General features: G+C 50.9%; 2 protein-coding genes across 5 annotated transcripts; both read right to left on the bottom strand.

Moving 5' to 3' along the window:
- Window positions 1–24,496: 24,496 nt before the first annotated feature.
- Window positions 24,497–88,894, bottom strand: ZNF652 (zinc finger protein 652). 3 transcript variants are annotated; one of them, XM_062174794.1, is made up of 8 exons: window positions 88,401–88,475; window positions 52,497–52,640; window positions 44,683–44,730; window positions 39,993–41,156; window positions 37,088–37,235; window positions 36,626–36,741; window positions 36,076–36,220; window positions 24,497–25,791 (listed from the first exon to the last, which is right to left on the bottom strand). In XM_062174794.1, the coding sequence occupies exons 4-8, from the start codon at window positions 40,899–40,901 to the stop codon at window positions 25,280–25,282; spliced, it is 1,830 nt and encodes a 609-aa protein (XP_062030778.1). In that variant the 5' UTR covers window positions 40,902–41,156; window positions 44,683–44,730; window positions 52,497–52,640; window positions 88,401–88,475; the 3' UTR covers window positions 24,497–25,279. The 3 variants fall into 3 exon arrangements, with proteins under 3 accessions (XP_062030778.1, XP_062030777.1, XP_062030776.1); XM_062174793.1 differs by lacking the exons at window positions 44,683–44,730; window positions 88,401–88,475 and adding an exon at window positions 88,879–88,894; XM_062174792.1 differs by lacking the exon at window positions 44,683–44,730.
- A 36,635-nt stretch (window positions 88,895–125,529) lies between these two features.
- Window positions 125,530–134,960, bottom strand: PHB1 (prohibitin 1). Of its 2 annotated transcripts, none has more exons than XM_062216396.1 (7): window positions 134,892–134,960; window positions 133,110–133,224; window positions 131,098–131,259; window positions 129,347–129,489; window positions 129,109–129,225; window positions 127,125–127,220; window positions 125,530–125,881 (listed from the first exon to the last, which is right to left on the bottom strand). In XM_062216396.1, the coding sequence occupies exons 2-7, from the start codon at window positions 133,195–133,197 to the stop codon at window positions 125,669–125,671; spliced, it is 819 nt and encodes a 272-aa protein (XP_062072380.1). In that variant the 5' UTR covers window positions 133,198–133,224; window positions 134,892–134,960; the 3' UTR covers window positions 125,530–125,668. The 2 variants fall into 2 exon arrangements, with proteins under 2 accessions (XP_062072380.1, XP_062072381.1); XM_062216397.1 differs by having other exon boundaries at window positions 134,804–134,892.
- Window positions 134,961–142,016: the final 7,056 nt, after the last annotated feature.

Here is a 142,016-nt window from a genome sequence, read left to right on the forward strand (position 1 = left end):
ACCCACATGTGAGTATAAATAAATAAACTTCTAACAAAAATAAAACCTCAAACACCTAGAGCATCCATGAAGGCCAAGGGGAGAACCCAGATGCCCCCAAGTGACCACTTGCTGTGCTCTTGGGCACAGAGGGACGCTGAAGTGGGGGAGCGGCAAGCTTGTCCGAGGCCTCCGGCACCGCACCCCCAGCTGCATGTCTACGTCATGCAGGGTCACCCAGAGACCCCAGGAGACAGGGTCAGGGCTTTGCCCAGCGAACACTGCTCCCAGGGGAGGCACCCAAGCTGGGTAAAGGGAGACGGGGCCCTGAGCTGCCTGTGTCTCCCTTAGGGGAGCTGCCACGGAAGGCAAAGAGATGCAAACCAACCAACCAACCAACCAACCAAAAGTGCAAACAACCTCCACGCAGCCAGGCGGCCGCCTGAGCGCTACAGCGCTGGCTGGACACGGGAGCATGGCCGCCGGGGGGCTGTGCCAGTCCGTGTGCTCACCTGCCTCTCCCCAGAGCGCCAGCCCTCCCAGGCTCAGCATCCCATGCCTCCGTGTGCCCAGCCCTGTTTATGACCTGGATGCACACATGAAGGGAAGCGAGGTTCCTGCAGCTCTACTCCCTCCGCCCCGGGCCGCCAGCAGGCGACAGCTCCCCCTCAGGTGGCAGCCGAGTGGCCTCCAAGGGGCACAGCAGGCACAGCTGCGGCGAGCACACGAGGAAAGGCCTTGCTGTGGCTGTTGTGTATTTTAGGACAAGCTCTTGGCCAGGTCACTTCGCTTCTTTGGTTTTTGTCCATCTGTGAAATGGGTTTCTGACACAGCCATAAACCAGAGGACACAGAAGCACTGAGGGTTCGAAGAAGTCGGCATCCCCTGTGAGCAGCTACTCCACTTCCTATCCAGCTCCCTGCTAAAGTGCCTGGGAGAACAGCAGAGGATGACCCGAGGGCTTGGGCCCCTGCACCCACATGGGAGACCCGGATGGAGTTCCTGGCTCCTTGGTTTGGCCTGGTGCAGCCCCTGCGTGGTGGCCATCTGGGAAGCTAACCAGTGGATGGAAGATCTCTTTGTCTCTCTCCTTCTCCCCCCTCTCTGTAACTCCGCCTTTCAAATAAATAAATCTCTAAAAAAGTTTAAAAAGGGTTCAATGAGGCCATGTGGGCAGACACAGCGGGCTGCCATGTTTCTGCCGCCGCCCCTCAACCTCATGAAGTAGGGGTCAATGCCGCCGGCTGCAGAGATACTGTTTTTCCCTTCTTGCTTTTGGTCACCATTCAGAATTTATTGGCAGAGAAGGGATGGGCAAAGGTGCCTTCATACTTTATCAATAGCCTTTTATTGAGTACCCAAAATGAGCATGGCGCTGGGGTGGGAAGTACGGGTGTGGCACAGCAAAAGGAAAACAATGACCCCCCTGCCTGCTGCGGAGAAGGTATGCAAAGAACGCCAGGACAGTGCTGGGAGCTTTTTAGGGGTTAACCTTGTTCCTCTCCCATGGATGGGAAAACAGGCCTGGAGTCAGGGAAGGGGCTTGATCAAGTTCCACTTGACAGGCAGAGTGGACAGTGAGAGAGAGAGACAGAGAGAAAGGTCTTCCTTTGCCGTTGGTTCACCCTCCAATGGCTGCCGCAGCTGGTGCGCTGCGGCCAGCACACCGCGCTGAGCACCGCGCTGATCCGATGGCAGGAGCCAGGTGCTTCTCCTGGTCTCCCATGGGGTGCAGGGCCCAAGCACTTGGGCCATCCTCCACTGCACTCCCTGGCCACAGCAGAGAGCTGGCCTGGAAGGGGGGCAACTGGGACAGAATCCGGTGCCCCGACCGGGACTAGAACCCTGTGTGCTGGCGCCGCAAGGCGGAGGATTAGCCTATTGAGCCGCGGCGCCGGCCAAGTTCCACCAACTGGACACTCAGGGGCCTTCGCATTACCTTTGTAAATCAGAAACCTAGAGTGTTGGTCCTTAGCCTCCAGCCCTTGAGAGTGAAAGGATGTGGCACGGTGGGTAAAGGCGCTGCCTGCCAGGCCGGCAGCCCACACGGGCTCTGGTTGAGTCCCGGCTGCTCCACTTCCCATCCAGCTCCCTGCTCAGGCACCTGGGAGAGCAGTGGAGGGTGGCCCAAGTGCTTGGGCCCTTGCACCCATGTGGGAGACCTGGATGGAGTTCCACGTGCCTGCTGTTGTAGTCATTTGGGGAGTGAACCAGTGGATGACAGATCTGTCTTTTCATAACTCTGTCTTTCAAATAAACTACTTAATTTATTATGATACGGCCAGGACTCGAACCCCCATTCTTGTCACCCAGCCCTGTGCCCTGAGAGGGTAAGAAGGAAGCCAGGGACCCCAGAGTGGGATCTAAGACCTGGTCCTCCTTCCCACCACCCCTCTCCCAAGGCTGCAGTCAGAAACAGAGGGGGGTGGGGCTGCCGGTGGCGGGGAGGGTGGGACTTCTCTCCTTTCTCCTAGCTGTGTCACCCCTCAGTTTTGCAATCTGTAAAATGGGGCATGGTCCCAGACCCAGGCTCAATCGAGAACGGCAAGAGGGGATGAGGAGAGAGCCAGGCCAGGTTCTTGGTGCCTGGCTCTTCCTGAACACAGACTTCTCCCCGCCGCCAGGCCCAGAGAGGAGTCTGGAAATTCACAGAGCCAGCCAGTCTGGAGCGACACAATCAGCAGCCGCTACACGCGTCTCGGCGGGGCCACGCAGAGGGCGGTGACGGCAGGGGCAGCGGCCGCCGTGGAGTCCCCTCCGCCCCCGCCCGGCTTCCTTGTTTGTGGCCGAGCGAGCGCCGAGCCTGGCCGAGCTGCTCCGCGCCGCTGACCGGTCTCCGTCCCGCGGGCAGCGGCCCCGCCCGGCCCCGGCCGCACCTCCGCAGGCGCCACGTCCCGGGCAGGGCGCGCCCATGGGACCCGGCGCCTCCCGGGGCCCAACATCCTTGCGGGGTGCGGGCAGGCGCGCCCCCTCCCCGCCACACACTGCGCTGGGCCGAGCGTGCAGGGCGCATTGGTACGGCCCAAGCGCCACCCGGGGGGGTAGGGGCTCCAACAACCTCCGGGGTCCCCGCGGGCCGGATCCGAGAGCGTTTCTCCTGCGCTTCCCTTGTCCCTACAGAGCCTGTCGAAGAGCCCCAGGGTCTGGGGGTCGGCCTGGAGGGCCGGGGGTCAGTCCCCCGCGGCTTCCCAATGAGGAACTGAACGCAGTGAGGAGACAGTGCACCCTTGTCTCCCCTCCACCACGCCACTCCCCTACCTCGGATCACAAGGAGTCCACCCTGGGGCTAAGGACATCCACTTTTTGTTGCCAACAGTGGTTTGGCTAAATTAGGGAAATGTCAAAAAAAATGGAAGGTTTCTAATAAAAGCTGCCCCCGTGGCCAGGAGTGCTGTCGCAGCTCACCAGGCTGGCTCCCCAGATCCCCTGGACGACCTGGCTGGGCGGCTCCCCTCTCCCCACCACGCCGTGCACGCACATGCCCAGAGCCCTGATCTGACCCCACTGTCTCTAGAATCGCTTCCCTTCCATCCCTAGGGCGGCTGTGGTGGTCTCCCCCAGGGTTAGTCCTGTGGTGGTCTCCCCCAGGGTTAGTCCTGAAGATCCCCCAGCGCTGCACCTTTCGAGTTCACAGCAAACGGCACCCTTTTCTGCAATCACAGAAAGAGAGCGTGTGGTCTCTTAAGCTGTGCTTTCTAACTCACTGTCTCCTCCTTTTTAAGATTGGTTAATGTATTTGAAAGGCTGAGTGACAGAGAGGGAGGGCGGGCCTCCAGCTGCTGGTTCACTCCCCACAAGGCCGTAACAGCGAGGGCTGGGCCACAGGCTGAAGCCAGGAGCCAGGAACTCCATGCTGGCCTCCCACGTGGATGGCAGGGACCCAAGTGCTTGGACCATCTTCTGCTGCCCCGCCAGGTGCATTAGCAGGAAGCTGGATCAGAAGTGGAGTAGCCAGACTCAAATGGCTTCTCCGACAGGGAGAGGCAGCGTCCCAAGCAGCTGCTTCACCCGCCGTGCCAGGGTGCCTGCCCGCGTCTCTGGGTCTCACGTATGTGAGAGGCGGGACTGGAAGAGACTGCTGTTTCCACTGTGGGAGACGGGAGGAGACAGCTGTCTGCCACTCGCCAGCTGTGAGCGGGATTCTCTCCTTGCAGGGTGGGGTAGGGGTGCCTGGAACGGAGAGGGGATGTTTCCAGCCCCCAGCTCACGGAAGCCGGCATCCCCAAGTCCGTAACTTCTTCCGTGTGTTTTGTCTCTGGCTTTAAAAATATGCTGAGCTGGAAGGCGGAGGTGCGGGAGGCTTTGACTTTTCTCCTCTCTTGTCTGTTCCATGGGAGTCCTCTCCCCTAGCCACAGGCAGAGCTCCGACGAGGTCCTAGCAGTATATTTAGACCTCGCTTCATGCCCACTCTTCACGGAGGGCCAATGTAGCCATTATCCAAACACACCTTGGCAACGTTTCAAACCACACCAAGGAGGCCCCTTTGCTAAAAGTCCCCACATCCAAAGCGGTCTTGGGCGGGCACTGTGGCGCTGCAGGTCAAGCCTGCTGCAGCCCATAGCAGAGTGCGGGTTCAAGTCCACTTCCTGCTACTGCACCCTGGGAGGCAGCAGATGATGGCTCAGAAAAGTCCTTGGGTCCCTGCCACTCACATGGGAGACCCCGACGGAGCTTCAGGTTCCTGGCTTTGGCCTGGCCCAGCCCTGGCCGTTGCGGGCATTTGGAGAGAGGACCAGCGGATGGAAGATCTCTCCCTCTCTGTTTCTGGCTCTGCTTTTCAGTGAGAGGAAAAGCAATAAGTAAACAGTAAAAAGACCAAGTAGCTCTCCCTCGATCCCTGCCCCACCACCACACAGGGCAGAGGGAAAACAGCCGGTTGCCCCAATTTCGTAGACTGCAATCCTTGGACTGATCAGGAACTTCTTTAGTCAGCAGCTCCGGGGCTGCTCGGCCGGCGTGTGAGTGAGCACTCGCTCAGCCCTCCGCACGCTTTTCCCCCGGCCCTTGGGAAACCACGCACTCCATCTTCTACCAGAGAGACAGCAGCTCGCCTAACAGCGTGATGACCTCAGCTGCCCGCAGATAGGTGACCAGGCCCACGGAAGGAAGAGAGGCGCACCGAAGCTCCACGCCATTCCCCACAGTGGCTCACATGGCTCTGTACAGAGTGTGTGTGCGGAGTCACCGTCTGGAGGCCAGGCGGGCTGGGACACCTGAGTCAAGCCCGCTTGGTTTGAGGGTTTAGGAATCCTGGGTCTTGCACCTCTCTGTGTGCCTCCAGGCATTAGCGTCCAATCCTGGCAGTGAGATTTCGGTCATTGCAGTCTTTTTTTTTTTTTTTTTTTAAGATTTCAGAGAAAGAGGTCCTCCATCCACTCGTTCACTCCCCAGATGGCCACAACAGCCAGGGTTGGGCTAGGCTGAAGCTGGGTCTCCCACAAGCGTGCAGGGGCCCAAGCACTTGGACCAATCTCTGCCGATTTCCCAAGCGCATTAGCAGGGAGCTGGATCAGAAGTGGGCCAGCGCTGTGGTATAGTGGGTAAAGCCGCTGCCTGCAGTGCCAGCATCCCATATGGGCGCTGGTTCAAGTCCCGGCTGCATCACTTCCGATGCAGCTCTCTGCTATGGCCTGGGAAAGCAGTGGAAGATGGCCCAAGTCCTTGGGCCCCTGCACCCACGTGGGAGACACAGAAGAAGCTCCTGGCTCCTGGCTTCGGATTGGCTCAGTTCTGCTCCAGCCAAGTGGCCATCTAGGGAGTGAACCAGCAGATGGAAGACCCCTCTCTCTCTCTTTCTCTCTCTCTCTCTCTCTCTGCCTTTCCTTCTCTCTCTGTATAACTCTGACTTTCAAATAAATAAATAAATCATTAAAAAAAAAAAAGAAGTGGAGAGTTGAGACTTGAACTGGCACCCATATGGGACACCAGCACTGTAGGTGGCTGATTAACCTGCTACGGCATTGCATTCTTAAATAAGGAAGTGACCTTCCCGGTCACCTAGCCCCCCCGTCACCCCTGTCATTCTGGAGATGTTCCATAATTATTTGTTTGTGTATTGACCTCCTGTGCTGGCCTATAGGTAGAGGTGAGATGACCAAGGCTGTTCTCTTCTCTTGAGGAGCTCACGGAACCAGGCGACAAGTCTGCCACCAATCTGAACAGTGGGATAAGAACTGAGACAGGTGGGAAAGAAGAAAGGCACAGAGGAGGTGAAGTCTGAGCTGGGCGCTGGGGATGGAGGCAGAGTTAGGGCGAGGACCCTGTTCTTTAGGTTGGTGCTCTTTCCCTACGTGGTCACTAGTTCGTCACCTTGAGATGACCTTGTGGGAAGCTGGAGACCGGAATTCCCAGCTGCCTGAAGCAGGGAGGGCTGGGCATCCATGCAGCAGCCTGGGAAAGACCATTGTTTCCTTATTATTTACAAAATTGTATTTATTCGAGAGGCAGAGAGGGAAGGAGGGAAGGAGGGAAGGAGAGAAGGAGAGAGAGAGTGAGAGAGAGCACTCCCATCTACTGGTTACTCCCAGATGCCACCATGGTTGGGACTGGGCCAGGGCTGAAGCCAAGCGCTGTGAGCTCAATCCTGGGCTCCCACGTGGTGGGCAGGAACCTGCTCGATGCTGCCCCACAGGGTCTGGTTAGCAGGAAGTTGGTTGGAGTCAGGAGCAGAGCCAAGCGTCACCAACTCGGGCACTTGGAGGTGGGACGTGGGCTTCTTAATTGTTGTCTTAACCACGAGACCAAACGCCCACCCCAGAGAGGCCCATTCCTAGGTTCCACTCTGACCCCAGTGCCCATCAGCAGGACCAGACCCGTCTGGGCAGTGGAGAGACAGAATGAAAGACAGCTTGTGGCCGTAAACCCTTCCAAGCCTGGCGTGGCCTCGAGGGAAACCAGGGTCTGGTCGTTCCCTTTAGCCTGGCCCAGCAGAAGCGAGGTGGTTTGCGCTTCTGTCTCTGGCTGTGGGCACCGGCAGTGGAGCCTGGCCAGTGGGTACATTCGCTTCTCTCTGTGTGTGGCCTCGCCACGAGTGAGGAGACTGCTTCCCAGACTTCCTGGTGCCTGCCATCTGGCACGGGGTGCTCGGAGGAAGCCGGTGTCTTAGCACGAGACACACCCAGCTGGGAAGGGAAGCACCCTGCCTCCCACCTGCAGCTGCAGGGGAACTCGCCCATGAACATGGACTTGGAACCTGTTGCTCTCTTTTGGATCAGTCGCGATATTGCTTCTCTCCCTTAACATGTGAGCAAATGAGAACATTTCATTCTTTTTGAAGAGTGGAATCAAAGAAAGACCCGCGTGCAGGAGAAGGGATGGGAAAGGGGCATTCGGGGAGATCCAGGCGCACGTCTTAGGGGTAGAGGCCGGCTCTTTTATGAACTTGTAGTATGGCCTTGGGCAGTCGTCTCCTAAGCCCCGAGACTCCAGGGTGAGGAACCTGCAGTTGTAACACAGCGAAGTCTCAAAACCTGTTTGCCTGATTTTTTTTTTTTTTTGAAAGGCAGAAGAGATCTGCAGAGAGAAGAGACAGACAGACACAGAGAGAGCCCATATATGCTGGGTCACTCCCCAAATACTCACAGCTGCCAGGGCTGGCAGGAACTTCAGCTAGGTCTCCCATGTGGGCGGCAGAGACTCAATGACGTGAGCCATCAGCTGCTGCCTCCCAGGTTGCCCAGTCACGGGAAGCTGGAGTGGAGACAGGGGCCGAGGCCCGCACCCAGGCACTCGGATATGGGATGCAGGTGACCCAGGGGCAGCAGCTTGACCACCGCACCAGACGTGGGTGTCTGCCTGATTTTACAAACAATAGAAAACAGTATCTTCCAGTGGCTGTCGGGCACAGTGGCTCAAACGCACAGAAGCAGAGGCGTGAGTCCAGGAGCCAGGCCCATGGGGCAGCTTCTTCACCACAGTGGATCCCGGAGCCTGGAATTCCTTTCAGTCTCCCAGGACTAGTCTGTCCCGCCGGCCGCCGAAGTCCCCAGCTGTCTCCTCGACCCCTCCCTGGGGTCAGGAAACCTGGATCACAAAGAGGTGGAAAATCCCAACTGCTGTGAAAGGGCCCTGTTCTTTCATTTAGACAGTGGGTGTGGGCGTTAACAGACCCAACCCAAACAGGCAGCACCCCAAGATACCTATTTCTATTTCTTCTCCTAGGGGCAGCCATGGGGTGGAGAGCTGTGCCCCCACCACCCCCTAGGGTGAGGACGGTAAATAAAGGCGTCTTAATTTGTGACCAGCGAGTGTTTGAAGTTCTAATTCTGTTGCTTCTCAGGGCGAGCACCGTTCTGTGGGCTGGGATCATCTGGGGTGGTATTGGCTGAGCCAAGCCACCACCATTCACCCGAGCCTGCCCGCAGTGCTTTGAAAGCTCCACTGCTCCCGGCCTGCAGCAGGCTGGCTCTCTCCCGGGGAAGGCTGGGGCTCTCTTCCGCCCCGGGGGGGTGCTGGCCTGCGCTGTGGGGTACCCTCTCACCTGGACCCAGCGGGAGAGGCAGAAATACCCGGCTGTGAACCAGAGCACCCACCAAGGCAGCTCAGGGCTTCCTGCACTGGCCTTCTGCGAAGTCACCACCGGAAGGCAACAGGATCTCCACCGTCCCCCCCCCCAACTGCCTTCATGTTTCAGTTCAATAGTCCTGCCCCCCGGGGAGCGTATCTCCTTCCTCTGACTGGTCCACCGGCCGCTCCTCAGCTTCTGACTCCATGCAGGTCGTTGGGGCTGCAGGGATGTGCTGCTGTGTTGATCCAGGGACCCCCTGACCCCCACCCCAGACGGCAACACCTGTCCATTTACTCATGGTGGGGGGAGTCTCCTGGGGGTAAAGTTGTACCCGGCCACCATTCCTGCCATCACTTGACAACGTTACAAAACCCGATTTACCGCCCTGTGTGGCTGTGAACACTTATCGGGCGTGAGTGGGCAGCCCTGGGCACCCCCCAGCACGCTCCTCGGCTTGTCCTCGAGGATCAGGTCCAGGCGCATGGGTACCACGCGCGGGCAGGGCTGAGGTCGCTTCCCGGGAAGCAGATGATTCGCGAGTGGGAAAGTTTGCTCGTGGGAGCCTCTCCTTTGCTGGAGGCCCTCCGGAGCTGCTGGGGTAAAACACCTTAGTCAGGGCAACTTAGGAAGAACAGGAAAGTGTCGCTGCCAGTTCCGGAGCCTGGGCAGGCTGAGATCAAGGTCTGGTGGCTGCTGGGGGCTGCTGTCTGCTTCCAAGATGGGCCTTGTGGCTGTGTCCTCACTGGAGGCAGTGGGGGAAGGTGGCTGGGCACAGGGCACCAGGGTGCTCTCTTCACTCACTCATGAAAGCACCGATCTGCTCCCGAGGGAGGGGCGCTTAGGACCTCAGAGCTTCCCCAGAGGCCCCACCTCTTCATAAACCTTGGGGTTTAAGTTCCAATGGAGAGGGGCCGGCACTGCAGCGTAGCCAGTAAAGCTGCTGCCTGTGATGCCTGCATACCATATGGGCGCCGGTTCGAGTCCTGGCTGCTCCTCTTCCAATCCAGCTCTCTGCTATGGCCTGGGAAAGCAGCAGAAGATGGCCCAAGTGCTTGGGCCCCTGCACCCGCGTGGGAGACCTGGAAGAAGTTCCTGGCTCCTGGCTGCGGATCGCCGCAGCTCCAGCCGTTGCAAACATTTAGGGACTGAATGCAGATGGAATCCCTCTCTCTCTCTCTCTCTCTCTGTAACTGTGCCTTTCGAATAAATAAAATTTTTTTTTTTTAAAGTTCCAACGGATAAGTTCTGGAAGGACACGTGCGTCCAGACGCAGCAGATGGTGACCACGCACAGGCCCTGTGCCAATCAGGACTCTAGGACAGACACAGAACCGGCAGGCAATAGATATACAGATTGCTCAAGAGATTTATTGCAAAGAGCTGACTGGTGCAAACATTGGGAGGCAGGCGAGGTACATCCAAAACCCCCAAGGCAAGCTGGGCCAGAACTCCTGGGCGAGAGAGATGCTGCCGTCCCCAAGCCAAACCTCCTCCTCAAGGGCTCCCTGCAGCTGGTCTTAAAGGCCTGCCCAACGAGGCCCCCTCTTCCCACCCCCCCACCCTCCCACCCCGCAAAGTGTGTCGACTGCGGAAGTTGGTCCCGCACAGGCAACTCCTGGGAACTCCTAGCTTCATGCTGGACTGAAGGAGCCTGCCAGGGCTTAGCCGAGAACAAAGGCAAATCTGGGCCCAGGAGCTGTGTTCCTTCCACTGGAATGCGTCATTGACCCGATGTCATCGACGTGTCACCACGCTCCCAGGAATGCTGGTGCCGCGTCAGCAGTGCTGTTACCCAGGGGCTGGGTAGCAGTAGGAAGGCAAAGCTTGGCGAGTGGGAGGCCATGTTCGGGGCCCAAGTCCAGCTTTCCCTACCCCACTGAATCCCGTTCACAGCCCCACAGGGGGAAGCACAGCTGCTTAGCCATGCAGCGACTTCCATGGCGGATGCTCTCTGATGGACACTGATATGCAAACATCTCCACGCTTGAAGCCCAGTCCCCTGGGTCCATCCATGTTTTTTTTTTTTTTTCTCTCTCTCTTTTAAAGAATTATTTTATTTATTTGAAAGACAGAGTTACAGAGAGAGGAGAGGTAGAGCCAGAGAGCCAGAGCCAGAGGTCTTCCATTCAGCTGGTTCACTTCCCAATTGCCGCAACGGCCAGAGATGGGCCGATCCGAAGCCAGGAGCTTCTTCCAGGTCTCCCACGCAGGTGTAGGGGCCCAAGCACTTGGGCCATCTTCTACTGCTTTTCCAGGCCACAGCAGAGAGCTGGATCGGAAGAGGAGCAGCTGGGACTTGAACCGGCGCTCACATGGGATGCCGGCACTGCAGGCTGGGGCTTTAACCCGCTGCGTCACAGCGCTGGCCCCCATGCTTCTCTTTACCATGCCTCCTTGGCCCATACCTTCCCACCCTTCTCTCTTAAGCCCCTCGCCTACCACTCAAGCCATTAACCACTGCACATGACTTGGGGATATTTTTACCTTCTCTTTCCAGGTACAGAGCAGAAGCCCTGCCCACTGAAGAGATTTCCCCTCCCTGATATTTTTCATGCTAACCCAGCGTAGGACCGTAGCGCAGCCATAATCTACGCCCAGCTTGCAACCATTTGTGCACTGGGCTCTGCTGTCCTGCTCCCTGAGATGACCACACACGGTCCCCACCTCCACTTGTGACCCCCACGCATGTATGAGAGGCCCCAGGGCAATCGTGGCAGATGACACGGGGCTCTGGGCCACATGCCCCCTGCAGCATCCTTGTACTAACTCGTGTCCTCGGTGCTTGCGCATTCAAGTTCAATCCCGGATGTACCCCCTGCATCTGAGAGTGCCACTGGGCCCACCTAACTTTAGGAATTGCCGGGCCTGACGAAACAGCTCATGATGGGCAGCTCTGGCCGCGTGCACATGGATGGCCACGGTCCACGCTTCCCTTTCTTCCAGTGTGCAGTGGCATCTCAGAGCGTGTTTCACAAAAGGTTTACAATGAGCTTTTGCAAACGGGGTAGTCCCATTCCAGAACCCTATGCTGGGGCTGGCACTGTGATGCAGCAGGTTAAAGCCCAGGCCTGGCCGGCGCCGTGGCTTAACAGGCTAATCCTCCGCCTTGTGGTGCCGGCACACCGGGTTCTAGTCCCGGTTGGGGCGCCGGATTCTGTCCCGGTTGCCCCTCTTCCAGGCCAGCTCTCTGCTATGGCCCGGGAAGGCAGTGGAGGATGACCCAAGTGCTTGGGCCCTGCACCCGCATGGGAGACCAGGAGAAGCACCTGGCTCCTGGCTTCGGATCAGCATGATGCGCCGGCCGCAGTGGCCATTGGAGGGTGAACCAACGGCAAAAAAGGAAGACCTTTCTCTCTGTCTCTCTCTCTCACTATCCACTCTACCTGTCAAAAAAAATAATAATAATAAAATAAAATACTAAAAAAAAAAAAAAAAAAAAAAAAAAAAGCCCAGGCCTGCAGCGCTGGCATCCCATATGGGCGCTGGTTCGAGTCCCGGCTGCTCTACTTCTGATCCACCTCTTTGCTAATAAGCCTGGGAAAACAGCAAAAGATGCTGCAAGTCCTCAGGCCCCTGCACCCCTGTGGGAGACCTGGAAGAAACTCCTGGTTCCTGGCTCCAGATCGGCTCAGCTCTGCCCATTGCAGCCATTTAGGGAGTAAATCAGCAGATGGAAGACCTCTCTCTTTCTGTCTCTACTACTTCTCTCTGTAACTCTTTAAAATAAAGTAAAATTTTTTTAAAGAAACTTATGCCATGTCTACGTAATTCTTTTTTTCTCTTTTAAAGATTTCTTTATTTACTTGAGAGGCAGAGTTAGAAAGAGAGGTCTTCTATCTGCTGGTTCACTCCCCAGATGGCCACAATGGCCAGAGCTAGGCAGATCCGAAGCCAGGAGCCAGGAGCTTCTTCCAGGTCTCCCAGGTGGGTGCAGGGGTCCAAGCATGTGGGCCATTTTCTACTGTCTTCCCAGGTCATAAACAGAGAGCTGGATCAGAAGTGGAGCAGCCAGGACTCGAACCAGCGCCCACATGGGATGCCGGCACTGCAGGCAGAGGATTAACCTACTGTGTCACAGCTCCGGCCCCTTACATAATTCTTTTCATGGGCTGCATATTGTTTCTTCAGAGATATCTTGCATACCATAGCCATGTGCCAAGAGGTTAGCTACTCACACATGGCCTGAACCTTGCCCTCAGAGCCAGCAGTTTTTGGTGCTGCAGGTTGTAGATGCATTGAGGAAGCATTGCTAAGGACAGAGAGACGCATTTGAGCCTGTTGAGACCTCCCAGGCATTGCATGTCCTTCTCAGGAGACATAGCTACGGGATGACGTCATCGGTCTCATTTTAGGTGCCCCAGATCACTGGCCCCCCCTGCCCCAGGCACTTCAGGGATGTGACTAGGATTGTGTAAGGCTGTGCTCCACCCTTCGGGGTACATGCATCTTTGCAAAGACTGTGACGCCCTTGCTGCCCTTGCCCAGATGGACCAGGAGCCTACTGCCATCAGCGCAGTGCACGGACGTGATGTTCCTCAGGGCGCCCACTCGGTCCCTCTGGGCGATGCTGTGTCAGAGGGCACGAGAAGGAACGCAGGCAGAGAGTGCGTGGCGGGGATGTGTGCGCATACACGTTTACTTCATCCATCTACAGCGAATGCACATTTTCTGATCCTCTCACCCCCCTTGCTCAGACCCACTGGTGCTTAGGCTGTAGAGTGGAAGGCACCATCATGGCGCTGAGAAGGCAGCTCCCTCAAGAGGGCTGGTGACGGGGCCGGTGCTGTGGCATAAAGGTGCCGCCTGCAGCTCCAAGCATCCCATATGGGCACCGGTTTGAGTCCTGGCTGCTCCACTTCCGACCCAGCTCCCTGCTAATGTGGAAAATGGCCCAAGTCCTTGGGTCCCTGCACCCACGTAGGAGACTAGGAAGAAGCTCCTGGCTCCTGGCTTCGGATTGGCTCAGCTCCGGCTGTTGCAGCCATTTGGGGAGTGAATCAATGGATGGAAGACCTCTCTCTCAGTCTCTACTTTCTCTGTAACTCTTTCAAATAAATAAATCTCTAAGAGGGGTAGTGATGCCAGCCAAGTGGGCTTGCCATCCTTCCTCCAAACCTGCGACACCAAGGCCAGGCCCCCAGACTACTGGGGCCACCGGGTCCTGAGCTGGGAACCTCCAAACTAGAAACTGAAATAAACCTCTTCCTTCCCAAGTGGCTCTCCTGGGAGCTTTAAAGTAATGGAAGGCTGTGCCCCAAGTACTTGAACCATCATCTGCTGCCCACCAAGCTACACAATAGTAGGAAGTTGGATCAGAAGCAGAGGTGGGACTTGAACCCAGGTACTGTGATAATGGCTGCTTGACCCACTGCACCACGACGCCCGTCCCCTGCCCTGTGTTGGCTGACCTTCACAATGACTTTGAGGTCATGACTATTCACGTCCCCTGTTGTGGAAAGAAGCGCAAGTGGCAAAGACTCAGCTCAGGCCCGTGGGAGCCAGTCTGTGTGTTTCTCTTTGCTGTATGATTTCCCTTCGTGGACATGGTGGCCAAAGCTGTTGCAGAAAAAGGCTAAACAGCGTGTCCCCTGAGGGAGCAAGGTGGATCCAGCCTGTGTGTGCCCTCCGAGGGGCCCAAGGATCCAGAGGGAATTTTCCTGTGGCTGAATGAGCCTTGGAAGCAGACCAGCATTTGCACATCAAAGGTCTTGTCCCCCAGGTTCGAATTTCATGAGCTCCATGCCCCAGAAAGACCTCCACCCAGCAATATGCCAGGGGAAGAGGGCGGGCCGTCCCCGAATCTAGAAAAACGCCAGGGGCCAGCGCTGTGGCACAGCGGGCATAAAGCCAAGGCTTGCGGCACCGCCATCCCATATGAGCAGTGGTTCCAGTCCTGGTTGCTCCACTTCCAATCCAGCTCTCTGTTATGGCCTGCAAAAGCAGTAGAAGATGGGCCAGGCCCACGTGGGAGACCCAGAAGAAGCTCCTGGCTCCTGGCTTTGGATCAGCTCAGCTCTGGCCATTGCAGTCATTTGGGGAGTGAACCAGTGGATGGAAGACCTCTCTCTCTGGCTGGACCTCTGTAACTGTTTCAAATAAATAAAATAATAAAAAGAAATTAAAAAGAGAGTAAATACTTAGAACTTATAAAAAGGGGAGGTGAGGGGAGGGAAGAAACACACCAGTCCCAGTGCAGACTGGATTCGGTTCTTCACCGAGGAGCTGGTGTGGCCTGTCTGTCGTCATTAAACTTGGCTGGCATGCTTCCTGCCACTCTGCCTTGCGCCTCAAAGGCTCATGTTGTGCAAAAGGACTTTGCTCACCCAGCCCGTGAGGTGCGAGATGCAGGCAGCAGGCGGGAGAGGCTCCAGCCTCAGAGCAGCTCTGTAACCAGGCCTTTCCTTAGCCCCCACGTTCAGGACTAAGATCGGGGAGCAAGGAGACAGAGTGGAAAGGAACCTTGGAATGGTTGCGTGGTTGACAAAATGTGGACATCCTCCTTCCTTCTGCTCTCCACTGCTAAATCCGGGTTAGAAGTAGGGGAAGTTATTGTTATTATTAGGGCTCTAGAAAGAAATGAGCTGAAACTTCATCAGTCGTGGCAAAAAGTTCAGCTTCTGGCACAAAAGCAGCTTGGTAATGGTTAGGTCTAAATCTAGGACCGTTGGGACTGGCGCTGTGACGTAGCAGGTGGGGCAGTGCCAGTGTCCCATGTGGGCACTGGTTTGAGTCCCTGCTGCTCCACTTCCAATCCAGCTCTCTGCTAATGGCCTGGGAAAGCAGCGGAAGATGGGCCCCCGTACCTGTGTGGAGTTCCTGGCTTTGGATCTGCCCAGCTCTGGCCGTTGCGGCCATTTGGGGGGTGGACCGGTGGATGGAGGATCTCTCTCTGCCTAACTCTGCCTTTGAAATAAATAAACAAATCTTTAAAAATTAATCAATCTGGGAACACGTCAAGCCACTCTGCCACCAAGTCACCCCAACCCCCAGTGGCTTATACACATCTCAGGGTCTCGTGATTCCGGGTCTCCCCTGGGCTCCTCATTACGTACCCAGTGGCCAGCGCAGCAGGAGGGCCTGAGCTGTCCTCCCGGCACGTGGGGCTGGCAGGTGCAGCAGGAACCCTCTCCCCACGGGGGTGCAGCCTGACCGCTTCACCTGGCAGCCACATTCCGAGGGTAAGGGCAAAAGCTTCAAGGTGTCGGAGGCACAGGCTCCAGAACTTGCTGGTCCTGTCATATTCTACTGACCCAAAAGTCACCAGACCAGCTGAGCCTAGGCGTGGAGAATGGCTGCACCTGACTAGGATGGTGGGGGTGGGGACACAGGCAGGGGACACGCTGCATTATTATAAACGATTGCCATGGGAACCTGGAAACGGGAGGTTACCGCAGGGAAGCAGCCCCAGTGACCGACCGTGGTCCTCACAGGGGCTGCAGGCCTGGTTGAGAAAGGCCTGCGCATGCCTGGGCGCTGGGGAGCCTGGGATTGGAGCCATCTCCACTGTGGGCACAGGCAGGGGCGATGGCTCATCCGTGCAGGGAGCCTCAGAGTTTGGACCCAGTCAGAAACAGACACATAAGGTGATGCTGGCAGGCCGCACGGAGCCGATTCTCCAGGAAATCGCACCCAGGCCGCTGCTGGACAAGGACCGGATCAAACGATGCCTCCGTGTGTTGCTCAGGACAGTTCTCAGACTTCACGGAGGATGCATTTATTGGTGGTTTTTTTTTTTTTTTTGGACAGGCAGAGTGAGAGACAGAGAGAAAGGTCTTCCTTTTCGCCGTTGGTTCACCCTCCAATGGCCACTGCAGCCGGCACATTGTGCTGATCCGAAGCCAGGAGCCAGGTGCTTCTCCTGGTCTCCCATGCGGGTGCAGGGCCCAAGGACTTGGGCCATCCTCCACTGCCTTCCCGGGCCATAGCAGAGAGCTGGCCTGGAAGAGGGGCAACCGGGACAGAATCCGGCGCTCCAACCGGGACTAGAACCTTGTGTGCCGGTGCCGCAAGGCGGAGGATTAGTCTGTTAAGCCACGGCGCCGGCCCTATTGGTGGGTCTTAAAACAGTGAGTGGCTTGGAGCATTTTAAAAAACCGAAATAGCAAAGTATAGCACACAGAGATCTTTTTCTTGAACTCACTGACATAAATAAGCTTGTTTACACGTCTGGGGCGGTACTGGGTGGCGTTTATGGCAGGCAGAGGTGGACTGGCACTGATGGAGCTTGCACTGGGTGAGGGCTGTCTACTTGGTTCCCACAAAGAGACAGTATGCTAAGGTCTGCGCCCAGGCAGATACAAAATGACAGAGACCACAAATGGCACTCCTGGGGCTGGGGCAGTTTTGTTCCATTCTAAGCCGTTTCAGCCCAAGGGAAAGCTGAGCAGTCAGGCTGCCTTCCTGTGTGCTCACTCCCTCCCCAGACCTGGGAAGGAATGAAACAGGCTGGGAGGGGCCCACTGTGGCACAGCGGGTTAAGTCTTCACCTGTGGCACTGGCATCCCATGTCCCGGCTGCTCCTCTTCCCATCCAGCTCCCTGCGATGGCCTGGGAGGGCAGTGGAGGATGGTCCAAGTGCTTGGGCCCAGGCAGCTGTGTGGGAGACCCGGAGGAAGCTCCTGGTATCAGATCAGCCCTGCTCTGGCCACCATAGCCATCTAGGTAGTGAACCAGTGGATGGAAGAACTCTCTCTGCCCCTCTCTCTGTCTGCAACTCTCTCTGAAATAAGTAGATAAAATCTTTTTTTTTTTTTTTTTTTTGACAGGCAGAGTTGATAGTGAGAGAGAGAAAGACAGAAAGGTCTTCCTTTTTGCCATTGGTTCACCCTCCAATGGCCGCTGCGGCCGGCACATTGTGCTGATCCGAAGCCAGGAGCCAGGTGCTTCTCCTGGTCTCCCATGCGGGTACAGGGCCCAAGCACTTGGGCCATCCTCCACTGCCTTCCCGGGCCATAGCAGAGAGCTGGCCTGGAAGAGGGGCCACCGGGATAGAATCCGGCACCCCAACCGGGACTAGAACCTTGTGTGCCGGCGCCGCAAGGTGGAGGATTAGTCTGTTAAGCCACGGCGCCGGCAATAGATAAAATCTTAACAAAAACAATAACCAGGCTGGCAAGACACGCGACAGACGCAGGTTTATCCTCAGTGGCTGCGGCTGTCGCGGCCTGCAGTCTACTGGGGGTCTTCTCCCCTAGAGGGCACGCTCCCGAGCGCAGGGACCTGGCCAGTGTGGTGTCACTGACCGCGGTCAGCACCGCGTTGGCCAGCGCTGCCAGGAGAGGTTACCAGGGAACGTCGGGGAGCGGCCCTGGAAGCCGCACTCTGCACGGAGGCCGGCTGGGCTGGGGGCCAGGGGCCGGGGGCTGGGGGAGCTGCAGGGGCGCGTCCACATAACTAGGAACGGCCAAGTCACGGAGCAAGGGGGCTCAAAACACTGTCAGCAGAGGGGGAAGAAGAAACCAAGTAAAGAAGACACACAAGGAATCCGGCGACTTTTTTGCTTTTTACTTTGAACATCAGCATTAAGTTGGTTACCGTACACATCCAAAGGCCCAGCATCTCGGGGGGTGGGTGGGGTGGGGGGATCATTGAGCGGCACGCCTTGTACCAGAGTCTCACAAGAATAAAATATACAATGCTACATTGAGTGGTTAAAAATACACAAAAAAGTAGTTTTAACAATCTATAAATTTTTTATACTTAAAATCATGATTGAGTTGAAATAAAAAAAAGTGCATTTCAATTGCTAAAAAAATAATATTGGTATAGTTAACACAGAGGGGGGGAAGTCAGCACACTGAGGGACCTGTCGGACGCCGGGAAGCAGGTGACGCGGGCGGCCGGGCAGCGCGGGCTCCGCCGCTTCACTGCTGTTCCCGGGCCGGGGGGGCCCCTCCCTGGAGTCCTCCCCACCTTGAGAGCGCCTGTCCTGCCCACCCGCCACCTCCCCGACCCAAAGCCTCCTCTGCACCTCCTCACAGCCCTACACCCAATCCAACTTGACCTTCAATTGCGTCTCCGCAGAGAGGTAGGAGAGCGACACCGCCCCGCTCCGCACTTGACATAAGTACCCCAGCCACGTGGCCTTCCTCCTTATGACCGAGCAGGCAGAACAGGGACCAAGCAGCTTCTATTTGTCAAACTCCTTTGGACAAATAGTCAACATTCAACAAACGAGCTTCGTAAACCTAACGCTAAACAGCTCCTGGCAAGCAAACGGGATTTTCTTTTTCGAAATGAGGAAAAGTGCAAGTGAGTTCAGTTCTGTCGGGAAAACAAAGATAAAAGCAAACAAGTCGCATCTGGCCGCCTGCCCCCTAGACCCTGCCACGCTGGGCGCTGGAGTTACAAGGAGACACCGCGGTGCATGGTGTTGAGGCTGGGGCAGGTGTGGCGGTCTCCTGGCTCCGGGGCTGCCCCTTCGCTCACTCTGACCTGTCTACCGCACAGAGCCCTTGAGGTCAGAGAGCTGATGATGGCGCACAGCCCCAAGCCAGGCCACCAACGCGGGGCGGGCCCTGGGTTCCAGCCTGGAGCAGCACCGGCCACAGGCCTGGGCGTGACTGATGGCGGACTGGGGCAGAGTGGAGAGGGAGCCCCCACTCACACTCCAGTCCCTCTCCGAGATGTGACAGTACCCCCGCTGGGCCGCCTCCTGCTTCACGGCGCACAACGGATCCCCAAGGGCCAGACCCACAGGGACCCCAGACCTGCACATCACCCGCTGCTTGCATCACAAGGGCTGAGCAACTACTGGGTTTAGTAATGAGGGACAGTCCAGAGGAGATCTGAAAACGCAGCTTTAGAAGGCTGAGCATAAAGGTAAAGTACTTTACTGCCCCCTTGTGGACAAAGCCAACACTGCTGACAAGGGAGTCCTACCCAGCAAGCGAAGGAGTAAAATGCACATTCAAACTTAGGGATGACGGACAGTTCATCCAGTTTGCTGAAACTGCATACGTACCCGCGGGGATACAATCTGAGAAGGAAACACCAAGACTCCACCACACCCTTTCTAGTTAACCTAATGAGCTGAATGGTCAAGCCTAAAGAGGTATTTCTAGGGGAGTTCGGAGTCCTGAGAGAACCAAATGTTTCCCAGCAACTCTGAAATGCAACAAGACATAGTCTCGAAGCCCATGCAAGAGGTGAGCTGGAATCTCTGTCCCCCGACCACCTGGCCCCCTTTCACCTGAAAAAGGCAGGGAGGAAGCTGTGTTTATTCAGAAACAACTTGATTAGTCCCCGCACCCAGTACAGACTCTCCAGGCCGGCAAAACCAGCCTGCGTGAGCATCAGGCTCGGCTTCCACCCTTTCCTGTCCCCTTCCTGTGTCCTGCACGTCCCACACACACCACGTGGCAGGTCCCAGCTCACCAGAGAAACTGCAGCCACGTCCAAGTACCCTGGGAACTCAAAAGCCATGGGGACACATGTCAGGGGCAGGACGCGCCTCTGCCCCTGCGGAAGGCATGGGACCAGCGGCCTCACCACTGTGTCCCCACCTGGGACTCTGCCTCCCGGGGCGGAGCAGAGTTCCTGGGAATGTAAAGTCTGAAACAACAAGACACCCTCGTGGCCGACCTCTGCCACCTAGAAAGCCACCTTTTGCAGGCCCTGAACTAGTCTTCCCATTCTAGACAGCCCGTGACGCCTTCGCGATGGGGCGCCACCAGTTCTCACCAGAGCGCGTGAACGCCTCCCACCTCCAGGGGACTAGTTAGCTTTGAGAACCTGAGTACTGCTACTGTTAAGGAAAGAGGCAGGGGATTCTGAGCCAGCTAGGAAGGATTTCTGACTAAGGCTGAGACACTCAACAGCTGTCCCTCACCTACGGTCCCATGTCCTCATTTTCAGGAGGTGCTTCCTTTTCTGTGTTGGGAAAGGACGGAAGGGAAACCCGGAAGCCAGGTGCTCACGTCATGTGAGAACATGCTGCGACCTCCTCTCCTGACACCCTTCACATGCTACGCACCTGCTATGCTTGTAGAGCGAACCAGAGGACAAGGAGGAAAGCAGCACACGTTCCGAGGGCCGGGGCGGGGCGGGGGAGGCAGCATCAGCCAGGGACTTGCTCTGCACCTGCAAGTGATCCTCAACTCATCTAAAGGAAACTCCTGGGTACCTTTGCAAAATGTTCATGAAGGACCAGGAGGGCGCGACAGCAGCATCAGAGAGGGTGGGCATTCAGGAAGACTTCAGGTGAGAAAAGATAACCTTGCAGAAAGAAAGAGTTAAGGATGAACTCTTCCAACCCTGGAGACGTGATATGTGAAAAAATAAAAGATATAAACGAAAGCAGAAACTGCAACCTAGAAATGAGACGCATCCAAAGCCCCCGCCCGTGGCTGTCACCAGCTCATGGAGCTGAACCCACCGCCGGTGCTCGGGGCGGATGAAGTAGAGGTAGGATTGAGACCAGGAAAAGAATGTTCCAGGATGCTGGCTTTCTGAAGGCACTCGAGGACAGAGAGAGAGACTGGAGCTTCAGTGAGACAACATGGGTGAGAGCGCGAGACAGACGGATGGACAGAAAGGTGTAAACCCACATGGCCCTCATAAAGAAATGAAAAACTCTGGGAACGCGGCGACGGTACCTCTGCCACCGAGTCACACGCAGAGCGACACGGTGCAGAGGAAGCCCCTGTGCAGGCCGTGGCCCGCCACCACGCGAACAAACGGCCTGCCTTCCGGATCTGCGACCCTGCGACCCTGTGGGAAATGGTGGTCGCGTGGTTCTCTGAACAAGACTGCTGGGTGAAGCCAAAGCTTCCACATCGGGACAGGCATGGAGCCTCATTTTCCTCCGAGCTTTGCCCAAGCCCATCCTCTAAGACTGCAAGGCCTGGTGTCGGAGTCTGCAGCCAGGCTGGGGGCTGGGACGTGGATACACTGACAGCGACTGCTATGGCTTCCACGGAGAGCGAGCCGAGCATCTCTGGTTTGCTTTATTGAGGTAGTGTCAGGGGGCCAAGGTCAGCGTGGTTCCTTATGAAAGCTACAGTGGCCAGGGCGCTGTCACCGCAGAATCACACTGCGCTCTGCGATGGCTTGTGGCTCCTTTTGCTCCTGGAAAAAATGATCTTTTGGAAAATTTTCTGTCTTGGTTTTAGCAAAGGAAGATTTAAACCCAATATTTACTTGCTCAATTTTTACAGTCTGAAGAATTCCAAGTGAGATGGATTTTTAAAACAACAGCTGATAAAATTCATAACTGTAACTTTTACGCCTCCCGTTAAAGACTTCCCATTGGCCTAGAACAGCAGAAGAGCGTTCAGGGTCGGCAATGCAGTAAAACGCCTTTTCTGTACGGCAGCCTGACGCAGGGCCCTCCAACCCCAGTCTTCTTTCTTCCTTTTTACACTGAAACCCACCTCCCACTGTGTGTTACTGACTGACCCGCAGGGCTGGGCTGTGCACGTGCCTGCGACAGGTTTCTATCTGCTGCACCTCCCCCTCACACATGACAACTTCCTGTAAGATCACAATGAAACGAAACAAACACGGCCATTCAACAAACTTGAAAAACCGAGCAAAAACACTTGCAAGAAGTGAAACATTCCCAGGGGACAAGCACCTCTTCAGAGCTCCTTTGCCCGGTCAGTACACGGACGACACCTGGACCAAGGGACAGCTCAGCAAAGCGGCAGACGACGCAAGTCTCCCTAACGGAGGCGCGCAGGTTCCTCCAACTACAGCCCAGGGTCCTGTGGAGACCCCTCCCCTGCCGGCTAAAGCCAAGACTGAAATCACTGACATCCGTGGAGAGGGCTGGGGGTCTTTCCATGACTCAAAAATCTAGCTTGGCGTGAGTCTACCCAAGCCCGTTCCGGGAGGAGTAGCAGCCTTTTCGGAAGCCTAAGGAAGAGGTGACAGCTAAACTGATAAATCCAGGGGGAAAGAACAGAAAGATGAAGGGGAAATAAAAGGCAAGGCCAACTCAACAAAGTCGTGGGGCTGTCCTCCGAGTGAGCCTTAACCCGGGCAATGCCGCGAGCCCCCGACGACAGTGAAATGCAGTCCCGACAGACAACCTCACCCACTATCTACATAATGCTCACATGGGGCCCCGTTGTCTCCAAAGACGGTAAGCAGAGACAGGGGCTGAGAACTCAAACTCCTCCACACCTTTTCTCATACACAGATAACAAGCAGGTAACCAGCCGGGAAGAACTCACACGGGAGAGAACACATCACAGAACGCAGCTTGCCTCAGTGGAGGGCCCCAACCACATTTTTCAACCCTGAGTTTGAGTCTTACGCATGTTAAACCTGATGCATACGTATGTTTAAGGCTTAATCCTGCAGTTCTTAATATCCAGAAGCAGTAACGTGAATATTCTTAATGCACTGTTACCCACTACCCATACATAATGTGACACTGATGAAGCATTCAATCCTAAGCACAAATCCCAAGTCGGGGAAAGTACAATTCTCTAGGGAAGAGAACTGAAATCTGGAGATTGTTCCACAATACATTTTACTAAGAATTGTACTGTGTGACAATGCTAATTTTTGTAAGTAACCCCCTGCCCTTATTTTTTGCTTCTGTTAAGGATGGTGGTGGTTTTGCTTAATACTGGTTTTCCTCTGTAGCGTTTTTTTTTTTTTTTTCTTATGGCTATAGTTGCTTGAATGAAAAAAAATCAAAGTTAACTACCTGAATTTTCCAGTGTATAACTGTAGTACACCTCATGAAATGGTTGATTCAATGGTCTCAAGTCTAGAATTCAGGATTGCCGCCCAGTACTGTAAATTTATATAGGACAAAATAACGTACAACCAATTAACTAAGCTACAATTTACATATTTAAAAATTATTTTAGTATGACAGGCTTGACCATGAAATAGTGGTCTGTCTACGCAACAGGGTAGACGGACAAACCTGTCGTGGAGTGCAAAGTAGAGGGGGAGGGGACAGTCACTGGGGCTCCAAAGTCATCAGCGAGGAATCCACTTTCCTTGCTGGTTTGGGTAACTGGGTGCTCAGAGAATACACACACATGCTAAACATACCATTCTTTAAAACTCACCTCCCCAAACTGCAAGAAAAGTATGTCCTGAGATACTTTTCCGCCTCACTGCAAAATTTTCCTATGTGTTCTGAAGACAAAGTAAGACCAGAAGGAGAAAATTTGGACACACCAAGTCAAAAAGCTAACAGAGGATGTGTCATTTTAAAAGAGGGCCTCGGCCTCAACTCAAAGAGTTCCATTTTTTTCCTGCTATAGAGCTAAACAGCCAGAAAAGTGCTTAAAGTATATCTGCACATTAATATTAAAAATAGAAAATAAATAAAAGCCAGAGTTCTGATTCAGGCAATGATTTAAGAGCCTGAGGGAAGAAAAACGAAGGAATTTCAGGAATAAAAATATGGATGGGGGAGGTGAGGGGAAAGCAACCTGGCCTCGGAACTCGATTCTCTGAGATGATACACTTGCTCGGTTCAATGTACCCAACGCGATCGCCCTTCTGACAGGCCTTTCCCGGAGTCAGCTCCTGGGTGACCATGCTCCTCTGAAGTTCCCCACACCTGAAAAAGCCACCTGTGTGCTGGGGTGAGAGGGACAGCCCTCTCCATCACCCGCATGGGATGCGGCCGCCAAGCCCAGGGCTTTCCCTAACCACGCGCTAAACTTAAAATAGCTCCAAGCTGTGGGCATGTCCACATTTTATCAGTAACAGAGACTTTAAAACTCACAACCAATTGGCCTTATCCAGATTTCTCAACCACTGATGTCACGTTTGTGATTTACTAGGTTAGCTTCTGATTAAAAAAAAAAAAAAAAAAAGAGCAACCTCAAAACAAGAGACTTCCATTTGTCATCCCATGAAAGTTAAACACGAACACAGTTCCTAAGGGAGGCAGTCACAGGGCTGACAACGCACCTGCCGCTGCCTCCTGCGAGTCGAGGGTGGGAGGGCGGGCTTCCCTCGGCTCTCCCCGCCAGGCTGGGAATCCAGGCAGCTTCTCCTGGAGGGCCCCTGCCCCCGCCCCCACCCCCACCATTCATTCCCCTCCCCAGCGGCACCCAGGGCAGCAACGTCAGAGTGTTAAGCAGAGTGTTAAGCAGAGATTACTATAAACTACCAAGCACTCACTCCAGGTTCCCAGAGCAGGAGCTGGTGTCTGCGGGGGCCTGGCCTGGTGACCCTCTGGGGACAGCACCTCTGAGTTGTACGGATGTAAGAGTTACTTTGAATTATAGAAGTTATATGCATCTTTAAGAATCACATTTTGATGATTATAAAAATTTCCTCTATTTTACAACATGGGTTCAGCTACACTGAAAAAATTACACCGCTTATTGAAATACATTTCATTTTAGAAACAGGCTACTAAAGAAGTCTATACAAAAACTCTAAAATAATTTCTGTAGTAAAATAAAGAGTGCGTTAGGAGAGCTACACAAAGAAGAAAATTTCCGTCTCTATAATGCTTGATCTACTGTGGGGCGGCCAGCTCGCCGCTGCAGCCGGCACCCGAAGCTGAGAACTCATTGCCATACACAGTGATACGATTAATGCTCTGGATTAATCTCACAGCCCTCCGGATTAGTACAAAGGAACCAGGCCTGTCCCCTCTTTGAGGGGAAGTCCAGGGTATAAAAGCAAGCATACCTCATCAGCTGATATGAAATTATAAAATTCCACAAGTCAGTATTCGAAATTTATAAAAGTCATCAGAAAAAGCAAGCAAATTGGGCTTCAGTTCGGCAGCTCCCCCGGGCCAGCTGACGCCGCCTTCTCCGTGGTGGGTCCCCGAGAGGCCGGGCGAGGCCGTGGAGGAGGCCGCTAATGGTGCTGCGCTGCGCTCGGCTTCTCGGCCAGGTGCCGCAGAAAGCTGTCCTCGCTCTGGCCTCTGTGGTTCAGGGGCTCGCTCTTAAAGAGCGCGGGGGGCGGGGGCAGGTGAGGCACCGGAGGGATGGGCAGGTGGTGCGAGGGGTGCGGGTGCGGGTGGATGTGCAGGTGCGAGAAGGGGTGGGGGATGGGCCGGGGGGGCAGGGCGCTGCCCGGGTTCATGTTGATTGGCGGGGCCGGGGTCGCCGGCGTGCTGGCCACTGAGGGCAGTGGGGCGGCGGGGGCAGCTGTCAGCGGGGTCTGCACGGCCGGCGGCACGTTCACCGGGCTGGTCACCCGGAAGCACTTCTCCTTGTGGGCCTTGAGCATGTTGGAGAAGCGGAAGCGCTGGCCGCACACGTCGCACGGGTAAGGCTTCTCGCCGGTGTGCGTCCTGCGGTGCCTCTTCATGTTGGGGCGGCTGGTGAAGCTTTTGCCGCAGATTTCACAGATGAAGGGTTTCTCTCCTGAGGTGAACACAGATGCGGAAAGGGTTAACACACCCGACCGCGTGCTCGCGGGGCCGCCCCCCACGGCGGGTCACGGTCTCCGTGGACCGCACACTCGGGCCCTTCCCCTCACAGAGGCCTCGCAACCTCCCGTGGAGCACAGAGAAGCCTCGGCGAGCAGCTTGCTTTTGGTACCAGACCTGGCGCCCCGCAGTGCCTGCCTGTGGGGGTGCCCCCGGCGCTCCCGCACACAACTCTGGGCCGCGTGGGGCTGTCTGGCACACAGTGGGGGAGGAGCGCTCGGCACTCCTGGGGCCCCCTCCTGAGTGTTCCCAGGCGATGCTGACCACCAGAACTGCCCCCACGCCATTCCTCACTGTCCCCAGGCTGGGGTCGGGAAGGATAGGCCCATAAGCGTCCCGGGAGAAAGGAAGCCCGCAGCCCCACGGGCACCGAGGGGAGAAGTCAGGTTTGGGCTCTGAGGGCTTCCTTTTTACGCTTCCTGTCCTTCCTCTGGACTTACTTCTCAGTTCCTTGTGACCTGTGCCTGCGCCCCTACCCAGGCAGTGGAGAGAAAACACAGTGCCTTCTGAGGGCACACACGCGGCCCCTCCACTACACAGGGAGGGCCGAGATGAGTGCTGCAGGCCTGCTGGCTTGCACTGATCAATCCCCACATTAGCTCTCAGGGTCTGTACCTCCCTCTCTCTCTCTCTCTCTTTTTTTTTTTTTAGTAAGATTTATCTATTTATTTGAAAGGCAGAATTACAGAAGCAGAGGCAGAGAGAGAGGCCTTCCATCTGCTAGTTAACTCCCTCAAATGGCTATAATGGCCAGAGCTGTGCTGATCTGAAGCCAGGAGCCAGGAGTTTCCTCCGGGTCAGGGCCCGAACCTGGGTCATCTTCCACTGCTTTCCCAGGCCATAGCAGAGAGCTGGATGGGAAGTGGAGCAGTGGGATACCGACCCTGCGGGCCACAGTGCCAGCCCCTGTAGCTCCTCTGAGAGGCACTCCTGCTCCCAGGTTTGCCATCACTTCACTGGCCGTCCTCTAGTCTTCCAACAGGCATGCTTAATAGAGTAGGCGTTGACTTTTCGTGCACTACACACCACCTCAGTATTACCCCTCTTCTACCCATTGCAAATTAGGAAACACCCCAGGCGATCTGCTGCAGCCTAGCTGGCCAGCCGCAGCCCCACAGCTGCACTGTCAGCAATGCGAAGGGTGCCTCTTCTTACTGTCCCCCTCACGGTGGGACTTCTTAGACAGCAGACGCCTCTGCATCCACATCACACTATTTCTCCTCTCCTCCTCACTCCAGCAGAAAACTTACTGCTACCATCCCATATGGGAGCCGATTCGAGGCCTGACTATTCCGCTTTTTTTTTTTTTTTTTTAAGATTTATTTATTTATTTGAAAGAGTTACAGAGAGAAAAGGAGAGGCAGAGAGAGAGAGAAAGAGAGAGAGGTCTTCCATCCGCTGATTCACTCTCCAATTGGCCGCTATGGCTGGAGCTGTGCTGATCCCAAGCCAGGAGCCAGGAGCTTCTCCCTGGCCCCAATGCAGGGGCCCAAGCACTTGGGCCATTTTCTACTGCTTTCCCAGGCCATAGCAGAGAGCCGGATTGGAAGTGGAGCAGCCAAGGACTCGAACCGGTGCCCACATGGATGCTGGCACTGCAGGCAGCAGTGGCTTTACTCGCTATGCCACAGCACCAGCCCCTATTCTGCTTCTGATCCTGCTCCCTGCTGATGTGCCTGGGCAAGCAGCAGAAGATGGTCCAAGTGCTGGAGCCCTTGTACCCATGTGGGAGATCTGGAAGAAGCTCCGGGCTCCTGGCTTCGGCTCTGGCCATTGTGGCCATTTGGGAAATGAACCAGCAGATGGAAGATCTCTCTATCTCTGTGACTGCCTTTCAAATAAATTTTAAAAAATAATAAATCGGGGCTGGTGCTGTGGTACAGTGGGTTAAAGCCCTGGCCTGAAGTGCTGGCGTCCCATATGGGTGCTGGTTCTGGTCCCAGCTACTCCTCTTCTGGTCCAGCTCTCTGCTATGGCCTGGGAAAGCAGTGGATGATGGCCCAAGTCCTTGGGCCCTTGCACCTACATGGGAGACCTGGAAGAAGCTCCTGGCTCCTGGCTTCGGATCGGTGCAGCTCTGGCCGTTGTGGCCAACTGGGGAGCGAACCATCGGATGGAAGACCTCTCTCTGTGTCTCTACCTCTCTCTGTAACTTTGCCTTTCAAATAAGTAAAATAAATCTTGAAAAAAAAATCTTTAAAAAACAGAAAATAGAGAAATAAATACAACAAATATTACCAGTGATTCCCTCTTGGTAATAGGACTATGAGTGATGTTTTACTCTGCTTCGTATGCTTATCTGTACTTTCTAAAACGAACAAGATTTACTTGTACAATAAAATTTTTCAACAGCACACCTCTTTGATAACCTAAGACCCTCTAGCTTTGTATTCTTCACTCCCAACAACTTTCAGAAATAGAACCAAAGAACCTAATGTCCGAATCACCAGCCTCACGAGCACAGCCCCCCGCTGCATTCCCATCAGTCCCTTCATGGGTGCACGAGACGCTCTGCTCACAGGCAGCGTGAGTTCACCGGGCAGTGACCGAGCATGTGGACATGTCAAACCTCGTTCCTGGATCTCTCATCATCTTGTCTGCAGTCTTCAAGGCAAGAGTGAACTGTCAGAGACAGACTAAAACTATTACAACCAGCTCACCAGCAGCCCCCAGACTCAGGCTAAACTGGTCACCTCCCACCGTTCAACAATCTCCTACACTTCTTAATGTCTCAGCGGATCTTCTACATTGTTCCACAGCCTTACTTCCCAGAATGCCACCTACCTCTAACTCCCAAGTACTCACTCCTGGGCCCCTTTCCTAGCTGTGCTTCACTGTTGGGGTTAAGTTTCCTCTGAAACTTCAAGGTAAGATTACATTGAGGTAAACGAGGGAAAACAAAAATGTACCATTTGATACCAACCACACTTGAACATCCAACTTTACGGAAGAGCTGGTAAATGGATGACTAGAAGATATAGAAACAGCTCTAAAGTCATCAGGGTCACTAGAAAAGCATGAATATTAAGATAGTTAAAAGGGGCCAGTGCTTTGGCATAGCGGGTAAAATGGCTATCTACAGTGTTGGCATCCCATAAGGGCGTGGGTTTGAGTCCCAGCTGCTCCACTTCTGATCCAGCTCCCTGCTACGGCCTGGGAAAGCAGAAGAAGATGGCCCAAGTCCTTGGGCCCCTGCACCCATATGGGAGGCCAGGAAGAAGCATCTGGATCCTGCCTTTGGATCAGCTTAACTCCAGCTGTTGCCGGCACTTGGGAAGTAAACCAGTGAAATGGAAAACGCTCTCTCTCTTTCTCTGCCTCTCAAATAAAAAAAGTAAGTTAAAGCCAAAAGATTCCTTATTTAAAAAAAATATATTTAAAGATATATCTAGTAAATAACGCTAGCCAGGGGACTGGAACATCAGCAACCCACGTGAGCACTGGTTAGAATCCTGGCTGCTCTACTTCTGACCCAGCTCCCTGCTAATATGCCTGTGACAGTACTGCAACAAGTGGGAGGAGAGAACATTATAAATGAGGACAGAGCTGTAGGGAAGAAAGAAAAGAGCAAGAATCGGGCTGCCTGTCTCTCATCCACTGTTCGGAGGGAAGAGCGAGCTGACCCCCACACACAGGCATTCCAGTCTGCTCCGTGGGAGTGTCCTTAGGCAGTAACAGAATTCCAAAGTCTGTATCTAACCTAAGTGTCCTCCTTGAGCTTTAAATCATTTTCAAATTGTTGCCTATAATCTTCATTTGAACATCCCCTGTGTATTTCCAAACTAACATATGCAAAATTAAATTCATTATCCACCCAACAGACTGGCTCCTCCCTCCACTACTCTCTATCTTGAAATGGTATAAAAGTCCCAAATCTCGGACTAACCCTTGATCACCAAGTCTACTCGATGCTATCTTGTCTATGGCTTTAATGTCACCTACTGCCATCCTCGTCGTTCATATCGTCACAAGTTGTGCAGTTGGATTATGCAATGTCCACCTGACTGATTTCACCATCTCTATTCCTGCTACCCACCCGCCCCGCATTGCAGCGGAGTGACCTTTCCAACAGCTGCACCACATCCTGCTTAAAACCATTCAGGAACTTCTCACTGTCCTAAATTCCAGCATCGTGCACATGGTTTATCGGGTTCTTTCTGATCTGGCCCGGCACACCACTCCCCAGCATCACAGCTTATCGCGTGCCTTGCCCCTCACACACCCGTCACACTCTAAGTCAGCCTCTTTAGTTACCCACACTTGCTGTGTTCTCACTACCAAGCCTCTGTTGTGTGTGTGCTTTTTTTTTTTTTTTTTTTTAATTTTTGACAGGCAGAGTGGACAGTGAGAGACAGAGAGAAAGGTCTTCCTTTTACCGTTGGTTCACCCTCCAATGGCCGCCGCGGCCAGCGCGCTGCGGCCGGCGCACCGCGCTGATCCCAAGGCAGGAGCCAGGTGCTTCTCCTGGTCTCCCATGGGGTGCAGGGCCCAAGCACTTGGGCCATCCTCCACTGCACTCCCAGGCCATAGCAGAGAGCTGGCCTGGAAGAGGGGCAACTGGGACAGAATCCAGCGCCCCGACCGGGACTAGAACCTGGTGTACTGGCGCCGCTAGGCAGAAGATTAGCCTGTTGAGCCACGGCGCCGGCCATCTGTTGTGTTTTACTTGTCTGTCCCCATGGCCTGACCAGAAGGATGCACACTCCTCCCCCCGCCAAAATCGGAACATTTCTCAATTTGGCACACTGCAATCAATGGCTCAGTGGCGCACAGAAGTTTGATTTGCAGTGTACCTTACAGCTGATGGTGCCTCACCACTGACATCCTTCACCTGCCTGCCTCTGTATTAACCCCTGCCCCCGACAGTCTTCTGATCATAATTTAGCTTGTCATGTAGTTTTTTCCTTAGGCAAAGAACATGTTGACCAAAGAGCCCTACTCAAGTCTTTTCACTGTAAATTAATAAACTAGCAATTTTATTTATATATTAATACGACTATTTAGCACCTACCAGTCCCTCTGATCCTGATCTCTTGAGTACACTGACAAATCCTGGAATCTGGGAATCAGATACTAGAATGGTGACTTAAACCTTTTTTTGCTGGTCTTTTTAAATGTTATTTGAAAGACAGAAAGACACTGACAGAGATCTTCCATCACTGGTTCACTCCCCAAATTTCTCCAGTACCCAGGGTTGGGCCAAGCGAAGCCAGGAGCTGGAACTCAATTTGAGTCTCCTACCACCATGTGGGGGACCCAACTACTCAGGATGCATATTATCACAAAGTCAGAATCGGAAGTGGAGCCAGGACTTGACCCAGGCACTCCGATATGGGAGTCAGGCATTCCAAGTGGTATCTTTATTTTTTAATTTTTTTTTTTTTGACAGGTAGACTTGTAGACAGTGAGAGAGAGAGAGACAGACAGACAGACAGAAAGGTCTTCCTTCCGTTGGTTCACTCCCCAAATGGATGCTACGCCGATCTGAAGCCAGGAGCCAGGTGCTTCTTCCCGGTCTCCCATGCGGGTGCAGCAGCCCAAGCACTTGGGCCATCTTCCACTGCCCTCCTGGGCCACAGCAGAGAGCTGGACTGGAAGAGGAGCAACTGGGACTAGAACCAGGTGCCCATATGGGATGCCGGTGCTGCAGGTGGAGGATTAGCCAAGTGAGCCACGGTGCCAGCCCCCTAAGTGGTATTTTAACCTCTACATAAAACACCCACCCTAGAAGGGGGCTTCTTTTTTTTCCCTTTAAAAATGTGTTTAAAAAAAAAAAATCAGGCCAGCGCCGTGGCTCAACAGGCTAATCCTCCGCCTTGCAGCGCCGGCACACCGGGTTCTAGTCCCGGTCGGGGCACCGATCCTGTCCCGGTTGCCCCTCTTCCAGGCCAGCTCTCTGCTGTGGCCAGGGAGTGCAGTGGAGGATGGCCCAGGTGCTTGGGCCCTGCACCCCATGGGAGACCAGGAGAAGCACCTGGCTCCTGCCATCGGAACAGCGCGGTGCGCCGGCTGCAGCGCGCTACTGCGGCGGCCATTGGAGGGTGAAACAACGGCAAAAGGAAGACCTTTCTCTCTGCCTCACTCTCTCTCACTGTCCACTCTGCCTGTCAAAAAAAAAAAAAAATCAATTATGTGCAAAAGTATTTTGTAATTTTTAAGTCTCAAGGCAAATAGCCCCAACCCTCACCCACAGCCATCCTGCTGTGATGGTATTTCTGGTAACCCACCCATTTTTCCCTTACAGGAAGTTAACAGCTCAGAATAGACACTCCTACAGACGTAGCATCACTAACACACTGTTTAGGATGGAGACCGAGCAGGAGCTAACAAACAGGTTCTTTCTCAGTGAGGGTACTGAAAACTTCTATGACACAGCAAAGCACCATCAACTGCTGAAAGCTACAAAATAATTTTATTTTCAGCAGTATTTCTTTTTTTTTTTTTTCACAGGCAGAGTGGACAGTGAGAGTGAGAGACAGAGAGAAAGGTCTTCCTTTGCCGTTGGTTCACCCTCCTGGCTTCGGATCAGCGCGATACGCCAGCTGCAGTGCGCCAGCCGCAGTGGCCATTGTAGGGTGAACCAATGGCAAAAAGGAAGACCTTTCTCTCTGTCTCTCTCTCTCTGTCTACTCTGCCTGTCAAAAAAAAAAAAAAAAAAAAAAAGAATCCGGCTCCCCAACCGGGACTAGAACCTGGGGTGCCGGCGCTGCAGGCAGAGGATTAGCCTAGTGAGCCGCGGCACTGGCCAGCACGGTGCTTTTAAACACTCGAGATGCCCTCTGTATCCATTTTGTTACTTGCTATAGTAAATTTATATCAGAATCATCTAAGTGTGTGATTCCGGATTAGACTGCCTTGGACAAACTATTTAATTTCTGAGCTTCAGTCTCCTCATCTGAAAAATGCTAACATCATACATAACAGTTATCGTGAGAGAAGCATGAAGTGCTCAGAACACCATCTGGCACACAGTGGCCACTCATGTATTTAGCTACTGTCGTCGTCGTCATCATCATCGTTATCATTCACTATCGTAAGTCAGAAACTTGGTCTTCATTCATCCTTGTGTCCCGAGGCACTCAGCACTGTGCTAATACAGGGGAACAAGTATTCCACTCTGCATTCATCTCAGATCCACACCATTCCAGGAAACCCAGCTTGGTCAGTCAGCTTCCCTAGATAAGACCTTCTTCTCTCTCTCTCTCTCCCCCTCTCTCTCTCTCTACCTCTTTCAAATGAATAAATAAATCTTAAAAAAAAAAAAAGACCTACCTCATTTTAAATGCAAAGAAACAGTCCAATCAATATCAGTTCCTATAGCAGCTTAATCCACACCAAAACATACTGCCATCTCTAAATGTAGTTCCATCCAGCCTTAAATGACCTATCCTTTCTTTTTTTTTTTTTCTTATGCAGACCTATCCTTTTTCTTCTCCAAAATTACCTCTTCTTTCGCACCTTCTCAGGTACCACTGTCATTCTTAATTTTTTTTCAAAAGATTTATTTATTTATTTGAAAGTCAGAGTTACACAGACAGAAGCGAAGGAGAGAGAGGTCTTCCATCCGATGGTTCACTCCCCAATTGGCCACAATGGCCGGAGCTGTGCCGATCCGAAGCCAGGAGCCAGGAGCTTCTTTTGGGTTTCCCACGCAGGTACAGGGGCCCAAGGATTTGGGTCATCTTCTACTGCTTTCCCAGGCCACAGCACAGAGCTGGACTGGAAGTGGAGCAGCTGGGCCTCGAACCAGTGCCCAAATGGGATGCCGGCACTTTAGGCCAGGAGCCACAGTGCCGGCTCCTGTCATTCTTATTTAATACCAAAGAACCAGACACCCAAAGAGGTTGCACTATTCTGCTAGTGAGGGCACAGCCAGATTTCTCCAGCTCTGCCATCTGGCTGCTTTCTCAATCTTAGTATTACAAATGATATTAAAAGGCACATGACAAACCAGGGGAAAGTATTTCAAAACCAGTATTAAACAAGGTCCAGTATACTTTATATATAAAGAACTATTGTAAACAATAAGGAAAGTCAAACACTGTAATACAAGGTGAGCACAGGAAAGGCACACGCAATTCAGAAAAGAAAATATATTGATGCCTAATAAGCAGACAAAAAGTGTTCAGTCTTTCTTGGTCATTAAACACATGCAAATTATATGATAAGAAGCTGTTTTTAGGCCAGTGTCAGTGCAAAATAGTTCAGTGCAGTGGGTTAAGCCACAGCCTGTGATGCTGGCGTCCCATATGGGTCTCAGTTTAAGTCCTAGCTGCTCCACTTCTGTTTCAGCTCCCTGCTAATGCACCTGGAAAAGCAACAGAATCTGGCCCAAGTGCTTGAGCCCTGCACTCACATGGGAGGCCCAGATGGAGTTTCAGGCTCCTGGTTTTGGCCTGGCCTAGCCCTGGCCATCGCGGCCATTTAGGGAGTAAACCAGTAGAAGAGAGATCTCTCTCTCTCTCTCTCTTTCTCTCTCTCTCTCTCTGTTTCTCCTCTCCTCTGTAACTCTGCCTTTCAAATAAAAAAAAACTCTAAAAAATGATGTAATGCATGTAAAACATTCAAGATAATAACTAGCATATGTTTGTTAGAAACAATGGCTATAAATTTACAAAAAGGAGTATCATATGGCCAATTATACAAGTACTGCTGATAATAATATGGTAAAACACAAACAGGTTATGATACAGCAGAAAGACCCAATTTTTGTTTGGTTATAATATATGTGATTATAGAAACACTTATGTGCTGTGGCGCAGTGGGTTAATGCCCTGGCCTGAAGTGCTGGCATCCCATATTGGCGCCGGGCTTGTCCTGGTTGCTCCTCTTCCAGTCCAGCTTTCTGCTGTGGTCCAGGAGGGCAGTGGAGGACCGCCCAAGTGCTTGGGCCCCTGTACCTGCATGGGAGACCAGGAGAAAGCACCTGGCTCCTGGCTTCGGATTGGCATAGCTCCAGCCATAGCAGCGATTTGGGGGGGTGAACCAACAGAAGGAAGATCTTTCTCTCTGTCTCTCACTGTCTATAACTCTGTCAAATAAAAAAAATAGCAAAGAAACCGTGTGACTTTTGCCAAGTGCTGTCAGTCAGTGTGACACGGCTCTTGCTTTTAAAAACCTTATGTTCTGTCTAGTTCCAGTTTCCTGCCAAGTACCAAAAAAACTGAGAGGGACTCAGAACTAAGAACCTATGGAGAGCCACCAAATTATAAGAGGAGAATCTGTTCAGTTCTCGGCTGTATCCTGCTATCCATTTGGGCTATGCCTTCAAAGTGATCCTTTCCTTTTGAGGTCTAATTTAACTAAATGCCTCTCAGGACCCTTCATCTTGCTTAACACTTAAAATCAGAGGGTGTTCTGCGCTGAGGGCGAGAAGAAGCCTAACCGGTAGGCATTTTTGTTTGGACAAAGAAAAATGGGAACCAAAGAGCCAGTCATGGGTGGAATTTCCTTACCACTAGTTAAGCAAAAAGAACAGCAGGCTATGCAAGATTATCTTCTGGGGTTCCTTATAGCTCTGCAACTCTGCAGACTAATAGGACCTAGGACCTCATGAGCAGGTATTATTTGGAAACCTGAACAATGTTTCACCCTGTTCCATTTACGCAAAGTGGGCTAACCCCACTGCGTCAAGTTCAAACTGAGATGCTTACAAGGGGGAACTATGGCTTCAGCCAGTTCCCTGGAAGCTGGACAATCCCAGGGATGCAGGATTCTAGTCCCTGCTATGGAACATTTGCCCCTGGACACAAAAAGCAGTTACAATGTCATTGAACCTCCCTTAAAGGATGTCTTCCTGCAAAGCAGAGAACCTTGGTGAATCAAAGCTAATCTAACTTGCAGTCTACCGAGAGGGTCCTCTATTTACAGCAGGCAGGACCCTCCATCTTTCTAAGGGCCACAACCCTTTCCTTAGAAACAGTAACAGACACGCATACTAAAAACCGGGTTCTCACTATTTCAGGACTTCCTGAGCTTCAAGCAAGGAACCCACTGTCTTAAAGGAACTTAGGGCACTCACAAATAATTCTTATTAAATAGTTATGAAAGTCAAAATTCTAGTATTATAAATCTGTGTCTTTATATACCAGGTTTATTTAAAGTGGAGTTTTATTTATATGGCAAATTTGTGGCTTGGATTTGTTTTAAAGAACAGAACCACAGATGATCGCCAGGAGGTACTGGGACCCCGGCTGGACCTTTCCCAGGAAGCTCTTACCAGTGTGGGTCTTCATGTGCTCGTCGAAGTACTGCTTCATGTTGAAGTCCTTGCCGCACCACTGGCACATGAACTGCTTGTGCCCAATGTGGATGCTCATGTGTGAGCGCAGCTGGTACTTGTACTGGAACCTCTCGTCACAGTTCTGTGCGGGACACATGGCAGATTCTTGAAAGCCAAGCACAGGAGCTCTATCTGAGCCCACCCTAACACGACTAACCTAGGTTGGTTTTTCATATTCGGAATAGTACATGCTGTGTCAGCTGTTTGCATCTGCTCTATTTCTGAAGCTGAGTTACTAACAAAGGGGAAATGTTCTCACACAGCCATCACTTCTCTGAACCACTGAGAAAGCTACGTCAGTAATGTGCTATTCCCAGGCTAACCTAAGAGAGTTAGCGGGGTTTCAAACAGTCACTGCTCCCCTAGTAGGGAGAGAGCGTGACCTGCGGGCCCTGTGGAAGACAGCCCTGCTCCCTGTGCTCCAACACAGCCCTCACTGCCCCATCGCCAGCCTGGGGCCTGGGCCCCTTGGTCACATGCTCCTTACCTCGCATCTGAATGGCTTCTCTCCAGAATGCTGCAAGGAGTGCACCTTGAGTGACATACTGCGCTTGAATGATTTTCCACAGGTTTCACATGTGAACGGCATGTCTTTCGTGTGTGCTGCAACACAGAAGGTACCTGTACTCAAAACAGTTCCACCACAAAGCTCAAACTAGGAGACAGAAGTCCCAGCAGAAGGCAATTAGGCCACGTGGATTTCTAGCCTCTGACTTGTGAGACTTCAACAGTCTTGTTCCGAGGAGACAGACAGGTAGCAGAGGAAAAGCAGCCTGGTGTCACTCGATTTGGCAGCACTCACTGAGCACATGCTGGACTTAGCTTCAACATGCCAGAACCGATTCTAGTGAGGAGGCAGTTTCTGATATTCTGGCTGATCCAGAGCTTACAGCACACCAGAGAACAAGGGGAAATGACAGGTATGAGTGAAAACCAGCAGCCAACTTACCAACCATGTGCTTCCGTACGTGAGCCATGGTATAAAATTTCTTCTCACAAATTTCACAGGAAAACTTCTTCTCTGCATATCCATGGACAATCTTGATATGTTCATGAAGGGACCAGAGTTTCTTGAAGGATTTGTTACAGGACACACACTGAGCAGGACAAACAGAGAGAATCTTTATTCACTGGGCTTGAAGAAAGCCACGCCGGCCTCCCAGCACGTGGAAGGGCTGTGCTTGAAGTTCACGGCATGAGGCCAGGACCCAATCACTACTTCTGCATTGAGTCCAGAATCCCAACACCACCATCAGTGTGTGTTCTAGCTTCCAGGCTGCATCTTTTAGAGACCCTTGGGGAATGTGGAAACAATGGCAAAAGCTAAAACAAGAAAAAGTAGAAAGTTCCACTCCTATCAAAGAGTTGACTGTTATGGTCAAGTTAGCACTGCACCTCTGAAAAGAATCTTCCAGTTCATTTAAAACACACGGATTACCAAGTGCAGCTGCCTTCCACACAGAGGTAAGAGGCGCTTACCACAGAATACAAACTAATTTAAAATCAGCATAAATGAAAAACAGGATAAAATAATAGATGTATATATACATGGTTACACTTTAAGAACTTAGAAAATGCATTTGGAGGCTTCACTGCACAAAGAGAGATTTTGTTATATGTCCCCCAATCTGATTTGCTCTGTTAAACATTTCCCTTTGTCAGAACTGAACATAAGCTCTAAACTGTTAGCACTGTCCTCCCTTCCCCCACAGCCAGGTGTCTTTCACACGTGTCTACAGGAAACACCTGCCAGCTGCCTAGTCCTCCTGTCAGGAATCACCAATACCCTGGATTACCAGGCATACATTATACCAAAATAAACTATCTCTGGTTAAAGCAAAAACAAAGCCAGAAAGTTCTAGGTAATCATCAGACTCTGGGACACTTGCAGGAACAAGTTAGCGTTCACTATGGATACAGATCTCTCTGTGTGACTTCAGGGAACAAGAAGTCTGAGGAGAGTTAAAGATAAACTCCTTGGTGGACATCGCTCTAGAAGACAACAGATTCCTCCTGTGAGCTATGTGGTAGGGAAGGGTTTGGATTTGTACTTGTTACCAGGTCACTGGGATTATTAGGATCTGTTGTAAGAACAAAGAACAAGGTTCTTTAGGAATATAAAGCCGAATCTACAAAAACTAAAACGTATTATGATGAGGAATAGTGAGGAAAGTCACATACAAAGATCTGTTAGATGTTTTCTGTAACTTAGAAAAGCAAATTTAAGTTTAAAAAAGAAAAGAAAGGCCGGCGCCGCGGCTCACTAGGCTAATCCTCCGCCTTGAGGCGCCGGCACACCGGGTTCTAGTCCCGGTCGGGGCACCGATCCTGTCCTGGTTGCCCCTCTTCCAGGCCAGCTCTCTGCTGTGGCCAGGGAGTGCAGTGGAGGATGGCCCAAGTGCTTGGGCCCTGCACCTCATGGGAGACCAGGATCAGCAACTGGCTCCTGCCATCGGATCAGCGCAGTGCGCCAGCCGCAGCGCGCCAACCGCGGCGGCCATTGGAGGGTGAACCAACGGCAAAAAGGAAGACCTTTCTCTCTGTCTCTCTCTCTCTCACTGTCCACTCTGCCTGTCCAAAAAAAAAAAAAAAAAAAAAAAAAAAAAAAAGAAAAAGAAAAAGAAAAGAAAAGAAAAGAAAAGAAAACCCTACATAGAAGGACTGAGAACACCTTTGCAGTAATGGGTAAGTATGGAATCCAGGTTTGACCCCTAGGGCGCAGCACCGTATCACGCTCCCTCCGCCTGAACTGTTGCAAACAACCCACACCCCAGCCAGGCACTGGCAGTTACTGCAGGATCCGGGCGCCATGACTCAGTCTTCTTTTATTTACCCAGTGTGTCAGAGATTAGATCACAATTGACAAATCCAAAGTGGTTTTTACCAAGTGTTTAAAGCAAAGCGATGATCACCTCAGTCTCTGATAAAACCAGAAGAGAAAATTAAAGGTAACTACCAATCTAGCAGCACTCAAAAACCAATGAAAGTAAAACAAGTTATCTTTTAAAAGCTTATCTTCAATATGGTACAAAATATTGTTTTCATATCTTAGAGACATTAATAAACTTACCTCTTGTGAACATTGAATAATATGAATCACATATACAAACCAATGGAGCTGCAATCCACTCAACATAATTCACACACCTCTGAACCTATCACAATATCGGCCTTTCAAGATATCAGCCCGGTTCCAATATCCTGTTTTGTTACCTTAACAATACTGCACAGCAGCATTACGTAACCCTACTCCCAGGTAGGCACCATTTCCAACCAGCTCAGCCTCTGTTTAAAGTCTGCATATTCCCATGGGCTCAGCCTCTTGACAAATTTAGTGCAGTCATCTCTCCACTGGTGAAAGCAAACTCACTCCTGGAGATCTTCCATTTCCACCGTTCTGAGTCATTACGGTTTCTGTCCCCGTCCGCTCCACTAGAACCTGGCATCCTTTTAAATATTAGAAAGGGACCTTTCTCTACTCCTGACCTTCACTCAATAGCTCCCACCTTGACAGAGAAGATGCCAGAATGAATTATACTCGTATACAAGTCCTACAACAGTGAATTTCAGTGCAAAGTCGGTGTTGACTTTACATCCTCGTCAATCATCTCTAACAGATCCCCCTTCCAGTATACCCAAGTTCCCACTAGTCCAGCGTCAGTTAAAGGTTATGCTTTTGAAAGAGCCTGTTAGGCCTTGGTTTTGAAAAGACCAAAGCAGGAGCTTCTAAAATGACCAAGTGGTGGAATCTGTCCCTTCAGCCTCTATGGAATATTCTCTTGGGCAGTTACCAGATGAATCTCAACAGCCAGGTTCTATGCTGGAAAGTGTGCCCACTCGGTGATAAAACCTACCTGGATGTTTTTTTCACAGTCTGTTTGCTGGTGAAGGGACAGCTCACTTTCCAGGACAAACTTCTTGCCACACTTATCACAAATCTGCATGCGCCTATGAGTAACGTTCATGTGCTTCTCCAGGTACCAGCGAGTATTAAACACCCTGGGGCACTTCTCACAGGTCAGAGTCTCTTTCTCTTCACACTTAGCTTTCTGGACTGGTGCTTTGGGCTCCTTTGTGGCCCGCTTCTTACGCTTAGGTGGCTCTACACTCTTCCTACGCCCTCTCGTAGCTCTGGGAGTAGGGGCAGCGGTAGCTGCAGCAACAGAGGCAGCTCTCCGGGTTCTCCTTTGTGTGACGCTGACTTTCTCCACTATCTTCTCTTTTTTCTTCTGCCTTTCGTTCTCTCCATAGTCATTGCTGTCGTCTGTGGCCTCTTCCTCACTCTCTTCCTCTTCCTCCTCACTGCTTGTCTTAAGAACAGGAGTCTCTTTGGACTGAGAAGAGACACCCTTTTCCCCTTTAGACACATTTAATGTTTGATTATTAAGGTTTACCTCCACTATGATCTGCTCCCTTTTGTAAGAGACCTCCTCCTCCTCCTCCTCTTCCTCGTCTGTGTCATCAGAATTCTCCCGGTCTTCTTTCACGGCATGCACATCAGACACTGCTCTTGTCTCCCTGAAATACGGCTGTTCCTCTGTTTCGTGGAGATGTGGTTTACTCATCTTGGTGTCCACTAACACAGAATAAGGACTTCCTGATTCCCTTTTGTACACTTTGGTGGAAAGGTCAAGTTCTTGGTTGGCACCATGATAAAAGGTAGATGGCACTTGACCACGACGGCTGTCTTCTTGTGCCATCCCTGCTACATGCACAGCACAGCTTTCAACCAGCTCCTGACAAGAACTGGCTGTGTGGCTCATTGGTGGGTGACCCAACTTATTAAGCAGTTCAGACTATAGAGAAATAGCTTTAAAACAAGGTAATTACTAAGATTCAAATAGTTTTCCATCCACAAAGAATCACTGAAATGAAAAACAGATATTCCTGGAACCTGTGTGCAATTCTTCCAGTGTTGCAGCACCAAAGCGTTAAGTCAAAGGTTTGGTATTATGGCAAGAGCAGAGTACTAGGGACTTTTCTTCTGAAGAGAACTGCGAGGACTTGGAGCATCTTATCTACAAAGAGAAGCAAAGAGGGGGGATCAGATACCACTAGTTCTTTCTCATAGCACTCATTTCAAATCATAACAAATAGTTAAAATGATTCAGCCAAATATACAATGCTTTATAATGCTTAAATGTTTTGGTGTGGGCCATTATGTTACTGGATTATATGAATTCATGAACATTTTCTGTTAGAATGTAAATGTCGCAGCTGGTGTTGTGGCAAAGCAGGTAAAGCTGCTGCCTGTGATGCCAACATCCCATATGGGCGCCAGTTCGTGTCCTGGCTGCTCCACTTCTGATCCAGCTCCCTGCTAATGGCCTGGGAAAAGCAGCAGAGAAAGAAGGGTCCAAGTGCTTGGGTCCTTGCCACCCACATGGGAGACTCAGATGGAGCTCTTATCTCCTGGCTTCAGCCTGGCCTAGTCCTGGCCATTGCAGCTGCCATGTGGGGAATAAACCAGTGGAGAGAAGATCTCTTTCTTTCTCTGTCTCTCTAACTCTGGCTTTCAAAAAAAAAAAAAAAAAAAGGGGGGGGTGCCAGCGCTGTGGTGCAGCAGGTTAATGCCCTGGCCTGAAGCGCCAGCATCCCATATGGGCGCCAGTTCTAGTCCCGACTGCTCCACTTCTGATCCAGCTCTCTGCTATGGCCTGGGAAAACAGTAGAAGGTGGTCCAAGTCCTTGGACCCCTGCACCCACGTGGGAGACCCTGAAGAAGCTCGGGCCGTTGTGGCCAACTGGGGAGTGAACCATTGGATGGAAGACCTCTCTCTCTCTCTCTAACTCTGACTTTCAAATAAATAAATAAATCTTAAAAAAAAAAAACAAAGAATGTAAATTTTTTTTACCAGTAAGAGCCATATCAGTCCACTTCACCAGGATACCCTCAAAGCTTAGCACAGTGTCTAGAACATAGCAAATACTTAATGACTAAATATCTATTTCCCATGGCCTTCTTTTTTAAAAAATATTTATTTATTTGGAAAGCAAAGTTAGAGAGAGGGAGACACAGAGAGAGATCTGTCTTAAGGTTCACTCTCTAAATGGCCAGGCTGAAGTCAGGAGCCTGGAATTCCATCTGGGTCTCTCACGTGGGTGTAGGGGCCCATGCACTTAGGCCATCCTCCACTGTCTTCCCATGACATTAACAGGGAGCTGGATGGGAAGCAAAGCTGCTGGGACTCAAACCCGCTCTCTGATACAGTGCCCAACCTACAGCGTCACAACACTCCTCCCACCGACTGCCTTTCTTAAGATTTATTCATTTTCATATAAATGCATGATGAATTTTGTGTCAACAAGATTGTACTTGCCAGTTGAAGGGTTTAAATTGGGATTGAAATGCTAAATTTATATATAACAATGATAAGTGTTCCACCAACTCAAAAGCACACCATGTAAAATAATAAATTATCCTTTGAACAAAGAAAATTTTTTAAAAAGATTCATTTATTTTATTTGAAAGTCAGAGTTACAGACAGAGAAGGAGAGACAGAGATCTTCCACCCACTGGTTCACTCCACAGATGGTCACAACGGCCAGGGCTGGACCAGGCTGAAACCAGGACCCACATTTGGGTCTCTCACTTGGGTGGCAGAGGAGCCCAAGCACCAGGCCACTATCAGGGAGCTGGACTGGAAGCAGAGCATCCGGCACAGGATCTGGCATCCGCATGGGATGCAGCATCACAGGTGGTAGCTTTACCTGCTATGCCACAACACCATCCATTTGCCTCTCTTTTGTCCTCTGTTACTACACCCACCACATAAGAGCTTGCCGAACAAAGGTGGTAAGTGGGGCAGGCACCAGGCACCATGGAAATAAAGCAGCTAACTGACATAACTATAGAGGTGAAAGAAAATACACCAGCCTTAAATAGTTTCTAATCAAGGTATAGACAGGATTGTTTTCAAGCTTACTAGATTAATTTCAAAGTTGCTATTTTGAGATCTGTTCTATATATGCTTCCTAGACCACTCAGTAATGGGGTGACTTCTCATGTGTCAGTTGCACATAAGTCTGGATTCTAAGAATGAGTAACCCGAGGTTCCAGGAAAAGTGAAACCACCCATTAAAATAAAAAGATATATCAGAGGGCACAATTTATTTTGTGACAAATCTCACACTGCTGCTGAGCCAACCACCTAACTGCTGAGTCACACAACGACACGGTAAGCGTGCAGGCCGACGAGAGAAGGATGCTAGCACTCACTGAACGCCCGCCGCGTGCAAGGCACTATGGACGTGTCTGCTGGTCGTTATTTCTACTTAACACCCACCACAAAATGGGTTGATTTTTAAACTTTTTTATCAAAGTAATCATTTTTTAAAAAAGGCATCCATAGTTCTACCAGTCAAGTGTTACCAGCCCTGCCCTGGCCCATCTGAGGCCTATTCCTCGAGGCAATAATGCTGCGGCTCTCTCCCCTCTGGCCTTTACATCCCTAGCTCTACATAACACATTGCTATTTCTTAGCCCTTTTTTTTTTTTTTTTTTTTTCCATTTCAGGTAAAACCTTGTCTCCCACCATTGCTTTCTTTCCTGACTGTTCACCAGTCTACCTTCATTCTCCCAATAAAAATGTATTACAACTTTTAAAACATTGGTTTTGGGGCCAGAGTTGTGGCACATTGGGTTGGTAAGTTGTCACCTGAGACACCAGCATCTCACATCAGTGCCAGCTGGAGTCCAGGCAGAGAGGCAGAGGCAGAGGCAGAGAGGTCTTCCATCTGCTGGTTCACTCCCCAGATGGCTACAATGGCCAAAGGCTGCACCTATCTGAAGCCAGGAGCTTCTTCCAGGTCTACCACATGGGTGCAGGGGCCCAAGGAATTGGGCCATCTTCCACTGCTTTCCCAGGCCATAGCAGAGCTGGATCAGAAATGGAAGAGCTGGGACTTGAACTGGTGCCCCCACTACGCCACAGCACTGGCCCTTCTGCACATGTTTTACTTCCCTCACTGATTTTGGCATATTTTTCATTGTCTAAGTTTTGGTGATAATTTTCCTTTATTTGCTTTCCAGAAAGCTTAAAATATCCCCAAAGAGCACAACTGAACAGCTTTTACAAGAGCAAAAACACATCAGGTTAGCCGGCGCCGTGGCTCAATAGGCTAATCCTCCACCTTGCGGTGCCAGCACACCGGGTTCTAGTCCCGGTCAGGGTGCCAGATTCTGTCCCAGTTGCCCCTCTTCCAGGCCAGCTCTCTGCTATGGCCCGGGAAGGCAGTGGAGGATGGCCCAAGTACTTGGGCCCTGCACCTCATGGGAGACCAGGAGAAGCACCTAGCTCCCGCCTTCGGATCAGCGCGGTGCGCTGGCCGCAGCGCGCCAGCCGCGGCGGCCATTGGAGGGTGAATCAACGGCAAAGGAAGACCTTTCTCTCTGTCTCTCTGTCTCACTGTCCACTCTGCCTGTCAAAAAAAAAAAAAAAAAAAAAAAAGAAGAAGAAGAAGAAAAAAAAACACATCAGGGAAATTAGGATCTTCCATTCTCCATTATTGAACTCTCTCAATGTAACCTTAGGCCAAACTTACTTATTACAGATCATCTTAGTTTATTACGAGACCCTCAGCTCCAAGAACCTGAAAGTGAACAGAAGCAATGACCTTCGTTGACATTTAGAGCTGTTAAAATCTCTCTCTCCAATGGTATTAAAACAACACAAGTCACCTGTTCCTAAGGGATCATTTTCTACTGTATCACAAAGTAAATTCTAAAATAAAGCAGATTATGCCTTAGTTTCTTGATCTAAGTCACAACTTGAGAGAAAAAAGCATGGTGTATACGTTAGGAGGAATATAAATCAAGAAGTTAGTGAGGCTGGCCCTTTGGCACAGCGGGTTAAAGCCCTGGCCTGAAGCGCCGGCATCCAATATGGGCGCCGGTTTAAGACCCAGCTGCTCCACTTCCAATCCAGCTCTCTGCTATGGCCTGGAAAAGCAGAAGAAGATGGCCCAAGTCCTTGGGAACCCGCACCCGTGTGGGAGAAACAGTAGAAGCTCCTGGCTCCTGGCTTTGGATCAGCGCAACTCCGGCCGTGTGGCCAACTGGGGAGTGAACCATCAGATGGAAGACCTCTCTCTTTCTGGCGCTCCTCTCTCTGTGTAACTCTGACTTTCAAATAAATAAATAAAATCTTAAAAAAAAAAAAGCAGTTAGTACTGGCATTCTCAACTGCCTGGCCAGAGCTGTCAGTGTGGCACAGCAGATTAAGCCCCACCTCAGAACGTGCCTAGGGTCAAATCCTGCCTCTGCCTCCAATCCAGCTTCCAGCTAAAGTGCACCTTGGGAGGCAGCAGTCAATAACTCAAGTACCTGGGTCCCTGCCACCCATCTGGGAGACCTAGATGGAGTTCCTGGCTCCTGGTCTTAGCCTGGCCCAGCCCTGGCTGTTACAGCAGATGGAAGATCTCTGTGTCTTCCTCTCTGTCACTGCCCTTCAAATAAATGCATCTTTTAAAATGTTAGAAAACATGAGAATATATACTAAAGAATGGCTTCCAGAATATGCTTTTTATTTTTATTTATTTATTTATTTATTTGACAGGCAGAGTGGACAGTGAGAGAGAGAGAGACAGAGAGAAAGGTCTTCCTTTGCCGTTGGTTCACCCTCCAATGGCCGCTGCGGCCGGCGTACCGCACTGATCCGATGGCAGGAGCCAGGTGCTTCTCCTGGTCTCCCATGGGGTGCAGGGCCCAAGCACTTGGGCCATCCTCCACTGCACTCCCTGGCCACAGCAGAGAGCTGGCCTGGAAGAGGGGCAACCGGGACAGAATCTGGCACCCTGACCGGGACTAGAACCCGGTGTGCTGGCGCCGCAAGGCGGAGGATTAGCCTGTTGAGCTACGGCGCCGGCCTGCTTTTTATTTTTTAAGATTTATTTACTTATTTGAATGTTGGAGTTACAGAGAAGAGGGAGAGACAGACAGATCTTCCATTTACTGGTTCACACCCCAGATGGCCACAATGACCAGGGCTGGGCCAAGCCGAAGCCAAGAGCTTCATCTGGGTCTCCCACATGAGTGGCAGTCCCGAAATATTTGGGCCATCATCCACGGCTTTTCCCAAGCCATTAGCAGGAAGCCAGAAGTGGAGCAGATGGGACATGAACCCCGGGCCCACATGGGATGCTGGTATTGCAGGTGGTGAGCTTTACTCACTATGCCACAATATCAGCCCCTAGAATGTGCATTTTTCGGGGGCCAGCACTGTGGCATAGCTGGTAAAGCCGCCACCTCACAGTGCTGGCATCCCATATGGGCACCGGTTCGAGGCCCAGCTGCTCCACTTCCAATCCAGCTCTCTGCTGTGGCCTGGGAAAGCAGTGGAAGATAGCCCAAGTCCTTGGACTCCTGCACCCATGTGGGAAGACCCGGAGGAAGCTCCTGGCTCCTGGCTCCTGGCTCTGGATCAGCACAGCTCTGTCTGTTGCGGCCAATTGGGGAGTGACCTCTCTCTCTCTCTGCCTCTCCTTCTCTCTCTGTGTAACTCTGACTGACAAATAAATAAATAAATAATCTTTAAAAAAATAAAAAAGAATGAATTTTTTAATGCTGTTTTTTTCTAAGTGGACTACAAACAAAAATAATTTTACAGTCAAAAAGTTTTAGTAGCTAACTTTTGACACATTTAATGGTCTTCTCCCCTCCCCCCATTAAAATATGTATCAGAGGCAGGCATTTGGCCTGTGGTTAGGATGCCAGTTAGGACGCTCGCATCCCAGGTTGAAGTGCCTGGGTTCAAATCCCAGCTCCACTCCTAATTCCAACTTCCTTCCTGTTAATGCACATCCTGGGAGGCAGTGGTGATGGCTCACGTAGTAGGGTCCCTGTCACCCATGTGGGAAGCCTAGGGTGAGTTCCCAGCTCCTGGCTTCCTTTGTGGGCATTTGGTAAGTGAGTGAGGGAATGGGAACTCTGTTTACCTATCTCTTTCAAACAAGCATGTACCTAAGCATTCTCCTTGTGCTTGAAAAAGGTTCATTTAAGAACAGTCTTTTTAAGCTGAAAGGGCAACCTTGTAAGGCCTATCAATCTCTACTGCTGCCTTCTCCACTTCTTTCAGAAGCAATCCTACTGACCTGTTTCCAAACTCAAACTACCTGTGCACTGCCAGACCTTTGTCCTGCTGAATAGAGAGATTTCTAAAGCACACAATTATCTCTGAGGACCAGGCCAAAACTAAAGCGACAAAGAAACAGAGAGCATCGAGGAGAGGAAGACAGATGCATACCAGCAAAGTTCTTCCAAAAAAAGAAAAAATGGCCCATTAGTTAGAATGGACAGGGTGGCATCTGTGTGTTGTGACAGTAATGGCCCAACACTCCATACAAAGTTTTGCTATTTTTGCAAAGGATACTCACTTTTTTCTCCTCATTAGGAACATACACATTTGCCAATGAAAGCCACTTTTTAAGTCTTTGGATGATCAACTATTATTTAACAACTATTATACATGAGCCAAAAAAAGCATAAAATAGTCCGAAGTTTCAAACATAAACATCCCCAGTTGCCCCTCTTCCAGGCCAGCTCTCTGCTGTGGCCAGGGAGTGCAGTGGAGGATGGCCCAAGTGCTTGGGCCCTGCACCCCATGGGAGACCAGGAGAAGCACCTGGCTCCTGCCATTGGATCAGCGCGGTGCACCAGATGCAGCGCGCCTACCGCGGCGGCCATTGGAGGGTGAACCAACGGCAAAGGAAGACCTTTCTCTCTGTCTCTCTCTCTCTCACTGTCCACTCTGCCTGTCAAAAAAAAAAAAAAAAGTATTTATAAAAAACAACAACAACAAAAAAACATAAATATCAGCTGTATCTGGGGAAATTTGGGAAGAAAAGCACGTTTCAGAAAAGCTCTGAAAGCGGTAGGTGTCCCACAGGCAGAACTGAAGGCAGGAGGGTCCTTCACGATGGGCTAACGATGCAGCGCAGTCCTGAGCCAAGGCATTGAAGCGGTTAAGTTTTCCTAGCATTTAGGGCTTCTGAGGAGGAGCAGGGGCAAGACAGGCCAGTTACTGCCACACTGTGGCCACCCATGAAAGCCAGCAGAGAGTTTGTAGTTAATGTGGATGGCAAGACAAGCGCCACTAAAGGCTTTAAAAAAAAAAAAATCTCCTTGGCTTGCACCTGACCATCTTCTTGTAAGTCCTCACACAGCCTTTTGTCTGTGCTTACTCACCTTGCATCTCTTCCTTTTATTTATTATTTTATTTATTTTTCATTTAATTGAAACGTAGCATTACAGAGAGGAGAGAAGAGACCGTCCATCCACTGGTTCACTCCCCAAATGGCCCCAAACAGCTGGGGGTGGGCCAGGAGCCCAGAGCTTATTCCAGGTCCCCCACATGGGTGCAAGGGCCTAAGCACTTGGGCCATCTTCCACTGCTTTCCCAGGCACATTAGCACAGAACTGGACTGGAAGTGGAGCAGCTGGGACTCGAACTGGCACCCATATGGAATGCCAACATCACAGGCAGAGGCTTAACCCTCTATACTACAGCACTGGCTTGGCACCAAAGGCTTTTAAAAAAAGAACTAATGTGATTATAGTTGTGCTTCAGGGGTTAAATTACATAACAGCAAACAACTGTAGGTCTATATTTAAGTTTATCTTTGAAATACACTTTCTCATATATATATAAATAAACATATAATTAAACAAGAATTTAAAATAAGAATTTAAAGTAGAAAAAACCAGAAGTACTAAAAATAAGATAATCCCTGGAATTAGGATAGTAAAATATAAGCACAAACTATTTTATACTAAATACTGTGATAGAACAATATTGACTAGAAGAAAACTTTCAGGGGCTGGCATTGTGGCACAGAAGGTTAAGTCCCTGCCAACACCACCCTCATCCCATATAGGTGCCAGTTCAAGTCCTGGCTACTCCATTTCCATTTCAGCTCCCTGCTAATGTGCCTGGGAAAGCAGCAGAAGATGGTCCAAGTACTTGGACCCCTGCACCCATCTGGGAGACCTGGACAGAATTCCTGGCTCTGGGTTTCAGCCTGACCCAGCACTAGCCATTGCAACCATCTGGGGAGTGAAGCAACAGATGGAAGATCTCTCTTTCTCTCTCCCTTTCAAGTAAATAAATAAATCTTGAAAGAAAATTTTAAGCATATGAATGTATTTTTTAACTTTTCTTACATAAGAATGTAGTCCTTGTTATTTAATTTCCCTACCTGCTGAGTAGTGAAACTCATAGCCACAGTGACAGTTTAGCTTTTTTCTCAATACAGTAGGTTCCATTGTTCTGAAATAAATGAAATCTCACCATATTTTTTTTTTGGACAGGCAGAGTAGACAGTGAGAGAGAGAGAGAGACAGAGAGAAAGGTCTTCCTTTTCCGTTGGTTCACCCCCCAATGGCTGCCGCGGCTGGTGCACCATGCTGATCCGAAGCCAGGAGCCAGGTGCCTCCCCTGGTCTCCCATGCGGGTGCAGGGCACAAGGACCTGGGCCATCCTTCACTGCCTTCCTGTGCCACAGCAGAGAGCTGGACTGGAAGAGGAGCAATCGGGACAGAATCTGGCACCCCAACCGGGACTAGAACCTAGGGTGCAGGCGCCGCAGGTGGAGGATTAGCCTATTGAGCTGCAGCGCCAGCCACCATATGGTTTCTTTTCCTTAAAAATAATTTTTAGGGCACTGAGTGTTTGGCCGAACAGTTAAGATACCAGTTAGGACTCCTACATCCCACATCAGAGTGCCTGGGTTTGATTCTTAGCTCTGGGTCCGAGAGCCAGACTCTGGGAGGCAGTGGTAATGATTCAAGCAATTGAGTTAAGCTGCCCACATGAGAGACCTGGACAATTGTATTCCTAGCTTTTGGCTTCCGTCCTGGCCCAGCCCTTGCCATTGGGAGCATTTAGGAGGTAAACCAGTGGATGAGAGCTACCTCTCTGTCTCTGCCTTTCAGATAAATAAGTAAAAATAGCCTTTTTTCTATTTTAAGATTTATTAATTTATTTGAAACGCAGAGTTAGATGCAGAGGCAGAGGCAGAGGGAGAGAGAGAGGTCTCCCATCTGCTGGTTCACTCCCCAAATGGCTGAAATGGCCAGAGCTCAGCTGATCCGAAGCCAGGAGCTTCTTCTAGGTATACCACTTGAGATGACTTGGGCCATCTTCAACTGCTTTCCCAGGCAACAGCAGAGAGCTGGATCAGAAGTAAAGTAGCCAGGACTTGAATATGGGATGCCAGAACTGCAGGCAGTGGCTTTTACCCACTATGCCACAGTGCCGGCCCTATCTATCTACTTTTTTGAAGATCTGTTTATTTATTTGAAAGGCAGAGTTATATATAGAGAGGGAGAGGGAGAGGGAGAGGGAGAGGGAGAGGGAGAGGGAGAGGGAGAGGGAGAGAGGGAAGGAGATGGAGAAAGGGGGGAGGAGAGAGAGAATCTTCCATCTGCTGGTTCACTCCCTAAATGGCAGCCTGGCTGGGCCAGGCCAAAGCCAGGAGCTTCTTCTAGGTCTCCCATGTGGAGCAGGGAACCACGTACTTGGACCATCTTCCACTGCTTTCCCAGACACATTGGCAGGGAGCTGGACTGGAGGTAGAACAGCTGGGACTCAAACTGGCACCCATATGAGATGTCAGTGCTGCAGGTGGCAGCTTAACCTGCTGCACCACAGCACTGGCCCTGTAAAAACAGTCTTGAACAGTAAGAAACTCTTCAGTTTACCTTATGGTGTACACAGTAGGACTCAACTACTTAGTTAAGACATTAAATGATACATAACTTTAACAAATATGACAAAAGCAGCCATATTACTATGGAAAAGAATGTGTGCTGAAACAGGCTAATAATGGGCCTGGTAGCTAGGGTTCACTTTTAACTCAACTTTTGGTACTGTCAATCTTCATATTTTATCAATCTGAAAGTAGGAGCCAAGAAGACAAAGTATAAAACTAAAAAGTCTGGTAAATTCTATGGGTTTACAAAATGCATATGGTGGTAGTTATAGTAGTTTACATTTATATGCTGCTTTATGGTTTACATAAAGCATATTTTAAAAAGATTTTTATATATATCTGAAAGACAAAATGCCAGAGAAGGAGAGAAGGTGAGAGAGAGAGAAAGATCTCTTCCATCCACCAGCCCACTCCCCAGTCACCCACAACCTCTGAGGCCAGGCTAGATGAGAGCCAGGAGCCAGGAACTTCATCTGGGTCTCTCATGCAGACGGCAGAACTTGAGACATCATCTGCTGCATTCCAAGGTACATGAGCAGGAAACTGGATTAGAAGCAGAGTAGCCAGGGCTTCAAGCAGCATACTGACATGGGATGTGGGTGTCACCAGCAGTGGCTTCACCTGCTGCACCACATCACCCATCCCTATGTAATGCATGTTTATGACACATTTTAAAACATTTATTAAGTGCATACTGTGTGGTGGGTATGTAGGAGCTGGCTCCATCAAGGTGCTCAAAAATCTACCAGTCCAGTAGTATAAACACAAACTCTGAGGCCACATTGCCCACATTAAAAATGTGGTTCTAGGGTCTTTGTCATGGTGTTGCCGGGTTAAGCTGCTGCCTGAAATGCCAGCACACCAAACTGGAGAGTAGTTAAGAGTCCAGCTGTTCTGCTTCCTATCCAGCTCCCTGTGTCTGGGAAGACAGAGAATGATGGCCCAAGAGCTTGAGCTCTGCTACCCTCGTGGGAAACTCTGAGTTCTGGGATCCTGGCTTCAGCTTTGCCCAGTCCCAACTGTTGTGGCCATGCGGGGAGTCAATCAGTAGAAGGAAAATCTCTCTGTCTCTGTAACTACCTTTTAAATAAAACAAATTTTTGTTTGTTTTTTAAAAATCTGGTTCTGGGCCAGCACTGTGGTATAGTGGGCTAAGCCTCAGCCTGTGGTGCCGGCATCCCGTATGGGCGCCAGTTCATGTTCTGGTTGCTCCTCTTCTGATCCAGCTCTCTGCTTAATGGCCTGGGAAAGCAGTAGAAGACAGCCCAAATGCTTGGGCCCCTGCACCCGTGTGGGAGACCTAGAAGAAGCTCCAGGCTCCTGGCTTCAGAAAGGCCCACCTCTAGACATTGTGGTCTTTGGGGAGTGGACAGAAGACCTCTCTCTCTCTCTCCGTTAACTCTACCTCTCAAATAAATAAATGAAAAAACAAACAAAAACGAAAACAAAAACAAAATAATCTGGTTCTAATGCCTACTGGCTTGGGTGACCTTGAGCAAATTAAGCTCTCTGTATCATTTTCGGCAGCTATAAAATGGAGATAATGATAGTATCTAACTCAAAGACTGTTACTGGTATACATGCCTATGAAAGTACGTAGCCACAGGAAGCGCTATTATTATAGGTGTTTGTTAAAAAAGCACACTCACCAATACACAGGCTGTACAGGTGATTAACTGGTGCACCAAAGGGTGGTGAACGTGTCAGTGGAGGTTTCAGATTGGTCTTGAAGGACAAGCAGATGCCAGACACACGGAGCAGGCAGGAGGCAGGCTCTCTGCACGCAAGCAGCACTGCATGAAAAGGATGGGAACAAACCACACAGTTTACTGATGTAAGCATCACTGCCCTCGGGGGCTTCCTATTCTACCGCTGAAGCTCAGTTCAACAACTTTCCTATAACCACTGCTGCTAAGACAGAGCAAGCGCTAGAATTCTGGTTTTCTAAATCCAAAATCCCAGTTTACCACACTGCCTTCTACTGAGTTAATGATAATTATCTCAAAAAAGGCACTTAAGTTTTGAACAACAACAAAATGACATAAAGTAAGAAAAGTGAAATCCCAGACTAGTGTTTAAAGGTCTATATTTCTTCCTTAGTTAGTGAAAGTCACACCTTTCTTCAGAATGTCTGCAGTGATAGATTAATTTCACATAGATACCTGTCAATGTTCAAATCTGATCTACCTGCAGGATGTATTTCACTGTAACTCCTTTTTTCAAAGTATTTAGACTCAAAATTTAAACAACATTTTAGTTCATCTTTTAACAAAATGATTAGGCCTTCAAATGGGTAAAACTTAAAGAGATTTGCGGACTTTGAATTTGGTATGTAAAGCAGAAGTTACAGAACCAAAATTTACAGTGTGAAGGGTTCGCTATCACAGGGTCAGCAGCATACTTATAAATGTCTTTGCTTCCCAAATGGCCTCACAACAGCAACCTGAACACACTAGAAAAGCGACCAACATCAATTCGTAAAAGTCAACTTTACAAAACCCAAAAACCTCAAATGACATACATGCCTGGGTCATATTTTGGATAAGCATTATCAAGTAGTCTCAGATGCCTGTATTTCATATGGCTGAAAAACAGAACCAATTTTAATGTAATCTTATCTAACAAAAATTTAGTGTCAACAATTATTTTATAAACAGAAATGCCTGTCACCTTCAATTTCAGACAAATATTTTATAAAAACAAAATTTTACTATAGTTGTTTTTTTACACATGCATTTAAATGAGACTGTGACTCTTTCTTCAACAATATCCTCCTAGGTACTACCTAGCTATGTTTAAACATCAGCAGCTTCCACAATTCCAAGAAAACGATACACAGTGCACACTAGTATCACTCATGGCAGTCAGTGTGAGCAACCCTGACTTTCACCAGCAACCCCTCTAGGACTAAAGAAAAAAAAACTCTGAACAAGCGTTAGTGCTGACCTGCGTGCTCACAATGTACTTCTAAAATATTTCCCATTATTCAATTCCATGCAGTAATGTCACCTACACATAGGAGAATTAAACAAAAGGGCTAATTTTGAAAGGAGGGTAATCTTTCCCAATAAAATCTGACAAAGTTCTGGCTCAAATAAAATTCAGTACTCTTAAAAAAAAAAAAAAGAATGTGGCTACAAAATGCATAATCTTAGAGGGTCTCAGTCTAGCCTAGACCAAAGGTTGTCTTATGGAATACAATTATTTAACCCAACAGTCCATTTTCAAAATGGTTATGTGAGGGGCTGGCACTGTGGCATAGCGGGTAAAGCCGCCGCCTACAGGCCAGCATCCCATATGGGCACTGGTTCTAGTCCCAGCTGCTCCACTTCCAATCCAGCTCTCTGTTATGGCCGGGCAAAGCAGAAGTCCTTGGGCTCTTGCACTTGTGTGGGAGTACCCGGAAGAAGCTCCTGGCTCCTGGCTTTGGATAGGTGCAGCTCTGACCTTTGTGGCCAATTGAGGAGTGAACCAGCAGATGGAAGATATCTCTCTCTCTCTCTTTCACTACCTCTCCTTCTCTCTCTCTGTAACTCTGACTTTCAAATAAAACAAATAAATCTTTCAAAAAATAATGGCTATGTGAGTATTCTGGCCATTCTTAACTAATATGTCGCCTGTCAGTATTAAGCGAAGATCAGAGACTTAAGAGACCGGAGAACCTGCCTTTTCTTAAGCTCCTAAAGATAACACCTGAGTTTGCAGCTGAGCTGCACTTAGCAGGTACAGATCCAAATGGTCACACGACTGCCTACAATGTAGCCCATTATGAAAGGTGTCAGCTTGACTTTATGAACCTGAAGGAAAAACTCATTTAGATAATGAAAGTGCCTTGGAAAAATTACATTTCTGTATTTTACAAAAGTAAAAACCATAAATGTTTTAGATATGTGTATATCAACAGGAAATGAATAAATGATTATTTATTCATTTGACTTCCCCAAGGACAAAGAATTGCTATTGTTTTCTCATTAACAAAAATGTTAGCACTTCAGAAATTAAACACTTTAAAATAATCTAGTCTTAAACTAACAGGTATAGGGGCTGGCGCTGTAGTGCAGTGGGTTAAAGCCCCAGCCTGCAGTGCCAGCATCCCATATGGGCGCTGGTTCGAGTCCTGGCTGCTCCACTTCTGATCCAGCTCTCTGCTGTGGCCTGGGAAAGCAGTAGAAGATGGCCCAAGTGCTTGGGCCCCTGCCCCTGAGTGGGAGACCTGGAGGAGAAGCTCCTGGCTCCTGGCTTCTGATCAGCTCAGCTCTGGCCGTTGTTGTCATTTGGGGAGTGAACCAGCAGAATGGAAGACCTTTCTCTCTGGCTCTACCTCTCTCTGTAACTCTGTATCTTTAACATTTACATGGTCTGAAACAAATTAATGGCTAAGTGAAAGAACAGCAAATGAGTAACGTCCTTAAATGCAGAATAAAAAGAGAGCAAGTCTGCAGCTATAAACACAGAGCACTGCCGGGCCCGGCGGACTCTGTGCTGGTCGAGCTTCAGGGAGGACAAATGGCGGCACCGCAAAGACCTCAGTGTGAGCCCCAACGTGCCGCAACCTCAGACAAGGGCATTCATCTCACCCTGTCCCAGCGCATTCCCCTGGACACCCCCAAAGCTTGTTGTGAAGATTTAACCCAGCAACACAGGCAGAATTCCCAGCACACAGACAGCTCTCAGGACTGGCTCTCTTCCTCTTTCTATTTAACATCTTTCTTAAGAAAGTTATGAATTATGGATGGAAGATTAGAGATTCGTGTAATTTTTAGAGTTTGTTGCACATATTTTGGCACAGAAAACATGGAGCAGCGGAGATGAGGGAAAGGAAAAGGAAGCTTTTTTTTTTTAAGATTTTATTTTTATTTGAGAGGTTGAGTTATAAGACATAGAGAGGGAAAGACAAAGAGAAAGGTCTTCCACCCACTGGTTCACTCCCCAAATGGCCATAACGGAGAGAGCTGAGCCAATCCCAAGCCAGAAGCCAGGAGCTTCCATCATGTCTCCCACGCCATCTTCCATTGCTTTCCCAGGCCATAGCAGAGTGCTGAATCAGAAGAGGAGCAGCTGGGACACAAATCAATGCCCATTTGGGATGCTGGTGCTGCAGTCGGCGGCTATACCAGCTATGCCACAGGGCCAGCCCCAGGAAAAGGAAGTTTTAAAAACGAGATAGCCACAAGCCACCAAAGTATAAACTTGATAAAAATTAAAAATGTTTTGCAACAAAGAGTACCATCAAGAAAGTAAAGTGATAACCAACAGAATAGGGAAAAGTACTTGCAAATCATAAATCTGATAAGGGTCTTATAGCCAGTACATATAAAGAACACTTCTAACTCAAACAAACAGTGTAGTGTAAAAGTAGGGGTAAGAGGCTGGCATTGTGGTACAGTGGGTTAAGCCACTGCCTGTGAGGTCAGCATCCCATAATGGAGTGCTGGTTTGAGTCCCAGATGCTCCACTTCCAATCCCAGTCCCTGCTAATGTGCCTGAGAAAGCAGTAGAAGATGGCTCAAGTACGTGGGCCCCTGCAGCCACATAGGAGACAAAAAAAGATGGAGTTCCATCTGTGTGGAACTCTGCAGTGGCCATCTGGGGAGCGAACCAGCAGACAGATCTCTATCTCTCCCTTTCTCTGTCACTCTGCCTTTCAAATACATAAGTCTTTTCTTAAAAAATGAGGAAAAATTTGGGGGCTGGTGTTGTGGTATAGTGGGTAAAGCTGCTGTCTGGGACGCTGGCATCCCATATGGGTGCCAATTCGTATCCAGCTCCTTGCTAATGGCCTGGAAAAAGCAGAAGATGTCCCAAGCATTGGGCCCTTGCTACCCACATGGGGACCTGGATGAAGCTTCTGGCTTTGGCCTGGTGAAGCCCTGGCTATTGCAACCATCTGGGGAGTGAACCAGCAGATGGTACCTCTCTCCCTCTCTCTTCCTTTTCATTCCCTCACTCCTTCCTTCCCTCACTCCCTCCCTCTCCCTAACTATTACTTTCAAATAAATAAATTTCTTTTAAAATGGGGAAAATTTTAAATAGATATGTCCCCAAAAAAGAAACACAATGAGCAATTTATATATAGAAAAAGATGTTCAGCACAGTCATTAGGGAAACACAAATCAAAACCACAAAATAGGCACCAGTGTTGTGGTGTAATGGGTTAAGCCGCTACCTGCAATGCCAGCATCCCAAATGGATGCTGGTTCCAGTCCTGGCTGCTCTGCTTCTGATCCAGCTCCCTGTTAATACACCTAGGAAAGCAGCGGAATATGGCTCAAATCCTTGGGCCTCTGCACCCATGGGGAAAACGGAGATGAAGCTCTTGGCTCCTGGCTTCAGTCTCGCCCAGCCCCAGCTGTGGCAGCCATTTGGGGAGTAAACCAGTGGATGGAAGATTCCCCACCCCCAACCTGTCTGTAACTCTGCATTTCAAATAAATAAATCAATCTTGGGGCTGCCGGTGTTGTGGCGTAGTTCAGCCTTCACCTGCAGCACGGACACCCCATATGGGTGCGGGTTTGTGTCCTGGCTGCTGCTCTTCCAATCCAGCTCTCTGCTTACGGCCTGGGTAAGCAGCTAAAGATGGCCCAAGTGCTTGGGTCCCTGCACCCACATGGGAGACCTGGAAGAAGCCCCTGGTTCCTGGATTTGGATCAGCCCAGCTCTAGCTGTTGTGGCCATTTGGGGAGTGAACCAGGGGATGGATGATCTCTCTTTGTTTCTTCCTCTTTCTGTCTGTAACTCTCTCAAATAAAATCTTTAAAATGGATGGCCCAAGTGCTTGGGCCCTGCACCCGCATGGGAGACCAGGAGGAAGCTCCTGGCTCTTGGCTTCAGATTGACGCAGCGTGCTGGCTGTAGCGGCCATTTGGGGGGTGAACCAACGGAAAAAGGAAGACCTTTCTCTCCATCTCTCTCTCTCTCATTGTCTAACTCTGCCTGTCAAAAAATAAATAAATAAATCTTTTTAAAACAAAATCCCACAAGAAAGCACTTTACACCTACAAGAATGGCTGTAATAAACTGGAGAATAAGAGTTCAGAAACCTCACATGTTACTGGTGGGAATATAAAATGGTACACTTTGGAAAAGAGTTTGGAGTTCCTTAAAATGTTAACAATCTGATCCAGCACTTCCAGCCCTAGACATAATCAAGAGAACTGAAAATGTATGTTCATATAAAAATGTACACACAAATGTTCACAGCAACATTACTCATAACAGCCAAAAAGTAGAAATAGTCTACATATATATCAACTGGTACATGGATAAATAAAATGTATAATCACAGAATTGAACATAGGTTTAAACTGGAATGAAGTATGGGCACAAGGTACAACAGATAAACCTCCAAAACGTAGCACTATGAGAAAGGGGCAAAAAACACACGTGATTTTATTATGATTCTATTTATAAAATGTCCAGAATAAGCAAATTCAGAGAGACTGAAAGTAAATCAGTAATGAACAAGAGCTGGGGGATGGAAAGTATGGAGTGACTGTTAAAATGGGTTGCAGGCTTCTTTTTGGGATAATGAAAATGTTCTGGAATTAGTTATTTGCAATAGTTACACAACCTTGCAAACATAATAAAAACCACTGAATTGTGCCCTCCCCCCTTCTTTTAAAGATTATTTATGTGAAAGGCAGAGCGACAGGAGGAGAGACAGAAAGAGAGATCTTCTATTTTCTAGTTCACTCTCCAAATGGCTTCAAGAGCCAGGGCTGGGTAGGGGCAAGGCTGAAGCCAGGCGTCTGAAACTCTACCTGGGTCTCTCAACATGTTGTAGCAGAGGCCCAGGTAGCTGGGCCATCTTCAGTTGCTTTCCCTGGTGCCTTAGCAGGGAGCTGGATTCAAAGTGGAGCAGCTGGGACTCTAACTAGCACTCTGATACAGGACACTAACATCACAAGTGGTGGTTAACCTGCTGTGCCACAATGCCAACCCTAAATGGTGCCTTTTAAAATGCTAAATTTTGTGGTATATAAATTATATCTCAATTAAGTAGTAAGAGAAATAGGCTATCTGGACACTAACAGTTCAAGTTTAACCTGAACTAAGATTATGTGAAAATAAATTATGACATTTTATATGACACTGACATTCCAGACAACGCAGCGCAGGGATTCAGGAAAACGGCCTCGGGCTGCTCTACTCGGCGCTCTGCCATGCTCTGGGCAGCTTCTATTACCTTTCCAGCCTTCAGTTTTTTCAACCATGGGCGTAAGGGTTCAGTTTCCACCACTAACACTTAATGTTTGCGAATCTGTGTTGACTATTTGTGCCTGGCCTCCTAATTTATCAGGTCACCCACTGCCACATAGGTAATTTCCAATCTGTCAGCATTAAGGACTCTCACACTCGCCCCTCACTCGAACGACCTCGCCCACCGCGTCACTTTCTTTTGTTTCAAAAAATTGTGTTTTAAGAATTTGCTCTCAGACACTGGCATTGTGGCTTACTAGGTTAAGATGCTGCCTGCAATGTCAGTATCCCACTGGTTCAAGTTCCAGCTGCTCCACTTCCAATCCAGCTCCCACCTAATGCACCTGGAAAAGCAGCGGAAGATGGCCTGAGTCCTTGGGTCCTTGCACCCATGTGGGAGGAGACCCAGATCAGTCTCCTGGATCCTTCAGCCTGGCCCAGCCCTGGTTGTTGCAGCCATCTGGGGGGGGGGGGGGTGGTAAACCAGTGGATGGAAGATCTCTTTATCTCTCCCTCCCTCCCTCTCCCTCTCTAACTCTGCCCTTCAAATAAATAAAGTAAATCTTAAAAAAAAAAAAAAAAAGAATTTGCATTCAGGTCTTACTTTATTTTTACTAACCAAACATACAAAACAGCCCATTGTGATATTTTGGGTAGACTATAAAGCATAACCACAATGTCCATTTCACTCTTTAAATTCAAAAGTCAGCTTATAAATCTCAGTTTTGGGACACCTGGGTTAAGTGAATAGTTTTGAAACAACTACAATGCTCAACAGGAACTGGGCCAGCCCACAGCCTTAGCCCTGGAATGGACACGCTATTCCAAAACCAGCACCCAACACACCACAGCGTCTCGGGGTGGAGACATGATCACACTTGGCATCCGCCTTGGATGACTCCATTCAACCCTCTGTCTCAACCAGAGGCATTTAAAGCACTGAATAGGACACAGAAGAAATTCAAGAAGTCTCAGATACCTGCCATTTCTATTACTACTTTTACTTAAATGGTGTTTTTTTTTTTTTAAAGCCTAAGACATAGGTTGAGTGAAATAAAACATCTATGTCAAAATTGAGGGTGAAAATACTCACTCTGCAGGCTGCTTAAAGCAAAGCATTACCCAACAGCAGTGTTCTACCCTGGATGCTGACGAACAGATCCAACAAACACTTACTCCCTTTCAGCTGAACACAGAGAAGAGACTGCTGGGGTTTGGTTGTTGCTCTAACTGCACTGTGTTTTGTCTAATGAATCTCCGAGAGCCAGCCAATACATCACCATCTTAGAAGTGATGGGACTGTGTTATTAAAACTGCTGCTAGGGGCCAGTGCTCTGCCACGGCAGGTTAAGCCACTATCCACAATGCTGACATTCCAAATCAGCACCACGTCTAGTCTAAGCTTCACTTCCAATCCAGCTCCCTGCTAATATGCCTGGGGAAGCAGAAGACAGCCCAAGTATCTGGGCCCCTGCCACCCACGTGGAAGACCTGGATGGAGTGCTAGGCTGCTGGCTTCAGTCTGGACCAGCCCTGGAAATAAACCAACAGATGGAAGCTCGCTCTCTCTCTCACTCTCTCTCACACACACACACTATATCAAATAAATAAATAAATATTTAAAAAATAAATAAAACTGCTGTTACTCAAACAAGGGGCTCATGTGAATGCCCATGTCTCTTCCCACCCCCAACAGAGAAATAGCTTTTTAACTCTTTTCTAGTCATAAAGGTAAAATTTATAGATCAAATCGGTTTATACAGTAAGATTTTCCATGCAATTCCCACACTCCATTCACATGCTTTGACTATCATCTACAGGGAAGGCACCATGAGTCTAATAGAAGATATTTACTTATGGGGCCATTGTGGCACAGCGGGTTAAGCTGCCAGCAGCATTGCTAGCACCCCATATGAGTGTCAGCTGGAGTCCCAGCTGTTCTGCTTCTGGTCTAGCTTCTTGCTAACGCCCCTGGGAAAGCAGCAAAAGATGGCCCAAGTACTTGGGCCCTGCCACCCACATGGGAGACCTGGATGGATTTCTGAGCTCCTGGCTTTGGCCTAGCCCCATTGTGGCCAGTTGAGGAGTAAACGAGTAAATGAAAGATCTCCATTTTTAAAAAATATTTATTGGGGGCCAGCGCTGTGGCTCTCATATGGGAGCCAGTTTGAGTCTTGGCCGCTCTACTTCCAATCCAGCTCTTTGCTACGGCCTGGGAAAGCAGTGGAAGATGGCCCAAATCCTTGGGCCCCTGCACCCATGTGGGAGACCTAGAAGAAGCTCCTGGCTCCTGGCTTTGGATTGGCCCAGCTCCGGCCACTGCAGTCAATTGGGGAGTGAACCAGCAGATGGAAAACCTCTTTCTTCTTTCTCTGTGTAACTCTGCCTTTCAAATAAATAAATAAATCTTTAAAAAATGTTATATATATATATATATATATGGGTTGGTACTGTGACATAATGGGTAAAGCTGCCACCTTTGATGCCAGCATCCCATACAGGCACTGGTTTGAGTCCTGGCTGCTCCACTTCCAATCCAGCTCCCTGCTAATGGGCCTGAGAAAGCAGAAGTCCAAGTGCTTGAGCTCCTATCTCCCAAGCAGGAGACCTGGATGAAGCTACTGGATTCGGGCTGGCAACAACCTTGGCCATTGCGGCCATTTGGGGAGTGAATCAATGATGGAAGATACTTCTCTCTTTGTAACTTTGCCTTTCAAATAAACAAACACGTAAATCTTTAAAAAAAAAAAAAAAAAACCTATCATCTGTGATCTTTTTCCCCAAGTATTTTCTTTTTAAAGATTTATTATTTGAAAGGCTGAGTTACAGAGACAGGGAAGAGAGAGATAGAGAGGTGTCTTCCATCCACTGGTTTACTCCCCAAATGGCCACAACGGCCAGAGCTGGGCCTATCTGAAACCAGGAGCCTGGAGCTTCTTCTGGGTCTCCCATGCAGGTGCAGGGGCCCAAGGACTTGGACATCTTCTATTGCTTTCCCAGGCCTTGGCAGGGAGCTGGATTGGAAGTGGAGCAGCTGGGACTTTAACCAGCACTCATATGGTATGCTGGCACTGCAGGCCGCGGATTTAATCCCCCACGCCACAGTACTGGCCCCTACATAAATCCTTTTTTAAAAAATTACATATACAAGAAAAGTCTGATAAAGCCACAATCTTTTTTTTTTTTTTGACAGGCAGAGTGGATAGTGAGAGAGAGAGACAGAGAGAAAGGTCTTCCTTTTTGCCGTTGGTTCACCCTCCAATGGCCACTGCGGCTGGCGCATCGCGCTGATCTGAAGCCAGGAGCCAGGTGCTTCTCCTGGTCTCCCATGCGGGTGCAGGGCCCAAGGACTTGGGCCATCTTCCACTGCCTTCCCGGGCCATAGCAGAGAGCTGGCCTGGAAGAGGGGCAACCGGGATAGAATCTGGTGCCCCAACCGGGACTAGAACCCGGTATGCCGGCGCCGCAAGGCGGAGGATTAGCCTGTTGAGCCACAGCGCTGGCCCAAAGCCACAATCTTAAACTATACCTCATTTCAGACACATTAACCCAAAGAAGAAAAAGTAGGTACATTTTTTAAGTACTAATAGAAAACAGTAAAGGAAAAAAAGTGTTCTACTTTCCCTTGGTTGTGTTATAAGTGTGATTCCAAATTAAAACACAAACTTATAGTACTAAATCACAGAAGCCCAATACATTGAAAGCTAAGGAAACCTGTAGTACAGAGACACGAGCCATTGAGAATACCCTCCTAACACATCTGTCTAAGTTTCTCAAATCTCAACAACTGTTCCCCTTTAGTCTCACTGATAACCTTGTCTTGAGATAACCTTTCTATAAATTTGTATAATAAGAAAATATTTAACCATCTTTATGTTCACTTTGGGAAATTCTTAAAATTTAAAACCACTCCAAATTAAAATATGACCACTTCAAAGAAAAGAGGATAATTTCAAAGTTAGGAACAAAACAGCTTTTGATATAAACCACTGCATGTTGCAGAAACAGTAACCTAGTTTCATTTTGAGTGTAGTGTTTGTTGCCCTCAAGAGATCTGCAACTTTCGAGCAAGATTTTTTTCATTAAGTGCCAGATAACAGGTAAAGCAGAGGAGGGGAAATCAATGCATCTTCATGCTGCAACACATCTCACTTGTTCAGCTTCAGAGAAGCAAAGCATGGTCCTTTTTATTTTTTAATAAAATAGCTACAAGCATCTATTTTCTTTATTTTTTTAAGATTTATTTTATTTGAAAGGCAGAGTTACAGAGAGAGGTAGAGACTGAGAGAGAGGTCTTCCATCTGCTGGTTCACTCCCCAGATGGCCGCAACGGTCAGAGCTGTGCTGATCCAAAGCCAGGAGCCAGGAGCTTCCTTTGGGTTCTCCATGGGTTTAGGGGCCTAAGGACTTGAGCCATCTTCTACTGCTTTCCCAGGCCATAGCACAGAGTTGGATCAGAAGATGAGCAGACAGGACTCGAACCAGCGCCCCTATGGGATGCCAGCGCTTCAGGCCAGGGTTTTAACCCACTGTGCCACAGCACTGGCCCCAAAGCATGGCCCTTATGAACAAACCCATGTATCACATTTACAAGCCTCTGCTAGTTATCAGTGACTTAATACCAACATTTTTTTTTTTTTTTTGACAGGCAGAGTGGACAGTGAGAGAGAGACAGAAAGGTCTTCCTTTTGCCGTTGGTTCACCCTCCAATGGCCGCCGCGGTAGCACGCTGCGGCCGGCGCACCGCGCTGTTCCGATGGCAGGAGCCAGGTGCTTCTCCTGGTCTCCCACGGGGTGCAGGGCCCAAGCACTTGGGCCATCCTCCACTGCACTCCCTGGCCACAGCAGAGAGCTGGCCTGAAAGAGGGGCAACCAGGACAGAATCGGTGCCCCGACCGGGACTAGAACCCGGTGTGCCGGCGCCGCAAGGCGGAGGATTAGCCTAGTGAGCCACGGCGCCGGCCTAATACCAACATTTTAACTCAAGGCTAACCTACAGAATGCGTAACAATTTAATGACCTGCTACTGAGGAGAAAAACCCTCAGTGTACAAAATTATCTTTGGCTATTTCCTCCATGGCACAATTGCTCAGTAATAACCTGGGCTGAGAAAGATGAACATTTCAAATATACAAAGTTTTTTTTCCATAAGGAGTCCTTCATCACCATTTCCCATAATATGATTCTGTGTTGCACTGTCAATGACTCTGCACATTTGACTGCAATAAGAATCCCAAACACCTTATTTCTGAATGAACAACCTGCAAGACACTTTTTCTCCATGAACTCCAGAGAAGTTCCTTTTAGGATATAAAATAATTAGTAACAGCACACACTTGAGACATTTACATCTTAATTGCACCAGAGGATCTCAAAATCGTGCCTGGGAGCCGGGTGGGGCCAGGAGGAAGTGCAGACTCCTTGCCTGCAGACAAACGAGTAGGTGGAGGAAATGTCGGTGTGGGGAGTGGATTCGTACACCATGCCCGATGCCTTTCTTCATCTCAAGAAAACCACAGCTCTTACCAACACAGGTGCTATAAATAGATATAACCCGGCAAAAACTTAATAAATGCTTTGTTTGCTTACTTTTTAAAAAAAATAACAACTTGTTATAACCCAATCCAACATGTGGCCAAGCCAACAATGTGATCCAGAGGTCTGGGGACACAGGACTAAGCCCGATTCCCCTTTATTTATGTTAGGAAAAAATATTTTAATTAGTAATACAGATTTTTATTTTAATATCTTTTACTTCCCTTTCCAAAAATAAAGATTTTCACACTAGTTCCCATGGATGCACATTTTCTCCCACTACATTTGGTAACATGTTTAAGGAATGTGGCTGCAGCAATCAAAGACAGTTTCGATCACAGAAACATTGTTTAAGTAATTGCTGTCTTCAATCCACCCCCCTCAAGAAACACATTTATCCAGAAAGCACAAAGTTTGTGTCAAACAAGTTTTAGTTTCTTTTGTAAGAGGTAACAGAGGCTGGCCTCACTGACTAAACTATGAACCAGAAGGGCTCAGAGAGCAACAACTGACTGGATACATGACTACTATGTTCTGTTCTTAAGACAAAATCCAACCAAATAACAGATGACTTTTTTTTTTTTTTTAAGATTTGTTTATTTGAAAGGCAGAGTCACAGAAAGATAAAAGGAGAGAGAGAGATCTTCCATCTGCTGGTTCACTCCCCAAATGGCCACAACAACCAGGGCTGGGCCAGGCTAAAGCCAGGACCAAGGACCTTCTTCCAGGTCTCACACTTGGGTGCAGGGGCCCAAGTACTTGGCCATCCTCCACTGTGTTCCCAGGTGCATCAGTAGGGAGCTGGATTGGAAATGGAGCAGCCAGGACTCAAACTAGTGCCTACGTGGGATGTCAGCACTGCAGGCCCAGCTTAACCTGCTGTGCCACAGCGTGGGCCCCAGCCTTTTTTTTTTCCTTCTTCTTTTTCTTCTCCTTTAGAAGTGAAGGTAGGGATGATGGGAAGGAGGTTATCCAGATTTTCTAGTTTTCTTTTGCAACAAACATGCATTATTTCTATAACACAGAAAACTAAATTGAAAAAAATCTATCAAACCCACTCAGATCTAATGTCTGAGATCATTTATGTAAGGCTGATAAAAGGAAGTTGAGAAAACGCAAATATGACTTAAGAATATTTAAAATCTACACCAAGTCACACAGTCTCTGCAGACTCTTATTAACATTCACCAAGTGTTTACTGAGCACCTACTATGAACCAGATTCTACAGACAAAACTAGGGGAATGATAGGCGTGATCTGTGGTCTCAGGAGACTTATAGCCTCGCCATTTGTCCTAGCTTGCTGGGCAAAGACCTGGTTTATACCAGTTTCTGTCAGAGTGAATGTTAACAATGCCCCTCTCATACATCTCATAGTGTAGACAGTAAATTATATGGTTACTCTATTAAAAAAAAAAAAAAAACTACTATTCCTATAGGGTTACAAGTTTATAAAATGCACATAATTTCAAAGTTTTGTCTTTAACTTAATATTTTATTACATGAGATTTTCCTACATTACATAAAAAACTTACTTTAGGCATTCATTTCACTTTGATATATACCTGTTAAATAATGAAATCAAAGATTTGCTTCAGGCTGGTGCTGTGGCGTAGTGGATAAAGCTGCAGCCTGTGGCACTGGAATCCCATACAGATGCTGGTTTGAGTCCCAGCTGCTCCATTTCTGATCCAGATTCCCTGCTAGTGCACCTGGGAAAGCAGAGGAAGATGCACCCACGTGGGAGACCCTAAAGAAATTTCTGGCTCGGGCTTTCAATTGGCCCAGTTTTGGCTATTGAGGCCATTTAGGAAGGAACCAGCAGGTGGAAGGTCTGTCTGTCTAACTCTATCTACAATTCTGCCTTTCAAATAAATAAATAAATAAATCTTTAAAAAAAAAGGGGGGGGGGGAGTTGGGAAAAGCAAAAAATATCTCCAGAAAAAAAAAAAAAAGTTTCAATCAAAGAAACCAAATCTGATTTTATCACATCAAAATGTATGCAAAGTGGGCATTTGTCCTAGCAGTTAAGACATGACTAGGACACTTCATGGCATACCAGAGTGCCTGGGTTCTGGTCCCAGCCCTGAGCCTTGTTCAGTATTGAGAACATAGTGTGGTTTCTAGGTACTGCCCACCGAACGTGAACAGGGCAGGAAAGGCAGAATAGGAGCCTGGAGTACTTCGTCAGAATGGAAAGTAACGAAGCTATGAAAAGACCCCCAAGGTGCATCCAAAAGGATCAGAAACCAGCCTGCTAAGCTCCCAGGGAACCAAAGATGACTGAGCATCTACAAGGACTAACACACATCAGATATGCTTCATTCATCAGTCACCATTAGATGATGGTAAGAGAACCAACTCTTTAGAAACTGGCGACAATCAAGCACCTAGTTTGCCACTCCTATCAGATCTGCACTCTAGGGAAATGAGATCGCTGAGACTTCTTTTTGTAATAGTATTTCAGCTAACAACTGAAGAAGAAATAATAGCATTTTTCAACACCCAATGAACAGACACCCAATGATCTAGACAAAGTCATCAATGGGCTGATAACAATGGCAAACATGAAACAATCAGCACATCTCCTGGTTGAGTTATATACCACCACCTATAAAATGATGTCGTGGAGCCGGCACTGTAGTGTAGCGGGTAAAGCCACCGCCTGTAGTTTCGGCATCCAATAAGGGCACCAGTTTGAGTCCCAGCTGCTCCACTTCCGATCCAGCTCTCTGCTATGGCCTGGGAAAGCAGTGGAAGATGGTCCAAGTTCTTGGGCCCCTGTACCCTCGTGGGAAACCTGGAAGAAGCTCCTGGCTTCAGATTGGCACAGCTCCGCTGTCATGACTATCTGGAGAGTAAACCAGCAGACAACCTCTCCCACCCCCCTCTCTCTGCCTCTGCCCTCTGTAACTCTGCCTTTCAAATAAATAAATAAATCTTTTTTTTTTTAAAAAAAAAAGTCACCCCATGCTCACAAAAAAAGAAACCTTAATATTACCAAGCGTATGGACCTATAACCCATTTAATAGGAAATAAAAGAGACTTCAGAATATGTCAAATGACACTAAGCAGATGCAATGAACAATAATCAGACTAAGGGAAACTACACAATAAGTGATTTAGATTCTTTAAAAAAAAACCCTGCAGGGAGTGGAGAAAGAGAAAGAGGATGAACATGAACCTACAGATCTAAAGAGACTTTACAGACATATTAACTACTCTTCTTGGGACCCTAATTCAAACAAACTGAAAAACAATTATGAGTCAACTGGGAAACTGAACACTGAACACTTAACACTCTTCAAGAAATTTTTTAGTGTAATAATATTGTAATTGTTTTTTTAAAAGAGAATTCTTATAAATAATATAATGGCTGGAATTGCTTTAAAATAATGGGGGAGGGGTGGCAGGGCAGGTGTAGCTAAGTGCAGTGAGAGTAGATAAACTGACTCCATTTTTTAAAAAAAAATTATTGCAATTTTCAAAAAGATCTATTTTTAATTCAAAAGACACAGTGAAAGAGAGGGAGAGACAGATAAGAAGGAGCGAGCGAGAGCGAATCTTTCATCTACTTGTTCACTCCTCAAATGACTGCAATAGCCAGAGCTAGGAAAGGCCAAAGCCAGGAGTCAGAAACTCCATCTGGTCTTTCATGTGAGCGGCAAGGACCCAAGTATCTGGGTCATCATCCACTGCCTCTCAGGTGCATTAGCAGGAAGCTAGATCAGAAACTCAGAATAAGTTCGGTTCTGTGGCATAGCAGGTTAAGCTGCCACCTGCAACACTGGCATCCCATATGGGTGCCAGTTCCTGTCCCAGCTGCTCAACTTCCAATCCAGCTCCCTGTAATGTGCCTTGGAAAGCAGCCAAAGGTGGCCCAAGTGCTTGGGTCCCTGCCACCCATGTGGAAGACCCAGATGAACTCCTAGCTCCCAGCTTCTGCCCAGCCCAGCCCTGGACCATTTGGAGAGTAAAACAGCAGGTGGAAAATCTTTCTCCCTCTAACTCTGCTTTTCCAATACTTGCATACATACATACTTCCAAAATTAGCTCAGAGTAACTAGGATGCAAAGCAGTTACTCTGACATGGGCTCTGGGTGTCCTAAGTGGTAGCTTAACCATTCAGGCCATTCCTGTCCCTAACTCCATTTATTGATAACTGCTGGTATGTAAGATCATCATATCTGTACTTCTCTCTTTACTTTTTTATATTTGAGAATTTTAATAATTAAGAATGTTTTTTCAGAAGCAATTATTACTTTACTTGAAAGATAAAAAATACTGTGATTTAGAAACATAAGGGACACCTTGGGGGCAGACATCGTGGCACAATGCGGAGTCTCCACTTGGAGCTCCTGCACCCTGTATCAGAGTGGATTCAAAACTACAATGAAATCTATAGTACTCTTGACATGATTAAAGAATCAGAGAAAATGAATTAAAAATTTTAAAATTTTCATGTTATGACTATATTTGATCTTTTTATATATTTATGTGTCAGACTGTGAAGAACAATAAAAGCAATATGGTCTATTTTTGATTTTATTTAATTTTTTGACAGAGTTAGACAGAGAGACAGAGAGAAAGGTCTTCCTTCCGTTGGTTCACCCACCCAAATGGCTGCCACAGCCGGCGTGCTGCGCCAATCCAAAGCCAGGAGCCAGGTGTTTCCTCCTGGTCTCCCATGCGGGTGCAGGGCCCAAGCACTTGGACCATCCTCCACTGCCTTCCCAGGCCACAGCAGAGAGCTGGACTGGAAGAGGAGCAACTGGGACAGAATCCGGTGCCCCAACTGGGACTAGAACCTGGGTTGCCAGGGCCATAGGCGGAGAATTAGCCTAGTGAGCCGCGGCGCCAGCCTATTTCTGATTTAATAAAACGTTAATCCCAAATATGCTTATATACTGTAATTAAAGGTATAAAACAAAAAAGAGGGGCAGTCATTTGACCTAGCAGTTAAGCCACAGGTTATGACACTTGTATTCCATATCAGAGGGCCTGGGTTCAAATCTCAATTATGACTCAAATTCAGCTTCCTATTAATGCACACTATGGGAGCAGCAGATGATAGCTTAAGTACTTGGGTCCCAGCCACCTATATGGTAGACTCAAATTCAGTTCTGGCTCCCAGTTTCAGCCTGGCCCAATTAAAGCTAGGGAGGGAACCCTCATATGAGAGTGCTATCACTCTCTCCTCTCTCCCCCACCAAGATGGCAGAAAATTGTATGTAGTGTATCAGCAGGAGAACCCATACAACACTACTTTAATACTGGCTCCTGCTGGTAAAAAACTGGCTCTGCACTTGAGCAATACAGATCTAAAACTCTACCAGTAGTCACATTTACTCAGTTCTACTTGAAGAGAAAAGCAGTTGGGTTCAGTTTATTCTGTCCTAGAAAAAATTTAAAAACTAAATAATGGGGCCAGTGCTGTGGCATAATGAGTTAAGCCTCCACCTGTGGCACTGGCTCTAGTTCTGGCTGCTTCCCCGCTAATGACCTGGGAAAGCAATAGAGGATGGCCCAAGTACTTGGACCCAGGGACCGACATGGAAGACCTGGAGGAAGCTCCTGGCTTCAGATCAGCTCAGCTCCAGTCACTGCCACCATTTGGGAAGTGGATCAGTGGATGGAAGACCTTTGTCTCTATCTCTCCTTCTCTCTGCCTGTAACTCTACCTCTCAAATAAATAAAAATAAAATCTTAAAAAAAAAAAAACAACTAAATAGTGTGGTGTGTATCAGTGGTTACTGTCTGTAAGAAAGGTTGGACTCTAATCCTAAGTGGTAATCTACTAGTCAAATTGCTTTACTTCTAATATGATTTTTATATTCTCTCTTTGCCTCGCAAATAAAATGGCCAAAAAAAAAAAACAAAAAAAAAAAACCTTTTTAAAATCAGATGTAAGGTGTGGTGGGAAAATGGCTGCCTGCAATGCCAGCATCCCATATAGGTGGTGGTTTGGGACCTAGCTACTCCACTTCCAATCCACTCCCTACTAATATGCCTGGGAAAGCAGCAGCAGAAGATGGCTCAAGTGATGGCCCCCTGCACCCACCCATGTGGGAGACCGAATGAAGCTCCTGGCTCCTGGCTTCAGCTTAGCCCAGACCCAGCTGTTGAAGTAATCCTGGGAGTCAATTAGCAGGTGGAAGATCTCTCTCTCTCTCTCTCTCTCTCTCTCTCTCTTGTTCTGCCTCTCTCTTCTTTTTTTTTTTAAGATTTATTTATTCAAAAGTTAGAGTTACACAGAGAGAGGAGAGAAACAGAGAGGCCTTCCATCTGCTGGCTCACTCCCCAATTGGCCGCAACGGCCGGAGCTGCGTCGATCCGAAGACAGGAGCTTCCTCTGGGTCTCCCACGGGGGTGCAGGGGCCCAAGGACCTGGGCCATCTTCTACTGCTTTCCCAGGTGATAGCAGAGAGCTAGATCAGAAGTGGAGCAGCTGAGACTCGAATCAGTGCCCTTATGGGATGCTGGCACAGCAGGCAGCAGCTTTACCAGCTATGCCACAGAGCCAGTCCCAACTCTGCCTTTCAAATAGATATTTAAAAAGAAAAAGAAAAAACAAACAAACAAACAAACAAAAAAAAAACCAGGAGCCAGTGCTGTGGTGCAGCGGGTAAAGCCACTGCCTGTGACACCAACATTCCACATGGGTGCCGGTTCAAGTCCCGGCTGCTTCACTTCCAATCCAGCTCTCTGCTATGGCCTGGGAAAGCAGCAGAAGATGGCCCAAGTGCTTGGGTCCCTGCGCCCACATGGGAGAAGCTCCTGGTTTCTGTCTTCGGATGGCACAGTTCCAGCCGTTGTGGCTATCTGGGGAGTGAACCAGCAAATGGAAGACCTCTCTCTTTCTCTCTCTCTCCCTCTTGCTCTCTGTAACTCTGCCTTTCAAATAAATAAAATGAATCTTTAAAAAACAAAAACAAACCAGCTACTGGTTTTAACCTATTTTCTGGTCCAGTCTATTAAGATCCCAAATGAGGCAGTTGTAGTTTGAGTGGCTCACTTTTGGCTGCTAAGTTCCATTGCTCAAAACTGCCCTCTGCTCCAACTGCTCACACAGCCCCCCAGCTTAGGTCCTAATCTCTTCATGTTCAGACTATTAACAACAGCCATTCTGCCGCTCTCATTTTTTTTTTTTTAATTACTTTATTATTTGAAAGAGTTACAGAAAGAGAGGTGTCATTCATTCTGCTGGCTCACTCCCCAAAAGATCACACGGCCAGAGCTGAGCTGTTCCAAAGCCAGGAGCTTCTTCTGGGTCTCCCACGCCAGTGAAGGAGCCCAAGAAGTTGGGCCATCTTCTGCTGCTTTCCCAGGCTATGCAGAGAGCTGAATCCTAAGTGGAACAGTCAAGATTCAAACCTGTGCCCATATGGGATGCCGGCACTGCAGGGTGGGGCTTTAACCACAGCGCCAGCCCCGATCTGCCTCTCTCTTTTTCAAACCACCCTACACAGAGATCTTCTAAAATAAATTGTCCTAAAGAATCTGGATCATGTAACTCCCTAGCGACAAAATTTTCATTGGTTTCTAGAGCCTTGGAAAAAAGCACAACTCCTTCATAAAGAATTCAAAAGCCCTTCACTAAGCGAGCCCAGAGGGCTTTTCCACTTGGGCCTCCCAAACCTCTCCCCTACCTAACTTACTCATGGTATTTGTCAAATTCATCTAGACTTTTCCCACCTCCTTCCTTCTGTCCACGATACTCCCTCTGGCCCTCTGGCCCTCCACCACTACAATAAAATTCTAGTCATCTTTCAAGCTGTTGCTTAAATGCCCCTTTTCCTTGAAGCTTTTCCTGGCCACCTGGTAAGAAGGGATTTCTCCTCCTTAACCATCTGTAACAGAGCCACTCACCTAACACACAACATCTTGATTGCAACTGTTTTTTTTTTTTTTTTTTTTAATTTTATCTCTCCCCACTACAAGCTCTGAGGGAAAGAAAAGAAATCTACCCTGCCCTGTGGCACCTAATGTGATGCTCTTCACACTGGCGCTCCCTGCAAAGTCAGGACAGGTTTGCTCAGGCCATTAGTCTGAAGGATGTAGGTGACACATGCTATACTTCTTCCCTCTTCTTTGCCTCTGCGAAACGAAGATGTACTTCCAATTTAATGTGGTTTTCATGGAATGCCAAGTTACTCAACACACTTTTGTTTCCTAGAATGCTTAAGAAGATTTTATTTCTTTAAAAATATGTAGTATGCTAATGGAAGGAATTCTTAAGAATTCCCTCTAACTCAGGAGGAAAACTGATTTTTAAAAGCCTCATCTAGGCCGGCACCGTGGCTCACTACGCTAATCCTCCGCCTGCGGCGCCAGCATACCGGGTTCTAGTCCCAGTCGGGGCGCTGGATTCTGTCCCAGTTGCCCCTCTTCCTCTGCTGTGGCCCGGGAGTGCAGTGGAGGGTGGCCCAAGTCCTTGGGCCCTGCACCCCATGGGAGACCAGGATAAGCACCTGGCTCCTGCCTTGGGATCAGCGCGGTGCGCCGGCCACAGCACACCAGCCGCAGTGGCCATTGGAGGGTGAACCAATGGCAAAAGAAAACCTTTCTCTCTGTCTCTCCCTCTGTCCACTCTGCCTGTCAAAAATAAATAAAATAAAAGCCTCATCTACTTGACATTGCCAATTCCATTCTCCCCTGCCATAAACTAAATTGTTTCAAGGAATGGTTTAAATCAATAAAGTGAGGGACTGGCATTGTGGCACAGCGTGCTAAGCTGCCACCGGTGATGGCAGCATCCCATATGAGCACAGGTTCAAGTCCTGTGGCTGCTCCACTTCCAATCCAGCTCCCTGCTAATGCACCTGGGAAGGCAGCAGAAGATGGCCCAAGTGTTTGGGAGACCAGGATGAAGTTCCTGGCTCCTGGCTTCAATTTGGCCCAGCCCTAGCTATTGCAGCCATTTGGTGAGTGAACCAGTGGACCGAAGATCTCAATCTAACTCAGCCTTTTAAATAAATAAAAACAGATCCTTTTAAAAAAATTATTTTAATCAATTAATTAATACAGTAAGCCTGGGTGCCACAGTTTGCCTTGGGAGGGATTCTTGACAGCAGCAGTGTGGAGTGAAAGCCACCCACGTCCTGTCCTGTCCACAACGGTATTCTGCCTCAAGGCCAGCACTTGTTTTCTTCGAGGACCCTTAAATACTTCAAGTTCTAACAGCCAGCCAAACCATCTAGCATAGGAGATTCCTGACTACCAGTCTCCATTAACAGTTTCTTTTCTGATCAACAGAAGTCGGCTATTGTCCATGTGCTCCTGGACACAGGGGCCTGCTGTCACCTTGAAGAGGGTACCACTGTGCAAGCACTACACTCATTGATGTTATAAATCACGTTTCTGCATGGAACACAAGACAGCTGGGGAGAAGCTCCTCGGCCCTACCTTAAAATGGCCTAGGGCAGGACTGTCTGTGAATGTCAGAAGATAATTTTTAAAGATATTAATGTCAAAGATAACATTTGTTTAAATACAAAGATCAGATACATTATACATAGCACATACATATGTACAACATATGTTCTGACTAAAATTAATTTATCTATGAACAGACAGCCAAGCTGAAGTGTCGAGTTCTTCCAAACAGAAAACAGATTATCAGCTGAAAAACTAGTGAAACCTGAATTGAAATTTAGCTAGTCATAATAAACCAATGTTAGTTTCTTGGTCTTGAGAAACACACCATGGTTATGTAAGACTTAATCAATAGGGAAACAGAGCGAGAGATACACAAGTACTCTCTGCGATTTTTCTGTAAATCTAGGATTGTTCACATTTTAAAAAATTTAAAGAGAACTTATTGCAATAGCATAAACTGAATTATAATCACTTCAATTAAAACATTTTCTTTGAATTAAAAATGGAGGCTACTTTATTAGTTTATTTTTCTCAAAAGTGAGGTTTTTTTTTAGCTGCATTTTTAGGCTTTGATATTTTTTAAACCTTCTCAGGTTTGCTTGGTAAAGACTATCAATTAGCAAATGGGCTTGGTTTTTTCACCAGAATCCATGTACAAACATGTGTGAATATGTTTTCTGGCATAAATCCCAAACCGACTAATGCCAAGATAACCTGGCTGACTTCTGACATTAACTGGCAAGGCTGATTAAGCTCTAACACCCTGAGAATATGGTAAAAGCTTACTAAAGCAGTTCAGCACTCTTCTGACTGTGAGGTGTGCAGATTTTTGGACCCAACCATGGGAAAATTCACTAAGATAATAATGCCACAAGTATAAAAAGATGTGTGTGCAAGGACACCCAGTAAAACACTATTCATTATAACAAAAATACCTTGAAGTATAACTTGTTTTCTTCGAGAACCCTTAAAAACTTCAAGTTCAATACACACAGACACTGGCATACCATGTAGCCATCCAAATGATGATACACATATTCGTATTAACTGACACAGGCAATATGTTCACATGGAAAAATAAAGCTCACGAACACGCGAGAATGGGATCATGCAATCTCACGAGGCAAGACCATGATCACACATGTATGTGCGTGCATTCAGACTGACAGATGTCTCCAGATAGCAGTGAAGGTATAAAAACGATACTTTTAATTCTTTCATATTTTTCTGTATTCCCTAAATATGTTTCCATTTTTATTTATTCATTCTCTTTTCATTTGAAAGGCGGAGAAACAGAGAAAGATCTTCCATCTGCTGATTTACTCCCCAAATGTCTGCAACAGCCAAGGCTGAACCAGGCTGAAGCCAGGAGTCCAGAACTCAATCTGGGTCTCCCAGGCGGGTGGCTACCTCCCAGTGTGCACATTACCTGCAAGTTGGATCGGAAGCAGAGGAGTTGGGATTCTAATGAGATGTGGGCATACCAAACAGCATTTTTTATATATATTTCTTTGAAAGGCAGAGAGAGAAGCGGGGGTGGAGAGAAAGAGAGAATCTTCCATCCACTGGTTCACTCCCCAAATGGTCAGAACAACTGGGCTGGGCCAGGCTGAAGCCAGGAGCCAGGAGCTTCTTCCAGGTCTCCCACATGGGTGCAGGGGCCCAGGCAATTGGTTCATCCTCCCCTACTTTCCCAGGTGCATTAGCAGGGAGCTGGATCGGAAGTAGAGCAGCAGGGACTTTAACTGACACACATATGGGATGCTGGTGCCATAGGCCATGGCTTGAACCTGTTGTACTATAGTACCAGCCCCCAAGCAGCATCTTAACTGCTATGCCAAAGGCCCACTCCTAACTAGTTTTAAAATAGATATATATAAGGGGCCCAACGCTGTGGTGTAACAGGTTAAGCCACAGCCTGCAGCACTGGCATTCCATATGGGTGCTGGTTTGAGTTCCAGATACTCCACTTCTGATCCAGCTCCCTGCTAATCCACTTGGGAAAGCATGGAGAATGGTCCAAATCCTGGAGTCCCTGCATCCACAGGGGAGACTAGGATAAAGCTCGTGGCTTTGGCCTGGTCCAGCACTGGCTGTTGCAGTTGTTTGGGGAGTGAATCAGTGGTTGGAAGATCTCTGTCTCTCCCCTTTTCTCTGCAATTCTGGCTTCCAAATAATTATTTTTTAAAAATAGACATATATAATGTTTTCAAGAAAAACAAGAAAGCTATTCTTTTTTGATGCTATATAAAAGCAATCTGCTTCACACCCAAATAAAACATTAAGGACAGCAACTATATATATATATATATATATATATATATATATTTTAAAAAAGTGTTATTCATTCATGACAAATGGAAAAATATTTGTAACGAGGGGATTTCAAAAAGTTTGTGGAAGGGCCAGCACTGTGGCTCAGTAAGCCAATCTTCCACATGCAGCACTGGCATCCCATATGGGCACCAGTTCGAGTCCCAGCTGAGATAAATTTGTTTTGATGCAAAAAAATTTTTTAAATTCATGCATAGGTTTTTCATAATATATATTTTCCACAAATTTTTTGAAGTCCCCTGGTATTAGACACTGTGTAAATTATAACCCTTGATAGTTAAGAAACAGGGGCCAGCGCTGTAGCACTATGCCTGCGATACTGGCATCCCATATGGATGCTGGTTCTAGCCCCGGCTGCTTCTCTTCCTCTCCAGCTCTCTGCTATGGCCTGGGAAAGCAGTGGAAGATGGCCTAAATGTTTGGGTCCTTGCACCTGTGTGGGAGACGCAGCAGAAGCTCCTGGTTCCTGGCTTTGGCTCGGCCCAGCTCTGGCAGTTGCAGCCATCTGGGGAGCGAAACCGTGATGGAAGACCTTTCTCTCGGTCTCTACCTCTCTCTGTAACTCTTTCAAATAAATAAATCTTAAAAAAAAAAAGAAAGAGTTACAAAAATATCAGCCATCTGCCAAAAGATTCTAGGTTGTCAATATCAACTACAACACTGGTTAAATAATTTTAGCTTTATAGCTATAACAGATAACATCGAAGTACTACTATGTTTAGTTCCAAAGGACAAATTTACAGTTTCAAATATCATTTTAGATGGATTACATTTATAAATATACATACTGCTTATAGAGTTTGTACTTTAGCTGAGATCAGTCAATTGATTGTTTTGCACAAATACAAACCTCTCCTCCACACTTATTACAATGCCTGAAACAAAAAATGGCCTGGAACTTTCTTATAAACACCCATACCATGTGACCTAGCAATCTCCCATCTAGATTTTACCCTCAAGAAATAAAAGTTTATGTTCACTAAGAAACCTGCCCGAGAATGTCTATAGTGACTCTGTTCATAATCACCAAAAACTGAAAACAATCCAAATGTCCTTCACATGATGAGTGATAAACAACCAGTGGCGCGTCGGTACAATGGAGCATTACTTGGCACTTAAAAAAAAAAAAATGAGCGACCGACTATTGACACACACGCAGACTTGGGTGAAGCTCCCAGGTACTACTCCGAGAGAGAGAAGCCAGTCTCTAAGGGCCACATGCTGCACAGCCCTCTTCCATCTCTTCTGCAGAAGACCAAACCACAGCGACAGATGACAGACCGGTGGTGTGCCAAGGGGGGGCCGATACTGTGGCACAGTGGGTAAAGCTGCCAGTAGTGCCACCATCCTACGTGGGTGCCGGTTCGAATCCTGGATGCTCCACTTCCAATCCAGCTTTCTGCTGTGGCCTGGGAAAGCAGTAAAAGATGGCCCAAGTCCTTGGGCCCCTGCACCCAGGTGGGAGACCCAGAGGAAGCTCCTGGCTTCAGATCAACACAGCTCCAGCTGTTGCAGCCAATTGGAGAGTGAACCAGTGGATGGAAGACCTCTCTCTCTCTCTCTACCTCTCCTTCTCTCTCTCTGTGTGTAACTGACTTTCAAATAATAAATAAATAAATCTTAAAAAAAAAAATGCCAAGGGACAGCAGGAGGTTTTTTTTTTTTTTTTTTTTTTTGGGGGGGGGTGTCGAACTGTTCTGGATCCTAATTGTGGTGTTGGCTACACAACTCTAAATACGCATCGACAGCCACAGACTCGTACACACATCAAAATGCTGACTTCACTGTACATTAAGTCTCTTACTTCTGAAAGCCAGAAACACTTAGGTACTAATTTTAAAATTAATTTTCCAATTAGTCAAATAAAATAGCTTAATGGGTCTGCGCTTAAAAAAAATTCCAATGCCAAGAAAAGAACACATTCAACTTGGCAAATTGACATAACCTCACTTTGTCTAAATTTTCCTGCTGGTAAAATGAGGATAATAACACCTACCTCAAAGGGTTACACGATGAGTTAGCGGTAAATACCATGCAAGGGCTTGTTAAGTAGCACATGCATACACACGGCACATACAACTTTGGGTACAAAAAGGAAACACAATTCCAGTGGGGCAACCAGGAAGTTTGTTCTTCCAGAAGACCAGGTTCTGATCAGGGCTTTTCAGTTGTCTCTGAAATGCAGCTCAAGTCCAGGGTCTGATCTTCACACAGAGGTGACCCCTCACTCTGAGTTCTTGCTGTAGTTTTATTCTGGAACTGCTTTACCCATGTAAATTATTGTTTAAACCAGGCTCTGAGTCAAAGGAAGCTACACTACTCTTCTACATATTCATCAGTCCTCTCCGCCTTGCCTAACATAATAAACAGGTAACTGTGTGCAGACGTGTGTTAAGCAATAGTAGGTGTCCCACCTCTTAGAAGACCATAGCTTTAAGTGTTAGGCAAAATGTGATCCAACCTTAACCCTTTCTAGATTTTTAAGAATTACCCCTCTCTCAGGAACAAGTAAGATCACAAACACAGCGACTGTTTTCATGCCACTCTTCCTAGCTTTCTACTTCAAATCCATACCTCTGAGCATGGCTTTTACCACTCCCCTCCACTCTGTTTAATCCAGTAAGCCTTCTCTTCAGCATCTATTTCAAGGAAACACTTTTTGTGGAGCACTATTTAGGGCAGTGGTTTTTAAATCTACCTGTCCCAACTCAGTATTTCTAAATCCAATAGAACAGAGTAAAAACCAACCGGCTACCTCACCGCTAGTAAGGCTGGGTGCTGTTTCGTGAAGCTTTTGCTTCAGGTGTGGGTGTGGGTGTGGACAGGAGGGAAGAGGTGCGGGCACGCAGGCGTGGCTCCACACCGTGGATCATGGTCAAAAAGTTTGAGAAATACTGCTGGAGGCAACTAAATAAACAGCAGTTCTCGAATGGGAACAACGCAACCCTACAACAGTCAGCTTCCGCGGACGTGGCTTTTAGTGTTCAGTGCAGCTACTGGCTTGAAGAGACTTAAATCATCTTTAAAAAAAAAAAAAAAAAAAAAAAGTCTGACTTCCCATATGAGGTAGCAAAAGCATTCGGGCAAGACTGGAAGGCAGAGCAAACCTCTTTTGGAAACTGACTACAATATCTGACAAGGTAGAAATGGACGTGCACATGTTTACTTCTTTGCCACAACCTGACAGGAAGAAACTTGCCATTTGAAATTAGGTAAGTTTTTTCTACTACACATGTAGTTTCCAAAATCCAACATTTTATCACTTGGAAATATTTTTTTTTGAAACTTACCAAACTATATAAGATTTTTAAAAATTGTATGTTAAATAACAAAGTATTTCTCTAGGGGCAAAGCAAGATACACATTAGAAACAGAAATAAAGATTTCTCTGCTTTTAAGAAGTTATAGCTCTCAATCTTTGCTATGTATTATCTATAAAGACTTTTGTGAATAACCTTTTGAATAAAAGCTGCATTCCAAAATAATTTGGCTTTATAAACTAGGAGACTATAAAAAAGCCCATTAAAAAACATTATTTATCCACTGAAACTTATACTGAGGTCTTCATATTTAACTAACATGATTTATAAAATTACCTAGTTTATTTCTTCTCGAAAGTAGGTAAGTGGAGCAGGCGTTGTGGCATAACGGGTAAAGCCACCACCTTCAGTGCCGGTATCCCATATGGGCGCTGGTTCGAGTCCCGGTTACTCCACTACCCATACAGCTCCCTGCTTTGGCCTGGGAAAGCAGTAGAAGATGGCCCAAGTCCTTGGGCTCCTGGACCCATGTGAGAGACCTGATAGAAGCTCCTGGCTTCAGCATTGGCCGTTGCAGTCATTTGGGGAGTGAACCAGTGGAATGGAAGACCTCTCTCTCTCTTTGGCTCTACCTCTCTTTGTAACTCTTTCAAATAGATAAAATAAATTTTTAAAAAATTAAAGGAAATTTTTTTGATCAAATGCAGTCTTTAATAGAAACAATGCTGTCTGAGTAGTGACTAAAGTGCATGGCCGAATTACATTCTATTAATCAACTGGTTGACAATTCTACCAAATTCCAAAAGTATTCAAAACAAGTCTAACTATATGTAAGTTTTTCATGTTGCTGGTTAGAACCTTGGAGTTCCAAAAAGTTTAAATACATGGCATCTATAAAACTTGTATTAAATTGGGGCCAGCACTGTGGTCTAGTAGGCTAAGCCTATGCCTGCACGACGGCATCCCATATGGGCACCGGTTCGAGTCCCAGCTCTTCCACTTCCGATCCAGCTATGCTACGACCTGGGAAAGTACTGGAAGATGGCTCAATGGCTTGGGCCTCTGCACCAGCGCAGGAGACCTGGAAGAAGCTCCTGGCTTCAGATCAGCCCACCTTGGGTTGTTGCGGTCATTTGGGGAGTGAACCAGCAGATGACGACCCCAACTCCTCTCTCTTTCTCTCTGTAACTCTACCTCTCAAATAAATAAAAAATCTTTAAAAAAAAAAGTATTAGATAAAATTTTTTTAATGATTTGCCATGCCGGAAAGGTAGTAAAAGAACTATTTAGCAGTTACAAAAACCTTATTATATTTGTGATAATTATTTTTAAAGGAATTTTCCATCAATTTAACCTTCTTTATTTAAAGATAAAAAATACAAGGTTTAGTCTTGGTCTTTGGAATTCTAATATTGTGAAAAATCTTTGAGAATATACTGATAATAAGGTTTAAAACTATTCTGCACCACTAATTATTTCAGTATTTAATCTCAAATAGGACACTGCAGTTTCCTTGTGGGGGAAACATTCTAAATTGTTTTTTAGATTAATAGATATACATTCACATTTGTCAAAATTTTTAAGAATTTATAGTGGACAAAGTAATATTACTCAGACAAAAACCAGAAACAACCCAAATTTTCATTGATGGCAGAATGGACAATTATAATTTAAAAGTATAAATAAATTATTAAACATGCACATGACTAGTTTCATGAATAACTAGTTCTGTTGGTTGTGTATATGAGAGTAACTGTTGTCATACACAACAACCTGGATGAATCTGATAAGCATCATTCTGAGCTCACACAGCCAGATATGAGTGAGTACATACTGTAGTCCACTTACACAAAGTTCCACAACGCAGGAAAAACTACTTTGTGACGGCAGAACTCAGGACAGTGGAGGCCGTGGCAGAGCAGGCACAGGGAGAGCAGGCGAGAGGCTTCTGGGATGGTAAGAGTCCATTTGCTGTGCTGGGTGCTGATGACACAGACTGAATTCCCTGAACTGCATACCTATGATTTCCCTACTTCTCTATTTGTACTTTAATCAAAAATTTACTTAAAAAAATACAGTGAAGCCTCTCCTGTCAATCCAGCTTCCAACCACCCAATTCATCCCTCAAGAGACAACCAATACTACAAGTTTGTTATGGAACTAATAATTCTTATAGTCACTCTCCCACCACACAAACAGCAGCACATGCCACACACTGCCCTGTAGCTTTTTCCTTAACACTAGAGTTTACAGATTTTTTTCCATAGCAATATAGTTTCCTCATCTTTTTTTGCAGATATATAATATTTATTCTGTTGTATGAATATACACCAACTTAACTAATACTATACTGACAGACATTCAGGTTATTTCCAAAGTTTTGATGACTTAATTTTAATTTAAATGACTCGGTACACTAAAAGGAAAAATGTGGGGCTCTCTGCAATGATGAACTTTCAGAAGCAAGGTAATTTCAAACTCCAGCTTTAACAGTACTTAACACAGGAAAAGTCCCTGGCTATCCCTGTCTCGGTATTAAGAGGAAAACATAGATTTTTTTCATAAAATTGAGATCACAAACTCTCTCCCCTCCAAAGCAAAACGAAAACACAACTTCATTGCATTTCATAAGTGTTCAAAGGCTCCTACTATCACTTTAAATACATGAAATGAAACATTCAAAAGGGCAAAAACAATTCATCAGGGCCCAGTTACACTGGTTAAGTCTTCTCATTCTGTAGGCCACACAGTGTAAGAAGCTGTGTTCCACTGAATCCCCAAAACAATCAAAATTTCAAAGCTGAAAAGCATAAACGTATTAGAGACAAAACCACCTGACACTGCATATCCTTGTTTAACCTGGCAGAGTCATAACCCTCTGTCGGCACACGCACAGCAAAGAGCAAGGAACCAGGCTACGCACACATTCTTTCCCACCTCTTCTCAATCAACAGCCCCTGCTCACCACATACTCATTGGTTTTTCAAAAAAAAAACAAAAACAAAAAACTGGCTGAAGCCACCAGCTATCTGCCAGGGGTGGGGAATTTTTTTTCCACCAAGGACCATTTGGATATTTATAACATCATTCACTGGCCATACAAAATTATCAACTAAAAAATGAGCCTGCTCCAGCTGGCGCCGTGGCTCAACAGGCTAATCCTCCGGCTAGCAGCGCCGGCACACCAGGTTCTAGTCCCGGTTGGGGCGCCGGATTCTGTCCCGGCTGCCCCTCTTCCAGGCCAGCTCTCTGCTATGGCCCGGGAGTGCAGTGGAGGATGGCCCAAGTGCTTGGGCCCTGCACCCCATGGGAGACCAGGAGAAGCACCTGGCTCCTGCCTTCGGATCAGCGCAGTGCGCCAGCCGCAGTGCGCCGGCTGCGGCGGCCATTGGAGGGTGAACCAACGGCAAAGGAAGACCTTTCTCTCTGTCTCTCTCTCTCTCTCTCACTGTCCACTCTGCCTGTCAAAAAGTTAAAAAAAAAAAAAAAAAAAAAAAAAAAAGAGCCTGCTCTAGATGTACTGAATTTCAAGTCCTGCCTGCAACTGCATTGGCAGGGCCAGGTCACATGATTTTGCGAGCCGTGTGGGCCCACAGGCCGGGTGCTCGCCACCATCAGCTACGTCATCTGGCTTCAGTGACCCAGGAGAAAGAATAGCTAAAAAGAAAATAGCACTCTTCCCCACAAAGAGAAAGTTTTACTCATCAAAATGTATTGTAGTTGAGGGAAAAAAATACTAAATCACTTAAATTTTGTTAGTTAAGCACTAATAACATTAGAGAGCTGTTATTATTACACATTCTGGTCAAGATTAAGTTTTTTCAGGTGTACCACAAAATCTACAGCAAGCAAAAGACCACCATTTGCCAATCTCTCCTTATCAGCAATCCAACATTAACAACTTATGGCTCAAAAATAAGACAACGAGGATTAGTAGATTGTTTCAGCCAACCTAAGGCATCACTGATGGGTCTACCCCGCCTGAAAAGCAGCCAGGTAACTCTGTGGGCTCAGACCTGTCTAGTGCTACCCTGCAAATATGACAGAAGAACTCAATTCCAGAGCAACCTAAAAAATTCTTTTCTTAAAGCATCCGAGAGGGAGAAGGAAGGGTGTGGCAGGCGGGAAGGGGCCCATCTGCTGGTTCACTCTTCAAACGCAGGCAAGGCCAGCAGCCCACAAGTCAATCCATGCGGCTCTCCCATGTGGGTGGCGGGAACTCAGCTGCTTCAGCCATCACCGTCTCCTCCACAGGGTCTGCACTAACAAGGAGCCAACCCAAGTACTCTGATGTGAGATACAGGTGTCTCAGCCTTTTAAGGAGCTCTAGGCATTGGATAGAAGTATATGGCAGGGCCTTAACTGAATTCACTTTTCAAAGTATTCAATCTCTTAAACCATAAAGAGGAAAAAAAAGGTCATATTTTATCATAAAACAGTTTTTAGCTAAAAACTAAGGGAATGAACTACATACACAATCTACAGGCCTAAAGCAGAGTTGATAAAATCTGACTAGATTAAGGAACCTTACTTTTCTTTCTTTCTCCCACCAAAGTTAAAAATGTATAAGGTACTCAAACCTACCGCCCTAATAAACAGTTCATGATCAAAGTCTCAGAAAAGCAACGGGAATTCTAAAAGAAAATGTTCCTAAGTATTTTTAAAAATCAAACATAACTGCTGAATAAACAAACAGATTAACTAAAATAAGCAACTGATGTCTCCACTGATTCTACCAAGCACTTTATGGCTTGCATTAACCATGAAAATTTACACAAGGCTTTGCACGTGATTCAACTCTGGACACAGAACTCATTGAGATACGTTAATGTCCTAAAACATGCCTTTCACCACATAAGCTCTGAATAGGCTTAAAACAAGCACAGACTGTGGGTAACACTGTAGCATTTGGAGCTAGGTTTTATTGTCTCTACCAAGTTCAACCAGCCATAGAGCAACAAATCAAAGTTCCAATAAGCACATTGCACCTGCAAGACTTAGGTATGCTCCAAACCAAATATTTGCAATTTTTTTCATCTCAAATCTGCCCAAATGAAAGAATGCAGATTGCAGCACCAGACCGCTCAGTCTTGTCATAAGCCAAACGATCTGCAGTTTCATTCCAGCAGGCTCTGTATCCTACCATTTACTGAGTCCTTGATATGAACATATGCCAGCAACGGTGCTCAGAGCTTACCTACATTATCTCTAATTCTATCAAATTTCATTCTGCTGATGAGAAAACTGAGGCTGGGAAGGTCAAGGTGACTTGCTCAACAACGTAAAAGCCAATAGATGGTGGAGCTGGGACTTAAACCTCGCTCCATTTGGCTCCAAAGAACTATCTCCCTAAGCAAGTCAGGAGCTGCAACACCAATTCACCTCTATCAAAGTAAATTCAAGTTCCAACTGTCTGAAAGGATATCAGCTGACAAAAAGCCCAAACCCAGCTAAAACAGTGCACACAACCCAAGAGCGTCCAGCGAGGAGGTGCAGTGAGCTCCTTTGGAATAACTAGTTCCAAAGGCTACGGTTCAAAATACAAGACAATCTTTTTTTTTTTTTTTTTTTTTGGCTGTCTCTCAACTGACGTTTTAGAACAAGGGAAATGAAACTCAAAGAGTATTCACACTTTTAGTAAAATTATCTAAAACCCCTGAGAAAAGGGTGGCTCTTTTTTTAAATAGCTCACATTACCGTTTGCTTCTTCGATAGGCTTCAGACACTCAAAAACAAAATCACATCAGTAGCATTACTAATCGGCTTCTCTTCCCCTACGGACTTGAAAAGTATTTTCTTACCACACAGCAAGAGGACTTCCCACACTCAGAGCAGAAATGGAAACAGCTCTGGGTGTCACGAATCAGCTCTGCAGGCCACGGGCTGCACAAAGTGGGTGCTGCTTCCCCTGCGCCGGAGCGGCCCTGAAACCTCCCGAGGGAAGAGTGTCTGGAGGAGGGTGCTGGAGAAGCCACAGCAGCTGCTGGCGCCGAGGCTCCTGCAGGGCTTCACTGCTGTGCAATTGTTTTCCAGCTCCCAAGCTCTGAATCTGGCCAGGGGAGAAGCCTGTTCTCACGGCCATGTGTGTTATATGATCAGCTGCTCCATGGTGTGTGGGTGTTGAGGTAAGTGACTTGTTCCGCAATACCAAGCCAAGGAAGCACACCGTCAGCTGAGATGGCAATGGTCTGTCACCATTCTACGTTGACAAAGAAAAGTAGCACATTTGCAACTTTGAAATGGTTTGGGTTTAGCATAGGCAAATAATTTCCGATAGTAAAACTTCAGGTGTGACATGAATAAAAAATATAACCTATGATACAAGCCGCTTTGGGCATGTATATTAGGTAATAAAAATGCGATATTTGCAACCTCAGCATGCTTTGAAACTTCGTAGGGTACGCTGCATAATTAGTAGACTACTACTCTTCAGGTATGTGGAACAGGTTCCATGCAAGATTCTAAGGTTCCCTGACCTCCCAAAATACTAGGTGATACCATGAACCCCTCAGCTCCTTAGGACCCCCAAAATGCAAAAACTATGAAAGTCTCAAAGGACTCTTTAAATTAAAAAAAAGAATTACAAGCTCTTCAAGAGCTGGCGTCTGTGCTGATTTACCATCATTGCCCACCACACCACCATCACAAATTGGAATAAATGTCTCGATTAAAATATGTTCAAAAGGCAAAAGCTAGGTAAAGCAAAAATAGCTGATCATTTAGCACCTGCTTATTGATAGAATGGTACAAAGGTCACCCCAACCTCTAGATTCCAAACGTGGAGACCAAATTCCCTAACTACAATTAAAAATCTTCCCTTAAAACCGAATTTTAAAATGGATGATTCTGATGACATTATCACCCTCAATAAAGACATAAAGTCATATTCGATAGTTAGAAAAAGTCTTTCACAGAACAGGTGTTCTGCTATGGAAATGACAAAGCTTTCGTCTAAGAGGTCACTGTCAACCAGGCATTATAAAAGAGTGCACAAACTTTCCTGTTGAAATTTGCTACAATTAGAAGATCGTGTCAGAACACACACATTATCAAACTGGCCAAATTTAAGCAAATTCTTTGGACTTGAGTTTTAACTCCTGAAAGACTCTCACATACATTTTGTTTATACAGGAAGACAGGGAAATGATACCTCACAAATACCTAACTCACTGTAATCAAAGAACAAACACAAGGATACATACATAAGCTACTCTGCTGTTTACTGCTCCGGGCCAAAGGAACTCTAATCCCTAAAAACAAAACAAAACACAGAACTCAAGTTCCTTTCACTTTTGCGTAACACAGGTCTTAGAAATTCTGAGGTCCCAGGACCAGCTTCAAGACGCCCGTGGCTGCATTCAAAATTATGTTGTCTGTTGCACTGAGGGGCCCAAAAGCTTCCATGACCCCACAAGAAAGGTTAGGAGACGCGGAACGAGGCACTTCCAGGAGCACCAACACTCAGTGGGGAATCGCTCTAAGCAAAATTACACTAAGGAAAGGTGGCACCTATCGGAATGCAAGGTGCGCCGCGGTGGTACCAAGAGTCGCCCGCCAGCACCTCAGGGCACCACTCCGCAAAGGGCCTCCCTGGGGAACACCCCCTGGACTCCAGGCACTCGCAGCCCACCTCCCAGCGGCAGCGGCCCTCCGACCCCCTCCCCACACACACACATGTTGTCAACAAAGCGTGCGCCGGTGGCCATTCCCGGAACAATACGGGCCTGGCCACCCTCCGGAACAGAACGCAGGGACCTTCACCCCAAAGCGGGCCCCCCTTTCCTGCACGATGCCGCGACCACAGGTGCTCCGCGTGCCGACGCGAAGGAATCCCCACACCCCGCGTGTTTCAAACGAACGGGGCTCGAGCATCACTCAGGTGTCGCCCAGAGCCCGCCGCCGCGCATCGCGGTGATGATGACCAGGGGGGACGAGCTGGGGGCAATCCGAGGCACGCGCGGGCGGGCGCGGCCCGTGACCTCGGCGGCGGGAGAGCACCCTTCTCCAAGGCCGAGGACATTCCTCGGACTGGCACGAGCCGCTTCTGACAATGGATCCGCCGTGACAGGGGCTGCTCGGCTACCAGGAAGTGTGTGCGTGCAGTGGGGGGAGGATGCCCTGGATGGGATCAAAGACCGGCCCGCCCGCAAGAGGAGCACGCATATGGAACCTGAAATCCTGCAGACACTCCTGGAGCCCAGGTCCTCTCCACGGCAGACATCCCTCGACAATGAACGTGCTACGTGCAGAAGTGGTGACGGCGGTGTCACTGCCTTGGGTGTCTCCCGTCTAAGACTCTTTGCAGAGCCCGACTGGCGGTGTAGAAAGGTCCGCATTACCCACCCGGGGCGAGTGCGGGGGTGCTGGCGGCGGGCGCACACCAAATGCATTCTCTCTCCAGGCGGCACAATACTCCCCCGGGGGCCGGAGGTTCGGGCGCAAGCGCCGGGCGGGGGAGGCAGTGGGTGCAAACCACCAGCTGCAGGGCAAGGAGGACCGGTGCAAACCTCCCCTCGGCCCGCTAGCCCGTGCCGCCCCCGCTCCCCCTCGGGCCTCAGGGCGAGAGGACTCGCTGCAGAACTGCAGCCCAGCCCGGGTCCGCCGGAGAAGGGCGAAGGGGCAGGAGCGGGGTGCCCCCGGCCCGAGCTCGCTGCCAGACGAGCGCAGCGCCCGGGGCCTCCCCGCCGGATGGGGGCTGCTCCGGCCTAGTAGCACGCAGCTGCTCGGCGAAGGGCTTCGCCGGCCCGTGCGGCCCGGCCCGGGCCAGCGGACGGCGGGGAAGCGGGGGCTGCTGCCCGGGGCGCCGCCGCGACGCTGAGGTGTGCGTGGGGAAGGGGCCCTTACTCACCCGGGCCGGCCGCCTCCGCCGCCGCCGCCTCGGCCGCCGCCGCGGCGGTCCATCCCTGCGGCGGGCGCCTGTCGCCGCGGCGCTCGAGCAACAACCGCCGGCCGGGCCGGCCCCTCCCCCTGCCCAACGTCTGCGCTCAGGGCCGCTCCTCAGCCCCGGCCTCGGGCGCCGCCGCCGCCGCCGCCGCCGCCGCCGCAGCGCTACGTGGCCGCCGCTCCGACGTCTCGCGACTCCCTTCCGAGCGCGCGAGGGCGAGCGGGCCGGCGGGGGAGGGGGTGTGCGTGTGTGGATGTGCGCGAGAGGGGGCAGGGAGGCGGCGAGAGCGCGCGCGCGCGCGCCCGCGGCCCCTTCCCTCGCGACCGCCCCCCCCCCGCGCGCCCAGCAGGGATCCGACGCCTCCCTCCGCCCGCCCCTCGGCATCCCGGCCGCGGGGAGCGGCGGCGCGCATGCGCAGCCCTCGGAGCCGGCCCCGGCGCACCTTTTCTCCCTCCTGCCACATTGTGAGCGCTCGGCCGCGCAGATAACCGCCGACTCCCGGTTCCGCCCCCGCCCCTTCCCACTCCGCCCACTCCCGGGCGCCCAGGTAAAGGCGCGCGCTGCGCATGCGCGCCGCTCTCCTGGGGTCGGGGGGCGTGGTTGCTGAAAGGAAGCCAAAGTGGAGAATGGGTGGCAGCTGAGGAGGTGGGTGTTGGTTTCCACCAAGTGGTGGGTCAGGGTTAGAAAACGGTAAAGCGAAGAGATGGGCGACAGGAGGTGGAAGTGAGATCTGGAACTTGAAGAGCCGTTGGCTTAGTGAATAAAGAGCGAGCCTGTTGGGCGAGGGCAGTGCAAGTGACCCGACCGTCGTAGTGGTCCTCCGCCGGCCAAGAGGAAGGCGTTCAGAAAAACAGGTGGCCGGGAAGAGGGACGGGGCTGCGTGTGTGTGCTGGAAGCCTTGCACCTCAGCATTGTGGCTAATTAGCTATGAGTCGCTAATAGAACTAATGGTACTGTTAGCTAACAGGGCAGCATTTATCCGAGTCCAGAGCCAAGAGCGCGTGTCCGGGACTGAAAAGGACTTAACGTGCACAGAGAAGGAAGGAACCCGCAACGTGGAGGAGACCCCGGCGGCGGTTCTGAGGGGCGGAGAGGCCCTGTCCGCACTTGGTCGTGATTGAAACGCCTTCCCTTGTGAACAGCACACTCGGCGTGTTGGTGCACTAAGGCAGATCTCAGTCGATGTAAACAATTGCAATACAGATGCAGCTATTTCTCCCCAAAATAGTACACACGCACGCCGTCCCCTAGAACAGTTATGCAGGGAGTAGAAGGACCTGCGTCTGGGATAAGTGGGAGGACACTGAAGCTTCATCGACGAAAGGAGCCAAGAGCTGACTCTGCCCTTGGCCCCTTCCAGAAACAGATGCTTAGCTTTCATTGCACTTGGACTCCAGGCCCCAGACATCATCGTTTTGGCAACTTGGGGTCCCCCTCTTCAACAGTGAGTGTTTTCAGTGGGTAAATATTAGAAATGATATATTTCAGCAAGTAGAGAGCCGCTCTTCAGGCCGATCTGGAGAAAACAAGCACCAATAATACAAGGAGAGACTTAGGTGCGGCGTGAGGAGGCCCTTGCCAACCTTAGGACTGCTGGGCCCAGAACCTCTGATGGAAATACCTTGCTCTGCCTTCTTGGACACTTGCACCATTCTCTGCCCCCTGCCACTCAAAGCTTATCCTGCTAGGGAGAGGGCTGTGCAGAGTGATGGCCAAAGAAGGAAGTGATCTTCCAAGTGCCTTGCTTCTCCATCCACAGGCCGCCTCCCTAAAGGGCTGTAGTAGGGGCTGTCGCTGTGGCGTAGCAGGTAAAGCTGCCGACTGCAAACCACGTGGGCAGGTGGTTCAAGTCCTGGCTGTTCCACTCCCAATCCAGCTCCTGCTCATGGCCTAGGAAAAGCAGCAGAGGATGGCCAAGAGCCTGGGCCCCTGCTACCCCTGTGAGAGACCTGGAAGAAGTTCCTCTATCCTGGCTTTGGCCTGACTCATCCCAAGTTGTGGCCACTTGGGAAGTGAACCAGCAGATGGAAGACCTCTGTCTCTCTCTCCCTATATGTTCCTCTTTTAAATAAATAATTGGGGGGGGGGGGTGCTGCTAGTAGTGAGAATCAGAACAATATGACCTTGCGTGCAACAGGTACGTTATGGGTTTTGCAGGGAGGTCATGTCCCACCAACCCTGGGAGGCAGACAGAACAAGGAGTATTTCCAGTGACGGAATCTCAGGCCAAGGAACGTCTCATGGCTTGGCCACAGTCACCCGGTCTAATAGAGCCAGACCACAACCCAGACTCCCCAGTCCCAGGGTGCTGGTTTTTCAGAGGCTTTTGATGGGCTCACGCTCTGCTGGGGTGAAAACGGGTGCCCTTAACATGTGATGGAGAATAATTCTAAGATTTATTCCTACCTCTCTATCTCCTTTATTTAATGGCTTTCTTCCTTCTTTCTCTCTCCAGAGCCCTGGGACTCACTCCTGTCTCTCTGACGCTTTGTGAACTCATGCTTTGGAAAGCCGTAGACCTCGGGGCTGGCTGGCAGGACTCCTCTCCGGAGACTCCAGTTCTCTGCTCTCCTTTAACTCTTCCCCCTCCCCACACTTGTACCACAGGAAGGGGGCTGCTGACCTGCAAATAACAGATCACAAGGGGCTAGTTCCAGGGGCCCTCATATGGAGCTGCAGGTGCTACAGAGGGACCCATGATCACTGCAGGCGACATTTAACACTGTTATCTGACCTTATTGGGAGAACAGGCTTCTTAGATTCCTGGTTTTCTGGCCTTGGATAGTTTCCACCAAGTTTTTTCATTAGGACAGCAGACAGAAGCCAGCAGAACTCATTTTTTTTAATTAAAATTTTTTATTAAAGGTTCTATATACTTGGGGAATTTTTTTTTTTTTTTTTTTTTTGACAGGCAGAGTTAGACAATGAGAGAGAGAGACAGAGAGAAAGGTCTTCCTTCCATTGGTTCACCGCCTAAATGGCTACTAAAGCCGGCATGCTGCACTGATCTGAAACCAGGAGCCAGGTGCTTCCTCCTGGTCTCCCATGCGGGTGCAGGGGCCCAAGCACTTGAGCCATCCTCCACTGCACTCCTGGGCCACAGCAGAGAGCTGGCCTGGAAGAGGAGCAACCGGGACTAGAACCCGGAGTACCGGTGCCACAGGCGGAGGGTTAACCTAGTGAGCCGCGGCACTGGCCATACTTGGGGAATCCTTAAAATCTGTGTACATTTGGCCGGCGCCGTGGCTTAACAGGCTAATCCTCCACCTTGTGGCGCCGGCACACCGGGTTCCAGTCCCGGTTGGGGCGCCGGATTCTATCCCGGTTGCCCCTCTTCCAGGCCAGCTCTCTGCTATGGCCCGGGAAGGCAGTGGAGGATGGCCCAAGTGCTTGGGCCCTGCACCCCATGGGAGACCAGGAGAAGCTCCTGGCTCCTGCCTTCGGATCAGCGAGATGCGCCGGCCGCAGCGCCCATTGGAGAGTGAACCAACGGCAAAAAGGAAGACCTTTCTCTCTGTCTCTCTCTCTCACTATCCACTCTGCCTATCAAAAAAAAAAAAAAAAAAAAAAATCTGTGTACATTTAATTTAAACATCAGCAGAGATATTCAGTTCCTGAAAGGTGAGCCAGAAGTCCTGACAGAAACCCTCTCTTCATTGAATATCATCGCTCCCCAAGATTCCAGGGATGTATCCCCAATAGATAATAGTTCTCACCACCTGTACTTATATAAGGGGCAGTGGCCATGGTTCCTTGCTCACCTGTAAACTAAATATTACCCCATCCCACAGCACCAGAATTAAAGCCAGAGCCCTGGCCATTGCCTTCTAGGTTCTCATACTTGAGCACTGCCCAATCATTTCACCTTTTGGGGCTTTGTAAGATTTATTTATTTGAGGGGCCAGCGCAGTGGTTCACTTGGCTAATCCTCTGCCTGCAGCACCGGGTTCTAGTCCCGGTTGCTCCTCTTCCAGTCCAACTCTCTGCTGTGGCCCAGGAAGGCAGTGGAGGATGGCCTAGGTGCTTGGGCCCCTGCACCCGCATGGGAGACCAGGAGGAAGCACTTGGCTCCTGGCTTCAGATCAGCGTAGCTCTGGCCGTGGTGGCCATTTTGGTGGTGAACCAACAGAAGGAAGACCTTTCTCTGTCTCTCTCTCTCTCACTGTCTAACTCCATCTGTCAAAAAAAAAAAAATTATTTATTTGAAAAGCAGAGCAGCAGAAAGAGAGGAAGAGACAGGTAGATCTTCCATCAACTGATTCACTAGCCCCAGTGGCAGCAATAGCTAGGACTGGGCCAAGACGAAGTCAGGAGCCAGGAACTCCAAACGTGTCTCCCACATAGGTGGCAGGGACCCAAGTACTTGACCTGCTGCCTTCCCAGCGTGTGCATTAGCAGGAAGCTGGATAGAAAGCAGAGCTGGGACTTGAACCAGGCACCCTGATATGGGATGCAGGTGTCATAATTGCCACACCAGATGCCTGACCCTGTAAGGCCTATTCCTAAAGGCATGTGAGTCATGGACACCTATACTCTGTGCTACCTCAACTCCAATCACTCCACTTGAATTCTAATGAGAAGTTTAAGTAAATCCAATCACTCCACTTGAATTCTAATGAGAAGTTTAAGTAAATGCCAGGATAGCCCAGAAGAAAACAAGAGAATGTAGTAAAAGGCCAAATATAGATGTGCATGTAAAGAGGCTATAGCCAATGTTACTTACCTCCTAAGTTTGGTTTTAGCTACAGCTTCCTTCTACCCTAATTCCCACTTCCTCCACTGCTGGCTCCTGACCGCTGGATATGCAGCATAGCCTGGACTGTAGCACCTCCATTTGAAATAGCTCAGAATTTGAATTTTGATTATTCTCATGTCCTTGTCATCAAAATGCATTTCAAAAAAAATTTTTAGAAAACCATATTTATGTGACAAATTCCACAAATCTTGTGTATTACTTCGCTTACTCCTTCTTTCATGGGGCCAGCAGAGTGGCCTAGCAGGTAAAGCTGCTGCCTGAGGTGTGGCATCCCTTGTGAGCACTGGTTCGAGTCCTGACTGCTTTACTCCTGATCCAGCTCCCTGCTAACAGCCTGAGAAAAGCAGCAGAAGATGGCCCAGGTGTTTGGGCCCCTGCCATCCACATGAGAGACCTGGAAGAAGCTCCTGGTCCTGGCTTCTGCCTGGCCCTATGTTGTCCATTAAGGCCATCTGGGGAGTGAAGTAGCAGATGGAAGATATCTTTCTCTATCTCTCCCTCTCTCTCTCCCCTGTAACGCTTTGAAATAAATAAATAAATGTTTTTTTTAATCCTTCCTTCAATCCTGGAAGGGTGGAAGGACAGAAAAGTATCTTTCTCTTTTTCTTTTTCTTTCTTTTTTTTTTTTTTTTTTTGCAGCCATTTAAACTGAGGCCTAGATTTTTAAGGGTCACATGGGCAGAGCTAAAGCCTAGGTCTCCAGGATCTAAGTCCAGGATTTTTGTGTGACCCAGTACTGCAGCTCTTTGCTGGATACCATACAAAGCAAATTGAACAAATGTGGTCTCTGCCCTCTGCAAGTCTGGTCTCAAATGGACGGCACAATTCCTGCAAACATAAAAGAACAACTCACATATGCCAATACATACATGAGTTCAATAGATAAGGACAGGCATGTTTACCTGACCACTCATGCTTTTCTTTTTCTTTTTCTTTCTTTTTTTTTTTTTTTTTTTAATTCCGGTTGGGTAGAATGCACAATGTTAATAAGAGGAAGGTTTGGGGCCAGCTTCATCTCTGCCTACTTACTTTGCACTTGGAAAAATATTTGTAACTGCACTGCCAACTCTTTCCTCTCTCCCTGCCTTCAACATTCCTTTAACTTGCCCTGAGCACCCACCAAGTAGAAGAAATCACAAGGTGGGAATCCAGGGCCTTGAGGAAATCATCTCTGCCCCAGGGCAGTGTCTTCAACTAGTCCCCAAACTCAACCCTCTCTGATGAAAACCTCAGCTCACCCCGTCCCTGCCTCCTCTGCCTCACGGCCCTCCTGACCCATGCAAGGCGACCACTTAGGACAGTGAAGAGGTGCTGCCATTGCAACACCTGCAATTGCTTAGCTTCCTGTGTATCTACACAAAGGTGGAGAGGACCCTCGGGTATAGGGAGTGTGGGGACCAACATCCTCCTATCCCTCACCGAACTGTAGGTCCAATTCCTCTCTTGTGGGTTCTGCCGCAGGGTCCCGCAGGGTCCGTCTGGAGAAGAGTGATCGAAGGCAGCTAGGCCCAGTGGTGTTTGAGTCTTCAGAAAATGCTCCCAGCCTCTCCAAGGCAGCACACTTAATTGTTGTTTGTAATTGATGTGACATATGCCCCAGAGGCATGCACTGAGGTCCAACTGAGATGGGTTTTTAAAAATTGGAATTAATTAATTAAAGAAGGCAGCTGCACGGGGCTGGGAATTAGTGCCAAACTCTGTAACTCTAAACCAACCAACCCACCCAACCGGCCTCACCACCTGAGAATAATCCCCCCACCCCCACCCCGGCCCCCAGGTGGGATGGGGTCCCTGGGAAGAAGTACCGGAAGTGCGGGATGCAAAAGGGGGGACCCTCTATTAGCTTCAGGACCCCCTCCACCTCCAGGCCTGGACCTTGAAGGCAGCAGGTAACTGCAGAAATGGGCAGGGACGGAGGAGAGGGGAGGGGGTCAGATTAGGGGGAAGGGGAGTGAGGATGGAGCCACTCCCATCAGGGCTGGAAGAACTGGGGGAGGGGGGGTTTTGCCGGGGAGGAGAGCACCCTGTGGGCGGAGCTTCTGCGAGTGGAGCCCGGATGTGGGGGCGGCAGCACGGCGCCTCAGGCCTCGGCGTTTAGAGGTGGTATTAATTAAACCCCTGACCTGAGGTCGTTAGCAAAGCTGTGGCAGCCTTTCATAGGAGTCAGGTTAATAACAATAATAACAATAATAATAACAATTAACGATAATGAGCCCTTATCTGGAGCAAGTTGTTCCTGGAGATTGTAAGCATTAAGTCATTAATTTCCTCGGCCCCCGGAGGGCCACATTTTCCTAAAAAGCAAGTGGGGGTTGGTGCTAGAGGACACAGGCGCCTGTGGCACGGCGATTAGTTCCTTCACACCGGGCTCCCTGTGGGGCGTCCTCAATTGTTAGAGTCTCTTGCTTTGTTTAGAGGCTCGGAGAAGAGGTGCCGAGGTGTAGTCCTGGCCAACGCTGGATGCCTCGCAGCATCTTGTGTTCCAGCTCTGATGGAACACGCAGGCAGCGCCAGCCGAGCCAGCGGAGGGCCCCCGCTGAGCAGAACCCGCAGGCCGCAGACCCAGGTCGGGCGCCCTGGCTGGCAGCAGGGCTGGGCCCTCACCCTCAGCGGGCTAGGGAGCAGGACCCCAGCACTGCCCCTGCGGGCCACGCCCGGAAATTGAGAGCCAGGACATGAGGAAAGTTAAGAAGGTTTTTCTGGATTGGAGGAGTCAGATGGCGGCTGGGAGCTAATAGGCACTGGCCTTGCAGATTCAATAGTAACAGTGGCTACTGCAGATTATACCAGGGATGTGTGCAAAGATGCATATTGTGAACAAAAATTATACATGAATTTAAAAAAATGCATCAAAATAAACATTAAATGTTTAAAAAATTTATTTGGGAATCAAAGAGACGGAGAGTCCCCATCCTCCAGTTCATGCCCAGAATGGTCAGGGCCAGGCCAGGCAGAAACCCAGAGCTGGGAAGCCAACCCAGTTTTCCCAGGAGGGTGGCAGGAACATGATGACTTGAGCCATGATCGCTGCTGCCTGAATCTGCATTAGCAGGAAACTAGAATCAAGTGGCAGAGCCTGGGACTGTGGGACGTGAGACACCAGAATGTCAACTGCTAGGTGAAATGCCTGCTCCTATATTTATATTTTAATTGCTTTAAGAGCGTTTTTGCAGTATTCTGATATGCAACCCAAAGGCAGACCTTTGAAAAATGATCGATTTGTGTGAAAGGCAGAGTGACAGAAAGGGGCCTGAGAGAGAGACAGAGACAGAGATCCATCTTCCGACTGACTACTGGCTCACTCCTCAAATGCTCGCAATAGTATCGCTGGGCCAGGCCAAAGCCAGAAGCCTAGAACTCCAACCTGTCCTCCCATGTGGGTGACAGGGTCTTAAGTACTTGGCCCCTCATCTGGCGCCTTCCCAGGTGCATTAGCAGGAAGCTGGATGGGAAGTAGAGTAGCCGGGACTTGGAGCAGACACTCAGCTATGAGATGTGGATGTCCAAGCCATGGCTTAACCCACCGCACCACAATGCCTGCCCCAAAGACAGAACTTCATGCCCAGTGCATGAATGCTGAGAGTTGTAATTGCACTGTAATCAAGGGTCAAGGTTGGCCGGCGCCGTGGCTTAACAGGCTAATCCTCTGCCTTGCGGCGCCGGCACACCGGGTTCTAGTCCCGGTTGGGGCATCGGATTCTATCCCGGTGGCCCCTCTTCCAGGCCAGCTCTCTGCTATGGCCCGGGAAGGCAGTGGAGGATGGCCCAAGTCCTTGGGCCCTGCACCCACATGGGAGACCAGGAGGAGCACCTGGCTCCTGGCTTCGGATCAGCGAGATGCACCGGCCGCAATGGCCATTGGAGGGTGAACCAATGGCAAAAAGGAAGACCTTTCTCTCTGTCTCTCTCTCTCACTATCCACTATGCCTGTAAAAAAAAAAAAAAAAAAAAAAAAAAAGGGTCAAGGTAGCCACACAGTATTGAAGGTGTCTCGGGTGGTGCCTTACATCATGAGCAGGCACAGATCTCCCCGTTCATGAAAGGGCCAGGTGAAATCCAGAGCAGGCGCCGAGCTTGTCCGAGTCTCAGAGCGGAGTGGCAGAAGAGCCTGAGTCGTCTTGGGACCCCTAGGCCCCTCCCTAGCCCCCCAGAACCGTAGCCCTCCTCCCCTTCCTCGTGTGCCTACAAACCACAGCAGCTGTTAGAAGGGAATGAGCTTTCGGGGCAGGATGACCAGGCTACCTTGGAGGCTGCACCAGGGAGCACACAGTAAAGTGTTACATGGTGACACAGGGGAGTAGACTGTTCTGGTTAATCAAATAACCTGGTTAACAAAGTGGTCCTCAGTGTGGATGTAGACCAGAGCCCTCTCTGAAGCAAGTTGTTCCTGGAAGTGGTTAAGTGTTACGTCATTCATTTTCTCAGCCCCCAAGGGCCGCCTTTACCTAAAAAGTAAGCGAGGGCCACCCAATATCTTGGACATACTTACACTGAAATTACTCACTCTTTACAGGAAACTCAAGTTGAACTGGGTGTTTCCTTGCAGTCCTGCAATCCCAATGCCTGTACGTGAACTACCAGGAGATCCATATCTACTCCTTGGGAGTTCCCACAGTGGGGAGACAGACAGATTCACTTGTCACGCTCATTCGCACTGGGAGGTGGAGACAGAAGAGCTGGCCGAATAATGTGTTAGGGAAGCAAGGAGCCCAGAACCAGGCGCCCACCAACTCTAAGAAGTACACTCACTACTCACTGAGTGCACAGAGAAGGCCTTGTCAGGTCTCTAACTGGCCCCACGTGAGATTACAGCAATCTCAGGAAAGAAAGCATAAAGCAAAATACTGTCTAATGTGGTGCAATCGCCCACGCAGAACCCCTCCCCAAAATGGGAACCGACAGGAGCAGCTTCACTTGCTCGTTTCTTGGTGCCAAGTGCTGCTGCCCTGAGCGGTGTGGTGCCGGTGGCAGGGGACTCATGTTTCCGGTGCTCCAGAGCATCCCTGAGGCTTGGGGGCCTCCTTCCCCATCACACATGTTCCAGTCTGCATGCCACTGGCTGAGGATGTCTTTTTATTTTTAAATATTTATTTATTTAAATTGGAAAGAGAGAGAGAGAGAGAGAGAGATTTTCTAATTTTCTATTTGCTGGTCTACTCCCCAAGTGGCTGGAATGGCCGGGGCTGGGCCAAGCCAAAGCCAGGAGCCAAGAACTCCATCTGGGTCTCCCATGTCGGTAGCAGGGGCCCAAGTATTTTAAGTACTTGGACCATCATCTGCTGCCTTCTCAGCACAGTAGCAGGAAGCTGGATTGGAAGCAGAGCAGCCAGGATTCAAATGGGTGCTAATATGGGATGCTGGTATCGCAGGCAGTGGCTTAGTTTGCTCTGTGCCACAATGCTAGCTCCTGGGAATGTCTTCTTCCTGACCCGGCCACTGTCTGAACCCGCACTTTACACAAACATGTTCCAACTTCACTGAACGCTTTCTGCTGTCTGAAGTGTTTCACCTCTGTTATCTCACATAACCCTTCCAACTCCCCATTCATGTAAGTTTTTAACAAATGAGGAAACCAAGGCACAGGGAAATTAAGTGGGAGATGATACAAAGTCACATAACTTTTTAAAATTATTTTTTAAAGGCCGGCGCCGCGGCTCACTAGGCTAATCCTCCGCCTTGCGGCGCTGGCACACCGGGTTCTAATCCCGGTCGGGGCACCGATCCTGTCCCAGTTGCTCCTCTTCCAGGCCAGCTCTCTGCTGTGGCCCGGGAGTGCAGTGGAGGATGGCCCAAGTGCTTGGGCCCTGCACCCCATGGGAGACCAGGATAAGCACCTGGCTCCTGCCATCGGAATAGCGCGGTGCGCCGGCCGCAGCGCGCCTACCACGGCGGCCATTGGAGGGTGAACCAACGGCAAAAAGGAAGACCTTTCTCTCTGTCTCTCTCTCACTGTCCGCTCTGCCTGTCAAAAAAAATTATTTTTTAAAATATTTATTTATTTGAAAGGCAGAGTTACAAAGAGGCAGAAGCAGAGAGAGAGAGATCTTCCATCCACTGGTTCACTCCCCAAATGACCACAATGGCCAGAGCTGAGCCCATCGGAAGCCAGAATCCAGGAGCTTCTTCTGGGTCTCCCACATGGGTGCAGGGACCCAAGGACTTAGGCCATCCTCCACTGCCTTCCCAGGTGCATTAGCAGGGAGCTGGATCAGAAGTAGAGCAGCCAGAACTTGAACCAGCAATGCAGGTGGTGGCTTTACCTGCTGCACCGCATATTATTATTATTGTTATCATTACTATTTAAAAGGCAGACAGATAAAAGAGAGACAGAAATATTTTTCTAGCCATTGGTTCACTCCTCAAACACCCAATACAAGCAGTTGCCAGGAACTCAATCCAGGTCTCCACATGAGCAGTAGGGATACAACTACTTGACCCATCACTTGCTGCCTCTCAGGATGTGCACCAACAGGAAGCTGGAATCAGGAACAGGACAGGATTCAAACCCAGGTGCTCCAACACGGGATGTGGGCATTCCAAGTGGTGCCCCAACTCCCAACCTTAAACCTGCTCTTGGGGCTGGCACTGTGGCATAGTGGGTAAAGCTGCCACCTGCAGGGCCGGCATCCCGTAAGGGCCTGTGTTAGAGTCCTGGCTGCTCCACTTCCAATCCAGCTTTCTGCTGTGGCCTGGGAAAGCAGTAAAAGATGGCCCAAGTCCTTGGGCCCCTGCACCTGTGTAGGAGGCCCGAAAGAAGCTCCTGGCTTCAGATTGGTGCAGCTTCAGCCATTGTGGCCAATTGGGGAGTGAACCAGTGGATGGAAGACCTCTTTCTCTGCCTCTCCTTCTCTGTGTAACTCTATCTGTGTAACTCTGAGTTTCAAATAAATAAATAAGTGTTCTTTAAAAAAAAAAAAAGTGGGCATAATGGGTTAAACCATGGCCTGCAATGCTGGGATCCCATATGGGTGCTGGTTCAAGTCCTGGCTGCTCCACTTCCTTTAAAAAAAAAAAAGAGAGATTTATTTATTTATTTGAAAGGAAGAGTTACAGAGAGGCAGAGGCAGAGGCAGAGAGAGAGAGGGGTCTTCTATCTAGGAGCCAGGAGCTTCTTCTGGGTCTCCCACATGGGTGCAGGGGCCCAAGGACTTGGGCCATCTTCTACTGCTTTCTCAGGCCATAGCAGAGAGCTGGATCAGAAGTGGAGCAGCTGGGACTCAAACCGGTGCCCATATGGGATGCCAACACTGCAGGTGGCAGCTTTACCCGCTAAGCCACAGCACCAGCCCCTGCTCTACTTCTGATCTAGCTCCCTGCTAATGTGCCAGGGAAAGCAATGGAAGATGGCCCAGGTCTTTGGGCCCCTGCACCGACGTGAGAGACCTGGAAGAAGCTCCTGGCTCCTGGCTTCAGCCAAGCTAGTCCCAGCCGTTGCGGCCATTTGGTGACTGAGCTAGGGGATGCTAGGGGATGTATCTCTCCCTAGCTTTCCTTCTTCTCTCTCTCTCTGTAACTCTGCATTTTAAATAAACAAAATAAATCTTAAAAAAAGTTTATTTGGGAGAGAAAGATCTTCCATATACTGTTTCAGTCCTCAAATAGCCACAACAGCCAGGTCTGGGCCAGGTCAAAGCCAGGAGCTAGAAACTCCATGCTGGTCTCTCACACGGGTAGCAGGAACCCAAGTACTTGGGTGATCCTCCACTGCCTTCCCAAGTGCGTTAGCAAGGAGCTAGATCAGAAGCAGTGGCGCTAGGACTCAAACCAGCACTCTGATATGGCAGGGCAGTGTTGCGAGCAGTTGGCTTAATCTGCGGCTCCACAACACTGGCCTCCCTAAACCTGGTCTTTAAATCACAATGCTATACTAGCTAACATCCTAATTCAGTCATACCAGCTCCTGCACAGAATTCTTTAACAACAGAACAGAATAGTGGTCCTGAGGACGTCCACATGCTAAGCTCTGAGACCTGCGACTGTTACTTTACATGCCAAGGGACTCGGCTGATGTGATCAAATCAAGGTTCTTGAGCTGCCGAGGTGACCCTGGATTATCTGATGGTCCTGATACAATCATGGGGGTCCTTAGAAAAGGGAGGCAGGAGCACTGGAGCCAGAGAAGAACCAGAGGCTGGAGGCACGTGATTGCTGGATTGCTGGCTTTCAAGGCAGGAGGAAGGCAGGAGCCCAAGCCCGCAGGCAGAGCCCCTGGAAACGGGAATAGCAAAGATGCAATTCTCCCCCAGCGCCTCCAGGAAGAGCCCAAGCTGCCCATACCTTGACTTTAGCCAGGTCAGACTGCGGAGCTCCCCAGCTGTGGGATAACAGCTTTGTGTTGTCTGAATGTGTGCTGGTGTTTTACAGCAGCAACAGGAAATGGATACGTCTCCCCACCGCTTTGCAGGAAATCTGAACAGCTTTGTAGAGCACTCAGGGGCCTTATGCTTAGCTTTATAGCTCCTGGGAGATGAATATTTATTTTATTTTTGAAGTGGTTTCTTTTTCATGGACATAATAATTGTATGTATTTATGGGGTGCAAGGTGATCGTTGAATACGTGCATACAATGTGCAGTGATAAGTCAGAGTAGCCAGCATTTCCACCTGCTTACACATCAACCCTTTCTGTCTGGCGCCTTCTGATGCCTCTCATAAAACATACCACATATTGTTGCCAACCTTAGTCACCCATTGTGCTGTACAACACTGGAGCTCATTCCTCCCAGAGGACTCATGCTTTTTTTCTTTTTCAAGACTTATTTTATTTATTTGAAAGGTATAGTTGCAGAGAGAGAAAAGGATATGGAGAGAGAGATCTTCCATCTGCTGGTTCACTCCCCAAGTGGCTGCAACAGCCAGGGCTAGGCCAAGCTGATGCTAGGAGCCAGGAGCTTCTTTTGGCTCTTCCCTGTATGTGCAGGGGCCCAAGCACTTGAGCCATCTTCTGCTGCTTTCCCTGGTTCATTAACAGGTAGCTGGGGTTTGGGGGGGGGGGGGGAGGACTGGAGGAGCTGGGACTTGAACCAGTGTCTCTATGGGATGCCAGTTGCAGGCAGAGGCTTAATTTGCTATAGCACCATGCCAGCCCCTAGGACTCCTGTTATTGGCCTTCAGCGAGCTGCCTGGCTGACCTCTCCCACCTGGCTCCCCTGTGCGTTGCACATTGAGCTTCCCCAGCATCCCCAACAGGCCACGCACTTGCTCTCGTGGCTTTCCCGGAGCTGGCTCGTCCACTGGAGCACACTCTCCTCACCTGTTCACCTGGCAAGCTCCTCACCCCTTACCCGACTGCTCAGACAGCCCTCAGCCGGGAAGCCTGGCCTACCTGCTCCAAAGGGGCTTAGGCCTCATTACCTGTGCCTCTGTAGCACTCCGTGTCCACTCGCCTCAAAGCAGCACCTGTCCATCCCTCCCTGGCCTGTATTTTATTTGAGAGGACAGGAGCTCCTCTTCCACCTTCGGTTTCCCTTTGCCCCTAGCACGGTCCCCAGTCCATCAAACCAAGGTCCCCCAAGCAGAACTCCTCTGTGTGCCCTGGCCCAGGGGCACGGCCCCTCCAGCTCGTTTCCCCATCGATAACTTGCATTGGGTGAGTCACTCCTTCCCTTCGCTGTGAGACTAGGACAAAGGACATCAGATGTGGAAGTGCTTCAAGTTAAAAAGAAAAAGATGTGGACATAGGTCTCTCCCCCTCTCTCTGTAACTCTGCTCTGCTTCCTTCTAAAGATTTCTTTCTTTACTTGAAAGGCAAAGTTTCACAGAGCGGGAGACACACACACACACATGCACACACACAGATCTTCCATTCACTGGTTTACTCTGCAAATGGCTGCAAGGGCCAGAGCTGGGCCAGGCTGAAGCCAGGAGCCTGGAAGTCCATCCGGCTCTCCCAACTGGATGCAGAGGCCCAAGCACGTGGGCCATCTTCCTCTGCCTTCTCAAGCACATTAGCAGGGAGCTGGATCAGAAGTGGGGCAGCCGGGATTCGAACTGCTGCTTTGACATGAGATGCAGCATTGCCTGTGGCATTGCCTTAACCTTCTGTGCCACAATGCCGGCCCTGCTGTGCTTTTCAAATAAATACATCCATCTTTAAAAAGAAGCATTCTATGTTAAGAAAGAAAAGGAAAGAAATGCGTATCAAAGCTCTGTAACATTCCGGCTTCACCTAGCGTGTACGTTGCGTCTCTCCCAGTCTCAATCGCTTCAGTGGGAACGGGGGCCCCTGGAGGCAGGAGCAGCCCACTCTCGGGCTCTGGGGCTCCCTGGCGTCTGGACTGCTGCTCACTCACAGGTGAATTCCCTGGCAGGGGCTGGTGGCGTCCCACGGTCTTTGGATTCCCAGTTTCCGTCTGAGGGGCATGCTGCTGTTGCGCACCATCGTGGGCAAAGGTCTCGGTTACTGCATTCAAGTAATTGAGTCCCACGGTACTAAGGAACAGGAAACTGCCTAGGAGTTAGGAAAGTCTGACGAGGCTTCAGATTCCCTGCGGGCTCTCCCATGGACACATCCAGACCCAGGGTTTCTGTCCAGGAGGAAATTCTCTGATGCTGTATCAGATGGTTACTCCACCCAAGAGAAGGCTCGTGCCCATTTATTACCTTACGAATGCTTTCTCCAGCAGGAACCCTCTGATGTTTAATGAGAGGCCAAAGGCAAATGAAGGCCTCAGCGAAGGCCTGTCCGCACCCAGCCCTGTGCTCTGTGTTCCAAGAGACTCTACATGGAAGGCATGGAATCTGCCCTCCAGACAGCTCGGAGCTCCGGGAGGTGCTGGGGCCTCAAGTCAAGCTGCGCAGTTTCGGGGCGTTGAGCAGGAATGTAGGGAACGGACGGTTCGGCCAGAGCTTGATGAGACAGGGCAGGTGGCGTGAAGGGTGCTGGACTTCAGCTGAAAGGATGGCAGGCGGGAAGGGGAAGGGAGAAGGGGACCCAAGCTGTCAGCCCCAGTGAGAACACAGGAGGGACTCACTGTTGCAGATTCCAGGAGGAAGGCCTAAGAAGGGGGAGGGAGGGAGGGAGGGGAGGGAAGAGGAGGGGGAGGGGAGGGAAGAGGAGGGGGAGGGGAGGGAAGAGGAGGGGGAGGGGAGGGAAAGGAAGGAAGTCTTTCCCAAGTACTGATTTGGCCATTGATTTAGGAAGCTCCCACAATCTTAGGACAGCAGCCTCTGAAACTTTTATTTCTCACTTTTGAGCCACTTTCACTTTTCCCAGACCCATGTGAAAAGGAAGGCTTGTTATGCTCAGAACCCACCCCGGAATTCTTGAGGCCCACAGCAGCTCAGCAAACAGGAATGTCACCCCCAGGCCTGCGTGCCTCGGGGACTGAGGCACCAAGTGGGGAGAAAGCCCCCTCAGGAGAGGGCTCCAGGGGCGCAGCCAGGAGCCCCTGCCTTCTCTCCCCCAACGCCTGCACCCTCAGCAGGAGAGATGCTGGCACACAGGACGAGGGGGGTCTGCAGGCACCCCAGGCATTTCCCTCCCGCCGATTTCCTAGGGGTTTCCTGAGAACACTGCAGACAGTGCAGAGGGAGGAACCGGCAGCGCCCCGGCTACCCGGCCGCCAGACTTCTGACAATTACAGTGGTGAAAGCCTGACTCAGCGGCAAGCAGCTGCACGAGGGGTTAGGGCCGACATTCACGACATTCACTGGCAGGTTCCAGAAGCACAGAAGCACCGCCTGTCGCAGGCAGTGCCGCCAGAACACAGAGAGCCGGTCTCACACACACCAAGACAGCCGCAGTCCTGGTAGGCGGCGGGCGCTCCCATTTCCTGCCACCAGCGACCTGGGAAGTGCCTTCTGCAGCCCTTTGCGATTTCATTGTCAAGGGTTTGCTTCTACGTGGAATTCTTAAGCTTTTCATTCTGTCCCCTTCCTCCCCCCCACCCCCTGATTTATTTGTTTATTTGAAAGGCAGAGTGACAGAGAGAGCAAGAGCGAGAGATCTTCCATTCGTTGGTTCACTCTCCCAAATGGCCACAATAGCCAGGTCTGGTCAAGATCAAAGCCAGGAGCTGTGAACTCTATCCAGGTCTCTCACGTGGATGATAGGGGCCCCATGTAGATGACTTTGGTCATCTTCTGCTGCTTTCCTATGCACATTAGCAGGGAGGCAGCTGGAATGGAAGTGGAGTGTCACTTTGATATGGGATAGTGGCATCCCAGGCAGTGGCTTATCCCACGACACCACAATGCCAGCCTCTGTCCTGATTTCCTGTGTCACTTCCAGGAGACGTTGAGTTTGGAAAGGAAGAGAAAGCATCCACAGAGGGAGAACAGACTGGGGGTCTTGCCACGTGAGCATTCTGTAGGAATAGTCCCCATTCCTCCCCAGCAAGTCACTGACCGCCCTATGAGAAGCCCAGGCAGGAAACAGCAGAGACCTGAGCCACAGCGGAAATGCGCTCAGTAGGGTGCACTCAGCACTCAGGGACCCTGCACTTGTTCCTCCTGGTCCCTTGCTGTATTTGCCACATTTGTGTGCCCTCCTTCAGGGCTGTCCTCCTTGCTAGTGCATGGATTCCTCCTGGAACGGTTGCGGTGCCGTACATAGCAAGCGTTTACTAAATGGCTGTTGAATAAATCAGCTACGGATGTGCAAATGACCGCCGTCTGAGCTCTCTGCTCCAGTTCACAGGGAGAGCTCCGTGACATGGAATGGGAACAGACTGTGCTGAGTCACTGTAGGGACCCTGGAGAGCAGCCCCACAAGCTCAAACTGTAATCTGACCAGTGACAGGGAGCCAGGTCCCCTAAATCACCAGTAGGAGAAGACGCGCCAGTGGAGGCTCTGCCTGCTGGAATGTGTGTTTGATCTGAGGCTGGTACGATGCAGGGAGATGTCGAGTCTCCAGGGTGGGGTGGGGAGGGGGCCTCGTCACAGCGGCAAGGTGACCCTTGTGGTCAAGGGCGGAATGGTTCAGTCCCGTGGGTGTCAAGAACCCAAGGAGAACTGTGGTGAGCACTGCTCCTGTGTGTGCCATAGACAATTTGCTGGCAGAGGCAGTGGGGAGGGCGACGCCTTGAGATCAGCCTAGGATTGTGGTGGTGCATTCTGGGGAGGGTGGGAGGAAAACCGGAAGGGAAGATTTGCCTTTCTTCAGAGGGGCCTCCTGAGGGCCCGAGACGTGGATGGATGCATCTGACGCTTTGCACCCAGGGCTCCGAGCAGACCGCCTTGCTCCTAGGAGCTGCTTGCTAAACGTTTGACGTGTGGCTGTGTGGCTGGTCTGGAGGCGCAGATGGTGTGCGAGCTGGGAGGCCACTGATGTCCTGTTTGCAGACTTCTCCCTCCCGACTTTCCAGAGCCACGTTCTGTCTCCAGGTGGACAGCAGGGCTGGAAGGAGGCACTGAGGCCTGGGCCACAGCCTGTCTGACCACTCCCTTCCCTGATTTCGGTTCCCGCTGTCGGACGGGATCCCTGGGTCTCACAGGATTCCACCCAGCCCCTGGCCCAGTCACCAGTCTGCTGTCTACCCTCCATGCTAGTCTTTCTTTCTCTCGTCTCATCTCAGCAGGCAGGGGCATGTTACCGCTGGAAGCCTGCTCTTAGCAAATGTGCACACACCACGCACACACACACACGCACATGCACACACACCTTTCTCTGTCTCTGAGCCATCGTCTGGCCCTCTGCCCCTGGGCCTGGCCCGTCTTTCTGAGATCCTAGCTGGGGATGCTGAGTCTGGCACTGGGCATTTCACACGTCTTTAGCGTTGCTGTCCCTCAGGGGCTTGGGGGAAGATCCGCCCATGGGGCAGAACCTTCCGCAGAGACGCGAAACCAGGAGCCTGACCTCATGATGCCCGCAGCACCTGGCACACAGGGTACCAGCCCTGCTGTCCTGGCCGCGGCCCAGTTCTCTCTTCTCAAGTCCACACCTACACTGGCTCCCTCCCAAGCCGGCAAGATCTGCCCCAACCAGGGAAGGATAAGCATGGCCTTATGGGGGGGTGGGCAGGGGAGAAGGCAGGGGAGGGAGAGGATGTCTGCTCCAAGACCTAGGACAAATCATTTCCCACCTCAGTTTCCTAGGAAAAATGCCAGCGCTCTGCCCCGCGGGAGAAACGCAGCAGTCATGTCCTGTTCCCTGACAGCCAGGAGCCGCCCCTCCCACCCCGCCCCTCGCTGGTGGGTGACGCCGCCCGACCAGGCAGGGTCCTGCAGGATGAAGGCTCAGAGAACCAGGGCAGGAATAATAATGATAATCATCAGCTGGGGCGTCTTAACCATCCAGGAATGCGAGGCCCCACGCCCTGTGTGCCTCACACCCCAGGACACTGCAAGAGTTCCTCTCCCTTCGTTTTATTGCAGCCGTTCTGCACCCTGCCATTCCCAGCCCAACCCATGTGGGTTCCCAAGGACCGCGGCCCCAGCCACGGGCTCGTCCACCACCCAGGTTCCATGGGAAGATTCAGCTCCACCAGACCCAAGCCAACAGCCGAGGAGGACGCCCAGCTGCTTGGAAACCCGGGCTCCAGGGTTGCCCAGGGAGGTCGTCTGCCTCCTTCTGGCCGTAGATCCACTGGGGCCGGCCCTGGGAGGGCCTTGGGCTGGGAGCTGGGCTGGTGAGGCTCCAGATCTGCCTGGCCACGTCACAGACACCCCCTGTAGGACGCTGCACACCTTTTTGGTTCTAACTTCCTTGGGTTCACTGCCTCTCCTGCCCCAGAACTTCGTGAGGTTCTACACTGCTCACCGAGAGCGAACTGGGTCACGGCGTATTGCTCGCTCTAACATGCCTTTCCATCCGGCGTCTCCTGGGCCTGCTGAATGCCCGCCCCACGTGTTTCCGCTGGGGACTATTGCTCCTCCTTCCAGTGGGGGGGCGTCATTCCCTCCATCTTCCAGCTGGCCAGACCCTCCTAGCCTTCGCAGTCCAGGCCATCTGCCCCGTGACCAAGCCCACCTTCACGCTGCTCTGGGACCCCGGTTCTTCCTTGCACCCTCCTGGTGCTGTGGGCGCGTGCGTATCTGAACTGGCCCTCTGGATCTTCCCAGTTCTGACATCTCCTTCATCGGGAGTCTCCTTGTTTTTGTTTTTTGTTTGTTGGTTTGTTTTGTTTTTGTTTTTTGTTTTGACAGGCAGAGTGGACAGTGAGAGAGAGAGAGAGAGACAGAGAGAAAGGTCTTCCTTTTTGCCGTTGGTTCACCCTCCAATGGCCGCTGCAGCCAGCACATCTCGCTGATCCGAAGCCAGGAGCCAGGTGCTTCTCCTGGTCTCCCATGCGGGTGCAGGGCCCAAGCACTTGGGCCATCTTCCACTGCCTTCCCGGGCCATAGCAGAGAGCTGGCCTGGAAGAGGGGCAACCGGGATAGAATCCAGCGCCCCGACTGGGACTAGAACCCGGTGTGCCGGCGCCGCAAGGCGGAGGATTAGCCTGTTAAGCCACGGCGCCGGCTCGGGAGTCTCGTTGGTGCTTGGAATAACTCCTGGGGCAGGCTCAGGAAGGGTTACACATCGACTGTGGACAACGCTCATCCTCCCTCTGCTAACTCCCCTGCACAAACGTACCCTGAAAAGTTAAAAAGGATGATTTAAAAAAAAAAACAACTTTTTTTTCAAGGGAAGGAGGGAGGGAAAGAAAGAGAACGCACACACTCCCATCTTCTGGCTCACTCCCCCAGATGCCCACAACAGTGAGGACCAGGATCGGTCCAGTTGGGAGCTGGGAACTCAATCCAGGTCTCCCACGTGGAGGGCAGGGACCCAGGTTCTTGAGCCAAAACCTCGGCTTCCCAGGGTCTGCGTTCGGGAAGCTGGAGTCAGGCTCTGGAGCCAGGTATCAAACCCAGACACTCAGACATGGGATCAGGTATCTTAACTGGCATCTTAATCGCTAGGCTAAATGCCCATCCTTAAAATAATAATCTTGGCATCAAATCTTAAGGTGTGTGTTCTTGGCTGGGAAGAAAGAGAGGAGAGCAAAGCCCAGGAAAGCCCCTCAGCCCCACCCCAGCTCCCTCTGTGGCTAGGGCGTGGGCGCCCATGTCTCAGAGAAGGCACTGGCTTTGCTGTCATACAGAGTATCGCCCTCAACCACTCACTGACCCGGCTCCGTCTCGGCCTCTGTCTAGTAGGGGGTGGGGGTCTTTTCCCTCCTTAGAGATGCCAGTGCCACCCTTTGGGGGCTTCCACTTTCCCAAGCTCCAACAGTCTCCGTGCCCCCCCCCCCCCCCAAGAACTCAAATTCCAGAGGGACCCTGGGATCCATGTGGGGTTGACATCAGTGGCTGGAGTGGTGCGGAAGCCCCTGGCCCAGACCCTTACTAGAACTGTTGGCAGCAGCACCCGGCGCCCCGTCCACCAGTGTTGTCCATCACAGTAACAATAGCTTTGGCAACGCCTGGTATTTACTTAATGCTTTTCTCCAGGGAGCTCAACTAATCTTTCCCTCATCTCCAGAAGGAAGTGAAGGAGCAAAGCGCTGAAAGACAAGTGAGCCATTGCGGCCACGCTCTGGGAAACAGGCAGCCTTTGTTCTCGGAGGCAAACGCAATGCACAGGATTTCAGATGTGAGAGCTGATAAAGCAGGGAGCCAGTCCATTCCCTGGGACCCGAAACCCATGACTTCAGAATTTTTGCCCAAATCAAACCCTATGCGAGATGAGCGCCTGTGCCCTGAGGCGTTCTATCCTGTCGGTGATAAAATGATGCAGGCACCCTTAAGATGTGTTCCATGATCTGTACACTGTACACACGATCTACAATCGTTAGTATTTCAAGACACAGAATATATTCAGGGTGAGGTTCATATGTAACAAGGGTAGATGGGAGGCCACCATTACTGCACTGGCATCACCTATTGGAGCACTGATTTGAGTCTTGGCTGCTCTGTTTTCGATCCAGCTCCTTGCTGATGTGCCTGGGAGGCAGTGGATGATGGCCATGCACGTGGGAGGCACAGATGGAGTTCCAGGCTCCTGGCTTCGGCCTGGCCCAGGCTCAGCCGTTATAGCCATTTGAAGAGTGAACCAGTAGATAGAAGAGCTCTTTTTATTTTGTCTCTCCTTGTCTCTCTGCCACTCTGCTTTGCAAATAAAGATAAATCTTTTTTTAAAAAACTCAATTAAATAAATATTTAAAAATAAAACAAAACAAGGTGGGGCCGGCGCTGTGGTGTAGCAGGTAAAGCTGCCGCCTGCAGTGCTGGCATCCCAGATGGCGCCAGTTCTAGTCCCGGCTACCCACTTCCCACCAAGCTCTCTGCCATGGCCTGGGAAAGCAGTAGAAGACGGCCCAAGTTCATAGGCCCCTGCATACCCGTGGGAGACCCAGAGGAAGCTCCTGGTTCATGGTTCAGATCAACCCAGCTCCTGCCATTGTGACCATTTGGGGAATAAACCAGCAGATGGAAGATCTCTCTCTCTCTCTCCTTCTCTCTGTCTGTAACTCTGCTTTTCAAATAAAATAAATAAATCTTTAAGAAAATAAAAAAAGAATAGATATAAAAGTTTACATTTAAAATAGATGCCTTGATAATTTCAATTGCTTTTTTTTTTTGACAGGCAGAGTGGATAGTGAGAGAGAGAGAGACAGAGAGAAAGGTCTTCCTTTTTGCCATTGGTTCACCCTCCAATGGCTGCTGCGGCCAACGCACTACGGCCGGCGCATCTCGCTGATCTGAAGCCAGGAGCCAGGTGCTTCTCCTGGTCTCCCATGCGGATGCAGGGCCCAAGGACTTGGGCCATCTTCCACTGCCTTCCCGGGCCATAGCAAAGAGCTGGCCTGGAAGAGGGGTAACCGGGATAGAATCCGGGGCCCCAACCAGGACTAGAACCCGGTGTGCCGGCGCTGCAAGGCGGAGGATTAGCCTGTTGAGCCACGGTGCCGGCCAGATAATTTCAAATTTTGAAAAAGAAAAAAAAATCTTGGCCATCCTTATGTTAGGCCTGATTAGGGTATCACTGTTTTCATCTCATAACGCAGTGATACACAGCTCCTGCAGGTGGATGGGCCAGCTGTGCCATTTTCCCACGTGCTAGCCCTCACGGCATTGGGATGATCTTATATCTGCAGTTTAAAAAAGCATTAATTTATTTATTTGCATTTTATTTGAAAGGTATATAGATAAAGAGAAAGACAGCCATCTTCCATCTGCTGGTTCACTCCCCCAAATACTTGCAAGGGAGTCAAGTACTCACGCAATCATCTGCTGCCCCCAGGGTGCACCCCAGCAGGAAGCTGGATTCCAAGTGCAGGAGCTAAGATTTGAACCAGGCACTCTGACATGGGATGCAGGTGTCCCAAGCGGTATCCCCCACTGCTGGGCCAAATGCTTGCCCCAAATCTGCAGTTCCTTCACAGGAAACTTTTAAAGTGGTTTGTCCATTTTGTAAAAGTTAATTTATCTCCAACTGGAAAATACCTTCCACACCGATGTCACTGAAGCAGGCAGCGTCCACTGTGGTTCCTTGAGAGTGAGGCAGCCCTGATGGCGCCCCTGGTGCACCTCCCATACCCCTGCTGGTGACTCCATGGGCTGCTCAGAGCCTGCACCTCAGTGCCCACCACGTGAGGGAGCTTGAAGTCCATGTGCTGCTTTTTCAGCATAGGCATTTTCTGTGACTACTTTGAAGGAACCCCCACCCCCCGCCCCATGCACAGGTTTCAAAAGTTTCGCACCAAAATAAAATTATCTTGTCATCCCATTTTCAATGAATTTTTAAAGTGCCTTCCTATATTAAAATAATAGTAGGGACTGACATGTGGGGTGGTGGTTAGAATCCCTGGGTTTGACGCCTGGCTCCGGCTCCTGACTCTAACTTCCTGCTAACCCACACTCCCAGGGGATGGCAGTGAAGGCTCAATGATTGTATTCTTGCCACGGATGTGGGAGTTCCCAGCTCCAGGCTTAGGCCCCAGCCGGGGAACAGGGAACATGATGGGCACTTGGGGAGTAGACCCGTGGATAGAAGCTCTCTCTTTCTGCCTCCGACATAAACAAGTTAATGTAAACGCAGGCTTGCTGGGCTCGTGTGAAAGGAGCCTTCTGCTGGTCCGCCTCATCCCCACGCCTGCCCCCACCACAGGCACCCTCTCCGACGCCCTCCTGGCCATCCCAGCCCCTCCAGCTCACCTCTCTGCAGACTTTTGTGCAATCACTTATCTTCCTTTATCCCCTGCCTCCATTAAGTGCACCACTAACTGCCCAGCTGCCAGCCTAGAAGTCAGAGCCGGCCTCCACGCCGCCCCAGCCCACAACTGAGGCCACTCTCTGAGAGCCCTCTCCTCCCTGGCTCTCTCCACCCACCCCCGCCAGGACAGCTTCCCTGCTCGGCCTCTCTGTGGATTCAACTAACCATGAACTGAATGTATTTGGGGAGGGGGGGCGGAAATTCCAGACGGTTCCAAAAGGAAACCTTGAATTTGCCGCACACCACGCTGTCTGCTGAATCCACGGGAATGAAGTGCACACAGGTGCACCCCGCATGGCCTCCCCTCGTCTCACAGGTCCTGGCTCTCCCCAGCACTCACTCCTTGAAGCCTGCTCAGCTGGTCTCCTTTATTTGCTCTGCAATGGTTGCATCTGTACTGGACACATCCAGACTTTTTTTCGTTGTCATTATTCCCTAAACAATGCAGTGTCACCACCATTCACAGTGCACTGACAGTGTGCTGGGTGATGCTGGTTATCTAGAGCCGGTGTGAAGCATCCAGGAGGGTGTGTGTAGGTTCATTGCAAACGCTAAGCCGTCTCACATAAGAGACTTGAGCCTCTGTGGATTTTGGTGTCCACTGGGGGCCCGGGAACCAATCCCCACGGTACCAAGGGATGTCTGTGCACAAATCCGACTCGCCGTCCCTCTCCCTGGTCTCTCCACTTGCCTGGTGCCTGCAGGATAAAGCACACACTCTCGGCAGAGTGTCACAGGGCCAACACCTGCTGAGTTTTCCAAGCAGTCACTCCCAGCCCCTCCCGGGAAGCTGTCGCCTCATACAGCAGGCTCCCTCTGACTTGGACTGTCTTTTCCTGTCTCAGACCAGCTTGCCCGGGCCCTAGCACACACTGAAGGCAGAGGAAGTTACTCCACGTCTCTGTGTCCTGGCACCCGGGACGAAGCTGTCTCGTATTCTGGGGACGCGCAATGGCTTACTTGCTGGTGTCTTCCATGAGATGCTGGGTCCCGAACACGTGGACCCGTGTGTTACTTACCTCTCTTTGCTCCTTCCGCTTCCCTCCTGGCTGAGGGCAGGCCAGGCTAACTGTGACCTACGGGGTTAGGAACTTGTACCCCACCCCAAAGAGCTGACACTTTGGAGGCTACGGGACAAGAGATGGGATCCAGTTCAGCAGCCTTGGGGACGGTCGCTCACCCAATCCTCACCACCAGGCTGAGATGACAGCCAAGGAAATTGCAGCATGGAAAAGTTACAAAGTTAGCACAAATCCGCGCAGCTGGGAAGTGACAGAGCCAGGAGTCGAGGGAGCCCTGACCTCACCTCTGCGGTGCTGCCATCAGCACGCTGATCCCTCTCCCCGCCCCGCAGCTGAACGCCCTGGGCACCCTGCCTGGGGCTGGCGCAGGTGACAGCCTCCCGCTGGTCCCTCAGGTCCTCTGCCTGTCCACTCCCGGTCCTGTGCCAGGATGTTTGAGGGATCGGATCCTGGTCCCAGGGAGGACCTGCCTGATGGGGTCTAGGAAGGGGATGCCCAGGCCGGCCCCGCCCTCCGCCCACCAACCCTCAGGCACCTGGAGGGCATCCCTAGGGCTCTACCTGCTCAGCTCCGGCCATCAGTAACCTCGCAGTCTCCCCGGGCCTCTGCTCTCTGCTGCCCTGCCACCCCACACTTCCTTCTTGCTCTTAGGTCTCCTCACAGCAGCCCTGGGTATTTTTAACCCGAGGTCTCCACTCATCTCTCACTGACCCACAGGGACTGCGCTGGGCTGGGCAGGGGCGCTGGCCTGCTGGGAGGCCGAGGAGTGTTTGGGGGCGGGGCCCAGCCTCTTCCCTGCCCACATCCATCTCTCGGGAGCTCTCCATCCTCTGCTTGTGGAGCGAACCCTCTGTGCCTGCCCGGTGGGCACTGTGCAAACTGCATGGGGCACACTGGGAGCCCCGGGTGAAGCTGGAAAGACTGCATACAGAGCCCGAGGAAGGTCAAGGAGCACCTTGAACTTCGCCCGTCCTGGAGCAACAGCAGGGTCCGCCTTCTGTCCTCTTTCCCCACCCACATTCTAAGCATGGGTGCCTTCTGGAGGGGTGGGGGGCTCTCAGAGCTGGCCGGCCCCTGCCTTCAGAGTCGCAGCTCAGCACGCCCCCTGCACCCCCTCCCCACTCCTCTAACGCATTCCCGAAGGTCTCTGCTCCCAAGTTCATCTGCCCCAGCCTGGCCCACCCGTGCCCCCCCCCCCCCCCCCCCGTGTAGGGACGGGTGTGCCTCACCAGATGCTTAATGGAAACGCTTTCATTTGCAGCCTAAACATCCGCCAAGGGCAGGTAAGCTGGGTGTTTCGATTTTGGAGCGAGCAGGGTTTGTTTTGTAGTTTGGTTTCTGCGCCCAGCTTTCTCAAAAACAAAAACAGCAGCAGCCACACAGCTAGGTAGCAGGGATATTTTTTTTCTTTCAGTAACTGACAATGACTCACTCTCTAAAGTAACTGATAGAGCGATGGCCCGAGGTACCCCGGTACCCTAATCTGGGCCCTGAGTCACACCGCAAAGCGTGCTTTTCGTGTTCGACTCTTAATTCCTTTAAAACGGGCACCCCCTGCCTATGTCTGTGGCGTCCGTTCAGTTAGGAAACTGATTTTCCGCAGGGCCTGGTGGCACACGGGCCTTGTTGATGGCACGGGGTGGGGGCTCTGCCCCATGCATCTCCAGCTCCACCCGGCCACACCTCGGCTTCACACTCCTGTTCACACTCCCGTTCACACTCCCGTTCACACTCCCTGCCGTTCAGCTGCCCCCACTCAGTTCCAAAGCTTTCTGACCGCGGCCGCTGTGAACCGAGCCTACACCCTGTGTGGCAGCCCTTTTGGAATTGATCAACAACACTGACCGGGCATCCCAGCAAGCAGAGAGCTGTATGCAGTGGGCACTGGGAGAAGGCAGAAAGAAAAAAATAGGTCCACGCTGGCTTCGGGGTGGGGGTGGGGGCCCTCTCACACTGCAAACACTTACAGAGTTGCTCAGGACTCATTCAGAAAAATGTGATCTAAGAACCTAGGAGCCGGGGGACCCCCACAGGGTGGAGCTGGTCAGATCAGCCCTCCCACAGGGGGAGGTCTGCGCCCACCTTTGATTGTCACCATGCTGTCCCCGCTGGCCAAATAAATGCACGGAGGTGGGCACCCCCTTCCGGCACTGGGGCCAGAATTCCCCCGGCACCTCTACCAGGAAGTTGCCTCTTGGATCCTGGGCTGCTCCTTCCCCTCTGGGCTAACCGGCTGACAAGGCTGGAGGACCAGCCCCAGCGAGGGGGAAGTTGACCAGCTTCCTGTTTGTTTGTGAATCTCAGAGCAGCACCATGCGGCCGTGTGCACTGACCAAGCACAGCAACACTGGGCTGAGCCAAGAGCCGCCAGGGAGCCCCCAGGCAGCTGGAGAGCACAGGGGGCCAGCCTGGTAGCAGCCACGCCCGCCTTCAGGGACAGGAGGCAGAGGAGCAGCAATACTCCCCCCGCAAAAAAAAGGCAAAGCCACGTGTAGCTCCAGGGGCCCAAGCACTGCCATCCCGCTTACCCCAAACATTATTTGCCAGGACTCTGGACACAAGTTCACTGCCAGTGGGAAATCATGTGCATTGGTGGCTGGGCCCTCGGAACCAGGCAGCAGGTGAGACAGTTCTGTTTGCAACAATAACAGGGCGCATGGGACAAGATGTCACAGATGCCAACAGAGGAAGACGGTGTCACCATCAGAAAGCACACCGTGGACCAGAGCGTGCCACCAGGGCGAGACGTCCAAGGTGTCTCAATAAGTGAAGCGGCCAGCGTGGACGGCCAACAATGACACCAGCAGAGGACATGCGCCCACAGGCTTAGAACACCAGGACACCTTTCGTTTTCTGGAGGGAGAATGAAGCAACCTAACAGGCCGGGGTTACGCTGGGGGAGAGGGGCTCTGGGAGCAGTGCGGAGGCAGGATTTCCCGTCACATCGTGTATGTCCTGTGCTGTCATCTAGTGATGCACAGAGATTCTAAAAACCTCACCTTGGGGGCAATGTTGTAGTTATATTAGGCTGTAGCTCACTCTGTCCTATTCCTTATGCTTTACCACTGAGAACGGAAACTGTTCATCCTGGCTGGGGTGGGCGTGTGGTGCAGTGGTTAAGTCCCCTCTTGGGACGCCCACATCCCATAGTGGGTGGGGAGCCTGAGTTCGAGTCCCACCTCCACTTTCCAGTCTCACTTCCTGCTAATTCGCACCCTGGGAGGCAGTGGTGATGGCCCAAATCCTTGGGCCCCTGCCACCCACAAGGGAGAACTGGATGGAGTTCTGAGCTCCTGGCTTTGGCCTGGTCCAGCCCTGACAGGGGTCAATCAGTAGAATGAAGATCTCTTTGTCTCTCTCTCTCTTTCAAATAAAAAGATGAAGATAAATAAATAAATATATTTAAAAAGTATGGGTATATAAAGTGTTGAACCAATAAGGATTCTTTTTAAGATGATGGAAAGAACCAGATGGAATACATCTGCAGACTGAACCAGGGCTGAGCTGGCATTGTCACTTCTCCAGGAAGACAAGTCGGAGGAGAGAGAGAACGCTCGCTCCAAGACCCGTCCGTGTCAGCCACAGCGACTGCACTGCCCACGGTGTGGGTTCCTCCGGGCGAACGCTTGCGCCCTCTCTGGCTTCCTCCCAGTCCCTCTGGTTCTTCCTCATTTCAGGGCCTTGTCGTTTAACTTTCGGCCCAAGCCAAACAATAAGGAACAGAAATCTGAAGGAAGGAGAAGGAAAAAAACAAAACAAAACAAAAAAACCCAAACCCTACGAAGCATCCAATCACCTGCCTTTGGCCTGAGCCTCTTTATAAAGGACCTGCTCACCTTGTGAGCCCAGGACTGCACACAGTAGGGGCTCAGCGATACCTGCTGGGTGAACGTACAAGTAAACCGGCTGTGATGCCGGGAGAGACAGCGCCTCCTTTGCAGGTCCCCGTGCACAAGGGCATAGTGACAAGCCCAGCCTCCCTGAGACTTATCAGCCTATCAGGCGGAGTTTTGCCCCTCCCTGTGCGTGCTTTGGGAAATCGGCAGGAAACTCTCGGGGCCTTAAGAAGTCAGATGTGCCTCCTGTACTGGATTAATTCGTTAATGACTGGGGAAGCTCCCCAAACTGGGCTCAGGCCACCGCAGCCCGAGGATCCTGCTCCTTGGGAGCCTTCCTGGTTAGGAAAGGGTTAAAGCAGAGCTGGGTGCCCGTCTCCTAGCTGGCAGAGAGATGGGCAGCACCAGTTTGGCGGGTGGCTGGGGCAGGGCAGTTGGTGTCTGTATAGCTCCAGACGCCCAGGGGGCTGCGCACCAGGAAGTCACCTCCGGAGAGTCACCTCCGCCTGTTTACTCGCCCCCAGTGCTGGCAGCGATGTTCCCCCAGCCCCTTCCCCGCCGTGTTTTTCTCAAGTGCTGGCCTGGCACCTGCAGTAGCAGTCGGGTTGCTGCCATCTGGTGGAGAAGAGAGGTCACAGCACTGACGGGAACTTCGGGGAAGAGCTAGGCCATTGCCAAGTGCTGCCGCCCTGCGGCTCCTCTCGGCAGCACCGATCTGAGCCGAGCTCCGGCTTCCTTCCAACAAGGCCCAGGTGGAGGACAGGACTGACCGGCTCACCGCGGCTCGGCCTGCAAGCCTTTGTCCACTTCCTTCTCAACAACACTGCAGGGTGGGTGTTCACAGCCTTGGCGTTGTTGGGAAGAAAAGATCTGAGAAGTTCATGAAATGCATCTGAGGTCTCCTAACAGTCAGAATCCAAACTCAAGTGGCTCTAGTTCTAGAACCCGTTCTAGAACCTTCTGGAACCAAGCTGTCTCCAGAGTAGGAACTGTGCTAAGTCCAGCACAGCAGAGCTCCCGTCCCAGCGGCTGTGGCCTTCTGGGAAGCAAACCAGGCCATGGAAGATCTCAAATACACATTTTTCTTTTTCTTTTTTTTTTTTTTTTAGTGCGCTCACAGCACACATTTGGCCTAGTGGTTGAGACTCCCACGTGCCAGATCAGAGGGCCTGGGTTTGGTACTCAGCCTGGCTCTTACTCCCGCTTTCTGCAATGCAGACTCTAGGGGGCAGCAGTGATGGCTCACCTAGTTGGGTCCCTGCTGCCCACGACGGAGACCTGGACTGACGTCCCAGCCTCCAGCTTCAGTCCTGGGCAGGTAGGATGTGAATCGCTGGACGGGAGATCCCTCTGCCTCTGAAATAAATACATTTTGAAAAATGATATTTATTTACTTATTTTCAAAATATTTATTTATTTATTTATTTGAAAGGCAGAGTGACAGAGGCAGAGAGAGAGAGGTCGTTCATCCTCTGGTTCACTCCCCACATGGCTGCAATGGCCGAAGCTGGACTGAGCTGAAGCCAGGAGCCAGGAGCTTCTTCCAGGTCTCCCATTCTAATACAGAGACCCAAGGACTTGGGCCATCTTCTACTGCTTTCCCAGGCTGTAGCAGAGAGCTGGATCAGAAGTGGAGCAGCCGGGACTTGAACCAGTGCCCATATGGGATGCTGGCACTGCAGGCAGAAGCTTTACCTGCTACGCCACAGCACCTGTCCCATAAATCCATTTTTTTAAGTATTAAAGAATGAAGAGGCTGCACGCAGCCTCCCGTGAGTGCAGAGGGAGATTTACGCAGTGAGGTGCCTTTGGAAGTGGACAGATGGGGGGCAGCACCCTGCGGAGAGGCTGGGGAGATCAAGAGTCTGCTACTCCCCTGGCTTTGCCACCCACAGCCCCGCAGGATGCTGGGCAAGCCTTGTGCCCTCCTCACCCAAAGGAAGGGCTGTCCCGGGGGTCCGGAGGCCTCTTTTGCAGTTCTGTGCTCTTATGACTTCAGGGGCGGAGCAGCTGGGACAGGAAGGAGTCCCGGGAGGCGCAGGTGGTGAGGAGGATCCTGCGAGGGGGCTGTGTGCACACAAGGGACAAATAGCGTTCCCCACGGAGAGCTTGGCCAGGACAGGAAGGGAAAGAAGTGACTGCTAGCCAGGGGTAGAAAAGTCACCTGGTCACCTGCCCTCGAATGCCTGGTGAAGGCGAGGCTGGGAACGATTCACAATAGAGAGCACCTGTAGGTTCTTTCAGGATCTGTGCTTGTCCAGGACAGACATGGGCTTAGCCAAGAGCCTTCTCCTCCCCACAAGAACAGCCCAGCCAGAAACCTTGCCACCCACAAGGGCAAGGGGAGTGGAGAAGCCGCGGTTGTACCCTGGGCCCCAGGGACCCTCAGACCTCTGGGAGACCTTAGCTTGTCCTTGCTTCTGGACTGCTACCTGTTGCTACCCCCCATTCTCACCTGCCGTCTCAGAAACACGTGCAAGCCACAGGGAACAGCAGGTGCCACAGATCCACGTCCCAGGGCCCCAACGTGACTTGGCTTCTTAGGGCACAGTACTCCCTGTGATGTTGCGTTAACTGCACACTGCACGTCCTGCATGTGGCATGGCACAAACTGTCCCCACGTCACCACATGCAGTGTTCACTGCACACTGACCCACTGCACTCGCTGCGCTAACTGGTCACTGCACAAAAGCCGTGCCCTGGGCTGGCCAGGGGAGGCAAGGAGCAAGAAGTGTCTTCCTCTCTCTACTTCGGCTGGCCTCAATAGTGCCCTGTCCAGTCTGGAGGGCCACCTGCTAGGAAAGCAATGGACCCTGGCCCAGGAGAGGAGAGTGAACTCTGCCGAGGGTTGCCACTCTCCTGCCTTCTGCCAGTTGGACACTGGGCTGCAGGGGTCATCTCCAGGTGGGCTTCTTTGAAACGTAGGGAAAGAAGAGAGCACAGTAGTCAAATCCTGACTTTGAAGATGCCAGTGCTCACAGAGGGCCACCCTTTGATCTTGGCCACCTGCCAGCAATTGTGGGCCCAGCTGCCCACCTGGGTGGACAAGAGCCTGGAAGGCCATAGGAGGCTGTGCCGGACATCTCCATCTCTCCTAGGTCTTCTGTTCGTCCAGCACGTGGCTTCAGACTTCATTTTCTAAAGCAGATCTCATCCCCTCCTCACTGAAGAACCATCGGTGGCCGCAAGAACAGCCCAGCCAGAAACCTTTCCTGGAGGGCAGGGGAGTGGAGAAGCCGCGTTGTACCCTGGGCATTCTTAATAACATGCTTAATAACAAACAATGTTTTGTCCAGGCATTCCCGGCTCTCAGGCAGGCTGGGGACCTCTACCCCTTTGCACCCTGTTTACTGCTTGCCTCACACACCTGCCCAGTGGTTCTCGCTAGGTGGGAGCGGTTTTTGAAACGCACTGGGAAGGGACAATGGCTGCTGCCTCAGGGGCGAGGTGGGAGGTGGCAGGGAGCTAAGGCCCTGCCTTGTCAGCAACACTCCCCTGGAACACGAGCCCCAAACTGAGTCCTTGCCCTTGCTGGACAGCCCTGCCCCACGTCCCACAGGTCTGGCTGCCCCTCCTGTGTTTAGTCCTAGTGCAAACCCTTTCTCTTTGACAAAACTTCCACTATGTCTCTTCCTCCCCTGACCCATTATTTCTCACATTAAAAAATTTGTTTATTTATTATTTGAAAGTCAGAGAGACTGGAGGACGAAGCTGGGAGCCAGGAAATCTATCCAGATCTGCCGTGCGCACGGCAAGAACTCAAGCACCGGAGCCTCACTCTCACCTCCCACGTGTCCGCCTTAGTAGGAAGCTGCAGCCAGGAGCCAGCGCCGTGTTGAACCCAGGTCCTCCGCTATGGGACGCTGGCACCTTAAGCACGATGCCTGCCCCAATTCTTCTCCCCTGTCTGAACAACTCAGCCATGTTCCCATGAGGCATTTGGTTCTCCCTCCACTGGAGTGTAGGTGTTCATGGTATGAGCAAGTGTGGGCACACATGTGTTCTCTCTCCTACAAGTATGGAGGAAAGGGACCTCCCCCCTTCCTTTTCTCTTCCCCAATCACTCCCGGATCCCCCCAAGCCAAACACGCCTGGCTCTTGTAGGAATTACTGAATATCCATCAAACAAATGGAAAAAGGAACAGAGTCCGCAGGGCTGAGATGGGAACTGAAGTCAAGGCTTGGGTTCCCCTCCCCTGCCGACACCAAGTGAGCTTCAGCAGGCCAATCATCCATTAGTAGCCCCGCCAAGTCCCCATAGTTGTCGCTCCCGCCTCATACGTCATCCACGTGGAGTCCGTCCCGTCACCTGCCCATGGCCAGCTCTTTCCTGCTTCCATCAGGAACACCATTCCTCCCTCTCCTCCCTCCTCGTCTCTGTCCTCCCTTCTCCTGGCCAACCTCTTCCAAGCTTTGCTTGTAGATGACGTCTCCCTTGATGAAAAGAGACCCTGGCCCTGCCACTCTGGCAATGCTGGGATTGAACACTGAATGAAAAAGGAGTGAATTGGGCCTGCCCTGGCTGGCAGGGTGCCTTGGTAAGGCTTAGACGTATGTGGCTGGAGGGGATGAGGATGGACACATCCCAGGCCCAGGGAAACCAGTGTGTAGTTGGAGCATGGTCCACAACAGTGGGTGGATGGGGAGGAGGGGGTTACTGCAGAAGAGAATAAAATCAACAGGCCCAGTGTCCTCCGGGGGAGCTTAAAGCTGTGGTCATCCTTGGACACTTAGGACAAAGCCCTGGGTTTGCCAGAAAAGCCATGACCAGTGTGTGCAGTGCACGCATGACCAGTGTGTGCATGTGTCCAGTTAGCACAGCCCGAGCAGGGAGTCCGTGCAGTGAGTGCAGCGTGGGGGTGTGGCGCTGGCACTGTACTCACTGCAGTTTTTGCACTCACTGGGTGCACCATACCCACTGCATGCACTGCACTGGAGTCACTGGGCACAGCACTCACTTCACACACTGCATACTGTGCGATCACTACCTTCACTGGGTGCCCTGCATGCCACTGACTCACTGGGCACAGCACTCGCTTCCCACATCGTGTCCTCTTGACGCAATGCACGCACTGCCCTCGCTGGATGCACTGAGCATTGCGTATGGTGTGCAGGGCTCTCAGGGTGCACGGTGCATGAACTGCACAGCGTCCACGCCCACTGGGTGCCGTGAGGGCGATACGCAGTGTGCACAGTGTGTACAGGGTGCATTGTGTGCAGTGCCCACCCACTGCCCTCTTAAACTGCACAGTGTGCTCTCACGGCACACTCTGTGCACCCTCACACTGCACAATTAGCGAAAAGCCAAAACAAAAAACGCTCGAGAGGATGCAGGGGGCTGTCTCGTATACTGTTGGTGGGGCAGGAAGGTAAACTCCCACGGAGTCTTCTCAACCACAGCAGAAACAGAATGACCATGTGACCCCGCAATTCCACTCCCGCTGCTTCCACAGCAAAGGAATTGAAACTGGTGTCAAAGGGACAGGTGCACTCTCAGGTGCATTTCGCCATCATTCACAATAGGCAAGACAGAAAAGCCTCGTAAATGCCAATGACTGGGTGAGCTGATAAAGAAAACGGAATACTCACAATGGCACACTGCACAGGCTCAAAAGAAGAAAATTTGTCATTTGCAATATGGATGTAACCAGAGGGTCTTATGCTAAGTAAAATAAGCCAGGCACAACATACTGCCTGCTCTACCTTCTATGTGGAATCTAAAAATGTCAATCACACAGAGGATAAAAGCAGTAAGCACACACTGGGAGGCTGGGGTCAGGGAGACCCCCACCAGGGGCTACAAAGTGGCATGGCAGTGAAGTCGCCATTGGGGAAGCCTGCCCGAGTGCCCAGGACGAAATCCCATCTCCGCTTGTAAAGCAGCTTCCTGCCAATGTGCACCCTGGGAGGGAGATGATGGCTCACGTAACTGTGCCATCTTACGCTGCTATTTCCAGGCCTTCAGTAGGGAGCTGGATCAAAAGTGGAGCAGCCAGGATGTGAACCAGCATCCATATGGGATGCTAGTATCGTTTTCTGATATTTGAAAAATCAGAAATCTATCCCAGAACCATGATTGCCATGAATGGAGAACTGGACTCCCCTCTGGGACTGGTTACTTTTAACTTGTTTATTGGCCTCATTCTCAATTCACCTGAAAATACAGAACTGTTGATAGAATATTCGTAACACCGGTGACTATTATCAGACTTCAACTACAGTATGTCTGCACATTAAACTTTATCACTGAAAAACCGTCTAGATTCGACACACAAACACTACATTCCCCATCATGCAGTAATCTGTGTTATTTTTTTTCCCCAAGTTAAAAATTTTAATTATTGGGTCGTATGTCCTTCACTCTCCAAACTACAAGCGATAAACAAGTCTACACTTCATTTGCCACTGTGACAGGGAGAGTGATGGCACCGCCAGCAGGAAGCCCGCCCGGCGCTGACCTGGGGGCAGAAGGCACCAGGAGCTGTGAGCAGCCGCTTTTCAGCTCAGGGCTCTCCTACAGACACCTGGAGTATGAAACCCAATCTCTTGCCAAATGCAGGAAACACAACTGCTGTTTTAAAAAGGGCCTGGGGGAGAGAGCGGAGCCCCCCGCCTCCTCCAAAGGGTGTCCAAAGCAATAAACAGCAGGAAGAGGGAGGCTGCAGCCTGGAAGCTGGTCTGGAACTTATTTAGGAATCGAGCTCTTTCTGTTTCTGTCTTTAAGGCGCTTTGAATCCAGGCACCTCATCATTCGCAGCCTCCCCGCTCTTACAGCAAAGACCCAGAGTGGGAAGCCGTGTCCTGAAGCCAGAGAGACATGGAGCTGGGGAGGAGGAGGGGGTGGAGCCGGAGGCAGGGTCCGAGGGGTTCAGCGGAGGGCTGGGAGCCCACCCCCGCTGTCTGCTCCCGGGAGGATGGAAAGGGGCCAGAGCCCTGAGAGGCCCTGGGCGGGCTGTGGGGTGTAGGGATTGGGAGAACTTGATCCCACTCCCACCTATGTGTCAGGTCCCGTTTTCCCAGCTGACGGCTGGCCGACACTCTGGGGGAGGAAATGCGGAATCCAGGTCAGAGTGCGGCCCACCCTCCGTGGCCAGGTGGTGAACCCAGGGGTTAATCAGAGAGCAGAGGCCACAGCAGCTGGTGTCCGTGCTCACCAAGTTGCTTCTTTCTCCCTACGAGGATGTGCAGTGGGGCACGTACCTGGGACATTTCTCAGTGATAGGTCTGCCTTCCTCCCCAGCATCCAACGCACCTCCAACTCCGTGTCAGTCAAAGCAAAGCAGAGTAAGCAATACAAACCCTCACCTAGGCCACCTTACATGGAGGAAGATCAAGTTGGGGAGAGCAGTGAGGGGTCGTGAATACACGGGTTCGTGTCCCTGCTCCCCTCTGCTCACCCTGAACCATTGCTGATAGCGCGCGGGTGTCCAACTCCCAGTGAGCAGTGGCACACAGCAGTCTATGGTCCTCCGCGCGCTCACGCCCGGTTCATCTCAGGCTGGGGAATGAGCCGCAGCTGGCGCAGGGTGTCTGCTGCCTTGCTGGAGACCCCTCCCTGAGGGCCAGGATGCTCTGTCCTTATCACAGCCCCCACAAACAAGAGGAAGCCGGGGCACGGAGCGGGGCGGACTGGGAGTCCTTTACTGACAGCAGCGGCCACACACTTGTCTCCTTCCCGTGGCTGTTCCCTGCACAGCGCGCACGTCTTTGGCAAGCATGCTCAGGGCCGGCAGGATGCAATCCTTCAAGCTGGACTATTCCACGGGGCATTGGAGACATGGGGGGCGGAGAGGAAGTCTTCAGCAGGCCTCACATCTCGCTCCAGGCTTCGGCGCTCTCTCTCCAAGTCCACCCCGGCTTTAGGACCCTGGGGGGACAGCACCATCAGACCCACCCACCTCCACAGGGGAAGAGTCCTCAGTCCGTGCCCTGTTAGCACACACCTGCTTCCGCGGGCCACAGTTAAAGGGAATCAGCCTTATGGCCAGAGACAGCCCGCTTCCTCTCCGATCCTCCCCGCACGTCTCCAGCTGTATCCACAGGGGAACTGCTGGACAAGTGGGGCCCACCTTGTCCATGCTGCTGCGCGCCACGTCCTCCCCCTGCACTAAGTGGCAGGGCACGGGCCACACGTGCTCAAGCTGAGAGCTCTGGTCCCCAGTCCTGCATGCACCCTGCCCTGCCTTTCTTCTGCCCACTGCCAGGGCCTGAGCCGGAGCTCCTGTAGGCGCCAGAGTGGGACCCCGAGCTGGTCTGTGCAGGCACGTGGCAATATTTGGTAGGGAGGCAGGAAAAAGTCAATGGACGGAGAACTACGAGACAGCTTCACGTGACGGAGTAATCAGAAATCTGATTCTACCTTTATTCCCTCCACTTTACGCCAATCGGGAAGTTTCACAGTGATTTCTGGGGTGGGGCGGGAGGAAGGCTGAGTGTTCAGAATGGCCGGGGCTGCGCCTCTGCAGGCGGGGCGGGCCTCACTGGGGCAGCTGCAGGAGCACCGACTGCCCGGCCGGCAGGTAGGTGATGTTCCGGGAGCGCGAGAGCTGGTACGCGATGTCCTCCGCCGCCTCCAGCTTGCGCAGCTCGATCAGGCCGTCGCCCGCCGTGGCCAGCGAGTTGGCGATCAGCTCGGCAGCCTTGGAGTCGCCTTCGGCAGAGATGATGGCCGCCTTCTTCTGCTGCTCGGCCTGGAGGTGGAGGTGGAGAGGGGCTGAGGCGCAACCTTGGGGCACCGGGGGGTCAGGCTACAGCCTCAAGAGGAGCAGGCCGAAGCCCCGGCTGGCTCCTGGAGGAGCTCTGAGAATTTGCCTCCCCCTCCTACGAGGTCAATGGCGCGCACCGTGCACCCATTTCTCCTCTTCCCTGCGACGCCCACTTCCCACCACTTCCGCTGGCAGTACAGACCTCTGTCTTATCCAGGGTTCTCACCAATACCAACCAGCAGGCTAGTCCTCTCTGAGCCAGGAGGACCCCAGGAGAGAAGGAAAGTGGATTCCATCCGTCCTCAGACACACCTCCCCCTCGGCTCCCAAGTCAAGATGACTTCCACCCAGCCAGCAGAGCAGCACGTGCCCGTGACTGACGGAGCCCAGGTGCCCAGGCGCTCAGAACGCGGTGTCCTCGCCTCACCCTGGATCAACAGCGAGGACCTCTATCTGCAGAGCGCCACCTTCAGGGTGCGGGAGGACACAGCAATAAGGCTCGAACACCATCACCCAATTCTGAAAGTGCAGGGCTCTGCGGGTTCGCTCAGGAAACCTCTCCTGTGTGCAAGCACCCCTGGGCCCTGGGCCCGCGCCGGAAGCGGAACCGGCACTGGCGGCACGGCTGGACCGAAGCAAAACAAGGCCCTGCCCTCACCAAGTGTCTGTCTCGCAAAGGAAACCCATCCCTTTACACCTGGATTCCAGGGACTGGGGCAGGGCTCCAGGGTCAGCAACACAGGTGGTAGGGAGGACAGCAAGGAACACACCACCCCGTAAGGCTGCTATGCAAATGCACCGGGTCCCGCTGCTCTCCCAGACATCTGGATGGACTTAGCGCTGGGAAAAACCCAGCGCTGATAGCACATCTGGTGCAATGTTTGATCTTTCTTCTGCTGTCAGCTCTCACTACGCAGCCACGGCTAACAACGCCTTCTCAGCGAGGCTGAAAATACTCCCAGAGAAACACTGTGACTCGGAGGAGTGGTTTTGATCTTTGGGAAGTAAAAGAAAAAATCCTCCTGTGATTCAGGAACACAACTTCACCTGCCCCTGACTCACCCCAAAGCCTCTGGAACCAATTGCAGGCGCTGGGTCCCTCCAATCCCCTCCCGATGATCCCGGAAGGAGATGACAGATGATGAATCTCCAGGCCACCCAACAACTGGGAAGCGGAGCGCAGGAGAACGGGAGCAGAGCGGCCCCTGCCATCTGATGGAACACTCACCTTCTCCACCACGAATCTGGCCCTCTCCGCTTCCTGCTGGGCCACCTGTTTGGCTTCCACTGCCTCCGTGAACTCCTTCCCGAAGGTCAGATGCGTCTAAGGGGAGCACAAGCACAAGATGAGGCGGTGTAATTGCTTAGGCAGCGCTGCTGGGAGGCCTGGAAGGAAAAGACCAGAACACGCTTCCACCGCCACGTCCTTGTCCAAGTGCAGTCTGTGCCCCAGAACCCTCAGCTGCCCGCACATCGACCTCATGGAGGGAAATGGCACCTGGAGCTTTGGCCAGGACCCAGGGACACTCGAGGACAGCTCCATCCACTGACCACCTCCCGGAGGGAGCCTCAAGGTTCTAGGAGCCCCCCACCCCCACCCTTCCCAGATCCTTTGATGCCTGGATCAGAGGCCGGAGGGAGGCCAGATGGAAAGCCGAGCCCTGAGAGCTGGGGACACGGCCAGTTCCCAGCAATCAGGAGCCAGCGCTGTTTATGCATTACCCAGTCCGCCTCTCTCATGGTGCCTCCCGACAGGAGCAGGATGGGAGGAGGTGGGGCGCAAACCCTGCCGTGCCCAAAGAGCCAGGGGTTCTGGCAGAGGGTTTAAAAGAGCAGGCAGAGAAGGCCATTGGTGGGGCGGAGAGGGGGAGCCCGACTATCCTCGGCCTTCCGTAATCACAGGAAAAATGAAGACAGCACCCAACGGGAACAGAGCTGAGCTCCCAACATGCAGCTGTGAGCGACTGACGTCACCCAAGGAAGAGACGAAGGGCGGTGTTGGGGGCACTGGTTTGGGGATCAGATTCTATTTGTTTCATTCCCTCTTCTACCCTCCCAACCTTTGCTGTTTTTAAAAAGTAGAAGCTGCCCCCAACTTCTCCAGGACAGTAAATCCAGGGCCCTCTTCCAGCATGTGGAGCCCTGACTTTTAAACTGCACCTGCTCTGAGTCCCGTTCAACAGCTGGGTGAGAAAACATGATCCTGAGAAGTGACAAGTGAAGTGCATGATTAAGGAACATGATTTCCTGCTAAAGGGGCCAGCCAAGGCAGCCAATTCCCCAGGAAACCTCATTTTCCTCTCACACCTCTCAGCTAGGATTTCTTGTGGTCAGCCCACATTTCCCCCGAATGCAGCACGTGGGGGTCTCGACTTGGCGTCTGCTCATGGCCTAAGTGTCCGGGTTCATGTGAGCAAGCGGAAAGAGCCTGAGGGTCAGCTCTGGTGGAAGCAGCCAGGGCTGCAGCCTGGCATCCTGCCAGTAGGGGGAGCCCGCAGGCCCTTCCGCTTCCATCCAGTGGTGGGCGTCTTGTTTACATAGCTGCACAGATGCCAAGGGGGATGGAGGGTCTATCCCTGAACAGGAAAACACTACCCCACCATCCGAATACATCACCCCACATGATCTTTCCCGGGGAATCTAGGAACACGACCCCATCCCCCAGCCCTGCTGGCCCTGCCCCTACGACTTGCAGCCTGAGTTCTGACATCAGTGCCACACACAGACTGTACGTCTCAGGAGGCCAGCTCATGCCTCGGAGCTGTCCCTTGCCCTCCACAGCAGGCCTTGGGGAAGGGGCCGCTCGTTTACACCCTATCACGGTTTGCGGGCTCTGCCTGGGAGGTCTGCGCGAGGGAGAAGAATGACCACACAGTGCCCTGGTCTCGCTAGCAGGCAGTTTCTTCCCGTGCCTGCTGGGTTTCATGAGACATCGCTTTCTGGAGAGCTGTGGCAATGCTGTTTGGTGACTGGGGACCCCCTGGGGGGCAGCAGAGAGTGTAAGACACGTGTATATGGCAGAGGGAGGACAAAGAGCCCCCAGCAGAAGACAACCCCAAGGAGACTGACCCACAGTCAAGGGGAGCCCCTGCTTCCAAGCCTCACCCCCAGGGACCTCTAAGGCAGCACCCATGGCGTCTGCTGGGAACCAGAGCCAGCGCCTGGGCACGAACCGTGGCCCCCTCTCGCCCTCCCGCTCCCTCCGCTCTTACCAAGGACACGTCATCCAAGATGAGGCCGAAGGTGGCTGCGCGCTCGGTGAGGTCGTCGCTCACCTGCCTGGAGACCAGCTCTCTCTGCGTGATGAGTTCGCCCGCATCAAACCGCGCCTGGTTTCAAAGGGAGGCGCACAGAGCCGGTCGGGTTAGGGAGGAGGTGGAAGAGGGGCTGGGATGTTGACAGCTGTGGGTCGAGCCAGGGGCTCGGGGTGGAGGGCGCCCGCTCACTCACCACCACGGACTTGAGGATCTCGGTGGTGATGGACGGCAGCACGCGCTCGTCATAGTCCTCCCCGATGCTGGTGAAGATGCGCGGCAGCTGGCTGGCCACCGGCCGGAAGAGGATGCGCAGCGTGATGTTGACGTTCTGTAAATCTTAGCGGGGGACGGACACCGGCGTGAGAAACGGCTGCAGGGAAGCCAGCGGCTTTTCATCATCTCTCCTGCCGTCAACTCTCTCCCACTTATCAGCAGCTGTGTGATGCCAACACAGCACCACGCAGCCAGGCGCTGCTCGGGATGTCACAAATGTCCTCTGATACCTCAGATTCAGATGCTGTGTCCAACAGAGGACACGCGACATTGGTCTGAGCACTGGAAGTTTCAAGGCCACAGCGAGGGAGGCTAGGGTGAAGCCTCCCCACAGCCCAGCGCACATGACTGAGTGAGGAGCTGGCCTCACGGGGGCAAGAAATCCTAAAGCAGTAGGCCGTCGAGAAGTAGGCCTTAAGTGACATTCTCCGTTTCTCTACCCCCATCCCCGCCCCTCCCCAACCTTGCATTTGCCTTTGCAGCAGGCCAGCCAGAGCCAGAGCTGCAGAACAGATCTACCCGGCGGCCGCCCTCCTCCTCTGTGTCTTCCAGTCCTGGCACGCGGCGCTTCCTCGCAGGAGCCTTCCAGCGCCTGTGGGAGTCAGCCGCTCTCTCCCTGCTCCCCACACTCCCCATGACCTTGGCCCTCATCCTCCAGCCTCGACATAATTGCTTGTTCACATGGCTATCTCCCGAGCTACACAGAGCTCCCGAAGGCTCCTGTTTTAGTCATCTCTCACCGGCCTCCGCCCGCCCCAGCACAAGGCCTGGCACAGGTACAGGAAGCCCACATTTGCTAGGGAACGGCACTGAGGGCCCCGCGAGTGGCAGAGACAACACGCTAGCATCTGCGGGACCTCTCTCTCAGCCAGCCACGCGGCTCCAGGCGGGGCCGCCACAGTACTGCCTGCCTGCCGGGTGCACCTTTGCAGGTGGGAGGGAGACAGGTGATGGAAATTCACTCTAGGCTTGGACTGGAAGCTCACTGGAGCGTCTCAGAGGCCAGAAGCCTGCCCTCGGGCCGCGGCCTCAGCCTGTAGGGCAGCAGCGTGAGGCTCGCACGGCTAGAGCTGAAGCAGAAGTGAGGCTGGAGCGCGGTTTTCACGATAGCTGATGGGAAGGGCGATCGGAGCGAACGGCACACTGGGATTTCTTTAAAATCAGATCCCTGGGGCCGGTGCTGCGGCGCAGTGGGCAAAGCTGCAGCCTGCAGCGAAGCATCCCATGTGGGCGCCAGTTCGAGTCCTGGTTGCTCTGCCTAGGAAAGTGGCATTAGAGAGCCCCTGCACCCATGTGGGGGACCTGGCAGAGGCTCCTGGCTTCAGATCGGCTCAGCTCCGGCCACTGTGGCCATCTGGGGAGTGAACCGGCGGATGGAAGATATTTTCTCCCTCTCTCCCTGTAATTCTGCCTTTCAAATAAAATAAATAAATCTTAAAAAAAAAAAAAAAAATCAGATCCTTGCGCAGTTCTGGAGAGACCTCTGTTTGCCTGCATTTGCACTGCCGGCTACATGTGCACCACTAGCGTACATTTCTCTCCACGAAGCCACACGAAGCGCTATGAAGTCCAACCTCCTTGGTAATCCCAGCTGCCACAGCTGCTGCTGGAGCTGGCACATGAGCACAGCACCCATCCCGTGGGCCCGATCCACCTCCGGGCAGCACTCACCTTTGCTACCGGTGATGACCGGCACGTTCCGCGGTCGTGAGCGGCAGTCGAAGATAATTGGCTTCTGCACCCACGGTATGAGGAAGTGGGTCCCTTCCCCCACCACCATGTCCTGCACGCCTCGGAACCGGTCAAAGATGACAGCTCTGTGCCCAGCGTCCACTGGGAAGGAAGGCAGGCAGGTTAGAAAGCAGCTCACCCCCACCCGAGGGGTCCCGTCTGCGGGAGATCGCTGACGCTGTACATTTAAGTCTCCCCTCTTGTGCGCCATATTCCTGAACTCCTTGTCTGTAGAGGCCTCTCAACAGCTACAAAACAATCACTTCCTGCCGCTCAAGTCTCCCCCAGGAGACCGCGTGCCTCAGCAGCCTTTCTCCCTCAAAGGCCTAGCCCGGATTTTCTGAGGACCCAGCCCACTCCAACCTCCCGCCACACTCGCCAGGAATCGCGGTCCTCACTGTTGGCACCCATCCTGGCTCTGGCTCGCAGACGCAGCGCCAACCCTGCGGGAGACACTGCGACTCCCAAGGCGCTGCCTTTTCTCTCTCCCAGCACATTCTCCGAAGTTCCAAGGGGTTACGGGGCCGTCCTGCGGCCGCACGGGGAACACTCAGCGGCAGCAACCACGGGGCCGCTGCGCAGGTGCAGCCCAGAGGATCACGCCACCAGACACGCAGGCCCTCCCCGCCAGGCGCCGTCTGTCCCTGCTCCTCTGGTCCACACACCCCGCCTCCTCCTGTCAGTCACACACCACCGGGGCACCGGACTGCTGCTCGGCCGTGGTGAGATTACCGAAAGTCAGAGGCAGGCAAGGTCTTAGAAACTAGTTCAAGCCTACCGCTTGACAAACGAGAAGCTGGGGTGTAGAGGGAGCAGCCACCTCCCTAAGGCCACACAGCAGGGTGGAAGGAAAGGCATCTTAGCCCCCTGCCGCACCGTGCAAAGCTGAGTGTGCAAAGAGGTTACTTCCTGGGGATGGGCACTGGGCCTAGCAGTTAACAACAGCAAAGACGACCCGGTCCGACACCCAGCTCTGGCTCCCCATTCCAGCCTGCCGGCGGTGCAGACCCTGGGAGACAGCAGAGGATGGCTCGGGTGGCTGGGCCCCATCACCCGTGTAGGAGCCCTGCACTGAGTTCCTGCTCCTGGCTTTGGCCTGGCCTGGTCCCAGTCACTACAGATATTCGTGGAGTGAACCACCAGATGGAGCGCTGGCTGGCTGGCTGGCTGTGTCTCTCCCTCTGCCTCTTGAATAAATTTATTTTTTTTATTTTTTTTTATTTTTGACAGGCAGAGTGCACAGTGAGAGAGAGACAGAGAGAAAGGTCTTCCTTTTGCCGTTGGTTCACCCTCCAATGGCCGCCGCGGTAGCACGCTGCGGCCGGCGCACCGCGCTGATCCAATGGCAGGAGCCAGGTGCTTCTCCTGGTCTCCCATGGGGTGCAGGGCCCAAGCACTTGGGCCATCCTCCACTGCACTCCCTGGCCACAGCAGAGAGCTGGCCTGGAAGAGGGGCAACCGGGACAGGATCGGTGCCCTGACCGGGACTAGAACCCGGTGTGCCGGCGCCGCAAGGCGGAGGATTAGCCTAGTGAGCCGCGGCGCCGGCCCTCTTGAATAAATTTTACAAAGAAAAGAAAAACCGATCTTCTCTGGAAGCACCCAACCTCCACAGCGCACAAGCTGCTGCTCAGACAGCAGGGACGGCTCGTGGGGACATCCCGGCACCTGCTGCAGCATCTGCTGACACAACGTCACTCCACGGGCACGAGACCCCTGCAGACCCCCAGCCAGCTACAGGGCGGGGAGGCCCCTTTCGCAGGAAGGCTGAGAGACCCTAAAAGGACAGTGGCACCCCCCAGCAACACCACCACACAGGGTGGGATGGCAGCTGAGGCCTCCCGGCCTCCAACACAGTCACACGGCAGCATCCGTCAAGAGCGTCCCATGGGCTGCGCACGCCAACCCGCATCTTCTAGTGAAGGGAGTGACCCACTGCCCTCGAGCCTCACCGTTATATAAGGCAGAGTTCACCACGCCTCCCGCGACGGCTAAGGCCAGGCCGAACTTGCCAATGGACTCAAACACTTTGGCAGCCATGTTTCCTTCTGCTGGACCCACTCACACCTAAGGGAGGTAAAAGTAAACCAAAGTGAGCCAATGCCTCTCCAAGGCACATTCACTCCTCCAGCTGGCCCCTCTTTTCCCTCACAACCTCCACTGAAGGCCCCAAGAGATGACACTCGACGCGTCGCAAAGCGCGGCTGCGAGCCTTCTGCTACTTTCTCGGTGTCCTTTTTCTTTTTCGGTCACTTCAAAGAGTCTGGGGCACTCAGTTCTTTTTTTTTTTTTTTTAAAGATTTATTTATTTATTTGAAAGGCAGATTTACAGAGAGGCAGAGGCACAGAGAGAAAGAGAGCTTCCGCTGATCCAAAGCCAGGAGCCAGGAGCATCCTCCAGGTCTCCCGTGCAGGTGCAGGGCCTAAGCACCTGGGCCATCTTCTGCCGCTTTCCCAGGCCATAGCAGAGAGCTGGATCCGAAGTGGAGCAGCCGGGACATGAACCGGCGCCCACATGGGATGCCGGCACTGCAGGCGGCGGCTTTACCCACTATGAAACAGCGCCAGCCCCTGGGGCGCTCAGCTTAATAATAGGGACAAGGGGCCCACACTATCGAGTAGTAGGCTAAGCCTCTGCCTGTGGCAACGGCATCTCATATGGGCACTCGTTCGAGTCCCTGCTGCTCCTCTTCCAATCCAGCTCTCTGCTATGGCCTGGGAAAGCAGCAGAAGATGGCCCAGGTGCTTAGGCCCTGCACCTGCACGGGAGACCTCGAGGATGCTCCTGGCTTCATATGGACCCAACTCCAGCCATTGCAACCATTTGGGGAGTGAACCAGTAGATGAAAGACCTCTCTCTGTCTCTCCCTCTCTCCATCTGTAACTCTCTCTCAAATAAATAAGTAAAATCCTTAAAAAAATAAAAAATAAACCACCTCCTATTTCCTGGACAAATAGGTGCAGGAGAGAGGCCATGTATGTGCCTGCTCGTGTTTGGAAAAGTTTTGGAAAAATTCTGGGTTGGAAAAGTGACTCAAAGAATGTGCCCCTTGGTGACGCTGGCAACAAAAAGTTACAGTAACAGTTCACATTCTTAACGGGAAATGATTTAACCCTCACAGCTCCCCCCACCCCCCGCGAGAGGAGACAGGCACACAGGCTACCCAAGGACTCAGCTATTCAGTGCAGGGCCTGGAGGTCGAACTCTAGAAAGTCCAGCCCAACTCCCCGCCACACTGCTGCTCAAGAGGAACCTGTTACGACGGGAGCGGGAGGTAGAGCGCATTCTGGAACCCAGAGAACCCAAGAACCAACCGGGCCGAAAGGCTCTGAGCAGCTGCCCGGCGCGGGAGCGCGCGGCGGGCCGACCCAGCCCACTCCAGCGAGAACTTTACAGCCCCGCCCAGCGTCCACGTTCGCTCCGGTCCCAGGGCTCCCTCCCTCCCGGACCGCAGCTCCGAGACCACGCTGACCTCGCCCCATGCATTTACGTCTTCCCTCCCCGAGGCCAAGACAGCCAGCGCCCCTTACTTGTAATAGCTTCTGGATTATTCCTCCCCACCCCCAACACGGACACCTTCACCACTCTGCAGAGCCCCCGGCACAGTCCCTCCCCCTCTCCAGCAGAGCACACCCAAGCACGCACCCCGCTGGACCAAGGTGCGCACGAGAAGGCAGATGAGGACTGCAGAGACGGCCAGCCACACACCTCAGACGTGCCCCTCCACTCTCACCTGCTTCCACTCTGACCTCCACATGAATTCCCCAACCGCGCAAACTGCGCGTGCGCCGGGCCGCTCCCGCCTCCTCCCCACCCTCCTTCAAGGTCCGCGCCTTCGATTGGTGGAAACGCGCTCTGTGAATTCTGGGAAGGGTAGTTTACAGCCTCGCCTTAGCGCAGCCGGCTTTCGCAGATGAACTACAATTCCCAAAGGCCATGCAGCTGCCTGCCCGTGCAGCAAAACCTCCTCTCTTTGGCGATAATCGCGGAACTATTTGCCGCAAAGCCTTTTGGGGGCTGCAGTTTTCTGGGAATTAAAGCACGTGCCTATTCCGTACTGATGCTGGCGCTGCGAGATGAGCCCTAAAGCCCTGGGTCAGAGGGACTGGGCCCCCGGCTGGTGCCACAGAAACAAGTTTATGGCCGAGGAGGGAGAACGAGAAAGTTGTGAAATAGTTGGTGGACTGAGAGACTTCGAGGGAAGCCCGGGGCCAACTCATTCGGGAAGCCCCGTCTGGAAACGTTCTCCTCATCCCGAGCTTTTTGATGAGCAGAGCGAGAGAACCTTGGACGCCATCTGGGCTAGAGAACGGAGGCCAGCGGAGTGGAAGGGAGTCGTTCCGCGTACGCACGAGTGAGCAGAGGGGCTCGGCTTAGAGTCCACGTGAACACGAAAGGTGCAAGAATAGTGCAAAGAACGCGCGTGTAGTCTTTCTCAAATTCACCTGTTGTTAGCAGCTGGCTCTATTTGCTTTATCAAGTGTTATGTTTTCCTTCCTTTTCTCCCCTTCCGCTCTGTGGAGGGGATTGTGCGCTTTCTAAAAAGGACGTCCTTTTGCTTGAGATGGCAATTTTGCCAGTCGATCCGATAATGAACTTCTGGCACTCCCACATTAGATGCAGCCTAACGTGAAGTCCTGTATGTATTTCTCAGGTCTCTTCCTGAAATTCTGAAGCGTTTCTCGAGTCTTCCTTTGTCTTTTATTACATTAAAAGGAAATAGGATGTTTCTCCTTTGAGGTTTGTCTGATGTTTCCCTGTGATTGGATTCAGGTTTTGTGTTCTTAGCTGAGATTCGACACAAATGATGTGTGGACATTTAGTTTGAACAAAACCAGACCCACTTCCGGGCTCCACTAACATTGGATTCTTTCAACTTCTTTCCCTGTGTGTCTCTCCTCTCTGTTTGCCCTAATTGTCCCCATTCGACAGAATCTAATGCCAGAGATATCCATGGCCACTTTCTTTGGGTGATAAGAGTTCTCCCTAACCAACCACAGGCGTCTGAGAGCTGGGGGTTTTATGTGATACCGTCATTGAGCTATTCTCGGTCAATGGAATAGTGCCTGACACACTGTAGGTGCTCCGGAAGTGTTTGTTGAATGAATCAACGATGAAGGATGGTGAAGTGGCTGTTCAGACTGTGGCCAGAAAAATGAGGCTGGATGCTCCAGAGTCCTGCAAGATGAACCTTCGTGTTCGCCTCTCATTCAATCTTGATGTCCTCAAATGTTAAAAGTAACATTAATGTTAAATGTAAAATTAATTTAACATTAATTAAATGTTAAAAGTTTCTGTACAATGGATTATAATTTTCAAATCCATAGCATCTCACTTGAGCATCATTACAACCCATTATCCCTGTTTTGGGGACGAGGAAGTTGAGATTCAGGGATTTAGTGACTCACTCACGGTCACTCACCTACTCAGACGCAGGCTGTCTTGAACATAGGTCTTTGGGGTCTAACCCCTGTATTCCTGCCACACTGTGTCCTGGGCAGCAAAGGCAACAGGAAAATCCAGGAGGTTTGAATCTGAGCTAGTTGCAGGTGGAGAGGTGGGGAGGATGGAGGGTACAGAAAATGAGGAAGGTTTGGGAGAATAATTTAACTGGGCTGAGGCAAAGACTAGGGAGAGAGCAGTCTTGGGGCTTCAGCTTTAGGAGTGAGTCCGAGCCATTGCTACGTAGGGTGTGTTCCCCTGCAGCCTCTCTCCCAAGGCAGGTGTGCCAGTTGGGATAAGAACAGGGCTATCTTGCAGCGCCTTCTGAGCACCCGGTGGCTTCTGGAACACATAATCTTTTTAAGCCCATTTCCATAGCTCCATTTTGGAAATGGAGATTCAGAGAAGTCAAATGACTAGCTTGTACCACAGCTGATGACTGGCAGCATGTCTGACACCCTAGCCTGTACTTTTCTAAGCTGTGGGAAGGAGAAGGAGTGACCTGCGTTTTCAAAAGGTTGATTCTACTCCCTACATCAATGCCAAAGTGGTAGGGGTGGTAAATTAAAAAAAAAAAAAAAAAATTGAAGGTCTGTCAGGTCCGAGACAGTGCTATAGATACTGGGGGTGTGACGATGAAGAAGACAGCGGGGGACCCTGTTCTCAGGGGTAATACCCTGGCACGGGGGAATGTGGTATGCAGACCAAACACTCGAGTAAAGAAAAAACTTAAATGGAACTTCGCTCGTTTCAGGAAGGGAGTAAGCAAACAGAGAATGAAAATCAGTGGGAGAGATTTTGGGGGCCAGTTAACAGGAAAGTGAACTGCGCTGGCTTGAACGGAGAGGAAATGCACAGAATAAGGGTCCCGGGGAGGGCTCGCTCAGCGGCTCACTGAGCTCGGCGCGGGTGCCAGGGCCTGCCATCTCAGCTCTGCCACCTTCAGCGGTTGGCGTTTGTCCCCCAAGGTCACGAGATGGCTGTGGAAGGGCCCGTGTTCCTGGCTGTTCATCCCTCTGGTGAGATGCCTCACTCCTCGGGAGGCCGTCAGGGAGGGAGGCGGGCTCCCTGCGCTCACAGGCCAAGGCCGGGAGGCCCCTCCCTCGGGTCAGTTCCTAGGGAAGACTTCGGGCAGGGTCCCGAGGTGGCAGAGAGCACCACAGGGCGGGAGGGCGCTCGTGTCTGTCCGTGTTCCTACTTTCAGAGCCGCCATGATTTGCTCATGGGGGCCCCACCCTAAAAAGCCAATCCTGTCTGATCATTTCCTGAAGCCTGCCCAACTCCCCTCCACCCAGAACAAACCCAGAATTTGCCGAAGCTCCCACCCTCAGGACCATGAACGTCGGACTTTGGGAACCAGGCCATTAACAGTTGGGCCTTTGGGGGTCACTAAGAGCCTGATAGCAACCAAGGGCGGGAAGCGGGAACAGGGGCATGTCACGTTCTTGGATCCCTTTATCGAAATGAAGTTTCCCAGAAGTGCTTGCCAGACATCTCCTGCTGTGGTTTGAGCAGATGTGGCTCCGGACCCCGAAGTCACAAGTTAATGGTCTGAAGAGCATGGAGACTGAATCTCCACGTGGCGCTTAGAGCGGGGGCCCCGTCTGAGGTCCCGGGTCCGTGGGAAGGCAGTTCTCCCAAGAGGGCTGCCACAGAAGCCGGAGCTTGGGCTCACCCAGCCTCCTGGGTCACCGCACAGCCTGTCCCGCACACGTGTTCCACCACTGCCCTCGCCAGACACCACATCAGTGAGCCACCTGATCTTGGACCTGACCCTCCCCCTGCCCCAAACTGGGGGCTGCCTCAGCCTGTTCTCTTTTTTCTTTTTTTAAAAAAATATTTATTTATTTATTTGAAAGGCAAAGTTACAAAGAGGCAGAAGCAGAGAGACGGAAAGAGAGAGAGAGAGAGAGAGAGAAAGAAGAATCTTCCATCTGCTGGTTCACGCCCCAAATGGCTGCAACAGCTGCAGCTGGGCCAATCCGAGGCCAGGAGCCCAATGACTTGGGCCATCCTCCGCTGCTTTCCCAGGCCACAGCAGAGAGTTGGACTGGAAGTGGAGCAGCCAGGTCTTGAACTAGTGCCCATATGGGATGCCGGCGCTTCAGGCCAGGGCATTAACGCACTGCACCACAGGCCGGCCCGAGCCTGTTCTCTTTATAAATTTATTCGCCTTGTGTATTTTATTGCAGTAACCGAGAAGTCAGCCTTTGCAGTGTTACTGGGCAGACTTGTGTCACCTGCCCGTTTCTGTGCCAGCCTCTAGGCTGTGTCAGGACTCAGCAAATCAAGAGGCCACTGCGGGGCTGGGGAGGGGCTGAGATGGCTGCCTAAATACCCTTGCAAATCAAAATAGAGGTTCTTGTTAGCAAGGGAGACAGGAGTGGAAGGGAGAACGGATGTTGGACTTGCAGCCAGCAGTGTCTGTCACAAGAGTTTATTTTATTTTTTTAAAGATTTATTTATTTTACTTGAGAGGCAGAGACAAAGAGAGAGAAGCAGAGGCAGAGAGAGAGAGAGAGAGAGAGAGAGAGGGAGAGAGAGAGAGAGAGGTCTTCCATCTGCTGATTCACTCCCCAAATGGCTGCAACAACCAGAGCTGGGCCAGTCAGAAGCCAGGAGCCAGGAGCTTCTTCCAGGTCTTCCACGTGGCTGCAGGGGCCTAAGCACTTGGGCCATCTTCTACTCTTTCCAGGGAGCTGGATTGGAAGTGGTGCTGCTGGGACTCGAACCGGCACTCATATGAGATGCCAGTGCTGAAGGCGGCAGCTTAACCTGCTGTGCCACAGCATTGGCCCCACTCGAGTTTATTTTGGACAAGCTGGTCTACGAGGAGACAGTAGCTAAGGCAAGATCTAAAGAGGTGAGATGTGGAGAGTGTGCGATGGCATGAGACGGGGCAGTTGAGCCAGGGAATGGCACGTGCACAAGGCAAAGCAGGCTGGACAGCTTTGGCTAGGGAAGTGACGAGCCCTGCCTACAGCCAGACTGCTCACTCCTCACTGTTTACCCCGGCTCCGGAGGGAGCAGTAGGCGGAGCTACGGCCCCAGCGGCCCCTGTGCACAGCGACATGCAGACGAAAGGGGCCACGTGGCTGCAGCATGGGTGACAGGACACACTGTGGTAAAGGAGCCAGTGCCACGTGGGTGACACAGAGAGGACCCCGGGGAGGCTAGCGGAGTGTCACATGACAGCCTTCCCGGTGACAGGGAAGGGAGGGGCAATGGCTTTGCAGCAGCTCCTCCTAATGAGCCTTACAAAGCTCTTAGCCGAGACCCAGCCTCCACGGAGCTCCCGTGTAGTGCCGTGTTCTGCGTGGGACCCTGCAAGGCCGCCCAGACCTCGTGGGGAAGTCACTCCCCCACAGTGCAAAGTCCCTGAGGCAGGTCAGAGCTGGAGCCGCTGAAGGGGCTGGAGGACCATGAGGTGGCCAGGTGCAGGGCAGGAGCGCGCCAGGGGTTGTAGCCTCTGCCGTTGCTTCTCTTTCCTCTATGCCATGGGAAGTCCCTGAGAGTTTGGAAGCAGGAGAACAAATTGTTCCTCTGTGCAGAAACCTGCTAGCCCAGGGGAAAAGTCTGCAGGTGCTGACACTGGAACTCCCCAGGGAAGAACCCAGGCAGATCGCCCTACACGATGCTTTTAAGATTTTTTTAAAAAGGTTTATTTATTTATTTGAAAGGCAGAGTGACACATGCACATAGACACACGCACACGCACGCACAGAGAGAGAGCGAGAGCGAGAGAGATCTCCCATCTGTTGGTTCACTTCCCAAATGCCCACGATAGCTGGGGCTGGGCCAGGCTGGAGGCAAAAGCCAGGAACTCCATCTGGGTCTCCCATGTGGGTGGCAGGGGCCCAAGTACTGGGGACACCTTCTGCTGCCTTCCCAGGTGCATCAACAGGAAGCTGGATCGGAAGTGGAGCGTTCAGGTCTTAAACCAGCACTTCCATATGGGATGCTGGCATCCGGAGGGGTGGCTTAACCCACTGCACCACAGTGCTGGCCCCTGTTTTCTTCTCCTTCTCCTCCTCCTCCTCCTCCTCCTCCTCCTCCTCCTCCTCCTCCTCCTCCTCCTCCACAGGCAGAGTGGACAGTGAGAGAGAGAGACAGAGATAGGTTTTCCGAAGGCAGGAGCCAGGTGCTTATCCTGGTCTCCCATGCGGGTGCAGGGCCCAAGGACTTGGGCCATCCTCCACTGCACTCCCGGGCCACAGCAGAGAGCTGGCCTGGAAGAGGGGCAACTGGGACAGAATCTGGTGCCCCGACCGGGACTAGAACCCAGTGTACCAGCACCGCGAGGCAGAGGATTAGCCTATTGAGCCACGGCGCCGGCCTATCCCTGTTTTCTTCTTAAAGTACTTTATTAAATACCTCAAAGAACTTTTAAAATGTAGATTATAGAATTCAAAATTCAAATGACAAATTTAAAAATATTTATTTACTCTTTTAAAAGTAAGAAACTCATTATGTGCTAACTATTTTTTGGAAAAATACTGATAGTTGCCTAGACAAAAATCATTCAGTAAGAGGAGTGGCATTATTTTACATTTTTGCAAATCTCAGATTCTACTTTACTTTTTTCTTTTTAGGCCACTGATGAGGCAGGCATTGTGTGCAGAGGGTTGAGCCTCCACTTGGGATGCTTGCATCCTCGTCAGAGTTCCTGGTTTGAGTCCCAGCAGCTCCACTTTTGATCCAGCTTTCTACTAATGCATCGAAGAGGTAGCAGAGGGTGGTCCAAGCACTAGGGTCCCTGCTGCCCACGTCAGAGACCTGGATGGAGTTTCTGGCTCCGGCTGTTGTGGCCATTTGGGGAGTGAATCAGTGTATGGAAAATGTGTGTGTATGTATATGTGTGTGTGTGTGTGTGTGTGTGAGAGAGAGAGAGAGAGAGAGAGACAGAGAGAGAAAGATAAAGACAGAGAGACCTGCCATTCACTGGTTCACTCCTCAGCTGCCCAGGAGCCGGGAACTCTCGCAGGTCTCCCACGTGGTTGGCAGGGACTTGCGGCCTCCCACTGTGCGTGTCCGTGGGACGCTGGAGTCGGGACTGGGACCCAGGTACTCCAGTGTGGGACGCGGGCATCTCAGTCGCTGTATCAGACGCCTGCCCCCTCGGGTTCCGCACGCAGCTGAGTCATGTGGCCTCTGGAAAGACTCTACGCGGGAAAGGGGTGAACCACGGCTCAGCATTGCCCTGAAAATACTTTTGACCCTCAAAGGGTTTCCTGGCCCCCGTCACCTGGCCCCCTCTGGAGAGCTGCCCGAGGGTGAAGTCCAGCTCTGGACGGCTCGCGCCCGCTCACAGAAGCCTCCAGGCCCCTCTTCGTTACGCGTTTTAGTCGGGATGCTGGTGACAGTGCACGCCGAGGAGCCCGCGAGACCCCAAAATCCAGTGGACTGAAGAAGACAG

Source organism: Lepus europaeus, chromosome 18 (genome assembly GCF_033115175.1).
Source record: "Lepus europaeus isolate LE1 chromosome 18, mLepTim1.pri, whole genome shotgun sequence".
Lineage (NCBI taxonomy): Eukaryota > Metazoa > Chordata > Mammalia > Lagomorpha > Leporidae > Lepus > Lepus europaeus.

Bases quoted from the DNA above. Each gene is read 5' to 3' on its own strand.
- ZNF652 (XM_062174793.1), bottom strand. From the start codon at position 40,901: ATGAGCCACACAGCCAGTTCTTGTCAGGAGCTGGTTGAAAGCTGTGCT. The intron at 36,221-36,625 runs GTAAGGAGCATG...TGTCCCGCACAG, and splicing joins AGAAGCCATTCAGATGCGAG to AACTGTGACGAGAGGTTCCA. The intron at 25,792-36,075 runs GTAAGAGCTTCC...TGTTCACCTCAG, and splicing joins GCACATGAAGACCCACACTG to GAGAGAAACCCTTCATCTGT.
- PHB1 (XM_062216396.1), bottom strand. From the start codon at position 133,197: ATGGCTGCCAAAGTGTTTGAGTCCATTGGCAAGTTCGGCCTGGCCTTA. The intron at 129,490-131,097 runs GTGAGTGCTGCC...TCCCCCGCTAAG, and splicing joins GGTCATCACCGGTAGCAAAG to ATTTACAGAACGTCAACATC. The intron at 129,226-129,346 runs GTGAGTGAGCGG...CTTTGAAACCAG, and splicing joins AGATCCTCAAGTCCGTGGTG to GCGCGGTTTGATGCGGGCGA.